This window comes from Dicentrarchus labrax, unplaced genomic scaffold (assembly GCF_905237075.1).
Source record: "Dicentrarchus labrax unplaced genomic scaffold, dlabrax2021, whole genome shotgun sequence".
Taxonomy (NCBI): Eukaryota; Metazoa; Chordata; class Actinopteri; family Moronidae; genus Dicentrarchus; species Dicentrarchus labrax.
The window spans coordinates 18,647,504-18,769,399 of NW_026136704.1; the positions used below are offsets into that span (position 1 = coordinate 18,647,504).

A 121,896-nucleotide genomic window follows, 5' to 3' on the forward strand; every position below is an offset into this window, starting at 1 on the left:
AAGACAATAACTGTCATTGCCATGTTTCTGTGGAAAAAACTGTCAAGAGCAGTAAATAATCTCAAGGTCGTCCTCATTCTCAAAGTGGGTCAGTGCACCATCAGAGAGGTCCAGTGTTCAGTTGAGTAGATCCAGGATAAAATGCATTCATTAATGGTTAGCATGTAGTGTGTACACATATAGTATGTAGACTATTAACATTGAGATTTGTATATATGAAGGTTGATATATAATGCCAATATCAACACAAAGACAGGTCATGTATAGTTCTATTCTCTTCTATAGGAAAGTCAGGTATACGTTTACAGCAGGAGTAGGAGACTTTTTCACCATCTTCCCAACAAGGGGAGTGCTCGAACATCATTCCACAGCAGCCACACTGACATAGTTACCTGCAGATGTATCTGCAGAAATCTTCTGTTTATTGGCCTTGTGAGCTCAAACATCGGCCGATACCAATTATCTTAAAATGGCAGATAATTGGCCAACCGATTAATCGGTCTGTCACTACCTCATAATCATGGAGAATAATATATTTGTGCATTTTATCTACTTCTAGTTTGTGTAGTTTTCCCTCATTTTCTTGTTGGAACATTTTCTTACACTCATTAGATGCTTTATTTAGCAGTCAAGACCAAACACAAAAACCTGGCAAGGCTGCTCAGTTTGCAGTCTGAGTGAATTTTAACCTGGGTCGTAAATAACTTCTTAATTGGCACAGAGACTATGCTAAATGGCACAGAGCGTCTCCAGGAGAGATATTTTCAACTCATCTGGGACTGTAAGAAGCGTCTTTTAGGGGAGCTGCAGTAAAAAACACACTGTTCCGTGAGTCAAGCTGAATGCAGTGATGAACTCCACTGTTAAACAGTCTTTGGGGCTTCATGGCTGCTGGGAACAGCAGGGACTGAGCCACCATGGCACAATGTGACAGTGATGTGGAGAGAAAGATGTGGGTGAAGGGCAAGTTCGGAGGAATTAACCACAGTGACAGGAAGATAGCAAGAGGGGGAGAGAAAAAGCTTTGAGCAGAGCAGAGACTGATGCACAGAGACCCAGAGATCAGAGGCCCAGAATCAAATAACATCTCATAACTATCCATGAGGGTTGTTGTTTTGTTTTTTTCTTCCTTTGGCTCTGTTCACTCTATCCTTCACAGGCAATGACCCCAAAAGGACAAAAATGATCAGCTTGTCTGTGAAGTGACGTTACAAAGTTCACATTCCTGCATTTCATTCAACTCTGCTCACTTTAAAAAGTTAAATAGGCCTATAATAACCATAACAACTGTACAAACTGTACATAGCAAAATGCCCCAGACACTGCATCTGTTTCTCACTGTGGCACTCAAAAAGTCATTCTGCCAGATGTTCAGAGTATAATCTCCATAAACCAAAAATAGCAGATTTATGTTACACAAAGTGACTGAAGCACACATTCAAGAATGAACAGAACAGATTACTGTCACTGTACAGTAGATATACAGTCATACACTAAAGTATGCTGCAACAAACACAGATATTGAAGTCAAAGGTTAACTGACACTGGCAGTATTTAACCTTTCAGCTGTGTAGATTTGGGCGGGATTGTAATCTGTGTGGGTCATGATGTACAGACTGGGTGGACAGTCAGTGACATTAATCTGGTAGGGGCTATACTTGGTTCATGCAGACCATCTGTGACTGAGGAATAAGCAGTCCCATGTTGATATTTGTTTAAATTAGTGTGTGATAGACGGTTCTGCGTGGCTCTGAGTTAAGCTGTAAACTCCAGATGTGTGTGACTGTGTGTTTATGTTCACTGAGGCTTGTGTGTCTATTTATCTATCTGTGTGAGTGGACAGATTGCTGACAAAGCTGGCACTGTCTAGCCAGCAGCTGTGCTGTGCTAATAACAATAATCCAGTCAGCCACATTTGTAATGTAAAGAGCACCACAACTACTTTAGAGAAGAAATAAATGAAATGCCTAAATCTAACCTTGTGTCACAAATGGCCAGTGGAATTAAAAGGCTGTGATGGTGTCTTTGAGTGTTCATCCATTATGAAAGAATAGACATTTACCAGATAAAGTTTTCAGTAATATCTTTGTTTTTGTGTTTTTGAAACCTTTATTAGACAGTAACAAGACATTAAGGATGACACTGAACAGTGAGAATTCATTCAGAAACCTCTATACCAGCTAAAGTGAAGCACTCCAGTTCCAGTGCATAAAAACACATCTAATGGGTAAAAGTACTTTCCACTGTGTGAATCATAAAAAGCTTAAAGCAGTGACCAGATGCAGGCAGCAGGACACACAGTTGTCAGTTTCTGGAGGGAAACCTGCAGCAGCAAGAGTGGGGACCCCTACCTTACAGTACAGACATCCTGCATGAGTGAAAGTTTATGTACATGAATAGAAATGTGAGAAATGCATAATTTCTGGGAGGGACTTTTCCTTCTTGTGTCCCTTCCACTAGTTGGGAGCAGGAATCTGATTGCTGACCTTAGTCTGAATTCTCAGGCTAGCTCTATTAATAGCCCAGACACCAGCGAGCGCAAGACTCCTAAGTCAGCAGCCAGAGCTTGCTCGCCAGGCCCCGCTTTAGTCTGGCTCTAGATGGACCGGGCTGTTGATTAGAAAGAAAAACAAGGCTCCCGAATCGCTTTCTCAACTCATTCAAGTTAGTCATTTTTCAGCGTTTGCAAGAAAAAGTACAATGCAGCTAAAAAAATATACCACACAGCAAAGATCTCTGAATTTCAGTCAACGCTCGTCATGCAACTGCACTGAGATTAAAATCTGTGTCTCTTTAACCAGAAAGGTGTGCTTGCAACATGACAATGCATAAGCCTTCAATATTTCCCTCCAATGCTAATAGTGCAGAGAAGAGGGCACCCCTTTTGGCACGACTCCCAGGGAAACTGGGCAGCGATGCGAGAGAGATGCTGCTACGCCATAACCAGAATGCTCATTCAGAGAGGGGGAAACTTTTGTCCCCACAAACTCTGAAAAACAGAAAGGTATTTAGAGAATATCGGTGTACTGCAGCTCCAACACTAATAAGAGCTGGTTGTAAATCAGTCGAAAACTTGCCTAAATCCAGCGAGAGATTAACAGCATCTGACAGGCTTCAGAGATACGACTTTTAGACACGCCAAACTTCCGTCATGCTATTAAATATGACTCTGTGTTTTGTGGTGACAGAAAGTAACCGTTCAAGCTTCTTCGTGTCACACAGGAATTCCTCCATATAAGTTTGTGTGGGGTTTGCTTTCTTTAAAGCACCGGGGGAATGGTACACATTGTCTCGGGATGTTAGGCAATGCCAAGATATTTTTTTCCCGAGCCACTCGCGCTGTCGCTTTCCCAGTGAAAACAATGTCATAACCAAAGTGGCTGAGTGGAAAAGGCCACAAGTGTCATTTTAGATAAATATGGTCTCAGAGCTACATCTTACTGTCCGCCCACGAAGTTTCTCCCTGTTGTCTTAGAACCAAAATGACAAGAAAACTACACTACTTCCAGTATAACTTTGCCTGAAATACACACTCTTCTCTGCATAACCCGTAAACACTCCCAATGTCATCCAACGCCTCTGAGACTTACTTAAATGTTACACTGTGCCCCTCACTGGTTACAAGGTCACGTATATTAAACACCAATCTTTACATATCCTCAGTGTGTGTTTTGTAATTTGATCCAATACATCATCAAAGGTTAAACACATTCCACCTCCCTCAGGGTTCTCCAAAAATATGTCACATTCCTCACAAACATAAATATATCACAAACAGGCGGCTGGCAGTCTACTGTGGCAGTGGTTTTAACAGGTGGAGTGGAAGGGCAAGGACACTGAGGGTGTTTATGTACTGCCCAGTGGTCTGCACTGTGGTGGGGAACTACAGACACCCAGGGGGGTCCGTTTCACTCTTTCGTTTTTCTTTTTTTAAATCAAGAGCCTTCACTTGACTTTAATTGTGGATGGAAGGGAAACCAAAACAGCAGGAACAGTGTTTGTGTTTCAGTTTTTTTGTTATGACAGGACAAATCCCAAGGAATCTGATCTTTTCAAATTCTGATTTGGGCCACTTTCATATGTGGTCCACATAACATACAGGTCTTACTGTTTGGCAATGGGACCTCAGTGCGAACAGTCAGATTTCATGTGACATATACGTCACTCTAGTCAGTGGAGGGACAGTGAGGTGCTAGACCTCATAAGTATTTGGGGTGACACTTCTCAAGCAAAACTTGCAGTAAAATCAAAACTGGTCTATGTTGGCTCCGACTCCGCATCCACACACACCTACAGACAGAAGTAGCGGCCATTGCTCCAAAAAAAGCCATAAATTGGCACTCTTTCTCCTCATCGTCTTTATCATCTGCTCAGGAATTCTCTGGCTTCCACAGCACATTAACCTATAAATGAAACCTTACACATTGCCTTCAGTGACCTCTATGTTTACTTTTGTACGATAGCGTGCAAAATTGTATGATGTGCTATTGTTGCGTTGCATGCCTTCTGTATTAACCATTGAGAATAACTTCAATGTGGGTCAAAAATAATGCAAAATGCTTGTAAAACACATCGTAGCACTGCATGAGAAAAATAACTTGTCAGTTAGTCTAAATTATTCTTTGTTTACCAGCCCTTTGCAGGTGAGCCACAAAGCTCGCACTGCACCAGTAAAGCAGGGACGGGACCTCCAGTGGTTAAAATGTCTATTCAGTAGCTAATCAGAAGCAAAAGAGTGGCTCCATCCCAGTTTCCACCAGCTTCTCTGATAGCAAGAAGTGAGTTTGGCTTCTGTTCTTTCCCCTTGCATCTCAAAGAAACAGACAGTTCCAGGTCAGCTTATCTTCTGGTGGAACAAAATCTTTTGAAGGAATACATGTGCTCATACACAGTGAGGTGCTATGTGATAATATAATCTCTGAGAAAAACAGTGGCATAGTTCACTAGCAACACATAAAAGATGAACTAGTAGCAAAATTAGAAGACAGAGAGGTTTTTCTTATAGGCTAAACATTGAGAGACATTACTTTGCTTAAAACTGGACAAAGTCAAACCTGGGTGAGGTCCTGCAGGTGTACATGCACAGCAGTTAACATAATGAGAGTTATTTGGTAGCTGGCCTGTGGTTGAGAATACAGTTCACTTCACTGGGTAAACATTATTTTGACCTTGGAGGGCTCTAAATTTTATGGGAAATTGATGTGATTAATTTAGCTGGAAATAATGTGGTGACCCTCAGCAACACAGATATTCTTACGTAAAACTTATTTTAAGACAAATAAAATGTTTTTTGTTCTCTGGCCCCCGGAGGTGAGCGTGACCCCATTCTTTTGCTCAGACATTTTTTATTGAAACCTATGAGAACTTGGATCCACCTGCTATAAAAACCTTCTTTCCTGTGTCTTTTTTTAAATGTTTCATTAAAAAAAACAATAAAAACAAATACTAGAGATACTCAAAGAAAGGTTTGAATAAGAATTGCCAGTGTGTATCACCCCATAAAGAGTTGCCCATGGCAACCTGTTCTGCTAAAACTACCGGATGTTTTTCTTGTTTCCTTTCAATGACCAGGAGTCTAAAAAGAGAGTGGAAGAGGTTTTCCAACAGTAAAAATAAGGAAGTCATTAGCTGCTTATGGTGCTTAAAGACTAAGGCCAGCTCCATAAAGCAGTCAGTAATGGGCATCCATGCTCTTTGCCCTATTAACCTTTGAAGATCATGCGCGCACACACACGATAAGATAGACACCTGTAATTAAAACCACCTCACACAGAGCAGCAGTAAATGACTATGTGGTTTCCTGCCAGTCAGAGGTTTTTGAACACTCTATATTTTAGCAATTTTGGTTAAATCTAAAACAATATCATTGAAATTTATTGTGAGTACCCATTAATTAGGAAATATAAATAGAAAAACAGGTATAAGGGATCTAAGAAGTATCTGACTTTTTATTTTATTGTAAATTATCAAGATTTAACTGGGAAGCTGATACCTTGATAAATCTTCTTAGGAAGCTGTAATAAAAAAAGTGTCTTATAGCAGATTTAAGTGTTTTTTTTACACAGCTTTAATTAGCTGACATTTCCAGTGCATCCGCCTTTGATACGCAGTGATTGAGGATGTTAATAGGTCCCTAAGTGATAGGTTCAATAAAACAAATAATTATCAGCGGTGATCATGAGATGTTCATAGGAGAAAAAGGGGAAATCTTTGGACTCACTGTAATGCCTATAGGATATTAATGTAAAATACAATTCAAAAACGTTTTTTTAGGTTCAGAAACATGCTCCTTGGCAGTGAGGGTGGAGACACATGGAGATAGATGGGTATAAAGAGGGATGCTGGTGTGGTTTGAGCTCCTGGATAATAGGGAGGTCAACAGGCCACAGGTATGCGATTGTTTATGTGAAGGTTAAAGAGAGAAATCCTGAAAGCCGGAGGGAGTGAATTCTGTACGTGAGACTGCTTTACAGAGACGGGGGAGCTCCTTCGTACGGCGGAAGACAAAGAGGAGGAAAAACAAGTTTACAAAGAAGGGAGCACATAAAAGGGGAGAGAGGTGAAGGGGAAAAGGGGGAGCAGGCTCTAGAGATCGAGGGAGGCAGCAGGAGCCACATGTCTTCCCTTTGATCCTTCAATGAGTCGCACATGTTGTGGTGGTTCACCCATTTCATATGATCCCAACTCTCACAGAGGCACACGTCAGACACTTCTGTCCCAAATCACTACTCTGACAACACTACTGTTTCAATCACAGATTCCTCACACACTTCATATTTCAAAGTATTTACCACAATACAAAGGGTTGTAATGTCACAGAGCAACATAAAAACCAACCAATACCCAGACAAGTGCCCAAATGATCCAGACATACGGTGATCCTCATCAGACACTTAAATAGCAATGTCAAAAATAGCTTGTGCATCTTTCCAACAGGAGTTTCAAAAGAAGAAAAAGAGTCAATAGAAAAGCTTAAAGCCATCAGATTCCAAACACAGATCTTTCAAAATAAAACAGAATGATGTGCCAAAAAAGATGAAAGAGGTTTAAGCGCGTGTAGAACCATCACTATGCGGAAGAAGCCGATCAGATCACCGCTGATTGTCAGTGTCATTTGGAGATTATCTGCTTCTTATATTTGTACAGAACTCACAGGCTTCACCTACAATGCTGAGTCATCTGCAGCTACTGGATGCCAAATAGACTAGATTCTGTTTCCAGATCAAGAGCAGAGAAGAAAGTCAGTCATTTTAACTTATGGAACTCCAGCAGTAAAGGAATATTTACTGAATGGTGGCGTGCTGTGTGGTTATTTCAGCGTCTGTCGTGACTGTGGAGTGATTATTATTAAGTCACACACACATGCTCACACACGTAACAGGCTCAGACTCCAGTGTGATACATGGAGGGAAAAAATTCACACACACTGCTGATGGTCAATAAAAGGGCACCCAGTCTCTGCCTAACCCCCCCTTACATTTCTGACACTGTTTACTCACACTGGGTGAGCAGCTACTCTGCGTGTGTTTGCTTGTGTAGTGCCTATCTATCTGCTGCAGTTGGGGTCTCCTGCTTATGTTGGCCTTCAGGTCTGTGATGTTAAGGGAACATCCACTGCCATGACTGATTAAATAACTGACTGATTCACTCACACTGACTTCCTCTTTCTCTCTCACTAAAACGCTTCCTAAATCCCACTTACAGTAACATTCTCTAAATGTTGTGGTTGTGTCTTGAACTCCCAGCCTCCTCTCTCCTCCATCTATCATCATGTCACAGCACGCTAACACATTCCATGCTTTACTTACACCCAAGTGCTTAAATCTGATGCCGCCATCTGTATAAGTATCTGTTTTGTCTGTGTGCGTCTGCCAGTTGTGTTGACGATGGTGTGGATAGAAGAATATAGCAGGATGAGCAAACTGGTTTCTTTTACGGACGTAACAACATACTCAACTCACGATTCAGTACAGTTCATGATATGATTTTCTCACGATTTTTGTCAACAAAATGAGATTCAAGACAAAAGATTTCTTTCTTTCTCAGACAAAAATCTAAAACAATATATTTTCTCTTATATTTCATCAGCTTATAGAATCCTTTTTGTTTTTTAAGGTAGAGTATAAACTCTGCAAAACAATGCATACTTCCTTTTGTAAAATGAAACTGATGCCTTGATACCACGATTGATATCACGATTCCTTTTTCATCTCTCTAATTTGAATCTTTTCATATTTGTATGGTGATTTAACTATCTCACAATACATGTTTACATTCCTTTTTCTTTACTTTTGATTGTGTCTTTTAGATATGGGCAGGGTGGATGTTAGTGGTTTTGTGAGGCTGCTTCTTAAGCAAAATGAGATCTGGTTAGAAGCTCTTCCTGACTGCATTGCTGTTAGCTCTCTTATCGGTTGTCATTCGAGTTTTTACAGCAGTCAGTCAACTTTCATGCTTTTCATCACTGCTCACACTTTTCACATTTGCATGCGGTTGTTTTGGGTCATATCCTAAAGATAAGGAGCTCATTTCCACTGGCAGGCTGGATCAAGATAGAGGTTTTATGCTCTTTAGGGACGTTAACCATCCTTTACTACATCCCTTGTCCTCAAGAAGATCTCCACCATCTCTCCTGCTCTTCCTTTTGGCTTGCCTGGCATTTCCTCCCACTGTCCTGCAGCCTGATGGGAGCATCTGGAAGTGTTTTTTTAAGGGGAGTGGAGGGTGCTGCAGCTGAGGACCATGCTGGTTTAGGACATGCAGAACTGTCATCTGTATGCATTAGCACGTACGCGGATTCAGGCATGTGCGCGAATGTTCACACACAGACTTCAGCACCCATGGACCCCATCAGATGTCAAACTCATGTAAAATTTAAATGTTAAGTACCAAAAATAACTAAAAGGCTGAAGGCATTGTCAGTGATCTGCTACTGCTGATGGATGTTGGATATGATGTTGAATTATTGTATTGGTGAAAATGTAACGTACAAAACATTATGTGAGGCCTAAGTAAAGTCTGACATTACATTAAAAGTAATTTGTAATCTGCTCATAATTAGATGTAGCTGTTCTGATATCAACAGTGTCTTAATTTGTCATCTGCCTGATGTGTAGCTGTGCCTTCACAGTGCCTGCAGCCAGAGTAAGCTCTATGACTGTTCCCAGAAGCACAAAGATTACATCGAGGCATCTTGGCTCTCGGCCCAGACTACTGTCCATCCTAACGAACATCAGTCTGACTGATGTTCATCAGCACAGGCGAAGTGTGCTGTATTGAGATTCACTGCAACACACAATATATGGGGAGTTGCAGTAAGAGAAAACTCCACAAGGCACTTCAGAGAATTTGGAGAAAGTCACTGACTGCACGCAGCATGTCTTCAGGATTAATTTTCTTGGCTACTGAGTTTGCTGCTGGTAAAAAAAATGTATATCTTTAGGTCTCGTGCTATAAAATGCTTGCTATATACTGGTAAACAGAAAAAAAACCTCTGGCATTTACGACTGACATTTTATGAAGCTTTTTCCTTTATTAAGCTCCACAGTTGCTGCAATGGAAATAATGTGTCACCTCTTCGACATCTTACCACAAATAGGCGTGAATAAGACTAATAAACCACTAAACCAGGAAACCTATCCAAAAACACACACATATGCCAAACTATAAGCAGATTTTCAATAGGCTGATCCCAGAAGAATTGGATATGACTGCACTGTAAACCACAGATTGAAAAAGTAGAGGAATTTAAGAGTTGTCCCATGGGGGTTAGAGGTTAGGGATGGATGCTGCACATACTGTAATTGTGCAGCGTGAACACGGAACCCGAATATGCTAAAAAAATGACAACAGCCACACTAGAGATGTAAACTTAAGTGTGATAACAAACCGTGCAATCCGGTCCACAACAAATTTACTGATTGTCAGCGTTGTACTGTAGGACATTCTTGGAAGGATAATTCAAGTCACTCAAACAACGAACAGCTGGAGAACAACACAAATGATCCTTCACTCCCTTTAATCATGGTGGTCAGACTGCTTTGATAACTGCAGCCATGACCTCAACACCTGTCCCCCTTCCAACCAGAAAACTAATCATCCTTGGGTTGGTAGAACGGGGTGGAGGTCTTTCTGGTGTCTGCATAGCATTTCATGCATTGCTAGCCGAGAGCTGGGACCTCGGTGGGGGCCATGGGAACTGGGCTGAGATTATTTATAGCGGGTGGGGGGCTTGGCAGGGGCCACTTCTGTGAGGCTTTAGAGGAATGTAAAAGGTTGCCCTCTGACCAAAACTTCTGCAGAGTGCTGAGGCTGGAGGTTGGAAGGCTAGCTCGGGCTGACGTGGGACATCTGCAGAGATGAAGACACGAGCCAATTAGCTTGAGGGTCTGGTGAGCAGGCCCAGCAGGGACAGGAAGGAAGCGGTGAGCATAGGAAGTTAGAATGTCAGAGGAGGACCAAATAGGGCAATTCGGCAAGCCCGTTTTAAAGCTTTTACGAAAATGAGGCAAGGACTATTACGTTCAACAGCAGTCTTCAGGCAGATATTCCAGAGAGGTTTGTAGAGGAATGCATACGAGGGGAGGGGATGGATAGTTCAAATAGACACAAATTAAACCCGTTAACTGAAAACTGAGTAGTGGTGGTGTAATACCTATCAACTGTACGATACATTTAAGGCTATAGTTTGTGGTGTCTTTTTTTTATTTATTTTTTTACAGAAGACACAGTTGGGAAAAGCACAGGTGTTACTAATAACATTAATGATGGCTCTGCTCCATTGAAGTGTCCCAGAGAGGCCTGACAGTGTGGCAGTGAGCCAGCGTGCACAGTGACTGAATGGAATTCAGCCATCATTAATTTTATCATTTACACCTGTCTTTTCCCCACTGGGAAATTTACTTCCTCCTCATGTTGAGAGGCAAGATGTAGTGACACCGCCAATCACATCTTTCACGAATCAACTTTTTCTGATGCGAGTTCTGACCACGCTTAGTAGCTTTTCATAACATCTGGCTATTACCCGTCACAAATGGGGAAATATTTGACTAAAAATATGTAATAATGTCATAAATGAGTTACTGCAGCCACCTCTCCCTCAAAATATGAACTAAAAGTATACACTGTATTTCCCTTTGTAATGTGTACTTATATGATTATACCCTACGTTGACCTGTATAATTCATATAAGACTGAAAGGTACACACAACAGCTCCTCTTCCTGTGGAAAAACAAACTTACAAAAAATACTGAAAACATGACACCGTTTAATGTTCACAACAAATCCCTCTTTAAGCACTCATCTTTCACCATCTCTTTATTATTGTCTTAGGGCAGCCTCATATTCAGTGAAGTGTTGTGTGCCTGCTCCCTAACCCGATTGTTTTCCCTCGCATCAAACTGAAAAAGGCCCAGAGGGCCGTCTGTCAAAGCCGAACCCACAGGCCAAAACCCCGCCAATACAGCCTCTGTGTCTGCATCACCATTGTGCCATCACACAGCGGATCTCCCTACATGCTCAGAGAATAAAGCCCACACACTTTACACAGTGGAGAGTGATACAAAATGATGGGTCAGGTTTCACTGGTGAGTGATATGCCACCCTCTCTCACTGAAGGGCTCACAGGGTAGAGTGGCACTATTGTTGGTGTGTGGATTCGGTGAGATAATGTAATGGATGATAGAGTTACTGCAAAGGCAGGAGTATAATGTTTGATACTGCATTGTGGTTAGGATTCACATGATTTTTTTAAAAGTACTTATTCATAGTCAGAGTGGTAGCTACAGTAGACAGCGGTCAGCCCGCCCCCAGTTTGGAGAAGCAGAGAGGAGTCTCGGCACAGAAGCACAGCTATGTACTGCTTTGGATGGGGGTTGCAGAAAAATTAATTTTAGCTACATATCTAACATATCTGTTAGTGTACACTATATTAAGAATATTTTCACTGTCTTACTTTACCACCAGGCAGCCTTTTATGCATAAAACCAACTGTGCCACTACTGTATTACGCCACAGATCAGCTGTTTGGGTCAGAGTTATAGCAACACAGCCCGGAAAAACATCTTTGAATTATTTATTTATTTTGGGGGGGTTCTATTGCCTTAAATGGATAGTGACAGCTGAAGAGTGTCAGGAAATGGGAGAGAGAGAGAGATAGAAAGAGGAGATGACACAAAGCAAAGGGCCACAGGTCAGAGTCGAACCCGTGGCCACTGCAGCAAGGACTACATGGGGTGCCACCTCTATCAAGTAAGCTACCAGGGCATCCAACATCTTGGAAATCTTACAACTGTAGGTAACACACTGACTACGGAAGAGTACAACCATACAACCCCACTTCAAAAAACCCAAACTATCCCTTTATATTCAACTCTGTCTTTGTCTGTGTTGATCTGTCCTCATTTGACACATACAATGTGTTGTACCACAAAGTGTACTGTAACTTAATGTCATCAGATTATGTGTCACACCCATCATTTGACGCTCCCATGGATTTATTTCTTATGATGTTTTGTTCACAATAATATGTACTGTATGCGTTTCTTCAACAATGAAATGTCAATCAATGGACGGACGGGTGTGGTGCAGCATATCTCTCGATTCTGACATTCCAGCATGCACACACTAGCGGTGACAGCAAATGAGAAAAGCAGACACGGCTTCAGGGGAAACAGAGGAAAGGGGGAAAACGGCATCCACTGCAGTAGCTAGCAAGCTAATGGGCTAATAAAGTCCAAGTATAGACTGCCTACACTTTGGCTGCAGTGGCAAGCAGCAATTGAAGGCACAGGAAGCTAATGGCTAGTTGAGTAAAAGCCACAGAGGAATGCACCGTGGTGAATGTGTGTGTGGAGAGACAACCGTCTCAAGAGAGACAACCGTCCTCTCCTCTGCTTCTCTGTGCACAGCTGGCACTGCCCAGGAGCAGTGACGTCATTCTGTGTGTGTATGTGTGTGTGCGTGAGGTTATGTGGCATTTTTAGGCTAACAAAAGGAAGCCACAGCCACCCTCTTGCTCCACCACACCCCAGAGTTCTGCGTGGTTTACAGCCACGGGGTGTGGGTGCAGGGGTAGGGCATTTCAACTATGTTAACCTGGACTGAATCATTGCTTTCAGAGGAGAGATACATTGTATTCGTTGAGAATCACACAATGGGTGTGGTTTGAAGAGTAGGAACTAAATTTACCTAGACTTGGACATCTGCTTATTTAATCACATACCCAGCCGCACGAGATGTGCCAAACCATCAAGAGAGTAACCACTGAGTGCCGTCACCCAGCCAGGAGCCAGCAGCAGCAGGAGCAGCAGCAGCAGCAGCAGCAGCAGCAGCAGCCTCTGGGTCTTGGACAGATGTTGACAGTTCTCCTCACAAGGTGTTCCCTCTGTCAGCATACACTGCAGCTTTGTCACATAGGCTTGGAATGTGGCTGAGGAAGGAACCGGGGTTTGTCACACCCATATAGATCCACTCCTCTCCACCCGTCTGTGAACAGTTTGGTCTTGAAAACAAACACGCCCCCCTTTCATCCCCACTCAGCCGGGCCAAACACAGCTGCGGGGCTTTGGGATGTAGACAGTGACATGGATAAGAGGAGTAAAGAGAAGGGAGGGGGTGCAGTTTTGACACTAAGGTGACAGGCCAGTAGCTACTGTAAAGGCGATAACAGATGAGCACCATCACTCTGAAACTATGATACGCTTCAGGAGAGCTGCTGACTCTGCTGAAGGATGGTCAAGCTGTCAGCTGAGAGAAACCCAATCTATAACCACTAAAATGTAGAGTGCACCTCAGACAAAAGCAGCAGGTACACAAACAAAGCTGACACACACAGCAGATTCTCGGTTGTCACTGTGCGAGATAAAGAACAAGAAAATCTGGGCTTGGAGAACACACCTATTCTCACGCTGCTACTCTTCTTTGGTGTCAGGTAAAACCCCGAAGCAAATCAGCACAGATAAATTACACAAGTAGTCACTCAAGTAGTATTCAGTGCAAAAACCACATGCTCAGTCTGAACACCATATATAAATATTTCACCTTAAGTAGGTCTGTGATTTCAGTAGTTTAACATGCAAAAATTTCAAGGTCCAATGCTTTAAATCTAATGCATAAACTACTTTCAAATGAACACAAACAGCACAAAAACCCGCATGAATAGCAGTGGCCATTCGGGCTAAAATGGGCTGACATCAACAAACCAGAATGTCCTCCTTTTAGTGAGATAATTGAGGCCAAATCTCTTAACCGATGACCTACTTAATCTTCAGCAGCAGAATTGAGGAAAAACTCTGGTTTCTTACCTCATCGTCTGGTCAGAGGAGGATGATTGATCAGCAGGAGGAATCATTTCAAAATCCACATCCAATGGAGGTCAGACACATAGCAGAGGAACAGAAACACATTATTGTCAACATTAAGAAAGAAAAACAGAAAACCAAAACAAGTTATCGTGTGAACAACATGCCGGTAATGACCAACTGCTTGATGCTGACATGCTAAGGTAACATTTGGGATGTCATCTGACCTATTATTGGGAATCACATAGTGTTTGACACCTGGATCGTTCAGTGTCAGGATCTGCCTGACATAATTTGTTTTGAGCGGGATTCCCTACAACATGTCACATAAAGTTGTGCATCGTGCAGAGACATCATAGATTTTTACATTTCTCCCTAGGCAAACCACCTATTCTGCCAGCCAAGACACACATTTTCACACTAACTGGTGGTGCAGACTTATTTAAAGTTGTTGACTAGTCCGAAAACCTCCTAGAGAGTCTTTCTTTAAAAATTCAACGTCTGCATACACCTATTAACCAGTGAATATGCTTCTTTCACACTGATTTTATAGCACTGATGTCATTTTTGCAAAAATGTCTAAACAAATAAGTTTCAACTAAATGTGTAAATTATTATTCACACTCATGACATTTGATGAGCTCTTTTTTTAAATAGAAAGTGTCTACTGTGCAACGACAGCGCCAGTAGTGTGTGCACGTGTCTGTGATGAAGCTTGAGTGATGGTGTTGCAAAAGTATCCAACTTTGCATGCTTCACAGATAGCATGAAATCTAGTCTTCAGAGGAAGGGCGTGCTTGTGTTCCCCTAATAAATTGGTGCAGTGGCTTCTGGTAGGTTTTAGATTTACAGTGGGTGATTACAGCATCACAAGGAGAATGGATTGCAACAGGACATTAATTATTACTGGGTGATATATTTGGAAAACTATCATTTCCACACAGTGAAAACACCCTGCTGTACACGCCGATCCAAATTATTCATGAAGTTTGGCATTTACTGATTCTTTCAGTTCTTAAGAGGCAAAACAATTTTCTTTTACTCCAAGCTGTCTGTCCTGATAAACTTACTGGCAGTGTTACAAGTATTGATCCACTACTTTAAACTCAGGACCATCGCTGCCTGTAAGCTCACAGAGCAGACTGTGCTGAGACGCGGGTCAGGGGACTGAAATATCATTATAGCCTCTGCCACCATTTACAACCAGTTCAGGAAGTGTAACAGCTCACAGGCAGTGCTTTAGTAGTCCCTGCATATGGAGAATATATAATGTATGAGCTGCACATTGCTGCTGCTCTTTAAAACAAAAATGGCATCAGTATGCAGCAGTCCAGATGCACTTTGAGTGAAATTAGTGTAGAATGACATGGAAATAAGACTCCTATGCATTGTTGATACAGCAAACAGATAAATGAAACGTTCACAACTTCCTAAAATGTCTGCAGATTTAGAGCTGAAAAGTCCTGTGTTGTACTATAATGGCTACTCGCTTGACTTGTTCATTTTTCTTGTGGCTCATCTCTTGACCTACATGCTGAGGTCTCCCACCAGTGATGCTGTCAGCGCAGCCACAGGCAGCAGCGAGAATGGTAGCATCTCTCCACAGGGCTTTCCCTGAGGAATGTTAGCCACTGCTGACTGTGCCACCCATCCACACCACTCACTTTCCTACTGGGAGCTTTTGTTTTTAAGTGAGTCTGGGCTGATGTCTGGAGTTGCTGTTGTTAGAAAAGGGCCATGCTGCTTTATTTGTTAACTGGGTTATGGGCTTTTAGGAAAGTAGGCCTAGATTGTACTTCCATGCAGGTCAGTTCAGCTAAAAATGTAGTGTAAGTGAGAAAAGTGAGTGAGAAATGAAATGTTACATTTCACAATGTACAAAGGCTGAGTCCTTGTTGCACCGACCATGGGTCTGAATCTGACCTGTGGCCCATAGCTGCGTATCGTCCCCTCTCTCTCTCCCTTTCCTGTCTATCTTCATCTGTCCTATCCAATAAAGAGAGCCCCCCCCCCATATACAGTTCTGCAAAGAAATAACACTAAAGAAAAAAGTAAAGAAAAACTAAAGAACAATTTTCCAGTGAGCTGAAATAGTCATTTGTAACACACGAATGTCAGACGTGGAAAAACTAACATTTGAACTTATCAGCAAGACGTAAAATATGAAGTGGCTCCACAAACGATGAGCTGACAGAGACAATAAAGGTGAATCTTGGGGCATACCATTTTATTCTGGTTAAGAAAATATAACATGATTAACTACATATGAAATAAACTAGTAAAATACTAGATTGTCTATTAAGGCTTGCTTTTGTGGTTTCTGGTTAAACCAACGCAGTAATATATGCTGTTATATTTAGATCTATTTATGTACTTTATTAATATATCTATGAATGCAGCAATAATTGATAACAATAAAAGCTTCTAGTGCACATTGTGTACGCTCCGGATTGCCTCTCAACTTCGGTTTATGTTTGTAATCAAATATAATCATCAAATTTGAGGCGTAGCATGAGTTTCATCACTATCTCTGTCCACTGTCTGCACGACAGTTCTCATCACCTCCCAGCTCGCCATATTTGTCTCCAACACACCACCACCTCTGCGTATACACACCACAGGGGCAACAGTTTCAACAAGCCACATGTTTCAGTGTGACTGCAGCCTCCAGTACTCACAAGACTGATGTGCCTGAAAATAAACAGCTTTTTTTTTTGCACAGCGAGTGGGAGCCAGAAGATGGAGACAGACTCGGAGCTAACATGTTAATTTTCAGACATGATAAGGAACAGGTGATCTGTGGTTGACACAGTTTGAAACAGGAAACCAATTCTCTTTGATAGGATCTAGACTGATAAGTATAAGTGAGCAGGATTAGACCAATTTATCAGCTGACATTATCTTATTATTGCAGATAATAACGGGTGACAAAGTAAAGGAGAAACCTGAATGAACAGAAACACAATAAATGCAGATGCTTTCATACAAAACAGAAGAATTGAGTTTTATGAGAATAAAAATTACTCAATTGAACACCTATGGGAGAATGCAGGGTTTCCAGAGACTAGTAGGTTTGTGTTGTTTTTTCCTTTTAATTGTCACCTATCTGCATATCATATTGGTCTATATGTTGGCTAATAGGTAAGAAATATCAGTGCAGAGTATCATAAAATATGTTTGTCCACCAGAAAGCACTGACAAGTTATTTTCACCTGTAAAATGTCCTGTTAGATGCAGTGTGGTCAGAATTCTTTAGAAAAACATAATAGGGATCTAAACTGCTGCCAATATACATATATCTTTTTCTAAACTCTCAAATATAGATATCGTTATCTGCTTCAAAAATACCAATACTGGCCCGGCTGTAGCATGACACAACAAGCCTCTTGACACAACAAACCGAGCCAGAATTACATGTTTTACGACTGCTGCAGAGCAAATATGCAAACATTGTGATGGGTATATCGTGCAGACCTCGACCCGTCCGGCTGCAGCTCTTCACTTTATCAATGCAATCCGGCTGAGTCTCGGTTTTTGGAGAAATAGTTGAGTGTGGCCAGTCTTGGCACCACTCTTTCATAACTGTAGAATTACAGTGTGCTGCCGCCGTGTCCCGGTGCAGCTCGGTCCGCCTGGCTTTAAGAGGTTTCGGCTGAACGAGCTGTACCCTCAATGTAGTGAGAGTGTCGTTTCTCTGCTCTCCTATCATCGGCTTACAGACCTGGTTCAAATCTGACCTGCAGCCAAAAAACAGGGCCCGATATCGGCGGATATTTAACGGCGAACCGTTTAATGAAATACCCCCCCAAAAAAATGCGATTTAAAGGGGCGGTGTCGGTTTAATTTAGGGTCAGTCCCGGTAAGAGGACACTGGACGAGCATCACCGGAGTAATACAACATCCCACAGGCGCCGGTGTGGTGGTACTCACCGTGGTTGAACATTGCGGAGCGGAACCGGTTGTTGCTGGACGAATTTTCCATCTCTCAAAGTTTCAGTTAACGGCCAACGGCTGCGACCTCCTTCTTCTCCTTCTTCTCCTTCTTCTCCTGTTTTCAAATTCTCCTTCTTTCTTCGGTATTTCCGTAATTCCCTCTCTCAATCTGAGACACAACTGCGGTGTAATGACAGTCTGTCTGTGTGTGTGTGTGTGTGTGTGTGTGTGTGACCGGACAAACCCGTCCCCCCTGTGTGTGTGTGTGAGAGAGAGAGAGTGACTGTGTTTGATAGCACACACACACACACACACACACACACACACACACACACACACACACACACACACACACATACACTCGCAGCCGTTGACGAGCAGCCAGGCCGGTGACGTCACGAGACAGCAGCCGTTGCAGCGTCGGAATGAAAACAATCGCACGTGGATGAGACGAGAGAAAGGGTCACGTGCACCTGCAAGAAAAAAAAAACCGACAATAAAATAAAAAATGCGCAGTTCCTCGCGACAATTAACGACGGCGGTCAGGTGATCGATAGCGATCGATAACGTTTATTTGAATGTTACAGTAACCTTTAAGCTCACCTGAAATATGGTGTTTACTGGGTTATTGTTGGAATATTATTATGAATTTATCACGAGGCTACAGCTATAAAAACCTACTAGGTTAACTCATATTCTACATTAGTGGAAGCACTTAGACTAATAGTTTAAAGTCAGTGGTGCAATGTAACAAAGGACAATATAACAGTCTTGAGGTAATTCATTTTATAAAATTTTTCTACTTGATACTTGGGAGTTTACTACATTTTAGAAGGAAAATATGTACTTTTCACTCCAATGCATTTCTTTGACAGCTGTACTGATGAGATTGTACATACAAAATATATGATCAGTTTATTAAATTGTGATTCATTTTATTAAAATATCTGCTGAAATATCTGCTTACACAGTAATGCTTCAGTAAGCCAATGACATATAATAATATAATACTGACAGGGTATAGTAATGAGTACTTTTATTTTGAGTTAATTTGGCTGATAATACCTCTACATTTGTAATGTAATATTTTTAGTGCAAGACTTTTATTTGTAATTGATTACTTTTACTCTGTGGTAGGCCTATAGCACCTTTTTTAAAATGTTTTTTCCACTATTGGTATTATGCAGCATTTGTACCAGCAGAATAAGTGACACTAATGTAGTGTACATACATGCTGTCCACAAGGTTGGGATGTGAGCTGCTGTATTTAGTTTAAATATTTAAATTCAATTGAATAATTAAATTAAATTATACTTTTATGATATTCTTACCCTTTTTATTTCGCCACAGAAAAGAACAGCAGAGATATATAGCGACATCTGGTGGTCAGTTTGTTACACATTTCTAATGAATTCACCTTTTCACTATTCACTATTTGTACCACTTCAATGTAGCCCACATGTTTTCTCCTCTGATCATGCAGTGCTCTTCTATGAACTCAGTGACTGAAGCAGATTTTGCAGATATTATTGAAGCTTGCATAACACTGTGTGCTTCAGTAGTACATATAAAGAAGGTCAGAGACAAAACGGTGGTCTTTCTGTGGCTCTTTTTGCCGCTGAGATGCAACAGACCAACTGACTGAGAGAGACATCATTAATGAACAAAATAACACGTTCATTTTGTTTTAGAAGCAACAGTTTTATTTTTAGCTGTGACAAAAGGAAAAACAGTCGCCTCCTCAGAGTCTAAATGTTCACGTTCAGGATTAAAGTGCAGAATTGTTTTCACAGCTTGTGTAAAAAATTAAATAAGACAAAAAAAAAAAAAAAAAAAAGAAAGATAATATTAAAATATCAAAACTGACAATGGAGATCTGGAAAATATAAATATACAGAACAAGATGAAATCTCATACAACTTAGTATCAGCAATGATATTCAATCCACTTGAATCAGGCTTGCACTTATGATACCTTAAAAAAAGGAAATCAGTTCACGTTTTCGAGTCGTTGGCAAGGCTAGCTTACAACAAAGGCACAGCATTGTTCAGAGGTAACGATCCTTTGCAAAGAAGTGCTGCGGCAACATTCTCATTGATCATCAACACACCCTCACAGACACACCTAACATGCTCGACATGGCTCAGACAGGAATGGAGACAGAAACATGGCAGAAGCCACTCGTGTACAGTACATGCCCACGGACGAACACATCAACCAGGAGGGGCTTGTTTTACAGAAGCATATTTTGTGTTATCAGCCTATACATTGACACTGGTTACATGCTCTTTGTGTCTCACTGTTACTGTTGAGTGCTGCTTTCTCCTATTAAGCTGCTGAATTAACTGAATTGTGAAAGTAAGCTCCAGAAAAGTACGGCCCTGAGCCAAAAGAGTATGACGAGGTGGTGAAAGGTGAGACAGGCCAGTTTTTAAGTGCTCTATTATCGGAAAGACCAGCAGTGGTTGCAGCCTCTGTGGGCATCACATATGAATCCAAGCAGAAACAACACAGGACATCATTCACAAAGGACCAGTCTGTAGGCAGCAGGCAGAGCTGGGACATCACATCCTCTTTGGTAGCAAAGTCCAGAAAACTCTCCAAGTCGACATGGCGGTACTTTAAATTTTGGTTTGACTTCTGCCTTGAAAATACAAATATAGTCATTATTTTTATTGACTTTACCTACAATAACATCATCGAGGCTCCTGCCACAACTGTATTTAAAAGTTGCATCAAAATGCATCAAATAATCAGAAACTATTCCTCACATGGTCCAGTTTGCTATCAAGAGGATGAATTGCCCAGATCCCTTTTTTGTTTTTTTTTTGTTTTTTTACAGTTGAAAGGCTCTATCAGTGTCTTGCATTCATATATCAACCTGAACCAACATAATTTATTTCCTTATCACAAGTTAGCCCAAGAGAGGAAATTAACAAACATGGCTTCAACCAGCCATTTGGTAATATAGTGCAAATTAAAGTACTCAAATCTATACAAAAAGATTTCAGTGGTTATATATAAAAAAAAACAGATGCTGTGTTTTTTTCTCATTTCATTTTTAACCTTCTTTCTCTGTTGATTATTTCTGTCTTTCATTCTTTGTTTTCTTATTTAAAATGACATAGTTTAGAGACAAAAACAGCCCAGTGTAGAAGCTGAACAGACCTAGCTAGTACATCATGCAGCTCGTGAAAACAACAGCAGGAAATAAAAACAAAAGAAGATTTTCAGTCTAGAGACAGAAAATGTGTGTTAGAAGGTGCAAAGAGAGAAATTTGACAGTGGAAGAGATTATTTTCTGAGGAGTGCGCATATCTATGCAATGCACACAGACAGAAGTAAGGACAGATGCATACATACAGTAGTATTTACAGCTAGCATTTACATGTAAACAAACAGTGGGTCATCCACCAGAGGAGAGACACGTATGTGGACAGACAGCTGACATGATGACGCAGTACCTGGTGATGTTATTCCCACACCTGAATTACTGTACAGTACATGAGACAAGAGTGAATAATTAACAACAGATTGATTGCCCTCAAAATTCTCACATAATTAGAGTTGATCATAATATGCAGATCTAGTTCAGCAACTTTGATGTGATTACATGATCCAGAATTATAATAACATCTACTCCAGCACACCTCTGAGGGTACATGAACACTCCAAGATGACCAATCAAATGCTTGAGAAATACTTTTTGGATAAAGGGGAACGACAAACTGTAACATTTACTGGGCTTGGACTGAGGGTAGGAGATATTTTGTGGTGATAAGATTCCTCTCATCTCAAATGCTAAAAGCCTGAAACTTGCCACAGTGGTGACAATGCAGAAAATAAACAAAACAATAAAGCTTTCTGCTGTGCCCTTTTAACTGCAGTCAATCTTAAGCTCTCCTTAATTTCAACTGGTCGGCCAATAAAAATATGGCAATGTAGCGTACGTATATAAAATATGTCTGTACATTTACAATATTTAAAACATTTACAGTGTCACCAGCTACGTACACTGGTATGTGATTTTAATGTATAAGATGCCACATCAATATGAATGAGATACACTAACAGCTCTTAAAATCGGGAGACAATGTACCAAAATCTATGCAAAAGATGTGTACCTCAATGTAAAGTCAGTGCTACACAATAAATGAGGGAGAGGGGCGGCGCCACAGACACATGTAGGTCTAGTGGTTTATGACTGAATGAGGTCAGAGGGACACGGCGAACCAGGATATGACCTGACAGCATTATTTACAGTCATGCACTCTTCAGCGAGCTATTTAAAGCTTTAAAAGGTTTTGTTTGACTTGTACAAGTGGACAGCAAGTTGATCTCAACCTTCGTGTCTTAAGCGACAGACGGAGCCCCTCTCCTTTGCATTTTTCAGAAGTTCAGTTTTGAAAATCTAAACCAAAAGCAAAATCAAACCAAACTCACACAGAAACACCTGCAAACACATACTGCACAATGTACTCTGTAGAGGCCCAAAGTGGGGAGGCTAAAGGTTTGCATTATGCCTTGTTTTTTGGACTACTTTATGAATATACACACTACAGTAAGTACAGTAAGTATTCTTGAATGGAATGAGCGCTAAGGTTAAATATACATGAATCAAGAGTTGAGTCATGATTTGAAAGTTGGGTCTGATTGCATATGACAAGTTCCACTTTAGCTTCGGGTGCAGCAGAATCAAGCTATCATTAATGTCTCTTAATATTGACTTTGAATGTGTGTGTGTGGGTGTGTGTGTGTGCATCTCGCACAGGTGGCTTTTCAGATCCACATTTTCCCCCTGAGTCTACTCATTTAGCCTGAGCCAGGCTACGCCCGCAGCTTCAAACGCGGAGGAGTATCTACACGGCTCCTCCAGCCACCGCACTGCCTGAGGCAGGCCATCGCTGCCCTTAAGGAGTTAACTCTCATTTCCCACTCATCCAGTCGTGTTCAGCCCTACTCGGGCTGTTCGGGGTGGGTGTGCAGGCCATTTTCAGGGTGTGTGATGCTGTGGTTCACCCAGAAGGCCTTGTGCAACTGGTCCAGTTCAGACACCAGGGGTAGACCAATGTCCAAGTGCATCTTCAGGTTCTCCAGCCACTCTTCTAGTTTGGAGAAAGGAGGCCTAATGATAAAGAAAACAGAGATCTCAGTTAAATACAACATAGACTTATTAGCCAGAATTATAAATACAAATATGTTTTAATGTCAGGTGAACAGTGTCCCTTTAGGTAACATTTCAATGTGAATTTATGGTAGATATCTGACCGTTTGTCTGCATCAAGATCACAGCACACAGCAGCCACAGGGAAGAAGGCGGGGGGACAATTTGGGGGACAGTAGTGCTCCAGGAAGCCAGATATGTTTAGTCCAAAGTCCCTCGCCCTGGGGAGGTAGTCTGGGTCTGCATTCACCCTGCCAATTATCTGGAGAGGGCAAGAAAAACAAAAAGAGTAAAAAGAGTTAAAGACAGAGCTGTCAAATCAAAGGGAATCCTCCTGTGCCGATCTGATGAAAACCAAACCCAAACTGAAGCTGATCGTCCCCAACAGACCACATCTACCGTTTGTCTGCCTGTGAGTAGCCACATGAAGACAACTCTGCTTTTCTGCCCTCTCTAATCACTGTGTTATTCTCTGGCTAATGGTGTCCATCTGGGGAACTCAAATATGCTGAGTGACTGAGCTGAACTGTTGAGCCTGAGTTATGTGGATGGTGTGTGGCCAGGCCCAAAGCTTACCACATTTCGGGCAGGGTTTTTAATTCAGAAAACAAATGCAAGACTTTTCCCTCGTAAAATGAAATGGATGTTTTACAACTAGTGGGAGGAGTTGAAATTTTGACAGATCACAGAATTTCCAGAAAACCTGTCAAAATGTTTAGTTTTAGTCCACAGCAGCTACACACAAATGAGAGTCATAACCCTGCAGCTGAACCTGTGCTGGGAAAAGACTGTAAAAAGTCTTTAAGGTGGTGATCTTTGGCCAAATTCAATGAATATTAAAACTGCTAAATCCAGTCCAGAGGGGTTTGAAGAAATTTTAATTCTGTCAATCAAACAATAACAGTATTTGTTTATCTGAGGTTTTGTTAGTAGTGAGAGTGGAAGGTCACTCACCTCGCAGAGCATGATACCGAAGGAGAAGATGTCAACTCTCTCATCATAGCTCTTTCCTGGGAAGAGAAAAGAACAAAATTAGCTGTAGCCCTGCAGTGACTTTTCTCTTGAGGCATCTGAGGAAGGCGTGACTGAGTTTAAATTAATAAATCAGTTTCTTAATATTACTGACAAAAGGAGCAAACAAACAAATTCCACTGTAGATCATACCATGGATCATCTCAGGAGCCATCCAGTAGGGGTTTCCCACCACGGTGTACCGCTTTCTGCGGTCTGGCTTCTTCAGGCCGGGCAGTTTACCCTGGGACAACTTCTCCTCGTGCTTGTCGTCCACCATGAGCCGAGACAGCCCGAAGTCTGCCACCACCACTGTGTTGTCCTGCACGAAGACAATGAAACGTGTCATAAAATGTTGCAGCATACATTCTGCCTAATATTACAACAGAGAGTAAATTTAGTTTTCAACTAGTTTTAAGCTAATTTAGAAAAGCTTCAAATTCAACTAATTTCTCTTAGTGGGACCCTTCAGATGTGAGCTCTACTATACAATGCTTTTGTTGTCATGTGACACACGTACAATAGCTCTCTCTGTTCAAGCAGGATAAGCTGGAAGTTTCCGCTGCAAGTTACTTGTGTAACAGTGTGTTTTAAGAAGGCTTAGTCTGTTTAAGCTACTGCTAACAAAGCTCTCTTTTGTTTTTATATCTGAAGTGCCTCAGCACATGACAGGTGCGCTGTGTTAAATCCTGAAAGAAAACATACAGTATTATACACAGGTATGCCCCCACACACACACCCCCCACACACACACACACACACACACACACACACACACACTCAAAGTGTAAAGGAAATCACAAGTTCTTACTTCTCGAACAAGACAGTTGTGTGAGTTCAGATCCCGGTGGATTATGTTCATGGAATGCAGATATGTCTGGATGACAGATAGATAGACAGATAGGAGAGGACAGAAAGGCAGGAGGAATAAAAAAAAAACAGAAGCTTTAGTGGTAATATAAAAGCCATGCCAAGAGGAACAATCCTGCCTTGTTTTAATCTGAAATAGCTGCTGTTGTAAATACAATAATCCAGTCATGCATGACATTCATCATTGTACTCATATCAAGGGAAAACATTAAGAACCAATGGTCTAATCCTGCAGGAATTCATGCTGTAATTTCCATAGAGGGGGATGGAAAAGATTCTGCACATTATGAACAGGAGTGTTGTAGTCCACTAACACGACCACTAGAGGGAGATAACAGGAAGCAATGCACCTTCCTTTACTGCTGCATCTCCAGGAATTATACTGTCTGATAAAAGAACCTTTACAATGAAATGCACTTTTCAGTCTTTGAACTCACCATCCCAGCAGCTATGTCGTTGGCAAAACTGACTCGCATGTTCCAGGGATAGTTGATGTCCTGTGAGCAGAAATCACAATTAAATCTTCAGTTGCTGCTGATTACTTCTAACCAAAACGTCACATAATCAAACTGAAAGAAACTCCACCTGAGGCAATGCAAGATCAGACTATTCCCAATAGGTCTACCCAATGCACTTTAAATACTGAACAGGAAGTTGGTACACCCACACTGTATCTCTGCGGGCACACACTCACCATTTTCTTGATGATTTCCCTCAAGGTGCCTCCCTTTATGTACTCTGCGATGAAGTTGAGTCTCTTGTCCTTGTAGAGGACTCCAATGAACTTGAGCACGTTGGGGTGATCCAAGCAACGCATGACCTTCACCTGATAAAACAAACGTCAGACATTTGTACACACACATCAACGCTGCTTTGGGATCATGGCTGCTTTGTTCACCTTTTAGGAAGGTTAACACTTTACAGTTAAATGTTAATGCTCAAGTTAGTATCATCTCACTATCAGCTGAGTTACTGTCAAAGCTTTACTTAGTATCGAACCTCTCCACTGTTTGCAGCTATGTTTGTCACTGACCATATCCATACTACTGCTAACTCTAAGTGTAACCATTCTCTTAATTGTAAAAAAAAAAACTCATTAGCTTCGGGTAAAATAAATGTACACTCAATTGTTTTCTCGCCGTTGGATGAGAAGATCAATAGCACTCTCAATAAATATGAAGCCATGGCCAGCAGCCGGTTAGCTTAACTTAGCATAAAGACTGGAAATGGAGAAAAACAGCTAGCCTGGCTCCGTCAAAAGGCAACAAAACCAGCGCAAATTAACATTTTATATCTTTGTTTTATCTGTACATAAACCAACATGGGAAAACAATAAGTTGTGTTTTACATGTGGGGACTATTTCGTGTCTTGGAGCAGTCTCTGTGCTAAGCTAAGTAAACTGGTCACAGGTTATAGCTTCATACTATACGAAGAGTGGTATCGATCCCTTAACCTCACTAAGAAAGCAAATATGTTTATTTTCCAAAACGTCAAATTATTCTTCTAACTTATAGTTTAATGATACAAAGTCGATCATGAACTTGAAGCAGTTTGATGAAGCATACTGGCAGCTTAAGTGTACGTCCCAATGGGCTGGGGGAGCAAAGCTACACAGTACAAAGTTTGGTGTAAGAGGTTACAAGTAGTGTTCACAGCACTACTACAGTATGAAACCTCATAAAGCATTTCCCTCCCCGATGGCTGGTTGTGAATGAGGAGGAGGAGCTGGGTCACTATTACAAACACATAAACCTGAAATATTACCCTTCAAGTCTCATGATGTCTTTGTCTGAAATGTTTGCCGCATTCTTTGCTAAACTTCACCCAGGAGTTTGTGCAACAAAAAAAAAAGCTCACAAGAGACTCAGTAAAGTGAGACTTTGGCCACCTACAAACAAACAGCCAGTGGGAGTAATAATCATACTTCATGTGGTTGGGGTTTGTTTTATAGACCCTCTTTCTACTCTGTCATCTACACCAATTACAAAGCAAAGACTCAGTGTTATTATAACCTCATAATAAATCTAACACCCCACGCATTCATACACTCCACCATACGGGAGCAATTTTGAGCTTCAAACATCCCAATTAGAAGGTTGTTAACTGGATGAGTGAGTCTGCCAAACTGAACATCAAACAGGAACGTCAAGTTCAACAATAACTCAAAAAGTCTTACAGAAATCTAAACTTCTGCGTCATTCTCTGTTATCTTTTATTCAAATTAATGGAAGGACAGAAGCCAGATGAAGCTTTGTGTGGAAAGTAAAATAAATTTTGCTCATCCATCATTTTTGGGAGAAAGGACAGTGGTAACACACTCCCTTTCGTCCTTTTTCAGAGGTAATTGTATCTCTTTTACTGTAATTTATTCAGGTGAGAGAACTCTTTTGTTTTATTCAGTCATGCCCTACATTCACATGGCGGAGATTCTAATTTTAACTACAATATTCGGCGTCTGGTTGTGTAAAAAAAAAAGCTTTTAGGGTACTGGATAATCTCATTTTAACACTTGGACAAGCATCAAATCATCACTAATATCTGACAAAATCTGACTAAAATGATTGTATTCAAGGAAGTGATTTATGAAAACCGTGATTGAGGTCAACACTTGTTTCTTCAGATTCTTTGAGTAAATCTGACACTCTTTAGTGATGTAACATCCAATATCGCCCCTCTCCACTCACCTCTTTCAGGAAGGTTCTCTGTGTCTCGTCATCAAAGCGAATCAACTCCTTCATCACCATCACCTCCCCTGTCTCCTTGTGTGTCACCTATTACAAGACAGACAAATCAAGTTGAGCAACAATCTGGGTCTGAGGTTAACCATGTGCGAGACATTTTCACTCCTCTGTGAGAAACAGGAAAACTTGTTTGATAACCACAAACATTTAACCTCCTGTCTCTCCACGTCTCTTACTTATCTCAGTCTTACTTGTCTCAATGCTGCCATCTTCTGGACAATGCAAGTACGACTACATTTGTTCTCTAAAGTGTTGATGCATGCTGCACATGTGCGGGCTGGTATGAAAATGTGCAAACAATGTCTGACCTTGATGGCCTGTCCAAAGCAGCCCTTCCCCAGCACCTCTCCATGGATGAGGTCAGATGGGCGGAAGATGCGGTGCGTCCGATTGGACACTACACGGAGCGACTCTGATCGATTGATGTCCTTCCTCTGGGAGATGGGGGACGCTGCATTGCTGGAGCCTGGAGACTTATCGATGCTGTAGCTCCGCCTGGAGGGTGAGAGGAAGAGAAAGAAGAGACGGGAAAAGAGAGATGAAGAGGATATAGTAGAAGAGAGCCGAGTACTTGATTACTATTTGCTGCTGCAATGACAACACTAGGAAATTTTTATCTAAGCTTATCTTTACTGGGCTTTTATTATTAGCTAGTCTATGAGCATTTATTTATTTATGCCATAGGGCCATTGTTAACTAAATCTGTGAGTTTCTTACGTGATGATGCGGGATCTCAGGCAGCTGATGTCAGGGTTGGGGGGCTGGGTGATGGGCAGGATGGGGCTGGGGCCCTCTGACAGAGGGGTGGACAGGGGTCCGTCCACTTGCTCTTCAGCCTCAGAGGAGCCTCCCTCCTGCCCCTGACTGTGGGGGTCGTGCTCGATGGTGAGCTGCAGCAGCCGGCTCGTCTCCTGGATCAGCAGGTCAATCTAGAGAAGTTCAAATGGTCAGTCCTCAACTAGAACAGCAGAGATTGCTCTTATAGCTGAAGGAATGCTGGAAGTCTGTTGAAGTTCTTTACAGTGCAATGAGTAACATCGCATGAACATTAATACCGAAAAGTTACCAGGAGGGATGAATATTTGACTTTCCTTTAACAAAAAACAAGTAACTTTTTGACAGTAAGTCAGTTACTGTATACTGTAAACCACCAACTAACTAAATAAATGTAAAGGTACCTGTTGGCACCTTTCCCTCCTTCACCAGAGCTCAATTCAATACATTTACACTAAAGTAAATTACATCAGTAACGTAATGTGTCAGGGACAGTGTGGTGAATACCTCATCCAGAGGGACATTGTGAATGGGAGTCCCATTGATCTCAAGGATCCTATCTCCAACATGAATAGAGTTTTTCACATCTGGACTGATGCATTCTGCGTCCACCCTGAATAAAGAAGAATAAGCAGAAAAAATGATAAAGAACTCTTCAAACATCTTTTCTGCACACACTGAAACGTTTCCTTTGGACATAGACCTTGGATCTGATAAAGTCTCAGCTCCTTTGAATAACACTGACTGCTGCTCATTTCCTTTTCCTTCCACTCTATTATTACATTTTAAATGAATCTCATCTATCACACTGTCCTCCATTTTTATTCTACCCTTCTTCATGCTTTGTCCTCCACCATACTGACTTCTCCTAGTGTTCGTGTAGTCTCTCTTCTTCACACAATGAACACAAAATATGCTAACACACGCACAGAAACATGGACAGACAGACTCACTGGGCGACTCTGACAGTGTGTCCATGTTCAGGACTGTAGCCATTGGTCGGGCTGAGTGGCTGGTCGATGGCCACAGAGAAACCGCGCCCTCTGCGTCCGTTGTTGCCCTCGGCGGTTGCTGGGATGGACACGAGTGTGACAGTGTGAGGGATTCGTGAGCATGGCGAGTCCGGAAGTGACACCGGGGTGACGATGGTCTGGTAGTAACAGTGACCGCTGGAGTCAGAGAGCAAGAGGAGAAAAGGATGATATTAGTAGGGAAGGAAGGATGGGTGGAAAGGAGGAGGGGAGTACAGAAAATGGGAACCTTAGTGAGGTTTCTGGCTCTACAACCATCCGTGCAATTGTAAGGAAAATGTCAAGTTCTCATTACAACAGTTTTTAAAGCATCACATGCTGTTGATAAGATGTTGCTTTAGTTTGTGAAAACACTGTGCTGTCATTGTTCAGATTTTAGGGTCAGCGTGACCTCTCACGGGTCAAAATCTGTTAGTTTGGTTAACAAAAAAGACTATTTTTCTCCAAAAGAAGAATGCTGGGAATGTAAGGAGGAGTCATGAAATAGCTATGAAATTATTCAAAACTAACACGCTGAAGATTAACTAAATTGACCTTTTTTACACAACACAATTTACTCTCTCATTTTTGCTTCACCTCTATCAGATGAGCAATGCTGTTCTTGCCTGCCGTCCCGAGTTGACCCAATCTGGTAAACCTCTCAATAAATGTGATGATCCGAGACAATCACACTGTCATCATCCACTTCCACTCAGAGAAGAGGACAAAGGTTGCTCTGTCTGTATGCATCTCTGCATAATGCAGCTTCACATTGAACCCCTCTGTTTTTGAAGCCTCGGGCTGATGACAGTCACATTAACACAAACCTGGAGCTACACAAGTGAAGAACTACCTGAACCTTAAACATGTCTTGGACAAAAATGGTATCTGAATCCATTGTGTCTTAAACAATTTACCACTGTACATCTCTCTCTGTCACCAAATGTTAAAATAAATTTAGTTGCTATTTGTGCCTATTTGGCTGGAGAAATTTTAAATTTAAAGCTCAAACATTTGTGTTAAAACTATAGTTGCTGTGAATTTTCATTCTGCATTAAATCAGTTGTCACAGTTAGTCATAATGTTGACAACAAGTCCTTTGAAACCCAGAATAAAGCCCATGAATTTAAGAATAGGTCAGTCAACTGCAGCTTTGGCTTCTTGTGCGTTTTCTGTGGTTTTGGTTACACTTCAAAAGGATTTCAAGTGGATTAGCTTGCTGTAGAAGAAGGAATTAACTATAAAAAACTCCAAATGAAGAATGTAAATAGAATAAAAGCAAACCACAATCTATGCAAGCTTTGATTTGCCCGTGGTAAAACATTAGGCCAATTAAAGACTGAAGAATACAACAAGTGACTGTAAACAACAAGGTTTACAGTCTGATTAGATTTTGACAGACATGAGGCTCACCAGTAGAGTTTGGATCTCTCCACCAGAGCATATGTATCTCCATCACCGATGAACGCCCTGCAGTTCAGACAGGTGAAGCATTCTGGATGATATTTCTGTTCTCCTGCAACCTGTTAGAGGAAAAGACACAGTTAAAAAGACATTCTGACTATTTGATACAATAGGATGTCGAAGGGATTGTTCTCTGATCTTTCACTGAGACACTCCAGGGCAGAAATTCACAACAGTGTTTTTGATGTGACCGGAAAACAGGCAACATGAGGCTTTAATAACTGGTCGGAGAACTAGGGCGAGGTCTGGTCACTGAGGGTAATACTGAGAGCTGGGAGATTGAATTTGCTGCTGCCAGATCCCCCCTCCGGAGCTTAGGGCAGTTTTGCAAACAAGAGAGGGAATTGAGTTATGGCCAAAAAAACAGAGCCGGCAATGAGCAGATTAATCACACTGGCAGATCTGAGGATGATGCTGCCTCTGGAGGTTCCTCAGCTCTGGGTGTTCTTCAGACCAACGGGAGAAAACCAAACACTGTTGAAATGATCAGATAAATCATAAAAAAATAATAAAAAACCAACTATGTATCACTGCTCATCAACGTCACCGCCCTCACCGCTGCTCATTAAATCTGTCCTTGCTCGTTGTGACTCTGATCGACTGAGAGATCGATGAAGTGGCCCACACCTCCACATATATCAATATCGACCCCCTTTTTTTAACTCCTTCAGGTAATTTTGCGCCCATCGATGCAAACGACCCACCCACTCAAATACCTAATGACTTTTATGATTAAACATGAGCTGTGATGTTAAGTAGGGTCGAGTCCACCAGAGCTGTTCGCTCCCCTGAGGCCCTTCTTGTGGTTTCATTCTATGCTTTGAGTGGCAGAAATGTTTTTTGGAGGGAGTGGGCCCCCTGACAGCACTGCAACGATCTGCAATGCTAATTCAGTATACCAGGAGTGAGGAGGGGCATTGTATGGTGGAGTGCTGAACAAAGAACAATCAATTAAATGTAAATGGCAAACATAGACATTTTGTGTAGTGTCATTTGCATAATAGTTCTTTAAAAAGGCGCAGTTAGGAGATGTTATAGTACATAATTCAGAGATCTCTGGATCATAAAAGTTTTAATAATATTAAATCAAACCAACATCACATTAGAGAAAGATATGCGCTCCTGGATGCAGACACCATTCCGAGATGCAGCCTTAAAAGTAGCTGGAAAATTATAGCAAAACTCATTCATCGCCCCAAATAGAGAAATACTACTTCTAAATGCTCCACAAAACTGAAACAAAACAGGGGAAACAGAGACAAGAAGGAAGAAAATGCGAAGATCAAAGAATCAATATAATCATTGCCTATTGCCATATGTCTGCTGCCCCACCCACCTAGAGAGCAGCAGTTAAACCACGAGCACACACAAACAGATAAACACATGGTAAAGGCCCTCGGGCTGCAGGGAGGCAGACACCGTACAAGAATATTAATTATCTCCTTTTCAAGTAATTAATCTGAGCATATCCTTCCAGCTAAATATCAGGAGAACATGCCACCACTTGGCTTTTGATACACAGAGTAAGATAATATCCAGACTTTACTGTATTTTCTAAGGAAATTGTTTTCTATCCTCTATACACTGAACAGACAACACAGCATCCCAGCAGAGAGACGGAGAGATCGGGAAGAGAAAACAGAGATGTAACGGCTTTGACTTTGTAATGGACAAGGGAGCCGTAGGGCTTACTGATTTCATTTCTTTACTTGTCCTCCAAGCAGCCTCATAAAAAGCAGCTATAAACAATTTCTGTCTGACATCGCTAGTGACTGTGAACACATGTAAAAAACAAAAGTATGAAAGAGAAATGAGTAAAGAGAATCTAATGTTACTGTGGGATGGAAAGATCATTTTAAGGTTAAATACAAAAAATATATCATGATTTTAAGCATCAGATATGTTTGTGGATAGATATGAATTGGCTCTCTTTGTGTGTTTGTGTGTGTGTGTGTGTGTGTTTGTGTGTCACCTAGGCGCAGTGCTACAAATGGGGAAGAGAGGAAGAGAGGACAGCTGGACGGAGATGAAAAGGGTGTGGGGCTCTGCCCAACCTGACACTGTGGCTGCCATTTGCTTGTCATGCAGGCATGACACACACACACACACACACACACACACACACACACACACACACACACACACCCCCCACAGGCACACACCCCCTCCCTAAAACCACATTTGAGAGGCGACAACTGCTGCCCTCACATTTAGGATAAACTTCCTCTCTAAAGTGCGTAAATAAATGACAAAATAAATCATCACTCTTTGTGATATCAGGCCATGTGACTGCTTGACCAGCGGTTTCCAAAAGACAGATTCAAGAAACATCACATGCATTAACACACCACCGGTTCCACTTTTTATATCTTCACTCAACACAGAAGCTGTGTGTCCGCGTGTCTTCAAGCTTCAGAGAATGCATTTCATGAACTGCGTGTTAGCTCATGGTGTGTGTGACTGCCTGTTAGCTGGTCATGTAGCCTCGCGGCCTCTTCCAGTGATAACACACCGAACCGTGTGCATGCCTCCCTGGGGGATGGGTGAGCAGGGCCGACAGGGTTCAGTCACCATGTGTGATCACATAGTTACCCTGACTTCAGAAACAGTATATTATGGGATAACTGACAGAAATGTAGATGTAGTACATGTAGTGTACTAATGTAGTAAAAAAAAAGAGACATTTAGTTTTTGTAGCTTGCGTTAAGTTATTATTATACTGGTTTTTTTTTACCTTAAGTTAACAAAAACAGAGTCTACTATTCCAATATGTCTGACTATTTAGTTCAATCAGGTACATTTACCCTCCAGGACCATATTGATGGGTTGCATCAGCTATTAAGTATAGATAAGTTTGTTTCCTTAAGTCCTTAGTTACTCGACAATTTCTTATTATTGATTTACTAAACTTGGTTGAACCATTAAAACTGAATAAAGACTTTTACAATGTTTGCTAGGAAACGTCTGTAGCACTGTTCAATCAAAAATACTCCACTGCAAGTATTACTTTGGTTAATTTATGCATACATGTGTATTTTAGAGTTAGATGGTTCATTAGATTCAATTCTTCTTGTAACGCCTCAGAGGTTCCCGACAACCAGGTTAGGAAGCCCTGTCTTCGTCTTTTATTTAATTTTATTTATCCTCAAGCACTGGAGTATGATTTATCCTTAGACTCTGGACTGATTTAAATGTTATTTATATGAGATTTAGAACATTAATATAGCAGATTATGGCGTCCCACTCGCTCCGGCTGTGTTGCTATCGCAGCCTCTCTCCGGTTGTACAGTCCGCCTGCTGTGTGTGCAGCTGAGAAACTGCTGTTCTTCTCACCTGTGTTGGTGAATTAAGGATTTATTTAGACCAAAGAAGAGTTGGTGGTTTTCAGACACTTCACAGTCTGAGCCTATCAGTGGTAAAAAGTGTGGACTTACTTCGAAGGACACATTTGTCCACAAGGATTAATGTTAGCTTAAGTTGCGGCCATTGCAGCCCTTTTCATAAATATTTTCACATCTATCACACTGAATTAAAGCTTTATTTCAATCATGTGATTGTTGGAAACATTGTGGAAAGGCTAACAAACAAGGCAAGTGAATTTTGTATCAATATATAACCTTTAAGTGGCGCTGACTAAGTACCTTGCTCGATTGAAACATGCTCAAGCCGACAAGGAGCAACTCGAGCCACCATTGCTGGACACAGAGAAAAAAACTACAGGCGACGGTAAGCCACACTGTCGGCTTACTGTGTCAGGGCCCTTAAGCTTTATTTTTTTTTAATGATTTATATGTGTGACCTTAAGTTGGCCGTGGAATGTAAACACACCCTTTTAAGCAATTTGGAGGAATTTATGACGGTCTAATGCTCTCAGTGACACTAAACAGCTCAGAAACATGTTGGTAGTAAGTCAGAGATTCCTGACAACTCCTTCAGGGCGTCAGTCACCCATGTTGACTTTTCCTGAGCTGAGGTCAGAGTAATCACCGCTCTGGACATTATAACTAGTTTGCACCTAATGATTACTTAGATTAGAGTTGAAAACTATGCCACTCATAAGCTGCCAGATGACTCAAAAGGAAAGGTACATCATTTCCCTCTCATCTTCACTCTTTTTATTTGTCATGATTCAAAATCAATCATTTAGTTCCCATCAGGCCAACATATAAACATTTACCAATTCCCTCACACCATTTCAACCCTGTTGATTATATTTAAAGTGAAGTAACATGGAAACTGTAATGAAAATGGGAAATATTGCATAGGAGAAATACACTAAGATATTTAATATTTTTACAAACTATTAAACTACTAAAACTGACTTTTGTTGGACATCTATCATTTATATGCAGGAGGACCTCATCAGGAACTTCTACATGCCTTCTGGTCCCTTTACCATCCCAAGTCTCATATAAACACCAGTTGGATGCTCTGACTTCACTCTGCTCCTGCTAAATGTAGAATGATGATCTCATAACAACAGTGCTGCTTCTGAATGGCCTCACACATAAATTATGGGAGATATGGCTCTGCTTCACCTCACGTTTGATGTAATGAACTTTACTCCAAAGCCTCCTCCGTTGGCTAAACTCTAAAAAACACAGTCCATATGTGACTGAGCTCCCAGTATCAACAAATACCTTCAGAATTGTTTAATAAATTACCTCATGCGTATGTTGTGAAGAAATAGTAAAAACAACACGTGCCTTAGATACCTGATACTCCCCACAGAGAGAGCTAGAGCTGCCCCAGATCACAAAAATGTGTCAAAGGGAATTCCTAAAGCGCTGAATGACTGATAAAAACACAATATATGATCAAGATGTTTAACACGGCTGCAATCAAGGCTATTGGAGTAGAAATAAAGTCAAAGGAAGACATGATTCTGATTCTCTTTTTGGGCTTTGTACAGTAGACATCATTTAGGCAAATACAATTAGACTGAAAGCCTGAGATAGCAGACAGTGGGCCACATTGATGCCCTCTGAATGGAAACCCCCCCTTCAGCTACAAACAGTACAGTACCACAGTATACACAGGCCTTTGCTTTAGACACGCTGTTAATGTATTCAGCCTCTTCCCTTTTCACTATAAGTCTCACATCCACGGTGGTTTACAGTGTGGCCTGCATGTAGGTGGTAAATAAAAATAACACGGCGCAGTGACACAGTTATTAAACCTCACATCAGTGGTCCATCTCTGAATGTGCGCTCACATGCACTCGCACACTTTGAATCCTACTTTTATCAGAGGAAGAATGCTCTCTAAAAATAGCATGCATGCTTTGGCTCATCAGTTTTTCATGACATAAAAAAAAAGAAGAAAAAACTAGTGCTCTGTACAGAAAGAAATGGGAACAGATCTGTAATTACTAGGCAATACACTGACCCAATTTAAAAGGATGCACAAAACACAGCAGCATACAGTGTCATGCTTTAGCTTCAGTTGTTAAATTCAAAAGACAGGAAAGAGTCTCTACAGAAACAACCGGCAAACCATCTCAAACCAGCCACTTGAGACAGTCTGCTTCTCTGCCTCCTCGCCGGCTCATGTACGCCTGTACATCACCCATTACACACCCAGTAACCCCGAGCAGCAGCAGCGAGCAGCCTCACCTTCTTATCTCTTTTCCACAGCCTGAGACAGCAAAAGCTCCAGAAAAACAAGTCTCCCACCATGTCAGCAAGAGCTGGCGTCTCTCCTCGCTGTTCTAGTTCATTCTACTGAGGCAGGCGATTCTCCCGCTGTCACAACAAAACACTGGCAGCGGCCGAACCCGGCCAGAGAGACAGAGCAGCACAGGGAGGGAGGAGAGAGAGGGAGCAGCCCACGCCTTTGCAGCTGAGCTCATCTCTGAATCAATGTCACTCCTCCCGGCTCTGCCCCCTCCCACCCGGCCTTCCTCTTCTCTCTCACTTTTGCTATGACCTCATCGTTTCCTGTTTGGCCCCCGCCCCCCTCTTGCACATGCGCCAACCGGCTGCTTCAACTACACACACCCCCTCCACCCCGACCCCCTGCTGTCCTCTGTGAATTCCTCGCTCCTCCTCCTCCGCCTCCTCTTCTCTCATGCTGTCCCCATTTCTGCAAACACGTTTTGAAACTAGGGAAAAACTAGCAGATCGACGGTTTATGTTGTATAGATGGTGAAATAAAATAGTTCTGTACACTGTAAAAATCTTACAAACACTGTCTACGCCTTCATTCACATCATCACTATAACGTTCTTTAAAAAGATTATCTTCAGTATCTATTAATATGTTGATTATCTTTGCCATTAACTGATTAATTCTCAGGTCAATAAAAATTGAAAAGAATCCATAGTGATGTCAGGTTGCTCATTTTGACCACACAATAATCAAATATTCACCTTATAATGAAAAGGAACCGGTGAAAAACTGCAAATCTTTGAGTCTGAGAGGGCGAAACCAGGAAATGTATGACACATGATTAATGATGATGAGATAATTTGTGAAATGATTTGAGTTAGATACAAACTGTTATGATCATAAACTAAAGTTCTTTATCAATTTAACTTTTTATAAAACACTTAGGAATACTGTGTGCATTGTCACTTATATTCTCTTTAAAACTGCTTAGCTGACCAACTAAAGTTTGATATTTTGTAGAACGCTTAATTAAAGCCCAAACAAGAAACATTAATTTTGTGTTGATTCAGGCAGCCCCTGTGGACAGAAGCGGTAGTGTTTCTACCGCTTTGTATCATTGATAGGGGAATCCGACCAAATCTGACCCGGCAGACATATAGAATAGACTACAATAACTATATAGACATAGCCAGTCTTCTCACTGATGCTCTTGTTTGTTTATATAGGTCATATATCAAAAACACCTTGTAATATTAAAATAAACAGTCAATAGATTAACCGATAAATAAGTTCAACATCTTGTCCCACAGTTATCAGATGACGACCTGCAAGATTTCCCCAGAAAAAGAAATCTAAGAAAATACGAAAACACGTCCCCTTTCAACAGAGGCACAGTCCTCAGTCACATGTCTATCTGGGTTTATATTTACTGTTGCATCACTCTTTCCTACAACCTCCTGTTTCTTCTCTCTAGCTCACATTGTTCATGTCTCTATCAGGTCCTGCATGCCAAGTGTCAATCCATCCCCTCGCTACAAGCCAGAGCCGGAGGCCCATCTGAGTGGGCAGATATTAATAGACAGCCAGACGCCCTCTCGTCACTGCCTGTCGGTTCTTGTGTTAAAGCAGGAGAGACAGACTGCGGAGAAAGCCACACTGTCGGCAACATCCAGGATAAAGGTCAACAAACAGGACATACAACAACAGAGTTTAAGTTCAGTTTGAATGATCAGATTGTGTACAGAACGTACTGTATGGTAACTTTAATGCTAATTACACCACCATGAACTTTTTGCTTCTAAACATCTTCTGCTTGATGTTAAGTAATTTCCTGCACTTCCCAGTGACTTTAGTATGTGCTAAAAACAGAGTTCATGTAAAGGTTAAAGAGTAGAGTTTTGTCTTGCATCACAAAAATGAGAATAAGCTTCAATTCAGCCTTTTTGCTCTGCCTGTGTAATTGATGGCAACGGTGAAAAAATAGCAAGTCTGAAAATACTTTTCTGTGTGAGTCTGTCTCCAGGCAGCTGATAATTTATCTCCCATCACCACTAATTCTAGTTCAAATCAATCAATCCTTTCGGGAGGTTTTACTGCTACAGCCGTACTTGGTCCGACATGACCAGTATCTTATGGCGGCTGATGTTCGCCAACTTTAGGTGGATATTTCTGTAAAATAAGCTGAGTCATTATGTTGACTTAATGACTCTTATCTACTGTTGCTATAGTAACATTATAAACTCATTTTAAACTGCAATAACTGATTTTTTGGTTAGTTGTCAGCAGCAGAAATAAGCTATTGTACACAACAACACTTTCATTAGACACATTCAGCAGATACGGAGCAACATTAGCATTCATAAGGACTCGTGTTTCTGGCCACATGTCCTTACCGCAGTGAACCGGATTTGATTCCACCCTGTGGTCCTTTGCTGCTGTCTTCCCCCTCTCTCTCCCCACACTTTCCTGTCCCTCTTCAGCTGTCACTAACAAAAAATGATTTTTAAAAGTCTATCAAAATCGCTTTAACACGATCCTATAATTGTACCTTTTGGCCAGTTTAACAAAAGTAACACATGTTCACTTTAAAGGTTCAATCTGTGTTTTGGTACCAACAGTGACTTCAATAAAGTATGTTGGGGTTTTGTCAAACCTGCTGGCACTCAGCTCAGAAGTGAAACCCAGCAGCACACAGCCGTGCCAGCGGGGGGGATTTCAGCCCACAGAGGTTGTTGCTTTCGTCAGTGTTTCCATTTTGGAAAGAGGAAATGCTACACAAATTTCAAAAAACAATTTAGTAAAGATCACTGGTCAGGTTGTGACCTCTCTAAATGTCAGTGTTGATACCTTTGTGTGTAACATTTTGGAGGCTCTGTTGGCAGAAATTGAATATAATATTCATAGGTATGATTTCATTAGTGTATAATCACCTGAAAATAAGAGTCTTTGTGTTTTTATTACCTTAAAATGAGCTGTTTTTATCTACAAAGGGAGCAGGTCCTCTTCCACGGAGCCCGCCATGTTTCTACAGTAGCCGAGACCAGACAAACCAAACACTGGCTGTAGATAGGGCCTTCTATGTTTCACAAGACATTTCGCAGCCACTGTAGTTTCTCGTACACACCTTTGAAGGCTGAGCTGTATTACACAACTAAATCCTACACACAGGTCCTTTAACATCTCACTGTGAGCAGAAGATCAACATAAAGCCTGAAGCCATCCAGCTGAAGCCCCAGTAGCTGCATTAATACACCCCTCTGTATGTGAGCCTGACCTCTGACCTCCCTGACACATTTCAATGACAAGAAAACTCGCCCTTATCCTAATAATAAGTTTCTACACTGCGACAGAGCGCTCTGTTCAGACCAGACTGAACGCTGTGTTCAGCCTCACTGATGAGATCATCAACAGCCGATCCAGTTGCTACGAAAACAATGTCACAAACTGAACAGCAACAACATCTTAACAAATACCATTTCCCAACACTTATTACACATGTGTCTGTATTCACTTAGAGGCTAAATATTCATCAGGTTTACAGAAACAACTAGCACATTCCCACTCAACCACAGAGCTACCTCATACCAGTGGGAGTTGATAAAGTACACTGTATATCTGGGACTTTCCACTGGTTTGGTGGCCCAAAATATCTAAATTTCTCAATAACCACATATGTAGGACATATGCAGTCAAAAAGTCAGGAGACAATTGCAAAAATAAAGAGTCTCACTGGTAACACTACAATACAGCTGGGCTCAATAAGAAGGATTGCCAAGTAAATTGCCACTTTCCTGAACGGGCATGTGAAAAAACACATTAACGCTGAATGCTGCAAACAGTACACACAGGGATATATAGTAGATGATGAGAACTGACAGGGAGATACATGAATCATTAGGTAATGATTACTTAAAAATGTAAAATGTGTAATCAATATACTGACCACTTTCTTCATGAGTCGTTCCTGATTTACTCTGAACCAGCTGTTGACCAGCACAGAGCTTTTACTGGTGAGTAATAAGGGATTACTTTGTGAATACCTAACATGATGTATCACTTCACTAGGTCTGGTATGCCCCCCCCAATGTCCATGTTTTACTCATTCTTTTTTGCTTTCCTTCATGTTTTCCATATATTACTTATTTATTTATTATTTGTAAGAAAATGTCTTTTGTCTTCAACCATGAATTTAAAAATACATATGTATATATATATATATATATATATATATATATATATATATATATATCCAACTGCACCAACTAAACTGAAACCGAAAACAATAGTTGCAACAGGGTTATAAGGGTTCACAGAATGCCAAAAAATCCCAAACAATATCAAGCACTTGTGATTTCACAGAAACTTCTTGGATTTCACCTTCAAGTGTTTTGCAATCTCAGAAACAAAGAAAGAGAAAAAGAAACAAAGAAAGTACCCAAGACGCCACAATGCCAGTAAGGCTAAATCACAACCACCTGACAAGGAGCTTTTATGCAACATGATGGAAATAAACAAATCAGAAAATTCATGATTGGTAATATCAAAACAACAATGAGACCTGATGGGACAGAAAACAGAGATTTTGTGTTGTAAAGGTTTTGGGCACTGAAAGAAAAAGTGAATGTTTAAACAGCCTCACAACAAAATCACTGATTCATAATTTCCATGGAAAGAAGAGAAGAAAGTTAGGGGTCTGTATCTCTCCCTTGTAAGATAATCCGATAGGTATCTACATGCATGTGCTTTGATAGGATTCAGGGATGATGTATTTTAATAAGGAACAATTCAATGCAATCTGATACAGTTCTTTTATTTTTCATTCTAAATTAAAATAAGCCAGTTCTATAAAAGTGACATTGCTTTAATAACTTTTTATTACTTCAGATAAATTTCATACAAAACCAGGGAATCCCAAGAAGATCCAAAAAATGTAAAACAAATGTATGATTTCAAAATGACATGTTGTTGTGTTTACTGCTTTTCCAATAAATAATTCTGAAATCTCAACTTTCATTCCTTCTTATAGAATTCAAATGTCTTCCAAACTTTAGATTTTATATTTGAGAGTGCATGGTAAATCTTGTTGGCGTTATCAAACATGTACCAACCTTGCAAGCCACGCTGTGCTAACATTACTCTTGTTACGAGACCCTCGCGTTGAACTTTTACCTTTCACGACCCACACTGACCCATTCATGGTACGGTCAGATCAATCCAGGGGTCTGTGTATCAATGTAGTTGCATCTATTACGTTAAAATTGATTGGTAAATCTTTACACCCCTAATGTTTGTGTTTTAGAAAGCTGTGACAGTCACAGATTAGCCTAGGACTTTGACAGGCTCAGCCTCAGAGATCACACTCAACCATCGTTGAATCAAAGCAAGTTTGACCCAAGGCCATGGTAATGTCTTGTTGGTCAACCCTGAACTGATGTTCACAGAGCATTGTGGGTGAGAAACCACGAAACCAGAAACGTCTCCCAAGCTCTGGTCACCCAACAGGCCTAGGTTGATGTCTGGCCCCGCTCCCGTCAGCTGGCTCTTGGCCCTGAGTTGTTTGCAGAAAGGCTGACTGAACTGAATGAGGAGAAGGCTGCTATTACCACACATTCATCTGTCAGTAGGCGGTGTGACGGACGGATAGAGTGAAGGAGGGCTGGTAGGGGAGGAAATCCAATTACATCAGTTAACTCAGTATTCAGCACATAAATCAGTCTCTGTAAGGGTAGTAAATAACTGAGTAACATCCTCTGCCTGAATTACTAGTTCACTCAAGGCGGATGGTGATGACAGGAGCTGAAGCTGCAGACACACACCTGTTTGCATATAAACATACACACACCAGCAGGCTCGTACTACACGGACACTCAAATAGCAAAAACTTGCGTCTCAAAGTATTTAAGCATTAAAAGAGATATTTCTCAAATGTTCTATTGCACAAATAAGAAATAAATTGTCACAAATTGTTGTGTATCATGGTGTTTTTCCCTGTTAGAGTTAGTTGTGGGTTATTAATTGTTGTGTTATAAGGTTATAACCGTCAGTAAGAAATAGGGATGGACCGATTATCGGTCTGGCTGATTATTGGATCTAATATTCAGCATTTTTCCGATTATTTGTATCCGATGGCCGATAAAATGAAGTGTAAAAAAATTGTGTAAAAATTCTCTGATACTCTAGTTTATTACGTGACAGTTGGAAACAGCAATCCGCCCTCGAGGTCTACTTCCTCGCCAACAAGGACGAGAAGCTCCAAAAGAGTGATGGAAATCACGAACATCAACAGTTCAGTAATTAGATGAGCAGAGAACGCTTCAGGCGAAAGTTCACATCCTGCCTACTTTCTCAACTGTCCCCTATCACCTTGTTACAATCCTGTGAACAACTAACAAACAAAAAGACAAACAATGATTAATGAAAATAATAATTACTCACACAAACTATTCCAAAACATAAGGGTTAAAGCAAGGTGCAGCTGTATGGTGGTAATTACTGTTTCTGTCTGGCTGACCATCAGTTCAATCTTTCTGTCTGCAGACTCTGAGTCATCACTGCATCATGGAGCTCAAAATGTTTTCACTGCCTGTGACAGAAGCTTTTTCAGGTGCAGTGGCATCAGTGAATTTTAAAAATAGGATTATGTTTCTGCTAATCTGCACAGAGTGACTCTGCAGGACTGGAGTACACTTCTTCTTCCTGGGCGTGGCACGGACATAGGGAGCAATTCAAGCCTTACTGGCTGACCAATCTCAAATTTACTTTAAGTGTAACAGCAGAGACAGTCAATCAGTGTATTTGCACTGTAAGAGGAGCAATAAACCAGAGGAGGAGAAAGAAGAGTAGTGCAGCCATCTCTCCACCTAATTCACTTTAGAGTCTCCTACATGTTTCATTACTGAGATTGCACAGCAAAGGGCAAACTGTCTGGAGGCAGTGTAAATGATAAAATACACACACACGCTCAGAGATGCAGAGAAAGGCCGAGCCATGAATGATTTCCGTTCATCATGGCCATGACACATGACCTGCTAGAAGCTGCTGGCTGCTGTAGCTGACCAGGGGGCAAATGTGTCAAAGAGGATACTTTATGTGCAACGAATGAACTCAGCTTTTTATTCTAACCGGCTTCTGCTATCAAAGGACCAGCAACAGTCAGTGAATTATTGATTTAGTTAATAGTGCAGGTTTTGGGTGGCTTTTTATCGCCTCAGCTGGGCACCAAACATATTGTAGCTACCATATGTTTCTTCATTAAAATAATCTAAAAGGACATTTAAATGTACGAGTACATTTTGTTTAAAATTAAACCTAAAAATGGAAGATAAATGCTCATAAGTGTGCACAATTTAAAAACGAATTGAGGTAATTTAAGTTAAATCCCACTTACTTCAAAAAGCACTTAAACATTTTACTGTCAGCCACTAATGACACTTGTGAAATGCAAAGCATTACTTATCCTCATATAAGCTTTGTGCTAAGTATACAGGCAGTAGTTTTCTAGAATATGAGCCTCACATATTTCAACACAGTTGACGAAGTTTTCATATCGTCTGCTGCCGTGGGTGATAATTGTTATTTTACCTCACTGTGTGAATACGACAAGGATTACCGAAAACAACTCTGTGAAGTTTACCAGTGATGGATGAGCAGGGAGGAATATGTACTTTATTATACACCCACCAGCTTATGCAAAAAGCTTCCTTTTGCAGGAAGTGAGTATGTAAAACCTGCAGCATGGTCTAGTTGCTCTGGAAAACTCAGAAAAACACACAATAAAAACGTAGAAGGTCTACAACTACGGGTTATTTTCATTATGAATTAATCTGCTGATCATTCTCTGAATTAACTGATTCATTGTTTCATCTTTAAAATGGCAGAACAACAGAAAAAGTCCCATCACAAATTAATAAAGCCTAAGTTGACGTTGTTAATTGTTTGACTCCAAAACATTCAGTATTCAGTTTATTGATTTGGAGAGGTGTATGTGTGCCTCATCAATCTACACCCCCTAAAATGGCCTTGCGTTTGTACTTAGCAGGCAGAAAAGCAAGCCTGTTTTTGTGTCAAAAAGAGTGTACAAATTGCTCTGCCCCTCCTAACCACCATTAACACAGCCTCAGCTGCACCTCTTCAAACCACCTCAGCAAAGGTTGGAGCCATTTGGAGCCAGGAGATTACCAAACAGGCACAAAAAACAGACTCCTGGTCAATGAAATTTGCACTTGCATTTATGCCGCTGATGGGCTTTGTGCCGGCAGGAAAAAAGGGCCCCAAGACATATAAAGACAAGATATTTTATTACACCAACATACAGTATTAATCAGTTTCTTCTAGCTTTTGTGTGTGATTCCATCACTAATCAACAAATAGACACAACTCTCCTTTGATGCTGTTATCTTGTCTTTTCTATAATGCAGCAGCACTTATCAGCAGAGGCTCAGTCTATTGTTTATCTGCTTTCCGGTGCCGTGACCACATCTATTCTGCACATGAACCTCTCTCCTCTCTTGTGCCACAACAACAGCTCCGACTTTCACTGGTGGTCTGTAAGACAATCTGACTAAGCGGCGAAAGGCATCGGGGTCAGTTACAGGTCTGGCACAGATCCTACGTGCATGTTTGTATGTTGGCACACACAAACCGGTGAGGCTGTAAATGTGTGGACTCAGGTGTGTGTTTGCTTGTACAGTATGTGTGTGCTGTAACTTGAGGTTTATCAGCAAACAAAGAACCAGGGAAGTGATGAGAGGTGATTGTCAGTGGATGGATACTCTTACCATGATAAGGCCGGTGGTGATTGGGTCGTTGCAGCCGTGGCACAACTCCCCAAATTTGGCCCAGTAGTCCTTCTTGCAGAAGAGCCGTCCATCTTTTTCATAATACCAGTGGGACAGCGATGCGCTGCACTCACAACACCTTAAAGAAGAGATGGAGAGAGATAAGTGAGCGGTTTTAAAGTTAATCAACACTTTTTCAATGAGCTTAGAGGATAAAATCATGTCATTGCGCTTTTAGATCGACACTGAACATTTGACACATTCAAATCCAGACGGCAGAAACAAAAGAGGAAGTCAGAAAATATGCAAGTGATGTATGAGACAACAGGATCTTCACGTCATCCTCACAGTTAAAAGGCTGGAGCCAGAAACAATTTGCTTTATAAAAAAAAACCTTAATTAACTAATTAATTGTCTTTTAATAAATTGTTATTATTGTCATTATTTTCAACACTAATAGTAACATATTTATACATTTAAGAGGGAAGAAAAAGCAGAAAACAGTGACAAACGCCCTCATCCTGCACTAAAAAGTGCACAGCAGATGAAGTTGTTATTGTGTTGACAGAACATTATGTTTTACTGCACTCTTTAAACCGTACTTTAACCGTCCTAATGACACCCTGCAGGGCCCCAAATTATAGTTTTCATGGTGATAATAAGTCCCTTTGTGGATTTATCACTCGCCACCCCAACTGAGGTGGAACCAAATGAGATCACATCAAAACACACAAGTATGACTGGGCCTTAAAAAAAACACAGTAATGGCAAACAAAGACACAACGTCACTGCAGTTGAATACATCATGAGCACAGTCACTCAGACAACCACACGGATGCCATATATAAACATTTCATCACCCAACATCAAACAGTATATATATTTTATATATATTAAGTCAAACTTTGTTAGGAAACTAGTACATAACGTTATATATCATCATATGCATTGGTGTTTTATCATGATTTGACCTAAGCTAACCATCCACCCTCGTGCTAACGATAGCAAGCTAGGCTAACAATCTTCCACTTTCCGAGTGAAGGCTAGTTAGCCTAGCTTGATAGCTTCACTTTCAGGGTTGAATACAAACTTAACATCATGTTGAGTCGTAGCAAATATTGAGGTCAGAAAAACTGTACAGTTTATATTTGCTTACAGAAAAATATGAGTTAAGTTTAGAGTAACCTAAATTGAAAACCAAACATCTGCAGTCCTCCAGGATCACGCAGCAGCATGATGTTTTTTATTGTTCTGAAAATGAACCTGTGTTGTGATTATATTTTCCCAGGTTGTATTTATCAATAGCAGGTTTTAAGTCCCTGATTCAATCTACTGTTTGTGCAGACAGTCTGATACTGCGCACAATCAGACGTGTTCATCTGTCTGGTCGGTCCATCTGTCACCAGAGTTCAATAGCAAGCTGCTCTAAAAAGTCCAGAGTGACGTCAGCCTGATAGACATCGGATGCTGACAGAGTGGAGGACGGATAGACATCGGATGCTGACAGAGTGGAGGACGGATAACGAAGAGTTGGAGACAGACGGACGATGATAATATGGTGACAAAATGTGTGTGTGGAGATCACTTTTGGTACAATGCAAATGACCAAACACAGACTGCTACACATACTTAATGATAAAAAAAACAGGTGAGTAAAGGTTATTTCCTGGAAAGTGATGATAGATGATGTGAATGACATCTGAAGAAAGAGGATGTTAACAATATGATGTAACTCAGACATGTCAGATAGAGCAACACAGCAGAGGAAAGCAGGTAGCACCTCACTTTTCCTACTGATTAGTCTCTATCTGTGAATTTTCATTATAACTTTAGTTTTTAAACATTATATCTTCATGTATTTGTTTATGTGGTTAAGTAGGTAGATTTAAGTCTGCATGTGGCCATAAATCAAAATCTGTGCTAATCCCTTTGGTTGAAGCATTTTCTGTATGTGTGCGTGCTTTTAGGCGTGTATGTGCTTGTTTGTAATCTGTACAAATCTCTGTGTCTAAAGGCCATGACTAAGTGAGTGTCTCCACTCCTTCCCAGTGGAGCTTTCCTCCCATCAGCCAGCCGTCTGGCCTCGTCCCTGCTCAGGGAAGCTTAAATCCGGACTGGTTTGCTCTGAAAATGTGCTCGGCTTAACAGGCTGGAGCAGAATCCTGTGTGTCCTTTGTCTCATCCCAATTTCCTGCTATTTACATTTTGTACGATTAAATTTTCTTCTGTGCTGTGTGCAAGGTTTGGCTTGTTGAAGAAACCAAAGATATCAGGTTTTTTACGATCTTCATTAATATTAATTTATTTACACTCGGACTTGTCTCTGACTCGGCCATTGGTCTCGCCAAATATTCTAGTTGGTCTCAATCGAGTCCATCAAGTAACTTAACGGGTTACGGGTATTGGTTTAATTCAAAATCCATCTAGAATGGGCACTGACATTGGTTACCTTGTTGCCTAACTATGGGTACCAGGCAGCCAATCAATGTCACTTGCAATCGTAGGTCTGGATGCCAAAACTCATCTAAATTGGCAATAGAAAAATATTCTTTTTTTTCTGTCTTGGTCTGGATTCGACCCTGTTTGGACTCTCTCTCGACTAGTTCTTGTCTCTGTATTGGACTCAAAGTCAAATCAAAGGTGGTCTTGACTGCAGCTCATTTGTGAGGAATTGCTGCTTTTCTTTTTCTTGTTTGACTGTACATTAAATATAATTAGTTTTCTATTGTTTTGGATTGGGGATTAGACAAAACAGGACACCGAAAGACGTCACCTCGAGAAAATGATCATCAGATTAATCAATGTGTAGCAGAATTGTTCCGCAAAGACTTAAATCTGACCCAAATCTGTGCAGCTATGTCTCCCCTTCCTGTCCTATTTGTGGCTGGTTGGTACAGTAACAACTAGTGAAGGACTCATTAATATATTCAGCAGAAACAGCAACTCTCCATGACTTTGCCCCTAGGTCTTGCACCTACTGCACACACACACACCACTACGCACATGCACACACATATAACCTTGCAGCACATACAGACACACATACAATTTATTTATTAGACAGACACACCCACTCTTCCCGGCATCTGCATGCAGCGCTCCACTGTAGCTCAGCAGATTGTAGCAGAGCTGCTTCAGTATGCAGCATGTTTGGGTGAGCAGGGGGGAGGAGGAGACTTGGAACTGGGTCAAGGCTTTCAGAAGACGTCCGCAGCACCGAGCCAGGAGCTACTCAGCTGTCTTGGCTCTCTGCCGCTCAATAACTGCCTTTCAATGCATACACACACACACACACACACACACACACACACACACACACACGCACATACACATACATCCTGCAAACCCCTGCTGGGGCAAAGTCATACCTGGGAAGGGCACAGACAGGATTTTAATGCTTTAAGGTTGAGTTTCTGCATAGTTAAACCGGAGCAGAGCTGGGAGTGGTAGCAGAGTATTAAAGATATGAGTGAATACATTAGTGACTCCCAGATGGAGATGGTAAATTTCTGCCTTGAGGACCACAATCTTATCTCAGAGGTGGAGGAGGCAGGCAGCGACTCTTGGTTACAACTAAAGACTTCCAGGAATGAAAAACCCACCATAATAGTAAAAAATATAATGCTTTTTCCAGTTAGTGTATTAAAGTGGGCTCACATTAGTGCATTTATGTGTGACAGTGTTTCTGTGTGCATTGGCACGGAAGAATAAGAGGATTATCAGTGTGAAAGACTCAGAGAGAGTCTTTGCCCACTCTGCTATGATGCTCCGAAAAATCCGAAAATGAAAAGCTTAGCAGTCTCTTTCACCTTACTGCGGAAACAATAAAGCACACTGTAACATAAAACACTGTAAATAAATATTGCATGCCCTTTAGGAAAGCAATCAATAATGATGTTCAAGGTCAGAGAAAGAAATGAGTTTGAGAAAATCTGTGGTAGAGTATTTGAAAAGACTGATATCAGACAAAAAGACAATAAAGACTAAATAACGTTTGATTGATTTAAAACAGGCAGAGGACATAGGAAAGTGATGAATAACTCCCATGAACAAGTGAGAGGGACCAGAGCAGATTTTAGACACCATGAAACCCAGCTGGATTCCCCCAGGGTCAGAAAACAACCACTGACAATAAATCTGCAACGGTCCCCCCTTCAGCTCTAATCCCTGATGGCATTATCTAAAAGTGTCTCGGAGAGTAATAAATTCCTTTTCGAGGTCAAAAGGAGGCAGCCTCTCCCTGGCCTCTCACCTTCCTCTGTCTGTGTTCACGAACATTTGACTCCACTTCTGTCTCAACTACTTACTCAGTGTCTATCACCTGCAATGACTAGTTTTCATACTCTCTCTAAAAATCTTTTACCTTCAAGGTCAACCTGAGGGTTGGGACCCCTCCAAGGGTTCACAAGATATTGTAAAAACACAGTCGGAGTAAAGTAAGGTGACCGTATTTGCTAACCTCCAAACAGGGACCCTGCAGCGTACCGCATGTTCATTCACGTGCACATCTACGCACCTATGCAGGAACCATGGGTGTTTCCATCAGGATGGGGGACAATTATTTCAGTGTTTAGCAAACCCACCGAGCACATCTCCATCATCATGGATGCCATGAATGCATAATTCGTTACTGGGTATTTTTTGTCTTTAGCTTACTAACCATTAATAAACTGACAGGTCCTGGAAACTGTTTATCTATATTATATTATATATATATATATATATATTTATTTATTTTTTTTTTCTATCTTTTCTGAAGCCCATGCAGCTGAACCCCTACTGGCCATTAGAAAGAATGCATGTTTAAGACACTGGCTTTTAAGACGCTGCAGACATTGGCTTCACTTCACAGTCCTGGAAGTCCACTAATTATATACTGTCAATGATTAGCACTTAGCAAAAGTTAGCAATGCTAATCTAAACCAAAGAACTGGACAAATTAAACTTCTGTGATGAAAAGGAATACAATTCATCCTCTGTGGACCAAAATCCCTAGAGCCATAGCAGCTAGTGTGGCTAAAAACATTCAAACATGTATTTCTTCTGAGATTTTTTCTAATCATATCTTTTCTTGTCAATCATTAGGTAGCCTCTTCAAAAAAATCTTACAATGAAAAATGAAATTCACTCTCACAACATATTTGACAGGTCGGAAGTAGAAAAACAGACAAATAAAGAACAAAAAAAACCCCATACATTTAAATAAGTGTTAGTATTACATATAAACAAACACATTTACATATGTATGAGTGTGTGTGTGCAGGATTGAAATGATTTTTTTAAATGATGGTATACCAGATTAATTATCCATGTGCTGCTCTTTGGTAGTCCGCTATTATTCATTCATATTTATTATTCCCAGAGAGATTATATCATTGGACAGTTTCATGAGGTAATATGTTTTTGAATGACTGTGCATCCTGTTTATCATGCCGGCAGTCCGACCTGGGTCAATACCTGACATGATTAATTTGTCCCCAGTTGACTAGCTGAAGTTGAATGAGAAAACCATCAGGTCAGAACGAATGAATGGAATTAAATTCCCTGTGAGACCGAAGTGCTGAAGTATGTAAATATACCGAACGAGAAATGATGACTCACAGGTGCCTTAACAAATGAGAAAAAAGTCCCATCTGTATCAACATACCGTGTGTAACCATTCACTATATACGGGAGACACATAAAACGATATCACACTTGGTTTGTTGGTTTAAAATAAAGCTCAAACAAGGAGTCAATCAACAGAAAATGAATCTGTTTTGATAATTGATTCAAATTTTCAATCATATTTAACTGTAGCAGCTTCTAAAATGTGAGGATTTGCTGCTTTTCTTTGTCTTATAAGATGATAAATATAATATCTTTGGGGTTTAAAATCTTGGTCGGACAAAACAAGACACAACAACAGTTAACTGACAATCAAAATGAATTATTCTGAGGTAATACAGAAACACACCTGCGCACACAGAGGGAAATTACATAGATAATTAATTATTAATCAGGGCAAAATGTGTCCATTATTTCAGTTGTCTGACATGTAGAGCTTTGTGGTTTAACATGTCTCAGATATGAATCTGCCCTGCAGCTGTTCACCTAAAATGGTTTTAAGATGATCTCTATTTTCTGCCCAATGTATTCACACTATAGTACACTTCTGAGCTACGGCTGCAGCTCACAATAATATTTTTTTAGTATCCAATAATCTTGTAGTAATTTTTACGATTAATCTATTGTTAATGAAAATATCATAGAATATAGAAAAATGCCATCACAACTGAGAGCCCACACTGACATCTTTAAATGTCGGGGTAAATGCTGTTAAAAGCAAATATACTCAATTTACCTGATATTTGACAGGAATCAAAGAATATTTGGCTTTTTTTAAAACAATTTTTGCTTGGAAACAGAACAACTGAAACGTTTATCATGAATAGTTACAGATTATTTCGGTTGAATAAACAATTGATTAACTCTAACCATTGCAGCTCATGTATTTTATTTATTCTCTGTGTTTCAGTATTACTCCTTTTAGGATGGGCCCTCGAACGCCTCGCAGTGAAATAAAACCAAACCTCCTTGCCGACCATCCAGCTCTGGTCACCATTATTAAGTTGAGTGTGTGTGTGTGTATGTTTGTGTGTGTGTGAGAGAGAGAGTGTGTGTGTGTGTGTTTGAGAGAGCCTGTGTCTGTGTGTGTGTTTGTGAGTGTGAGTGTGTGTGTACACATACCCACAGGTCATTAAATGACGTGTGGGCTGACACTGCTACAGGAAGAAGAGGCAGTCAAAAGGAAACCGTGTGTGTGTTCTGGCAGAGGTGTGGGCAGGTTCATTAGACAGATGCAAAACTGAAAGATTTACGAGGAGCCACACCTCTCAAACACGCACACACATACGCACACACAGATGCAAACGGGTGCATCTCCATTAATTATTAAATCTTCAATCATCTGCGTCAAGCTCAGACGGACATCCATCTCCTTTCTATTTGCAAAGACAGCAGAAATGCTTATAAGTACTTCTGATCAATAAGCCAATACACTGGTCTGCCCAGCTTTAATGTAAAATCAAGAGATTTAGACAATTGACGTCAAGCGTATTGAGTTTGAAACAAATGCGTCTACGGCATGAAAAAAGTGCTCAGCTGTTGTATCTGCACTTGCAGGCTAAGCTGAAATCCTCACAGACAAAGAGAAAATACAACCTCTGGGAAAGAGACGAGGGGGTTGTGGGTTAGAGGGGTGCACACACACACACACACACACACACACACACACACACACACAGTGAAAGTCGAGCTGAGGAAATGGCAGACATGTCTGGGGGAGACCCCTCTCTTTCCCCCTCACAGGAGACATAAATAGACAAGAGATTCCTGGTCCAGTGCCAAGATTTCCACTGTTGATATTTTCCCAAAAACCTGAAGGATTTCCCACACGGAGTCACGAGCGTACCTGTGTGACGTTGCTGCACACTACCAAACAAATCCCCCTAATTGATAATATTGATTTGTCTGAATTTTGTTACAATCAACGCTCGCACATTAACACACACGTTCAAGGACACATTCATCCCATTCCCACGCGCCCCCTTTTTGGCCCCCCTTTTTTATTACCCCTCTTCCCCTCCCTCCTCTTTCTCCATGGCAACAAAGAATGCCATAGCGATGATGTCACCTCTCGCATAAAAACAGAGGCATTACCTCATCACCTCATGCTAACCCCCCCAGTCGCTCTCTATTGGGTGGTTTCTGTTCCCGTCACCTTGACAAACACAAGCTCAGCAGCACTTACGCCGGCTTTAACCCCAGTATTAGTTTTTTTTTGCTACACTTAAAAAGACCTGAAGCACAGTCGAGGAAAAGCAAGTGAAGCATTTTAAACAGCGGCTGTAATTGCGCCCTCTATAGATTTGGCTCTGCACCGGCTGCTGAACAAAATGCTTCAGACTGTGGGAGACAATCTCTTTATTTGTGGCCTGGTGGTCTATTGAACTATTAAACAGGAGCCCTGGCAGACTGTGAGTAAATGATGTGCATGGCAGCAGTTTCCTTTGTGACTGTTAAGCCACCCTGACTGACAGTCAGACTGGGGCCATCTCACTTGTTCCACTGCGTGGAAGTGATAAAAGGTTCCAGCGAGCTCTGGGAACCATGATCGGTGTTGTTCAACAGCAGAGTTTCTATTCATTATCTGATCTCTTTAACTAAATAGTTTGGAGTGAATCTGTTTCTCCAACAGCTTTAACACAAACAGAGGATACTTATACAGAAAGTTAACGCAGTGGTGGGTGAAAAAGTTGCACCGGTGATTAGGATTGGGAATCAAGAATCAAATAAAAAACTAAAGCAATAAGGAATTCAATAAGAAACTGGCCTTTTTATTCCTGAAAACAAAGTTTGGAATTGTTGTGCTTCAGTCTCAAGTAGTTAGACTGTTCAAGCTACAGTATGTTAGATTGTAATTGTTGTTTACATAACAGGCATTCATTGTGTACCAATCACCTGTAACTGATTCTGTGTAAGTCTGACTCATCTGGAACGAGCCTATTGAAATATGTATCCAAGGCCTTTCAGACACCAAAACACAGCCCTGCAAAGTTATCATGGTAGCAACTATCTTCATCGTTCATCATGATGATCTTGAGGTAAACAGTAGAAATATAGCGTTCACGTTCCATAATAACAATAATTCAATAAAATAATGGAGTGCAGACAGTTTTTTTGTATGAGACAGTGTTTTAAAGGTTCTGAACGCTGACAAAGGCTTCATACTTTCTATGAAATCACCAAGGTCAAATATAAAAGTGACAGGACTCACAAAATAGAGAGAAAACGAGGGCGTTAATCTTCCTTTCTGTAATCACACGCAGGGTTTAAGTCTGGAGCGCGACAAAATTGAATTTTCAAAGTGTGATTAAAGTATTGTAGTGAGAGCCAAAGGTTGGAGCTCGGGAACAGGTGATTAATCAAAACGCACCAGCACACAGGACGACTCCTTTCTCCTCTCTGCGAATGTTATCAGCAGCTTTGAACCCTGGGACGTTACAGCGAGGAGGAAGAGGAGTTCTTGGTGCAGTCGCAGAGCAAACAGTTACTGGAAAATGACAAGCTTCAATCAAAAGCTACAGCTTAAAAAAGAACATTTTAATGCAATAATGACAGGAGGTGCTTCGACACCGCTGAAGAGATCAAATATTGAACCTATATCAAAGTTTATGTGACGGACTGGAGGTGACACAACAACAACAGACCTCTTTGTCTTAATATCTTCAATCTTTACTGATTGTATTTGTGTATTTTTTATTTAAAAAAAACACATGAAGTGTCGAATTAAGTTTCATATTCTACTAAAATATTAAATTTATACCTGATAGTTAAAAGGAAGATTGTAACAATGAGTCAGATTATTTGGGTAACAAATTAAATCTGTATTTGTATCCGTACTCTCAATGGGCGGGGCTTGAACCAAAAAGTGGGCATCACTAACTGGAAGTGGTTCAGTTAACGCTGAAATTGATATGAGTTAATCAGAAGTTTCTATATTTATTATATAACTACAGAACAGCCTCAAAATTTAGCTTCAGACCAATGTTTCATCACAAGAGTACGAGAAATATTTACAGAACAAGCCCTTATTTAAAAAATAAAAGTTGCTATAATTACGAGCACACATACTTGTAATAAGTACAATAACTGTCTGTATTCATCAATAGTGAGTGAATGTGTGTGTTCTGTACAAAGACTGTTGAACACGAGGATATATTGAATTTTAACTTTTCATGTTTGTTTTACATGATGTGCATCGTCATGTGAAGTTGGATCAATGATTGAGTGATCACACTGTAAAAAGAGTCAGAATAACAAATGCAATATCAATGAATACTGTGTACTGTAAATACAAATAAATAAAGTATGTGTGGCCAATTTCTATTTATATGTACAAACTTACATATGTAAGTAATAAAAGTCTGTATACGCACAATGACCTTTCTGGGTTATTTGGAGTAAAAGAAAGAAAAGTAGACAACCAATGAGATAAACAAAAGAGGTTTCCCTTTTGACAGCCTGGTTGTGCTCGATAACACACTTATCGGCTTTATGCAAACAAACACACACACACACACGCACACACACACACACACACACACACACACACACACACACACACACACACACACACACACACACACACACACACACACACACACACACACACACACACACACACACACACACACACTGCTTCCTGCCTGAGATACAAAAAGCCAAACAACCCTCTTCACCCTGAGACTCATCCTTCAGTATTTGGACTCATGGAAGCACAAGCTTATTTAAAGGTCCAGTGTGAAGGATTTACTGGCATCCCGTGGTGTAGTTGCAGATTATCGCTTCACCCTCCCCTTCCAAGTGCTAAGGAGAAACTATGGTAGCCAAGAACGGCCCCATCTAGAGCCAGTGTTTGGTTTGTCCATTCTTATTATATCACATTTCTGCCAATAGTTCCTCCTAAATGTTACACACTGGACCTTTAATGCTGATGATGTAAGTGTGTGTTGACTAACAGAACAGAAACATTCAATAATAATAACGTCTGTCACACATAGGACAGCAGGGTTCAATTCATTGTTTTACTTTGAAAAAAGAGGGAAGTAACTAACAGACATGAGTTTGTGGATCAAGAAAGACAGAAGTGTGACTGAAACACAAGACTGATGTGTGCTCTGTCATTGGGGAAGTGAGAGACAACTTCAAGAGACACAACTGAATCATTTGAACCCACGGAGTGACACATTTCTGAGTCTGTATAGCACCACACAACTGTACATTTGAATGAGTGTAATTTCTGCATTTCAAACACTTGACGATAAAGTTGTTGTGCTTTACATTTATTTCAGTTTCAGAGCTTCGGTGTGAAAAGGAGAAATGAGACAGACAGTTGGCTCATCACACAGAAACAAATCATCAGTGTCAATACTTAAGACAAACATAACATCATTTTAGTTTGTCTAAATGGGAAGATCTGATGCTTTTCTTTATTTAATGTGATACATTATTCTGTTATATACCAGCCATGATTCTATAAATAAATAATAAATATATGTTTGAGGCCTAAAAATAAAATCTAAAATTTGTTCACATTACACACGATATACAAAATAAGCTACAAAAGACAACATATCTTTATAAGAGTGACTTAAACATCCGCAGCTTAAATCTTGATTTTCACAATTCAGCCATTTTTTGCATCATTTCAAAACATACATTTGAATTAATCGATTAATCGCCCAGCAGTAGACCAAATGATTCCTTAACTTATCTAGAAAATAACTGGCAGCTTAATCAATAACAAAATTAATGGTTAACTGCAAATAGAAAATACCTAAAGTTTCAGTTCAGTTCAAATTTGCTGATATAAAAATTATTTTGTCAGCTTTACCTTCTTGAGGCTATTCGACATAATTGGGGCAATAACCTCAGTTTAATTTGTATTCACTATTAATTTATATTAGTTGATTAATCGATTGAAAGAAAAAATTATTTTGAGCGAGAAAGTCAAACATCTGATGGTTCCCAGCTCTCAAATGTGAGACTTTGCTACTTATATATGTTACAGTAGGTAATGTACATCATAGTTAACTGAATATTAACATTGGATTCTGAAAGGAGCATTTTTCACTGTGTTGTTATGTTTTGTAGACCAAACAATTACTCAATTAATCAAGAATCAACAGTGGATAATTCAGCAAAAGTTTGAACAACTAAACAAACTCCATTTCCCGAGGAAGACCATGTGAGACGGTCAAAAGCCCGGGAACAAGTGAGTAAGCCGATCTGAAGTTAAGATGGTTTGTATTTAAAGTTCCCTCTAAACTCAACATCCAGCCATCGTGTCACTGCTCCACTTACTTGATGCGCTGCTTCTTGCTGTGTTGGTTCTTTGCTGACATTTCACCCGTGGGAGCGACGGCCTTGTTTTGACAGTCAGAAGACAAACTCATGTCAGCAGCTCTGATGTTTAACTCATACAGCTCCACCAGCCTCGCTGTCACAACCATCAATGACTCCCCCCTCTCTCTCTCTTTCTGTACTCTGTCTCTCCCTTCCTCTACTTCCTCTCCCACTGCAGCTGCACAGAGGGGTCACGCTTCTTCATCAACTATTTCCTGTCCTCTGCTCCACCTTCCTCACGGCTGCCTAATTCTTCTTTTTAACCTCATGGAGACTCTGCTCAGACTCCTCCCTGGTAATGCGAACTGCCCATTTCCTGCACTGTTCAATACATTTAAAGATCCTGGTAGCACAAATCAAATGTTCCTCTTATCCATCAACTGTTGAAGCTCTTCCAACTCCTCTCAGCTCATTTGATTTACTAACCCCCTCATAGGAGCGCTGAGGGGCTTTGTTCTCTGAGGATGAGTGTAACCTCACCCACAGATACCCAAAGAAGTCTCAAGAAACAAGACAAACCAGCTGAGCCCGATAATCTACACTCCTATCAACATCAGCATCAACAACCTGCTCCAATTTATCCAAAAACCCTCATACAGTTTGACTCAGACACACAGTAGAGCCTTGCTGATAATCTGGATATTATTAGCCAACATTAGCTCGTCGCTAATATATACAGTATATACACACACGTGTCAGCAAATAAATAAAGAATTTACAGCGCAGTAATGTCAGATATTGTTATTAGCTGTATATATCTTAGTGTATTCACTACACTCCGTTCAATCTGTTAATGTTGTTCATACTGTATATATCCTGCTAGTATATTCATATATATTCATATATATATAATGTTATTTTAAATAATATATCCCTGTACATATGCACATTACTCTGCACTTTACTTCTTTTTGCACTTCTGGTTAGCTGCAACTGCATTTCGTTGTGCAATGACAATAAAGTTGAATCTAATCTAATCTAATCAAATATATGTTTGAGGTAGTTTATAAACCATCATTGTCCTACATGTTGCCAGTTAATAGCTGTTTAGTTTTTATTAGTTAAACCGAATACAAGATGAAAAACCACTGGAGAAAATGACCTGACTGTACATAAAGCTATAAAGATATAACAAGCTCCACCTCGACCAGTTACAACAGCAAAATTACACATTCAATTACACATTAATAAAATATATAATAACATAAGGAATACTTTTACTTTTAGTACATTCAGCTGATAATACTTCTGTACTTTTACAGGTTTAGGATTTAGATTTTAGGCTGAATTAGTCTGAGTACTCATACAGACTGCAGCTGGGGGACCAGTCTGGAAATGAGGCAGGTGGATTCCCAAATCGACGTCTCAGCCACACGTCACCATAGCGACAATCTCTATAGAATAATATGGATCATTATATACATACAAGCACAAACACAGTCAGCTGACTACACAGCTGAGTTCACTCTCAGGACCCAACAAGGTCATAGTTAAAATGAGACAAACATTCAATATTTTTTACATTTCAGATATTTAAATATATGTTGTATATGTAAAATATCTGTTTGCAGCAAGAGCAACATAGTAACAAACTATTTCTTACATCATTTGAATCACTCAATTACTCAGCCAATTATTTTATTCTCTATAAATGTCATAAAATAATGATGTATTCAGATTGCTTGTTTGTATTTGACACTCCAAACCTTAAAGATATCTCACTTTATATATCATATAAAAGCATCAAATCCTCACATCTGAGAAGCAAATCTTTGGTATTATTGCTTGAAAAAAGGAGTAAAATAATTAACGATGAATCAATTATCAAGATAGTACATATTTTTCTGTCATTAACTAATTGATAAGTCGTTGCAGCTCTACTAAGCATTACTCGAACAACCCAGCTTTGTTTGTTTATCAAAGCTCCTTTGTTGTGATTATTTATATTACCTAATTAGCATCCATAATAACTGTTTTCAGTCTCACCTCATTAACGTTACTTATCCATCAACACTGTAAGAGTTCAGCATCGAGGTTATACACTAAGATTTATTTTCAGACTCACTGAACAATCCGACACACTGTAAATCATCCATCCTGTGCTGCACCTCCTGTCACCAGGCAGAGTTCATCTGCAGGTAGAAACAGCTGAGTCACTGCAGCACTTCATGTTTCTGAGTCAAACTTCACTGTATCACGCGGCTGGAAGGCTAATAAATGATCCTCTTCCTACCTCTTTTTTTAACTCTTCAAACAGCAATTTTCCTCGAGACGGGTGGTAGTAACGTCTGTCCTGCAGACAGGGTGTGTGGGTGGGGGGTGGGGGGCAGATGGAGACAGAAATGTGTCCTGCAGCACAGGGAGACAGTGGAGGAGCTGCGAGCTTTGTGTCAGCTCGTCCTTGAGAAAGGGCGGCCCTGCCTGGCCTAAACAGTTGTTACTTAATGTTTCATAACAGCTGTGTGTTTGTTGATAACGACTACAAAATATGAATCCATAACCTACATTTAGAAAACAGTGTGTATGATCAGAAAAGCATATTCTTCCTTCTACACGTCATCAGTGGATGCACATAGAGGTTTTTTGGCTAAAGTGCTAACAAAAGCACAGGCCTCTGTAGTCCTATGGGACGACTGTCGGGTCAGCGAGTGTCAAGCAGAAATAGTTTTATTGGGAGCAGGACGGTGCAGAGAGACTGCAGCACAGATCGAGGAGTGACACACAAATACATACTGATAAGATCATTTTCTAAAACTGTTTTATTATTAATGTAGCTACAGAATAGAAGAAATGAATTAGCAATAATCTGGTGATTCACATTACACTTTATAATTTATAATTGCTAAAATGATAAATAAAAGTAGAATATAAAATGCTGCTTCTACACGGTGAATAAAAAAAAACATGAAACCAAAAGGATCATAGAGGATGAGTATAAGTGTAAGACTAGAAATCCTCTTATTCCTCATTCCCAGCAGGCAACGAGAGGTTGGGAGTGACTCCAGAGTCCTGTCATAATGATGCTACACACCTTCTTACTACATCTGGTGTCGTGTCTGTTCTCAAATGTCAAGAGCTACTTTAACTTAATCCCCTCAAATCCACAATGAAGGCAGTAAACGCTGACTGAGGAGCATCCGGAGAGCCTTTAGTCCCCACTGAATGAATAAATAATGACGTTTAAGGTTGTGCTATTTTTAACTACTTTATATACTGTTGGGTAGTTTAATCTACAGCGGTGTATCATAATCTATAAGGTACACATCATATGTTTGTAGTATTCCTGAGAGAACCATGTATCTCTAAATACTCAACTTTTTCTGAACTCAGGAAAACAGCCTGGTATTCAGCTCAGCCACAGTGTGTTTACCAGATAATCCAAAAAGGTTTTAAATAATAAAAAAACAGGTTTATTTTGCCTAATGCAACATTATGTATGTTTTCTACCCTAAAATAATAGCTACACTATCATTTTGTGCTACACTGAGTTATAATAGGGTGAACTCTGTCATTCCCCCTCTGCACCCTGTACACCTGCTCTTGCATTATGTAACTTTTGTTTTGTTTGTTTATAGAAAAATGTCACAGATTACTACTTTGAAACAAAACAAAGACTAGACTATAATCCACACAGCTCTCTGAGACAGCACCACAAAAACTGTACAACTACAAAAATCAATACATTGTGTGTAATGATGGGTGAGTAACTGTCTAATCATAAAGTGACCAATACTCACAGTGAATAGTAAACGGCTGCGTTCCTGATAAAGAAAATTCACAGTGTGATCAGTTGAGCTTTGGGACAAACAGGCCTCATTTTCCCATGAAGGCTACAGTATATACAGCAAGCCGCTACTATTTTCTGAGGAGACCAGTTTTTTTCTGCACCCAAGGGACTTCCTGCAGTCTTCAAATAACACTCAGGGCACTTTAATTTTACATTCCCTTCTTTTCACTGGAATAATGCTACCAGGCCCTGCAGTTGGACTTCTTTTGGATTTAAGCTCCATTCCCGCTAGTCAATTTTCCACAAAGGTCTTGTCTGACTAGCGAAGCCATCTTAAATCCTCCTTTTCTACGACAATCCTGCTCTCCCTCAGGATCTGGCTCTGAGTCAGATAGATGATTCCGTCTAATTTTTAGACATGGTGTGGTACGTGGGCAAACATCAGGGTGATTTCTAGGAGTATTTAACCCTTTTTAGGAGACTACAACTCTCTTTTTACAGCTTTAATTACTCACATGAGATCGCTCGTATTAATTCAACAGTTCTGGTCTGTGTTGTGTCACTACACGGTGAAGCTGCAGGCTGATATCTGACACCTCAAAAGGAGTGTGAGGGAGCTGTTGGTTGCACAGACATTACACCTAATGGCGGCACAGTTACAAAGAAATGCAAAGTAGTGCTTTTATTTTGTACAAATTTCATGAATATCCAAATGAGCAAAAAGTGTGAAATTATTTCACACCAACAAACACACTGAAAGGACAGAAATCAGAAATGCAACAATATATCGCAATACAAAAAGGTGAAGATTCAAATCGGTGAGATGAAAAATGAATCATGATACTCTTCAAACAGCATAGAGCGCTTTCTACATTTAACTTGTTTGTTTGTTTGTTCGTCAGTTGTGTTAGTAGCTGTATCAAGGTGCAAAAACATGGCGGCTGCAGGTGGAGCCTATTTAAAATCAGAGGTGTGGCTTCCTTTATTTAGAAAAAAGCAAGACGATAACTAACAAGACGTGACAAGAGATATGAGGCTGTTTATATTTCGAGTTTAACTTTTACAAAGAAAAGGAAATATGCAATGTTTTGCTGACTGAATATAAAATTATTCTTTAATTTGATAAAGAAAACATAAGGGAAAATATATTTTGTAGATTTCAATCTCAATTTGTAAAAAAATAAATAATTTGAGTAATTCATACTATGAACTGTATCAAATCAATCAATCCATGAGTTGAGTCCATCTGTCCCTAACAGAACAGAAATAAAGAAACCCACTGAGACCTTCATTCATGCTGATGCAGCCAGATGTAACTCCCTATCTGTACTCTCCCATCACACACGCACACACACACACACACACACACACACACACACACACACCACAAAACCATTGTGGACTCTGCCCTGTGCCCAGATACCCTCCTCAGATTTCCTATTCAGACATCCGGTCGGGGGAAATCATTAATGACACATTGAGCGTTGAGTTTTCCACACAGCGAGAGCCAATCTGCTACAATGCTGCAACAGAGCACTGTGGTAAGATAGCTTGAAGTCTTGGCAGCCATTGAGGTTAACAGCGAGAAGACGCAGCAACAATTACATGTCCTGTTGATATATCACAGTCTATTTGTGCAAATGTTATTGACATGCACCTTTAAATTATAGCTTTCTCTTATTGGGGAGTAACGGTAAACAACGACAAACAGAACTCCTTGGGGTTGGAGGTTGTTTTTTTATCTCCTGCTTGTCAAAAACCAGGTTAGCACGATGAAAGACGTGAGCGAGAGAGAGAGGTGGAGATGTATATTACATAAGATCATCAGAAACATCAACAACAACTCTGTCCTATTAATAATAAATAGATCATCCTTGTAACAGCTGCACCACTTTCAAAGTAAATAACTTCCCTTGGCTCAACTTAATGTGATTATCAGTCATGGAGCTTGCTAATGATTTTAAAGCAGCACCTACAAACAACAGGCACTAGCATGATGCTAAACAGGAGCGGCCACTGTGGGAGAGAAATCGCATTGAAAAACAAACAAACAAACAAATAGGATTATTTACTGTCATTGTTATGTTAAGGGAGGCTACATAAAATCGTAATAAATATTTGTTTTTGTTTGATAAAGGGAAATTCCACCACGATTCACCAGTGTGTTTGATTCCTGAAATACTATTGAGGAATCTAAAATCCCATAAGAAGAGCCGGAGATGCCCGACAGAAGCTGTTGGCAGAAGTCTCAGATTGCAATTTAGTGTGCTGAAAGAATCGATTGCCATTAGTACGTCTCTACCGTCTGTGAGTCTCTTTTATTCATGTGCTCAGATGCATCGTGATATATGACCTCAGGTGGCGGTATTGATCTGAAGATTTAGTGACGCCTAAACTTTCTTTTAAAAGTCCCAACAGGGCAACATGTAGCATCAACAGCCGGGCAACTGAGGAAACTAGATTCTAATCTTTGTGGTTGGATACAATCATTTTGACCACCTTCCTCTCTACACTATCACACAACTTCAAACCAACATTGATGAGAAGTCCTTAAAGTGTTTTAAAAGATTTATATTTGATCGTCTACAAATCTGTGACGACAGGGCGAACTTTGTCTGTGGTGAAAGATTGTGTGATACAGTTTAAAGGTCCAAAACCTTTAGTGAACCTAAAATTAATCCTTGAAGGGTCGCAGAATAGCAATGTATGATAATAAATCTAATTTATGGTTTTGGAGGATCCTAAACACCAAACCGTTTTTCTCTACTACAATCAGATCAACTCAATATCGACCTCAAGATTCTGGTTAAAATGTAAAAAAATGTGAATAGATTTCTTTCACACAGAGACATGTGAAATCTCACTGCCCACACACACAACATGCTGCAGTTTCATGCTTCAGTTTCAATGTGTCTGATATGTTCTGCACCCAGACTCCCCTAACATTGGAGAAACCTGCCTGAGACTGAAACACAAACCAGCCCATTCTTCTCCCGTAAACAAAACATTTGGAAAGTAAAACCAAACACACCGACTGCTGTGGAAATGTTCCTCATGGTGGCGGCTGCAGGTTTAATGCTGCAGATCACACTGGATGATTATTGGCCCAGAAAAAGACAGATTTAATGAAACAGAGCAGAGTCTGTAAAGACGTTCATTCATTAAGTCTTAATGAGCTTCTGTTTCTGTGGCTGCCATAGTGAACAAAATGGTAGAAAGCTGAAAGAGGAGTAAAGTTTAGGGATGTACTATAATTATCAGGGTTGATGAATTATTGACAGATAATGGCAGATTTATATTATTATGTATTATTCTGATAATTAAATGATAGCCAATAAATTATCAGTTGATAATAATAATGATTTATTTTGAATACTTATGTAAAATGTTTTACAGGCTTTATGTTATATGAAAGCCAAAAATGATTAACATTGGAACTTTGTTGTTTAAACTTTGTCCTTGTTGCGTTTACAATAGTGATCTCAGTTAGATTTGGTTTGATCAGAGCTATGGATTATTAAATCATCACATTTTATCCCACAGGTGTGTGTGTGTGTGTGTGTGTGTGTGTGTGTGTGTGTGTGTGTGTGTGTGTGTGTGTCTGTCTGTGTGTGTGTAAACTACAGGTTATGAACAAGAATGTGAAATTAACTTATCAGTATTGGCCATAAGAAGGCAATAATTAACGGTTATTGTATTCTTTATAGCTGAAAGAAAAAATCAATATTGTGCTCTCCCTGTAAAGTTTAATGTGAACCAGTCAAGACCGGTTAAAAAACACTCTGATGCTTCTGCTTCTTCTTGTTCAGTGTCTGTGCTTCCTGTATATGTGCCTGAAGGCTGGCTGGTGTTGTAATGTTTACAGGTGATAAAGATGAGTCAACAAGGGTTAGGTCATGATACATCATGTTTATGAGTGATGTCACTGGTTTGACCTGCACATGTTCAAGAAGCACGTAGGCCAGAAATCATCAGTTCACATCTGAACTGAAGTAATGTATAAAACCTTCTGCTCAGACCTGACAAAAAAAGTTGTTAAATGTTCTCCAATAAACTGAGTTCAGTCACAAAATCTACCATATTTCCTAAAAATGATCCAAACCACAAAAAGCAAAGACTCATGAGGAAGAAGAAAAGAACCAACTAAAGGTAAAAAATAAAAGAAGGTGACGGAGCATGTTACCAGTGGAATAAAAGGTCAACTGAGAGAGGGAGGTTTAAACGAGGAAGAAGGTGTGAATATGTGCAGTATGTTAACACTTCCATTATCAGTCGAGTTAGCAGGTACAAAACGTTCTTGATGTCACGCAGAACAAAAATAGTGCTGGGTACAGCAGTGGTACGCTGGGGTGTCAAAAATGTCCAGGTCCTCTGAGAAAACATGCTTAAAGTTCCCCTCCACTCAGAAGTCTTGTGTGTTTCTTCTTGTTCCTACAGTCGGATGTTTAAGCTTCACTGTGCAGAATGATGTGCAGAGTTTGACACTAGAAGGATGTTTTCAAATTCATCTGCTGGAAGTGGAAAGTTTCTCTGTTTAAGGGGCAGGGCCTAAGAGCATGATTTGTGACATCACAACTAGTCAATCCTGGTGTAGTATGCAGTTTGATGTAGAAACTAGAAGCCACCAGTGCTCATACACTGAGAATAGACTTTACAGTGACGTAGGAGACATCTTGTGTCCAACAGGGAAACTTCAGAAATAAACAAAATTTGCATATTATTTATTATATATTATATTATGTAACTTCTAATGAGGTAGAAGGACTTTTAATGAGGAAAATTATACTTTTTTGTGGAAAACTATTAACTAAAAATATGTATGTATGTCTTAATATAGGCCTGGAGGAGATATTTAATATTTAATGTGCCGAATTTTTTACAGTCTGAAAATAGTAAAAAAAAAAAAACTTTGCTTGTCCAACAGTCTAAAAACAGTAGTTATTCCATCAACTGTCATCTAGGACAAAGAAAAGCATAAAATCCTCACATTTGAGAAGCTAAAACCAGCAAATGTTTGATATTTTTGATTTGAAAAATGACTGGGATTATTTATCGATTACGAGTCGAGTCCAATCAAAGGTAATTTGATGCCTTTATTGGACCGCTGACAGTAAGAACATAACAGAAAATGAGGAGAGAGAGAGAGATGGGGGATGAAATACACTCATGCATTTATTCATCCACTCCAGCGCTACCCTTTACAGACGTGAACTTGTGACGTTATTGTTAACGTGTTGGGCGTGTTGAGTTTGTGTTGAACATACCTGAAGCAGACAGTGTGCCAGTCAGTGTTGAGGGCCTGGAGGTACTGGTCATCGTAGATCCGCTGTTTGCATCCCGCACAGACGGGCAAACTTCCTCCAGCTGCAACAACAGTAACACTCGAGGTCAAAGGCTGCACTGCACATTCACCACTTTATAGCTCATTATGCATAAAACCAATAAAAGTTAGGGTTAGTTAGTTCTTTGATGAGATGTAATAATTTACTGATGTGTGTTTGCATGAGACTGTTATCACCGTCATCGTATCGCCTCCAATGCAAATCACCACCGTTAGTTAATAAAACTCACTGAAGCTCCAGATATCAAACACACATCACAGAGGCTCTTCATCACCACCACAGACAGCCGACCTGCAGTTTTAATGAGAGTGCTACTCAGCAGGGTGTAACGACTGATTTGTTAGGATTTTGGTGTCAATGGAGCCAGAAAAGTTTTCTTTAAACTTTCATATTTAACAGTTAAGCTCAAAAGTACCAACAACACACTTCCACTTCTTTTGAAGAAACACAGAAACTTTTGTTTCTCCTTCAACTTGAACAGAGTTTGATAAGAACTGTTTCCAGAAGATGATCCTCTCATTCTGTAATGAGGAAAATGGTAATTACAATAAAAAGCTATTTCGTAGGGTTGGAACAACTAATTCTGTAATGCATTAAAGTGAGAGCAGCAGTGTGTGTGTGTGTGTGTGTGTGTGTGTGTGTGTGTGTGTGTGTGTGTTTTCTGCTTATGTAAATCTGTTCATTGGAAAGGATAAGGTGATGGCTAGATACCGCAGATATATTTGATGCCACAGCTCATTTGCCTGTGAATACATCACAAGCCCTTCACATCCTGAACAGGAGGGGATGAGGCATCGAGATGTAATGACAAATATAAACCCGACGGGCAGTTGGTGATCCTTTTTCTGTTCGCAAATGTGCGTTTGTTTGATGTCAGCAGGACTGCTCTGACATCTTATTGGCATCACTGCTGAGTTTCTTGTTCTCGAGTTCATGAAACCTGGAAACGTCTACAAGTTCTCAAACTGCCTGAGATCCTCAACCTGCTGCACTCTTTAAAAATAAAAGCCCCTTTGTCACATCAGAGTAACAGTAAGTGCACGTTGTCACCTTTTTAAACATAAAATCAGATTTTATTTCAACAGAATGAAACTTTCAACATCTGAAAAGCTCTGGGAAACATCAGGTCCGGTTACTATGACAACGCATTACCCACAATAACAGTGGGGTCGTTATTATTGGCAATAAATCTGTAACTGAGAAGTAAAACATACCAATCGATCACATATTGAACTTATTACATTTACAGTAACATTCACCTGCTTGTCATCGACTCAAATTCAAAACAAGTCAAGTTAAATCAGTTCGAACAAAGACACCTCTGCCTCCTGCAGCACAACATCTGGATATCGGCGCCGGTGTAAAACCAGTGTGTTGAGGTTGTATCACAAGAGAATGTTCCGTTGCAGCTCTCATTATTCGTCCATCCTTTCGATTTGAAAGCTGTGTTGGCAGAGGTTTAGTGCGGTCGGCTCATTACTGTAATGCCTGAACGAGCCGTCCTGCTGTAGTAGTTTAATTGATCATACTGGCTCCTAGTCAGGTCTGATTTGTGCTGATGCCTTTCCTCTCCTCTCACTTCACCTCATCTTTTTATTATGGAGCATTTCTCTCCCCCGACACTGGAGTGTCCTCTTGAACTCTGCTGTCTGCAGAGGTCTCAGAGAGGACACTAATACCTCAATAAAAGGCCCACAAACACACAGTTCATAACCTGAGCAGGTACAGGACGTACTGCCCCACCACTCCCAACTCATTTCTCACAGAAACTTGCAGCAGTTCCTCCTACAGATGAGCCAAATCCACTGCAATGCAAAGTGAGTCATCACATAAAAGGTCTGCTGTTAAGTTCGGCTACAGTTCACTGATCAGCAGCTGGATAATCACACAGAGCGTACTGTATCTCTACATGTACACACAGTAACATCACACCTCAGTGCAGAAGTATTACACAGTGATAAAAAACCAAAGCATTTTCTACAGCGACTGTTTTTAACCTTTATAAACAACATCTACATGTTTCCTTGTTTTAAAGTCCCGGAGAAGTAAAATAATAAAGTAATAACAAGAAAGATTAGAGATTAATCTACAAAAACAAAAACAACCATTACATTGTGTGGCATGACTGTCATTATTTTATTGACTCCCTCCCTCATTTATCTCTCAATGTGCTGTAAGGGAGGTTGATTTCTGCATTTAATGTTCCTTTCAACAAACTAGAATAAAATAAAAAGCTGTTATCTACTGATTGCCATTATTAAATCTAAACCATCCATACACAATCATGTAGAGGAGGAAAGTTGGGAGGATTTAAATTATTAGAAGTGCAGCTGCAGATCAAGAAAATGCCCCCTAATAACGTTCAACTTTGTAGGACCTTTAGATTATGTTGCACCTTATTATTGGTGTTATTTTGCACGAATCACCCTGCACCTGCACCCCTGTACTCATTTTATCTTGTTAATGTAACAACCTGTCTATAAGCATAATATATTTGGCTATCTCAGAAGATTACTTGCAAATGAGCACTGTGCATGGCCTCGGGGGTGAACACTGCATCCAAACATAACGGGTGTATCAACTCGGAGAGAAAATATGGCTTCAGTTGCAGCACAATATGGACATCCAGCCTGACGCTCCCTGCAGATACACCGATGCCACACTGTTGTCTGGTGCATGCCTGACAATAAAATGCACAACCCAAAGTAGGAAACCCCAGCGCGCAGAGCATGCTGTTTACAGCCGCTTTCGGTTGAGCATCCTCTTGTGTTTGGAGCATCTGCTGTCTCTGCATCTCCCGCCCAGCCGCCGCCGCATGCAGCCAGCGGCTTCCTCACACCCAGCAGGCTCCTTACCTTCCTCCTCTCCCATGCGTTCGTCCTTCCAGGTGCAGCAGAGCAGCATCAACCTCATTCACTCTCCGACACCGAGAGAGCCAGCCGCCTCTGGTCGACAGATAACCGGTGTCCGACCACCACCGCAGCCTGCCCCGGCGGTCGTGTTGCTGTGCGTCGGTCGCTCCCTGCGGCGGCCCTCACAGCTTCCTCCTGCCTGCACGTTTCTGCGGCGCTTCATTCAAGAGAGCTGCTGGCCAATGAGGCTGCTGAGCCGGGGAGAGGAAGAGACGGTCGGCCAACCAGCAACACTCCCCGGTTAATGAATGCATTTCTTTAGGGGAGGGGTCAGGAGGGAGGCGGCAGTAAACACCACGGTGGATTCAGTAATTACAAAATAACTCATAGTTTAGTTTCGTTTATACTCCGGCTGTGTCAGTTTCAGCTAGAAAAGACGACAGTTCCTCTAGATTAAGATATGCAAGCAGACGATTTTGATGAAGCGAAAGAGAAAAAGTGGTTGAAGTGTTAAAAAGTAGATATAAAAGCAGTTAAAATGATAAAGAATAGGCTAGATATAAAAGGAGCTGAAATGTTAGTTAAAATGTAAATATAAAAGCAGTCAGATTGTTAAAGTAGATATGAAAGCAGCTGAAATGTCAGTTCATGTGTACTTCAAGCAGTAAAATGTCAGCTGCAGTGGAAATGATGATGTAGTGTGATGGAGTAGCTGAAGAGTTAAAGTCTGAATGTAGTTGAATCTTTCAGTGCAAGGCTGGTCAGCTGAAAATGTGAGATTTTCTACATTCAGACACACAATGCAACAAATATGGAGGAATAAGTTAAAACTAATTATGTATAAACATTTATTTGGGTCTTTTAAGAAAATGAAATCAATATTTAAACACAACACGCAATCTGAGGACAGTCAGTCCCAGAACTGTCTCTCTATGTTCCCAGTAATTGGTACCAAGTTACCTTCTGGTGGTGACTTTTAATTATTACAGCATGTCAGACATCTCCTTTAGTCTAGGCGGAAATGTTTGTGACAGGTAGTTTTATTGAAATATACTGTATGTATACCAAGAGAGAAACTTATCGTAGCATTATACTGCAGTTCCACAGTGACACTGTCGCACATTATTGGACTAAAGGTCGTAAACAACAGTGTGAGCTACTTCTACAGGATGCAGATCATGGGTCAGTGGTTCTCCCAGGAGATCTTCAGAGAACAGCAACATGAGTTCATTATTTCCAGCTGGCATAACAAGAACAGAGTTTATAGTCACCACTGAGACGAAATTTCTGCCCTTAATCTGGGTTTGTTGTCATCACAATGAAGAGCTCAGCCAAATCACACATACCAGATTTTAAAAAACACTAAGTCTGATTAATTTTTGCCCAAAGGGAGAGACAATAAAGATTTGGCAGAACTGAGATGCAGCAAAGGTCCAAAAGCAGTCAGGACTTGAACCTGAGACATTATCACTACGTGGTATGTGGCAAACTAATCCACCAGGACACCCTAGTCCAGGTGGTTTTGATCAACTCACAGCACAAGCTGCTGCTGCTGCTGTGGAATGCACTTAAAGAGAGAAAATAACACAGAATGACACAACATATTTTAACACATTTTATTTTGTTATTTAATGAAGCAAATAAAAATGCCAGGATATCCGGGAACAAGTCACATGTGTGTCGTGGAAATATAAAAAGTGCAAAACCACACTGTTCCTCCTTATAAAAACAGTTTTAAATAAAGATGAAGAGTATCCCACGGCACATAAGACAAGGTCTGACCCAGCGAGGCTCACGGACAGTCCTTACTCAGCACAGAGTGGAGGAACTGAAGCCAGCTAACATCAAATTAGTACAACATACAGTACACAATTACAGAAAGAGATGGGGTCACTTGGCAACAGCGCTCATGAACCTCAGTAAGGTCAGTAAGCCTTTTTTAAAAGCAGCTCAAGTAAATGAAGAACAATGGGAGCTTGTGCCTCACATAAACACAGCCATTAACCAAAGTCTTATTCTGTATTAGAATTCTAAACAGTGAATAAATGCAGAAGGAAAGTTCTTGTTTTATATTCACATGTTCCTGATAACAATAAAGCTATGAGTCAAAGCATGGTGCAAAAAGTCTTGAATAATCACAAGTTACATAAATGTAAATAACTGCTGCAATGAGACTAAACATTTGAAGCAGACTAAAGCACTCTATCCCAGACTTTAGGACAGTGACACATCATTAAACATTCATACATACACAATGTACATGCCACAGTATCTGAAATACATTTGAATCTACTTGGAGCTAAAAGGCAACACTACTTTCCCTTGGTTTACAAACATCCCTTAATGAATCAAACACTTTTTTGATTGTCTTCAGCATACCCTTCCTCAGAGCAGAAACTGCTCTTCATACATCACAAGTTTGGCAACACTAAAAATGCTGAGAAAACTGAACTGCATAGCAACCAGAATCAGCAAAGTTACTGAGAGCAGATGGGTTGGCCGGAGCCCCAATTCCCGCTGCTTTATACCCAGCAGGTCTAAAAATAGCAGCGGAGAAGACAGGGAGCCAGAAACGATGCTGCGATTGGCCAGATTTCATCAGTTTTTGGACGAGCCTGGACCGACCCAACCCTTGTGTCGTGTCAGAGAGGTGACAAGCTCTGCACAGCCAGGTGAAACAGTGAGGACTGTAACACAGCGGACAGTTCACCTTGCTTTAGGATTAAAACCGAAAGGGAAATCATTCATAGGTCACATTGCCAGCCAATGGTTCAGACAGTCTTTCGCACAACAATACAACCAATATGCAAACACACACACACACACACACACACACACACACACACACACACACACACATTCATGCACAAGAACAACAACATGGTGACACAAACACACTCTTTGTATTGTGAGTAGGCTGGTGCAGTACTGGGAGTTAAAGCTGATTAACTTGACCACATTAATGATTAATGGCACCATCAATAACATACCTCACGTCAGAATAAATTCGGGGTCGGTGGGTTTGTATAAAAACAGACGTTGAAGTCAAGTAAGTAAAAAAAAACAACCCATCTTTACATGATTTCTAATGGGGTTTGTTTGCATATAAAATGTACATTCTAGATCATGCAGTAGCACCATGGTTTCTCGAGGTCACTCTGGATTTCAAGAGATCCTCTACTTCCTCCTCCCACAGTATTTGCCCTGGCATCCCACGACGCCACCTGCAGCAAAGACCAGCAGAATTACAGTTAAGTCTTTTCTAAGCTGGACATAAGTTCACACACATATCTGTAATATTTGTGATGTAGCGGGCTTCTGGAGTAAGAGAAAAGGTCAAATATGTGTAAGTCTTTTACCTCTGTAGATGCCTCCTCCTCCTCCTCCTCCTCCACCACCGAGGAAAGCCTGCAATGGGCCGTACTTGGCTGCTTTAGCTGCAAAACAGGATCAGGAACAGCCAGTAAGATGTGTGATGTTTACTTTAACCAAAAAAGCTCTTCTAGTGCTCTGCTGGTAAGGCTGAGTGAAGCAATCCATCCAGCATATATATACTGCACTTACAAGCCTCTCAAAGAAGCTGTTACACATTAAAGACAATGGGCCTACTGATGTCCTCTACCACTGAACCAAACACAGGTGCTGTAGATGAAATGATTGACGATGGTGGCAGATACAGAGCAACTTGCACTGTGTGAGTGGATGTTCAATACTGTTAATAAGGTCAGTGATGTACGAAAAAGGAGACCATCAAAATAATGGCATTCATCCTGTTGTTGAAACAATACCTGCCTTGTTAAGAATTTGTATATAGTATTTATCTGCCTGACCTTGGGAACAGTAGTTTGACATTACAGTCTCAATGTGAGGTCCACTTATCTTTATCTTTGTCTTTATCAGCAGATGGACTTTGGAAAGCTAGTAAGCAGCTTGAGTTAAGATTATTTATGTTTGGGAGTTTCATTACTCTTTACAAGACAGAAATAAGATTAGTCAAATTGTGACATACAGTCAAAGGCTTCTCTATGATGTGAAGTTCAATTGTCACTCCAGTCCATAATTTGCACTGCTGGCAGTTATAAACCAGACTGCAGACTGTTTGACTGGCTCACAAAAACATCTTACAGGCCAATAACGTCAGGGCCAACTGGTTGTTAATGGAGAAACAACAGATTTCATTTCCCTGTGACATCTGAAATTAACAGGATTAGTTTCATTCATTCCTCTTTAAACTGAGCCATCATTCATTTGGCAGAGAGAATTGATGATATCCTATTCAAGATTAAACCATTTACTTTCTTTACATTTAAACACACCATCAAAGGTCATCAGTAACTCAGACACTGCAAGAGTTCAAACCAGTAAAATATAGTTATCTAAGAAACCAGGCGTGCTCTCCTTGAAATAATCCAGCTGGCAGTAATCTCAGATGTTCAGGAAAACGCAGATTATAATGTATACTGGTTGTGCCGTGCCATCTGCACCGACAAGCACACACAGTACCAACCCACACTCCACCCTTTTCCAATCTCATCTGAATAATCTGACATGTTGCCATCCTCTGCCAACGAGCAGAGAGAGAAATTGGAAAATGGGTTGAGGTGCAGGGGACTCTTGTATGACTGAGATGACTTATTATCCCTTCATAATGTGGTGTGTCTTTGGGTACGTGGAGAGACGTGAGGAGGTTTGGTACCTTGTTGAGGAGTCAGTGGGGCGGGTACGTATCCACCTAGACAACATTAAAGACGAAGACAAATGAGAGATGAGATGGTGCCATTAGCACTAATGATAAATTGAAACCACTATGGATCTGTCACAGTGGTTGATATATGTGTGTCCTGGTGGGAAAACCTGTCGACATTAGAGTAGATCACATGGGAGGCACTTAGATCTGAAGCTGAGCTGTCTCATCCAGAGATGCTCTCTCAAGTAACCAGACTTGCCCACAAAGTAATGTTTTCTTGTCTGTATTTCGCCCTTAAAAGACACAGATTAGTCATTTTAGGTTTTGCTCACTTATGCTGCTGATACCTGTCTTCCTCCACAACTGCTGCTACAAAGATTGCGTTAAACATCCATTATATTGTAATTTGTTTCATTGTCCAATAATAATAATCCAATTAATTTCTCTAATGTAATTGGATGCTCAGAGGAGAAAAATGCAGGTCGTCTCATTCAAATACAATTTAATTCCCTTATTCAAAGTCAGCCTCCCATGTGTGTTAACAAGCTGAATGTGAGAAATTAAATATAAATTAATTTATGTTAAAATTGAAAAGCCCTCATTTCCATTTTGCTCAAAGGAATCAAGCGAACATCAAGTATTTTTGTCAATAAATTTGTGTCATCAGAAATGTATGTGTATTTATGAGCAAAGTTAAAAACGCAGGACTTTTCAAGTTTAATGTGAGATGAACAGTGTTGAGGTTACTGTATATCAACTAGTAAAACGGTAAAAAAAAAAAAAAAGAACCAACATATTTAACAGGAGATCACACAGAAACCCCACATAGTGGAAATGTGGAGAAGCTGGAGTTGCACTGAGTTTAGTGTCTGGCATAAAGGGAAGGAGAGAAGGGGGACAACATAATGGCAAATGAGCCTTAAACTAATATTTTCAACATGTGGTTTCCTTAATCGGATGAGAAGAATCTTAACAAATTGGGGGAAAGTAAGATTTCCTGTCACTGTGCACAAGTTTTCTCTTCCTTTCTTTATGCTCTCAGCTCTAAAGGGGGAAGCAACGGGTCAGTTTTCCTGTCCTTTCATCACGCTGTGTTACCTGGCTGTTGGCAGCTGGGCATTAATCCGCCTCCTGATCCAGAAACAAGGATGAAAAGTTTAAGAATCGTCTGTTCTCTAAATCCTCGTCTATGTGGAGGCAGTTTGGATGCCAGCTAACTTATCTGAGAGTTAAAGATTGGCTTCCAGAAGCAGGAAAAACAATGACGACAAATTATGAATGAAAAGGGCTTAAAAACTTAAAGCCTATTTTCACAAAGCAGATCATAAAACAAATCAACATTAAACTGAATCAAATATTCACACACCATCCTACTACTGTCTTCTTCTCTTGTCTCCACCTCTATAACATTAGTGGCTCTATTCTGTTGTCTGCTGGGTCCTTTTCCACTGATTCATGACTGATAAACAACACAGAACGCTGTTTACCATCAACACAAATATAATGTGTGGTGTATTCTGTATCTATCCGTCAGATCCTCATCAGCAAAGTGAAAGTTTGATCATCTCCTTTGTGCAGTACTCTTACCTTGGTTGTACTGTTGGGGGTAACCTCCTCCGTAACCTCCTCCATAACCAGGTACCACAGGAACCGCACCTGGAAAATGAAAAATCAGTTACCATGGAGACTCAAGAGTGTAAAGCAACAATATTTGTAAATAAACAACATAGTAACAACTTTAATATGACAAATTGACCTAATTTGCCAATAATAATTCTCCATTTGGCAAACTGTACTGGTTTGTAAAGGATGTGTGGAAGCATTTCACACATAGAGATTTCTGTGTGGCCACTGGGAGAAGGATTAGGGCTATGGGTCTTAATGAGTAGCCTGTACAGTGTCTGTAGAGCAGTGAGAGGAGGCTGCTGCTGTGTGATTACACTCATCCCTCACTGATGAGCAGAGGAAGAACAGGAGGAGGAGGAGGAGGAGGAGGAGGAAGAGGAGGAGGAGAGGCTGGATCAAAGGCTACACTGCACCAAGTATAAACTGTGTTGTGGACAGTTGAAATGAAGTGTGTGCCACATTGACCCACTATTGTGCATTTTTTATTAACTCCAAAAACAGAATATATTGAACAAACGTGGTGATCCTCACCTGGCTGATATCCTCCACCACCTCCAAGATTGCCGTAGCCTGTTAATAAAGAAGTCATTGTGATTATGTGTCTGTTCTCATTGTTTTGTGTACAGTAAGTACAATTATGACCATTATTTTTGTTTCTATTTTGCCCCTGAACTGTTGGGTGACCAGGTGTCCCACATCCCAAATATTGAGACAATGTCCCACATTTTGATTGTCAAATCAAATTTCTAAAATCTGTTGTTTATCCAGTGGCTGTATTCGAAGGTATCACAGATGGGCGCAGAAATGTAAGCTTCCTTTAATGCTTACTGTATTTACTTAGTGTGGGAGTTGGTAAAGTTGCATTCAAATAAAACCGGTTTGTTAAGTCCTTCACATGGTAAAGGCCTAACCTGTAACATGCATAGTCTATTGTGTGCTACTGAATCAACCAGAGGGCAAAGCACAGAGATGTTACAGTTTTTTAAAATTAGATAGATATATAAACATTTTAGAATACCTCTCAGTGTTGGTATGTCCCACATGGTCTCACACAAATAAAATAACTGTCCCACATTTGGTTTCTAGGGGTCTGGCCCCCCAACTGAATTGACTTGTGGACCAACTGAGGTCACAGTTACAACCTCATCCAAACTTCCTCTGGCAGAGTTCTGCTATTCCAGGGCCAGACTCTCCAGGGGTTTGTTATCTTCAAACAGTCACACTTTGATGTTGTACCCAGTATTACTAACAGTAATCAGCCTCCACCAGGAAATGTGTTGTTGACTTGCTCCATTTACAAACTCCTAACGGTAATGTAACACTACAGGGATTACTGCCTTTGGTGGAGCTGGATTTTGTGCTTTTTTTAAACTACATAACTAATGTGGCAGATTTTCTGCTGCCATTGTTAAACTTAATTAATACATGTGCTTTCTTTATGACTGACTGGAGCCATACAAGCTATGTAGCTCTTCGATGGCTATAAGCTATACACATTACTATTATTAATGTTACTTTTATTGAAGGGGCTCACCACACTGTGTTCCTGTTACACTACCTGGTTTGGGTGCTTTAGCTCCTCCACCACCTCCTCCCAGTCCAACTGCAGAGGGATATGTCAACCCACCTGTCAGAGAGAGAGAGAGAGAGAGAGAGAGAGAGAGAGAGAGAGAAAGACACAGAGAGAGAGAGAGAGAGAGACACACACACACACACACACACACACACACACACACACACAGGTTTAGTGACTCTAAATAAACACTGCTTCCACTAAAACCACCAGATTTCCTTAATCAAAGTATCCAGCTAGTCTCTCATTCCTGACTCTATGCCCCGCACACACACTTATCAGATGGCTAATTTTCCTGCACAGGAAGTGCAGTGCGATGGCATCTCATGACCAACTGTCACTTTGAGCACTGGGCAGAACATTGTGTATTAGTGCGCTCATCCTCCTCTCCTCTCATACATACCCTGGCCATAACCTTGATGATATGGCCTGTATCCCCCTGAATCGTGATGACAGAGAAAAGTAACATTATTGTCTGGTAAGTCAGCTCACAGTTTGTGTCAGGGGCTGGCTCATCCAGGAAATGGCATAGATTCCAATTTTAAAAAAAACACGTGAGAAATAAACAAGCAGTAGTTTTACTTTTCATGCTTGGTGTTTCCCCAATAACTGACAGCTCTGTGTTCTTAAGGTCCACAAATAGTTTTATTTTACATGTTAAAATAAATGTAGGTGTGCTCTGACCTTGATAACCTCCTGCTGCCAGTGGGATTCCTACTCCACCTCCTGCTCCAGTCACTGCAATAGAAAGACACGACACAACAATGTATGAGTCTCCACATGCAAAAAGATAAAACAAACATCCCAAAAACATTGGACTACTACTACTACAAACTTTGGATAACCTAAAGCAGAAATACACGCATACAGACACACACCTGGAGGTTTTAACGGCTTTGCTCCAGGAAGTGTTGCAGCTCCAGGTCCAGTTCCAGTGCCGGTACCAGCACCGTAAGGGACTAAAGCACAGAGAAGATAGAAGTAATAGTCGCTGCATTTAAACCTAAAGTCGATAATTGTTAAGCAGAAAATATAGAGAACTTGCCTCCATAGGGTCCACCATAGGGATAGCCACCTGCGCCTGGTCCGACACCTACTCCAGTGCCTTCGGAGAGAAAGTGTTAGAAAACTAAAGGTGTGAAGTCACAAGATTTAACAGAAGATTCTCCATTACACTGAGGAATCAAAGCGTCTCTAACTACATCTTACTATTAAATTAGCTTCAATTACTTCTTAAAAACACAACACAAACAATTATGTTCTCAGGGAAAAACTAAAGACACAAAAATCAATGGATCTCTATCCTAAATCTGCTTTAAAGAGGAATGTAATAGACTTTACTATCAACTATCATCATTAGTCCATTTAGTTTTCATCAAATCAGTAATAAAAACGATTTATCTTGACAATATCTAATGTTTTAACATTTATTGTACCCCATGCTGTATGATTTTAACATTAGTATTCAATGTGTCTTGGTTTGTTTTATTGTCTTATATGGATGCTTCTGCGCTCCCTCTCATGAACAATAAGATTAACTGACATTTGACTGATTGAGTTGAACTAAATGAAATGCAACAAAAAACCTTGGACTTGGTCTAATGTCAATCACAGGTAAAATAGTGCACAGCAGCAAAGAATACCCCAAAACTGCAAACCTGCAGATGCACAAAACTGATGACTGTTCAGTCTGTTGGAGGTATAATTGGGTAAAGAAAGCCTGATGCAGCTTTTCTTTATATATTAACTGCTGCTTTTATCGATTCAAGTTGAGTCATTAACTGTCTAAAAAGAATGTGCACGGTAATAAATACAGCCCAGTATATGAAAGCATGATCTATTACACTGTATAAGATCATAAGAATGTATTGATAACATCATTAGGATGTTCTGACAAGGCCGGACAGATCTAAGATGTTGTGTGCTGTCTTTGTGATATTTTAGAAAGAGCTACAAAGGCAACACTGATCCTCTACTCCACAGCAGATAAGGAAAGTTCATTTTATGGTCAAGCAGAATATTCAGTGCCTATATTTACAATTTATCTAATGTCCATTTTATGGTAAATAATTGAGCAAGATCAACTTAATGATTAGTTAATGCATTGTGAGCCAGATATAAGGCAGTTCTGCTGCACATTTTATACATTATTGTGCAAACTAATCAAGATTTAACACATGTTCTTGCCTTTTTAAGGTAGATATTAGCCATATTTACCTGGTTTGTATGGTTTAGGTGCTTTGCTGCCTGTGCCGACACCAACACCTGAAAACAGCAGTGTTATTATAATCACAGACTACAGCAGGGACAAATGACCACAACTGTTGTATTTGCCTTTGTCTCCACCATGCGGCCAGATGGATGAAAGGTATCCCATTAAGTTTCAATATCAAAATATCTCTCAAGGGCTAAAAACAACATGGAGCTCTTACATCAATAAAAGTATAAATATTGGCCTACCTCCAGGTAGTTGGCCTCCAGTGGCAACTGAAGGAGAGAAGAGACTAATATGTAAATTGTCTATTTTAAACTGTTGGGAAAAAGAGAAAGAAGAAAGAAAATGATGACTGCTCTTACCACCAGAGGGTGAGGGGACACCTGCTCCACCTGTAACACATGAAATAAATGCACTTAAACATTTGAATACAACCTGTACAAAATACTAAATTGTTATGTGTTCTTTGGTATATTTCAATATGAGAGACTTTTTACATATTTACCAACACTTGTGCCAGCTGTGAAATAAAAAAAGTATCATCAGGTTAAGATACTGTATCTACAGTAAGTATATATTCAGGTTAATTAAAAACAATTTCATATGTACTGTACAACTTACAGCTAGGATGAATAATTCCACCAGAAACTGTAAAAACAGTCAGAAATAAAGGAACATTAAAAGAGGTTGAGACATACAACAGCATAAAATAAAAAGTAAATGTTTATGTTGAACTCACCGCCTGTTTATAACACATCCACGAGCACAAAAACAGAACAAAAAAGGAAGAATTAGTCAGACTGTCTTTTAAAATTGAAAATTGAGGTACGGGGAAGAACAAACAGGAACAAAAACAACAAAGTCCTTTCAGAATAACACAAAACAAACATTCAACATGAGGAGAAAATCGTGTTAGACAGCAGACGTACGAAACAACAATCTACTACAAGGTGGTATTCTATAGCGGGGGCTTCACAGCTCATCAAACTGCAGATCAAATGTCACATTATGATCGTGTGAGTTTCATGGCAATATCACAACAATCCCCTGCTGTAGAACCTGAACTGTAACACACAGGAAAAAGTGACTAAGTTCAAGCATTCATATTGTCAAAACAAACTTTTGTAGACAAATGTGGAAAGGTGACATTCCAGTATTAATCTATCACTACCTTCTACACGTCTTTTGGATTTGAAATCACTAAAATATTACTGCTATTACAACGCATGAATGTAATCCATCAAGCACAGTGAGCTGTTAGTAAAAAGGAAAGGAGTGCACAAGACAAGTACTGTTGTGAAAATAGACAACCTGTGGCCACAACTGACATGATGGGGAAGTGGCAGGGACCAGACAGGCTATATCAATTTCTCTTTCAGCACTACATGAAGCCTGACATTTAAGGATTGCGTCTGTAGCTGTCATATGTAAATGTTTTGATATCTGACAGACCACACAATGCTGATGGCAAAACCCCCAAATTCCCTTATTAGATCCTGTGTAATGCTGAAAGAAGTAATACAATAGTGCCTGCCTTTACAGTCCCGACATGAAGTAGAATACTACGTGGTAAAATTATCCATTTCTGTTTTCTACAGTTTACCCAAACAGTATTTGAGAAGATGAACAACTGTTATTAAGGTAAAAATCATAACATTTAGAGGTTTTATATATATATATATATGTATGAGATTTTGAACATTAATATAGCAGCAAACAAAGATATTGTGTCGTAAGCAGAGAATGTAGTAACACCTCCTCTGGGTCTGTAGTAGTCTGTGTCTTGTTTACCTCTCTGGTCTAGCCACGCATACATGTTAGGGCATGTGAGTCCGTCATGTGTAACAGTGAAGAGACGCTTAAATGGCTTTTTCTTTATATCTACGTCTGTAAATTAAGAATTTATTCAAACCAAAGGAAAGCTTTGCCAGTTAAAACACCTTTGTGACAGCTGACGTAAAACAAACGATCGTATCGGGCCGATAAGTCATTTTCTTACTGATTGGTATCGGCTATATTGAGCCATATTAAGGTACATCCCTACTACTTTTGTTTCTTGTCTTTATTTTTGTCTTTTCTGTAATGTTACAAACATAGCGGATGTGATGAGAAAAATATTCAGACTTGATCATCACGACCATTATGTTGCCACCATATTCATATCAAACTGTGTGTTTAACTATTATCTGTGTGGTAAAATCACTGGTTTTGTAATTGGAGCTTGGTAGGATGTAGCCAAAGGTGGTGGGGCTAGCCTTTTGTTAACATTTGGAGAAAAGATTGTGCTTTTAAGATTTAAATCTGTTACTATTAATATGCTTAGTCTGGATGCTGCTGATGTAGACCTGCAAAACATGTGTTTGAATAAACAAAAGATTCTCAGGTGTCTCTTTTGGGAGAAATATCATTCACAATTCACAAATACTGAGTGGACTGTCCCATATTTATATCCCAATTATATATATATATATATATATATGTATATATATATATTAAATACCACAGATTTCACTTCATGGTCAAAGATTTCATGCAAACCGCAAGTCTTACTGGGCTGTGGGACCTCTGGGGCCTTGCCAGTTTCGGCAATAGGCGTGGGCTCTGCCAAAAAACAACAGGTTCCAGTTTCATCCATTGTTCTTTAAACAGGCGCAGATTGAGAGAGACTAGAAAATGCAGAAGCTGTGAGGTAGACCTTGATACTGCCACAGCTGGGAGGCTGTAAGCTAGAGGGGGTCAATAGCTGGTAGCACTAGCAATACAAACAACATGTGAGCTTTGTGGGCAGGAAATGTATGAAGAAAATGTAGATGGGATAAAATGATGGCGCAGCCCTTGTGTAGTCACCCCAAGATAGAGGGCAAATGGCACTTCTCCCTCTGCTCTCATACGTTGTATATAGATACTGCAAAACATGTGTAAGTGTGTGTACAGTAAATGTCCAAGAAGTGCAGTGTTGGCATTTCACTGTACCTGGTTGAGGGGTTCCAGCAAAACCTGTATCCTTAGCTGCAAAAGCAATAAAAACATTGTTCACAATGCAATAATAATAATTGTAATAATACAATAAGTACAACAAAAGGCTCATCTAAGAAAATAAGCTTTACCTGGTTTTCCAGGAACACCTGCTCCACCTGGTATCACGATAACAGAACCATCTGCACCAACACTGACACCTGTACCTTGAGTAGCTCCTGGCACGGCAAGTCCTGTTCCAGTGACCCCTCCTGTGACACACAGAAGGTCAGCAAATTGATCCCACTGTTATCTGTTACATTACAATACAAACATAACTTAAGTAAAAGTTTTGTATCCTCCTAGAATTCTAACAATAAGGTCTCTAATGTCTCAGACTTTTCCCTCTAGAGACTCTATTGTGGACTTGACATCTTGTTTTGATGAAGAGACAACACCAACAGCACATTAGATTAAGATTCACAGCTATATCTCAAAACCTGTGCGTTCTTCTGTTGGTGGAACAATTGGAATCTGTTCCTTCTATAATGTATTTCACTCTGTATGATGGTTGAATATCACTGTGGTCTGGATAGGAGCCGGGCTCTTTGATCAGGGACTGACCCTTTAATCTGGTGTTTACTGTTATTTAACAATATTTGTATGTGTTAGATATGATAATTAATGTTTGTGAATGACAAAAGCTTACCAAACAATTAAATGGCATAACTTATTAGAAGATAAGAACAGCTACCTTAATGTGGTATATTTTGTACACTGGTGAAATAATAATACTTCTTCTATCTTTACATACACATGCACATGCAGTACCTTGACCCCCAACCCCTCCATGTACAACTCCTGTCCCTCCAGCTCCTCCTGTCACACCTGATTTAGGGATTATGGGAAAGTTGGATAAATAGTACAATATCCTAAACATTAAACAACTATTAGCATCAGTTCATACACAAGGTGAATACAATAACATAAAGATTTGTAATTATATCCTATCTTAAGTTATACACCTTTGAATGTTTCTGAGCGTTGTGTGTGTTTGTGTACTTATTTATTATACCGTATTTCGCAGCTTTTGCTGCAGCAGAGTATTGTCCCCCTCCTAGTCCACCAGGAACTCCTCCTGTTCCTAACCCTGTTCCAGCTCCTCCTGCCACTCCTGATTAAGGGAAATGGAGCAGGTTACATTAGTTTACAGTTAATAAATACAATGAGATAAAGTAAGCAAAAAAGTAGGTTTGTAATTATTGAAATTTGTAAAGTTCCTATCAGAATGACTATTAATTGGTCTGAATTTGTGATATTTGTATATTTATGTTAGTGTGCTTATTAATTATACCATATTTAGCAGCTTTTGCAGCAGCAGAGTATTGTCCGCCTCCTAGTCCACCAGGAACTCCTCCTCCCGTCCCACCTCCTCCTAACCCTGCTCCAGCTCCTCCTGAAAGAGCAGTTTCCATCATTAGATGTTAATAAAATCAATAATCAATAGGATAAAATAAAGTGAGAAAATATATTTATTATTAATGAAAGAATTAGTTTATTCATAAAAACAAGAAAATGTCTCTGGATGTATCTGTGTGCTCATTTCACCAACCGTATTTAGCAGCTTTTGCTGCAGCAGAGTATTGTCCCCCTCCTAGTCCACCAGGAACTCCTCCTGTTCCTAAACCTGTTCCAGCTCCTCCTGCCACTCCTGATTAAGGGAAATGGAGCAGGTTACATTAGTTTACAGTTAATAAATACAATGAGATAAAGTAAGCAAAAAAGTAGGTTTGTAATTATTGAAATTTGTAAAGTTCCTATCAGAATGACTATTGATTGGTCTGAATTTGTGATATTTGTATATTTATGTTAGTGTGCTTATTTATTATACCGTATTTAGCAGCTTTTGCAGCAGCAGAGTATTGTCCCCCTCCTAGTCCACCAGGAACTCCTCCTGTTCCTAACCCTGTTCCAGCTCCTCCTGCCACTCCTGATAAAGGGAAATGGAGCAGGTCACATCATCAGTTTACAGTTAATAAATACGATGAGGTAAAGTAAGCAGGGTTTACAAGGTTTGTAATTATTGAAAATTGTAAAGTTCCCATCAGAATGATTATTAATTGGTCTGAATGTGTGATATTTGTATATTTATGTTGGTGTGCTTATTTATTATACCATATTTAGCAGCTTTTGCAGCAGCAGAGTATTGTCCTCCTTGTCCTGGTACTCCTCCTCCTCCCCCCTGTACTCCGGTTCCCAGCCCTGCTCCAGCTCCTCCTGGTACGCCTATTTAAGGGAGATAAAGCAGGTTGCATAAATATTTTACACCAATCAAATCTAAAGGTCAGAAATATAGAAATGATGGGATAAATACAAATGTCATTTGTTTCGTAAGAAAGAGAAAATATTAAGCAATAGGCCAATTAGGAACAAACATTATGTCTGTCTCCAACAGTGACTGCTTTGAAAAATTCTGACCTTTGGACAAATGGAGCGACACCTGAGAACTAGTTCAGGGAGTCGACATGCCTCACTCTCCATAATCACCTACCAAGCACACCCAACATATCATAAACATATCTGGGATAGATATGTTTATATATCATATATATATATCATATGAGGGAGCTTAGACACTAAACTCTAACTCTGTAGTTGAAGACCCCTGCTCTACCATCTTCTTCTTAATAGCATATCATTTAAGGTCTAGAAAGCATAAAGATGATTAAGATGATTGTTCAAATTAGTCAAAAACACAAAAATAATATCAAAAACTACTTAAACAAAACGGCTTACCATACTTCGGGGGTTTGACTCCAGCTCCAGGACCATAACCTGTGAGGAGGCAACATAATGTGTGTGACTGATAATTCAGCAGAACAAACAGCAGAAGCCCTTTCATTGTACAAAACCTTTTGGTCTACAACTTACCACCATAGCCACCGCCAGGAAGTACTTGTCCTGCTCCCCCTGGAACTCCGCCTCCTCCTAGGCCTGCTCCTGGGACTCCTGTTGGGAAATGAATAAATAAATAACTAATCTCTCTAGTTATGAATGAAAGATTACATTTGCCAGAATTTGTCAGCAACCTGTCATTACCATTTTTGAAAACCAAAGTAAATGTATTAATGAATTTAAGGTTCAATTTTCCAAATCTTTGGATTTATGTAACACTGGATTTATGTAACAACATGTTGTAAAAAAACACCAGTGAGTAGAATAACATAAGAGAAATGGACGACATGGTATTAATTACACTACGTCTCACCATATTTCGGAGGTTTAGCACCGGCTGCCAAAGCTGCAACACAACATGACCGGAATATGATAGATTAAAAAGTGATAAAGTAGTAGTGAAATATTGTATTCATTGGTCATGTAGAAGTGTATCTGTGGGGGAATGCTTACATCCATATCCTGGTAAAAATGGGACTCTTCCAGGAATTGCTCCTCCAGCTGCCCCACCACCTGGAACTACCCCTGCACCACCTGGACCTTTAATACAAGAATGAATCATTTAATCATTATCAATGTAATCATTTTAGCTGTGGTATTCAGGAGGGACCACACCAGCATCAAAACAGATCTGGTGATATTTGCAGGAACATTTAAATGCTGTTTAAAGTTCTAGCAGTGCACTTCTTTACCACAGTGAATGTTTGTTTGGTTGCTTGAGAAGACACATGTTTGTAAGTTAGATAAGGAGGAGATTTTAGGGTTGTTGTTGCTGTCTGACTTAGTATGATCATCTCCGACGATAGAAAAGCGATGTTACTACAAATTTGGTTTAAAAAGTGAGTTCATTGACTGTATGGAAACAAGTTAATCATCAACGTAGTATATATAGTATCTGTATAACACATCCTAATTAATCAGGTAATGTCATTGAGATTAGAGACTTGAGTAAAGCAAACAATTGGATTGAATTTTATCTTTAGTTGACAAATAAAAATCCCATACCATATTTAGCAGCTTTAGCAGCAGCAGAATATCCTCCACCTCCTCCCAGTCCTCCGTATGCTCCTGCTCCTAACTGTCCTCCTTGTCCTCCGTATCCTCCTGCTCCTAACTGTCCTCCTTGTCCTCCGTATCCTCCTGCTCCTAACTGTCCTCCTTGTCCACCGTATCCTCCTGCTCCTAACTGTCCTCTTTGTCCTCCATATCCTCCTGCTCCTAACTGTCCTCCTGTCCCTCCTTGTCCTTCAGTGTATGTGGTAAATGGAAGGCAAGATAAAACATAATAAAAACACAATTACTCCACACGGAGAAAGTATTCTGTACGACAAATTTCATAGTTCATAGTGCAAGTTCAAAAAGTGCATATGATAAGACATGTGTACACCATACCATATTTAGCAGCTTTAGCTGCTGGTAAATATCCACCAAACCCTGGTAATCCTGGAACTCCTCCTGGTACTCCAATTGGTGCACCTCCTGGTACTCCTCCCGGTACTCCTCCTGGTACACCCCCTGGTACTCCTCCTGGTACACCCCCTGGTACTCCTCCTGGTACACCCCCTGGTACACCTGTCCAGGGAACACCAGAAGAACCAACAGGTCGATATAAATGGAGAGGTTCTTATTTAAGGGAATATTAAGTACTAAAGAAAAGTTCTCACCATATTTAGCAGCCTTGGATGCAGCTCCATATCCTCCTGTAAAATATTCAAAGATAGAGATGCATATATGATACTTTTACAACTAAAGTACATAGAAAAAATAGAGGGAATGGCAATGAAAGTAAATCTGTTTTTTAACCCCGTGCTAGTGAGGTTTAAGAGTGATATATTTGGATGGTTGTACTAATGTATTAACAGATTAAAGCTGACAATGTTCAGTATAGCTGGGCCTCCCATGACATTGCAGACCATAGTAAGGATCTAAGATTCAAAAGTATCTTTTATATTTTCCACCATCCAACAATTCTGCTTGGTGTGGAATAAACTTTCCATTTTTGGAGGCCACTAGCATGGTTATAGGCTTTAATTTTTTTGGTTTTTATGTCGATTGCAGATATTATACCTCCTGCCACCTGCCCTGGATACAGTCCACCAGTGCCCCCAACGCCACCAACCCCTCCAGCACCACCGTAACCTGGAGCAGAGGACACAGATTTAAGTACATATATACAAATACAAGACACAAATACATCCTGTACTGATAATACACAACTTGCATTGTGTTTGTCTAGACAGGACAGCATTGTCTTAGCATTGTCTTGCTAATGAATGTGGTAGGATACCATATTTGGCAGCTTTAGCCTGAGCAGGTGAGATGCCCCCGGGCCCCACTCCTGCATAAAGACAAAAATACATCAGTCATTTTTTTGTCTTTCATCTTTCTGCTCCATATCAGTTAACAGTTCGTAAACACACACACACCAGTTCCAACAGGATAACCAGGCCTTGATCCAACTTGTCCTCCTGGAAGTCCAACCCCGCCATTACCATAGCCGCCGTAACCTGAAACATTATAATGTGACACATCTTTAATCCCCGGATTTTAAGTGATGCCAGTTACACCAAATATTTGAAAAAATGTAAAAGTGTATTTGTACCAAAAGGTACTTTTCCACCTCCAGGTTTTGCTCCTTGGCCACCTGAAGAGAAAAACAAACCCTTGAGACATTGAGGCTAAAATAAACCATCTGTGACATTGCTCATACATTAAAATGCAGTTTAATTGTTTTGAAATGTGTGGAAACAGCTGTAATCCAGCTGTTATCCATTGAAGAGGTTAGTGGGTCCCAGTAAAAGTTAAGATTTAAGGCAAATAGTTAATTGTTACAGCAGAACTATACTGTTTAGTGTGTTTGTGAACATCTAAGTTTGCTGCATTTTTTGCACAATTGTAGCACCAGAAAGTGTCTCACATAATTGTTTTATTTATTAATTTGCTCACTTAACTATGGTTAACCTACATTATAACAAAGACTTCATTCACTTGCCTCCTGATTGCAGTGGTTCTGAACCTGTGGTGTCCATATTACCCGTATCACACAGTCCTTATTTGAAAATTATCAATCTGCAAACCGTGTTGTAATTCTCATTTTCAAACAGTATAATAATAATTTAAGCCATTTTATACATAATTCTTGCATAAGGAATATGGAATATGTCGTTGAAAACTTAGTAATTTCAATATTACTGAAGATCATTATCTCCTTGTAACTATCAAATATAGGAAAAAAAGGCCTGAAAATAACCAATTAGAGTATGTTTTACACAGAAATGACATTTCAGTGATAATACAGTCTTCATTATGTGAGGACAATGATACAAATTAGAGAAAAAGAAAAGTAGTAAGAAAATAATTATGCAAATCATGATACCCAGATGGACATTGGTGAGTTGGCGCTTTACTCTATTGCAGAAAAGTTTAGTAGCAGCATTTGGGACTGTCTCATCTACTGCGGGATGTTGCTCAGTAGCGTTGCTGTGGTAATCTCTACAAAGCAGGCAAAGGAGGCAGTGTTCTGCTTTTGGAGCAATCGGGGGCCCCAAAGACAGAAATCTCTCTCTAGAATCAACCAGTGATAAACCCACCATAGAAAACCATAGGGCGGTACCCATAGAAGTGCCCATTGGTTATCAGGCCATAAGGCGAGTAAGACTGTCTGTATGCTAAAGAAAAAAGAACTGTAACATCGACATGGTTTAAATACTGAACATATCATATGAAGAAAAGAATACAACTTGTAAACAACACAGTAACTGTATAGATTTAGGTCACACCTTGCAGTTTGGGTGATTTGAGGGGATATCCGTGGAACACTCCTGGCTGCATCGGTCCACCATAACCGCGACCTCCTGTGACAAAGGAAAAACATTTAAATCCTGATTGACTTATACCAATAATGGTGACAAAAATATCTTTGTTTGTAATACAGCAATAATCATGAATAAAGTTACCTGCTCCTGGACCTCCTTGTCCTCCCCCTCCGACTGCATAACAGAAATCACATAATCCAATCAGAAGATCAGTTTTGAATGTAAATACCAGCAATGAACAAACACAGATAACTGAACACTGGCCTGAAAACTACACAGACCCTGTACCACTGTGCATGGTGGCAGTACCCTTTGGATAAGCTGCATACAGACCAATAACATTATGTATAAACAATGTTCTCTGACAACTTTTCATTTCCTTATTTATTTTTTTCATTTCACATATTTATTCGTTTACCTTTTGTTTTTCTATGTGTTCCTTTAATGATATCTTTGTATTATTGTTTATTGACAAATTTTGTAAATGTGTATTATATTTTTCTATTATTTCACCTTTGTATTGTTCCCTATGTTTTATTTTTTTTAATTAAGGCAAGAAAAATAGTGCTCATACAAGAAAAAAGAAGTGTCATTCAATGGCAATGAAAGAAATTCAAAATCAGCCAACACTCATGAGTAAAAAACTAAACCTTACTTGATTTGGGATTCAGGTCGGTGCCAGTGGCCACCCCAGGCAGGACTCCACGTCCACCAAACCCTGAAGAATCCATAAATAACCAAAAAACAAGCCACATTAAATCCTTGTACAATACTTGGTTGCAAACACAATATTCACACGATGAAACACTTGAGAAATTGTGTCTGAGATCATTTAGTGAAAGAGACAAACCTTTTCCTGGCACCAGGCCACCTTGGTAAAGTCCAGGCACATCCACACCTGCCATAGACAACAAGAGGATATTACTGCACTTCTGCATCCACATAAAAACATGTGGAAGAGATCTTTCATGCAACAATTTATGAGCAGGAAATATATTTGCCTGTCAATCATTAAACACTACCACAAAAAATACCAGACAGGACGCAGCACAGCTGGCATCTTACAAAACTGGCTACTTGTTAGCTTATTTATTGATTCATTGACATCAGTGAAATCCTCTATTAAGGAAACATCTTAATAGCATTGCTGTTTTTAAAGTACAATATAAATAAAGCTGAGTTTATTTTAGTTCCAGTACGGTATGTAGATTTTGTTTATACATACAGACATCGATTTATAAACAAAAGGCTTTTAATTTTGCCGATAATTAGCAATTTTTTTCAGAAGATTTCTAGCCACACCGAACATCGGCCACATGCAATGGAAAATGAATTTGATCTGGTTCTGCTGCTTAGTGAGTTTATTGTTGAGTCTACAAGACCTGGCACTTTAGCAGCTTTCTTTCCAGCACCACCGGCCCCTCCTGGAAGGCCTGTCTGAGGAATAACAGGTGCTGGAAAAAAGATTAAACATTACTTGGCTCATCGAACAACGTATGACAAATATACAGTGTGAAAAACATAAGCACATCTTTCTTGTCCAAGTGCTGAGTCCAAACAACTGTAACTGTGATCCCTGCCTCCCAAAGACTCACACCACTGTTAACTGGCCTCTTTAAAATTTTTACTTTATTACGTTCAGAGAAGTCTTGTGTTCGTAGCCCAATTTGGCTCCTCGTCAGAGAAATCAGCTCCACTATACCTGACAAAGAGCCAGTGCAGGGGTATGAAATGTTGTACTTGTCCTAAAATATTAAAGTTAAGCATTTTAAAGGGAATGGTTAACAGCGTTGCAAGTCCTTGGGAGGCAGAGATCAAAGTATGACAAGTATAAAAAGTGCAAAATAAAATAAAAACTGAGAAAATGGGCAGAATGATGTGTTGATTGTGTGTCTTGCCTCCAGCGGGCACTGCAGGTCCAGTTCCTGTACCTCCAGGACCTCCTCCTGTCCCTGATTGAATGTCAAATGCACATACATAATTATAACATAGAAATACACAGTGTCAGGTTTGAGGGTGTACTCACATTCATTTAAACTGGAGGCATTAACACATTTGTAAACATGAGAGTAACCTCACAACTTAAGTATTCTATAGTTGTACCTCCCATGACCACTAGAGGGCCCTGTGATACTGAAAAGGAGTAATGAGCAGATGTGCGTCTTGTGTCAGACTTGACCTCTTCAGCAAGGAGCCAGATCCTTAGACTCCCCATTGGTATTGAGAGCAGCTAATCCGGCCCTACTAGTCTGTCATCACCCCATGATCAAAAGCAACATGGCTGACTTTTAATCTAATCAGGAGAGGCAGCCAGCATGCATGGCATTTGCCTTGCCTCATCAAATGCCTCATTTCTTTGGCTATCCCCTCGTGCAGGAAATGAGCTGTCAGCTTCGCTTGTAAGGGAGCTTGGCAGCAGAATAAACCACATTGCTTTATTTGTTTAAACTTTTTAACATTTTTTAATCTTAAGTTCCCCATACTTGCCGGACAGACATTGCGCACTGCTTGTAAGTATGTGGCCTGGGAGATTTGGTGAGGAAAGGTTTGGCAAGGGAATGCTTTGTTTTATCTGTGCTCTTTCGGAGGAATTAATTAGTTATTTTGAGCGTCATGAAAAGAAAGTACAGACTGATCCTAGGGACTGAAGGTTTGTCACTGCCAACCAATACTTAAAAGTAGGCTGTTTGCCATAGTGCCGCTCAGGCAATGATTGGGCCCTCCTGGGTCCAATGCTTAATCAGCCTGCATAATTAAAAGCAAATCATGTCCACATACACAGGGCTTTAAGGTTATACTGGGCTCTGCTGAATTTAAAACTCTCCAAGGTTTGCAGGTACGTGATAAAAATGTACATGTGTTTGCCAAACAGTGTTTTTCATGCTGAGTTACCATTAATGCAAAACATTCATTTTGGCTTTCTCATAACATGCAAGCATGCAGATCTATCATAGATCTAAAAAGCTTTGTGTCAGTATTCAGCACAGTTCAAGTTTGTACAATAGTCTGTGTTCAGGCCAAGAATCAGCCTACCTCCATGTGGTAGCAGAGAGCCTCCGGCACCTGTGATCAAGATAACCAGAATGTGAGCAGCGTTCGTCTGTATGAGACGTTTAGAGGAAAACCCTCAAGGAAGCTTATCAGAATTATTATGTTTTTTATGTTGTTGTCTCAGCACAACAACAACAACAACAACAACAACAACAACAACAACAACAACAACTAATTTTAGAGAACTAAGCTGAATATTTGTCCAGTTGATACTCATGATTACTCTAAAGCAGGAGGCAGATGACCAGAAACAATAGTGAAAGCAGTAGTATTTCAGTTAATGTATATGATACCTATACTCATAACTCATAGCTTCAATTTTTTACTTTCAAGAGCTGGAGGTAATTTGACATAAGGAAGACATAATCTTTCTAAATGGCCATGGCCATTCCACCTCTGCAGCGATCTTTCAACACAAGCCAGAAAGAAAATATGAGAACCAAACTTGAATACCTGGAATTTGAGGCATTTTTACTGAAAGGTCAAAACTGAGAGTGGAAAGCCACATAAAATTTCTGCAGCCATCAAAATAAAAAACTTAAAATAAGGAAGTGGAACATGATCAATGTCTTCTTCCAACAACCAATATTCCATCACTGAGCTTGATGACCTCCAGTTTCCATCACAGTCACTGAGCCAGTTTTTCACTTGAGTTTCATGAAGGAATGTTTGTTTCGAAATTTAGGGAAAAGAGCTCCACTGTTTGTGATGACTCTGCTTGTTGTTGGGTGCAATGGAAGCATCCATAAACAAAATACGCCATAATTCAATCCTACAAATAACTGACACACATATTAATCTTACATAGCTATTAAAATAATAATATATCTAATAATAATAATATATCTGTTCAGTCATCATATTATATATACATATTGTTATTATATTATTATAAATATTATTAATATTATATACTGTTATTAACAATAACACTACCATCATGTCATCAGTACTATTACCACCATCTTGCAACTACAACTCTTTGCACCTTACCAACCTATTTATCTTTTTTTATCTTTTTATTTTGTATTTTATTCTATTGTATTTTATTGTATTTTAATGTACCTGGCTGCTATGACAACCCAATTTCCCTCCGGGGATTAATAAAGTCTATCTATCTATCTATCTATCTATCTATCTATCTATCTATCTATCTATCTATCTATCTATCTATCTATCTATCTATCTATCTGTAAACAATAAACCATCAATGTCTGATTTCTAATGTAACTGATATCTTCAAAATCGTAGTTTTGAAATACAATCATGTACACATTGGGCTTATAGACATGCAAATGTGGAGAGATGGTGGAGTGATGGGCTGCTACGTAGCGGCGCTCCAGGAGCAGTTAGGGGTTAGCTGTCTTGCTCAAGGGCACCTCAGCAATGCCCAGGAGGCGGAAGTCCACACTCAATACTATGGCTCATGCTGGTCCCTACGGACTGAGCTACTCATGGCAAAAGTTTGCAATTATAGATTTAAATACAGACTATCAACCAATCAATATGAACCCATTCCCTTCATGGCATCAAAAACAACAACCGGTGCCATCTCTCCCTTTACAGTAAACAGATGTTACATTTATATCTACTGTACCTCTTTTGGCAGCCTTCTGTCCAGCTCCTGGGAAAAAGCCCCCAGCACCTCCACCATATCCACCATAACCACCTAAATGAGACAAAGGAGCAAAGGAGAGAGAGTGTGTGGGATTATTGTATAGTGTAAACTGAAAAACATACATTTCAAAGACATTTAAACCTTTGGTGTTTGTGAGACTGACTGAAAATGTGAGAATATAATGTTCTAACCCAACTAAATGTTACATTTGCACACAACACCAGTTCCAGTTTCAGTTCCAGGCTACATGCACTCACCTCCTCCGTGGCCTCCAGTTCCCAGACCACCACCTCCTAGATTGCCATAACCTGGATGGAAGAAAATGACAGACAGGCAGTAGAGCAGAGAGAAAGAAATGGAGTGTAAATTTCTGTACTAGACACTGTAGATGGGGGCGAGGAGAGTCAAAGAAAAGAAACACAGTTTTCATCAGCGTGTCTATAATGAATTACTAGTGATTTATTGAGCAGTAATTACCCTTCAATAAAACTAACCCATCTTTCATTAAAACATTCTCCAGGACCTGCAAGTACGAAAAAAAAAATTAAAGCACGTGAAATATGACACAATATCATGTGTGCTTCATTAAGTTTGATTGAAAACACTCACATTTATGTTTCTAGAGCCAAGGACTGCACCTTGGGCTCAAGTTGACCCCCACTGACTATGAAACATGATAGACAAAACATCAGAAATTGTTGACCATCTAGTTATGCTCTATTCTAAACACTGGAGGGAGCAATCTGTTCTTTCTGAGACCAAAAGCCCCAAACTAATCTATGAGCAGCAAAAACTTTTTGGCTTCAATTTGACGCATGAATTAAGTCATATCCCAGCTTGTGTTTCTGCTTGCTGACAAGAACAAAAAATGTGAGAAGTAGATAGGGAAATGGAAAAAAGTGTGGAAAGAGGAAAGGAAATGGAATAAAATGCTCACCACCTGCTCATGGATCGAAAGAGAGTGAACGATCTTTAACATTAGGAGTGCAAATGGGAAAGTGGGGCCCACTGTACTGTAGCATTTAGAGAATATTAAACTAAATGCTATTTTATCTTAACACATGCATAATTACAGGTGTCATTACAAGTGAAGGAACTGGTGGTGGGGATTATTTTATTGTCGAAGAATACTTTTAACAGGAGCATTGCATTGCTTTAGTTTAATCCTACAGAAGTGACATATCAAAATGTTCAAATTAATATAAAAAAACTAGGTTAATACGTAATGAAAACTCGGCCTTACATTGTTTACCTTTGATTTGTCAAACATTCCACAACATAAAACATGCTACAAAGTAATTCAAGTGTAATACGTTTCATTGTATATACAGGATATGGAAAAAGTGAGTGAAGGCAGGATATTATTCAAATCTAGATTCATTAAGTTGAACTTAAGTATCTCCAGATAACTGCCAAAGTGATATATTCCTATTTTCTGGGGCTAACATACAAGACTCCATGTTCTCAGAGCTGTATTAAAAGAAGCTGTGAGCTGAACAAGCTCCCCAATCAGAGACAAACATGTTGGAGTAATGACTGTTTTTGAAACAAGAAGAAAGCTGCCAACAAGTTAGTCCACTAAGGAACTTGTTTTCATCAATACTTCTAAGCCAAAAAGTCTGGGGTGAGAGCAGCTAAGCATGGGAAACATGCAAGAGAGAGATAGAGAGCGAGAGACAAGACTGGAGGGTGAGAGCTTGGAGTCCGAGCACTCTACAGGGTGCAGGTAATGATACTGACGAGGAGCAGGAATGCGCTGGGAGAGACAGACATAAAGATGGAAGTGTGGAGTTTCATGACCTAGTCAAAATAAATGTGGGCACTGGCCTTGCCAAGGGCTTGGCAAACAGACTGAGCATGCAATGCGAGCCCAGACGCTAAGCTAAGCGCCCTTGCAATAATCCATCTCCTTCAAAGCTTTCAGCTCCATTCTCCTCGATTGCTCAACCATCCCCAGACACACCTTGAAGTAATAACAACAGTAATCAATTCTTATATAAATCAGGCTGATCTAGGGCTTTCCCTTTTCCAGTGTCTCTTGCTGACAAAAGGAATCTGTCTTATTTGTCTCATTTTAATAAGCGAGCTCCACATACCATAAAAAATGTTAAGGAATTGACAGGAAAACTGATAAAAAAAAAACCAAGATGGTTAGAAGACACTTGGAACACTGCGGATGCCTGAAACCTTTCAAATGACTAAGTCTGGCTTGAAATGTTCCTTTAAAATCATCCCGTCTGGTCTAGCCTCCAGATCAGTGCGTCTGTCAGTGCGAGTGTTGGAAATATACAGGGCAGACTGCGAAACAGAGAGATTATGCATGTCCCTGGAAAAGAAACATGAAGACAGAGTGAAGACAGACAGGACCTGCGCAGACTTTTAGCTTATTCATACATCATCTAGCCCACCTGTGCTCACATGTGCATGACCTAAACTGGCTCTCTGGCAGTCCTGCTCAGAATCGACCAGCACCTGCCACGTAGAGCTCGACTCTCTGATTTGAGATCAGGAGATGCAGACATGCAGAAGTCAGCCTGAGAGCGTGTGTGTGTCTATGTGTGTGACCATGAGTGTGGGCCTTGGGCAGACATAAGGTTTAGACAAAGAGAAAAAAGGAAAGGAAACTTAATCTTATGTAGTTCTGACATCACTAGACACTGAGAAAATAAAACTGTCCTTGAGTAAAAAACACTACCCTGGAGGTTGTGTATTTTCAGGGTCAAAGTGAGAGAACACGCTAACAAAGTCTGGACCTTTGTCGGTTTCGCATCCATCCTCTGATTGTATATTTGGGTAGATGGAAGTTAGAGATTTAGTACAAAAGCTCTCTGTTTAGCCGTATTTACGACATCTTGTCAGCTCAAACAAGCGTGCTTTTGTTGGACTACTATTATTACAGCACGTCAGCTCACACAAATAGACCTGTCTTAGCTCACACATTATTGGAAGTCTACATCAATGTTGTTTGTTGTCATGAACCACACACATGGAAAGTCTGCACCACGACCCTGATATCAAATCATCGCTTTTCTTTGGTGCTGCTCCCAGTATTTAGTTGATTGCTGACAAGCTGAAGGATTTCTGTACACTTAATGTAGTGGCCAATGTTCTTGGTGACCCTCAAGGCATAACAGCCCGAGAGACCACTTCAAACCCCAACTGCCTTAGGACCTTGGACAAGGAACCCCTACAAAAGGTCAAAACTCTTGAATACAAGATGGAAGGGACAGAAACCCAATACGACACAGGAGGGAGGACTGGAGGCCAGGGAAACTGGAAGGTAAGTGATGCAGGACTGCAATGCATCATAGTTTCCTCCATTTAGATTTTCAAAGAAGTGTAACAGAAACATAGTTTACTAGCCAGTTTCCATTCAGAAAAGACCACTGGCTTTCACAGCTGTGCAGTGACAAGTGCAGCAGCAGGTTGTCGAAGTGAAATTTGGGATGGTGTGGCAGTGAATAACCGAGCATCACCCAGCAGTGGTGATTCATTTGTGGCGGCCGGTTTAAAAATGATCTCAGTGAGGGTACACAAGTAAATGCAAGTCTAGACCTTCGCTGACAAAGAAGGAGACTTGTTTTCAGAGGAATGAAAATGTGATGAGGGACAGACTGCCACATTCATTGCCTCCTGCTGTAACATGTCATGTGCATTATTTAAACTGGAGACTGACACTGGAATAAAACTGACCAGACAGCGTGGCTAGCTCTTTCAGTCACCAGTCATGTTCTCAAACTCGGCTGGAGTACAAGTGATGGATATGAGCCAGTGTGAACAGAAATATCTGGTTTCAATCTCAAAACTGAAATGTCTTGCTCATGCTCCATTGGGGTTAGCTAAGGTAATCTTCTGTTTCAGAACCAGAGGAATACAAGAGACATTAATCAAAACATTGTCTTCAGCGCTCATTTTCTTTCTCTTACTCTTGTTCTGCCTGTTTCTCCATCCCTTTCTCTTTTCTCTCGCTCTTTCCTCTCCAAAAGGTGTCAAAGGGGTTGCGCCGACCAGACATGAGGTGTTAATAGCAGCATCCAGAGGAAGCCAAACGTGAGAAGTGAAAGATGGATTTGCTCACTTCTTTCCTTCTCCTCCGTTTTCTTCCCCCTCTCCCCTTCTCTCAACTTTGTGAACCAGCTGGGCCTGGTGAAGGGTTTAATTTAAGAGAGCAAAGAATTCCATGGCAAAGATCCACTGTAACTGACGGCAGACGCACAGAAAGCAGACTTCGGAGCTGGAGCTCAGGAATGTCCAGGAAATTTTGGGACTTGTTTCTCACCGTATTCTTTGTTTTAGCTCAAATTTAAATCAGGCAAGTGGTCTAACAGCAAATGCTTGTTTACTGAAAAGCCAAGGGTTGAGAAACGACTCACATTTCTCTTCAACACTGTTGTCTGAATTGGAAACCAGTGTCGGTGTGCAAAAATCATGAGGGGGTCACAGAGGAATGATAAATTGTGAGTCTTACTGTTCAGTTAAACACTGGATTTGCTGTACAAACTATCACAAACCATCAAACCACAAACATACATAGAGTAAAGGGAAGTTGCAAGAAGCACAGAGACGTGCTATGGCAGTGCAAATGCTGCAATTTTCTGTAATGTGATGGAAAATCTTCATGATAACTTCCATCTTCAAAGCTCTCTGTAGGTCCCCAGAGAATCAGCATTACACTGTGATTGACAGGCAGATTCTGTTCTTCGGCTGTGGTCCCATATAAATTTTCACTTTGAAAGTTAAGCCCATCATTATGTCCTTCATTGTCATGACACCAGATTTTTATCAGTATCAAATTATCACAGTTTCACTTCCAAGTTGGTGGACGAATTGCATTCTTATGAGGTGACGCAGGACAAGCTGGATGAAAGCAGAATGATGCGAGGTGCTGTAGTGATTCCAGATCGCGTGAGACAAGTGGACACACTGAAGCTCCCCTTGCTTCCTCTCTCCCTCCCTCTCCTGTGACCTCCCCTGCTCCTTGTCACTTCCAGGTTCTCTATGCTGTCAGTCACGGGCACCGAGCTGTGAGAAGCGGGACTAGTCACATGTTGGACTAATTAAGCATTCACACAGTCACACCACTACACACAAACCCTCTCCCTCTCTGGCTGGTGTGAGCCAGCCGACTTTGGCGGAAAGCCTTTTATTGTTTTCGCTTTCCTTTTCCATGGAGTCATCGACACTATCAATGAGGGGTCACGGAGCCTCAGCCTCCCTCTTTGCCAGATGACCCCAAAGAACAACTGCCAGAGCTCCAACAGACAAACAAGGAAAGGGTCTAAGGTTGCCTCATTCTCCAACATCTTGGCTTTCGGGGCTGCGTCCAGGTCAAAATCAGTGTAATAAAACTGGACCTCCAAACTTCTACATTAGTGCAGTTAGTCATCGTTATTATGGGTGGTCATTTTTTTTACTTTTATGGGGGTCATTTGCATCACACTAAAAGAGAGTATGTGCTCTGTTTCGTTATGTGGTGAGCACTTACACTGATGAAGCAACTTTGGTCTCACCAACCCACGCACTTGGGAATCAGAACACACACATCATCCCTGAGGCGTTGAGCAATCCTTACAAATTGCTCCAAATTAACTGTAACTGTAAAAGTCACCATTACACGTTATGAGGATTACATGCACTGCCACAACCAGGCTGCCTTCCCAGTGACATCTGCAGCTGTCTGACCTCACCAGCCTGAGTCCTTGTGAGTCTTTCACCTCCACAGACACATGCCTTATTTCAAAGACCATTACTGCTGTCCTTTAATTCAAACTGTGCTCATTTATACACCATGCTTTGCAGCATATCCACTGAGTTTGTGATGTCATTGTTTACACTACAGGTCATACAGAGCAGAACACGCTATGCTATAAGCTTTCAAGACGACCAAACAGCTCTCCCTCTTCACTGTTTCTGTGGGGGAAGCAAAGAGCCTCTGCTGTTGTACTTTTTTATCCACTTTTAAAGGAATGTCAGTTGCTCTGCCAACACTGAGCCCCTGAATATGTCTGAAGAGTAACCCTAACCCACTGTTCATACCATCGCCCATTTTAGCTTGGCACTCACACTGACAGTATGTACTGTACAGGCATTCAGGCAAGGCAGAAACACACTGCACGCATTAGAGCATACAGAAGTACACAGATTATCTACATGTGCTCTTAGAGAATCCAATTTTGAAAAAAACCTACTTGTTTCTAGCAATTATGTTCCATGTCTTGAGAAGTTCAATTGTGCAAATTATCCATAGGGGGAGAAAACCAGTCAACAAACACAGCCTGTGGCCATGGTATGTAAAGTTGGCCAAGTGTGTTTCCTCTCCCAGATGGTCCACATATGCATCTAACTGCCATTCCTCTGAATACTTTTCTGACAACTCAGGGTTGAGAAAGGAGACTAGTGTTCAACAGGTTGGCTCAACTCAAAAACCATGCATATTGAAACACATTAGATTCTTTGAGTCAGCCTCAAAAGCATTTTCCTCCGTCATTATAAAGGCTATAATCATTGTGCAGCCATCTGAAGCATTTCACTATTACAAACATATGGGATGCTCTACAAAGGAAAATAAGTGACAGAAATAAATTGTGTCATTGACAGGGGAAAATCTATTTACCAAATTATACATTACATGTATGAAGAGGCATTGCCACATGGGCCAGCACATCAGGATACCTATAAGGCGTAAAAGATGAAGTCATTTAAAAAACATTCATCAAGTAATTTCGTGCACCACTGGGTATAGATAAGTGCAGACGCAGCCGCCTAGAATATCCGTCTGTTCCATGACAGGTCCACGATAGGCCCTTGCTTATCTGAATGGAATAAATGGATATATCCAGCTGGGGACAGCAGAGTGTCTGGTACTGCACTGGGAAACACAGAAATCCAAGGTGAAATAATTTTAGTGGATTTCAGTTTAAAAATTACTGGAAACTCAAGATTTACTTAAACAATAAATACAAGAGGGACACCTTCTGCAGTGACTATTTAAAACTATTGGTTCAAGTTGTAAACCTGCATTACACTTCATCTCCAAGGTCAATCAATCTACACAAACCATGTTTCTAACATAACCACATCCTGTATGTGAATACGTATTATCAACTTGCATAAAAAGATATCCTGTAAATGGATTTCTCTCTCTCTTTAACTAACTCTGAAGACAGCATTGTCATTGCTTACTCAGCCACAAATCAACAAAACAGCCCCTCAGATCTAACGCTGACTGCAACAAGGTCGTTCAACTGGTGATCTGCGTTGATGGCCTCTCAGGGAAATGAGTGCGCAGAATTTCTCCATCACTACATAAACAACACTTAGGCCGTGCTGCCAGATGGATGAGGATAGTGGTCCACGCTCCAGACCTGCTGGCAAACGGAGAAGGGGAGAGGTTGTGAGAGCATGCCAAGGGATGGCTCATAAACTAAGATGGTGACCATGGAAAAAAAATCACCTTGGTGGTAACACGCTTACTAGAGAACGACCGTGCAAATATGACACAGAACATGCTGGTGGAAGTCTGGGGAGCTGTTACTGAGTCATAGTGAGTATCAGTATCAGTTCAATCTGGGGAAAAATACCACAGTTAGAAACTGTAATGTGTGGAATGCGTGACTGATTAGACACCAATAAAAACTAATAAAGCCCTTATCTTATCTTGCTTTACGACGATGTCATTTTAATTCTTGAGATGAATTTGTGAGATTATTGAAGACGTTAACAACAACATCTGGTGACATCATCCAAGATAAATTGTTTGGGAAGCAATAGGCATTTCCAATGTGAACAAACAAGCTGTGTTGGCTGTGTGTATATTGGGTGGGCTGAGTCGAGTGTGGGGGCGTTGATTTTACTCTGAAGGCACTTCAGGTTCCAAGATATTACAAGCTCGATGCTGAGATAGAACATAGTTTGTATTGTATAGAACAATCTGAGGAGAAGGGAAGGAAAGATAAGTGGCTACGAATACATCAAAATGTCATATTTCACATAGTTCTTGTGTCTGAATAAACAGCACGTAATTTATGGTGTCTATGTATGTTTGTCTGTGTGCTGGAAGAATTACTGTACGTCCCCAAATCAATGTCAGGATACATATTCAGTATTTATGTGTCTGTTTGTGCACATGTAATGTCACACATATAAAGACCTTAAACATATTTACATACACTCACGGTCAGGCACATTCACATGCAGATGCTTCCAGTCTCTGACAGCTCAGAGGACAGGTATGAACTTCACTAATGAAAAGCATATGTGCTCCAGGAGACTAAACCTCCTCCGAGCTCATCTTCTTTCGACTAAACACTTTCATCCTCACCTCAATCTATCAGTCTCCTTTCTTCCAGCAAGCTTTCTAAGCATGTGTGTTGCAAGAATGAAAGTGTATATAATGTGTGTGTTTGTGAGTGGTGGTGTACACGTTTGATATATACAGTATATACGATATGTTCACAAGAGTTATTGGTCCTTTCCGTTCTTCTTGCTTCACCCTGTCTCTTCTCTGTCCTCCCCATATCCATCTATCTTTCCATTTCTCTCCCTTTCCTCACTCTTCCTGTTGTGAAGCAGACAAGTACAAGTTGTGCTTCTTCAAACAGTGACCCTGATATGAACCAGAGGGATTGAAAAACCAAAAGAATCAGGTGTGTTGGTGGGTCGTACATCTTAAATTGCAGAAGAGGTGGACTTAATATTCAAAATGATCAAAGTTTGTACTTTAAAACGAAACATTGTTCTTGGTAACTGCAGCAACATTTCTAAAACAAGTCAAGTGCAGGCCACAGTCTGTGAACACTCAAAACCACCAAAGCTACAACTCTCTGTTCTACCACAGGTTGGTCTGTCATCACATAAGTCATAGGATCAGATTTCATCATTCAAAACAAAACAACTTGCAGAGACATGTTGCTGCATTGACCGATGTCATCCATCATCTAAATTGGTATATGTTTTGCAGTTTTTCCAAGCATGATTTTATCTTGTGCCTAATTGTTGGGACTATTATCACTATTACTATTACTTCACATTGTTATGTTTTTTCAGTGGCAGAGAAGAGCCAAAATAAAGGTGAGCTAGAGTAAGATAGATAAGAAGTGGGGACTATAAACACTCAGTTACCAGTTTATTTGGTTTAACGATCTAATACTAACTGTAGAGAGTGGACTGTATATATACACTACCAGTCAAAAGTTTGGACACACCTTCTCATTTAATGGTTTTTCTTTATTTTCATGACTATTTACATTGTAGATTCTCACTGAAGGCATTAAAACTATGAATTAACACATATGGAATTATGTAGTAAACAAAAAAGTGTGAAATAACTATAGATTCCTCAAAGTAGCCACCCTTTGCTTTGTTGACAGCGCTGCAAACCCTTGGCCTTCTCTCAATGAGCTTCATGATGTAGTCACCTGAAATGGTTTTCACTTCACAGGTGTGCCTTGTCAGGGTTTATTTGTGGAATTTCTTGCCTTCTTAATGGGGTTGGGACTATCAGTTGTGTTGTGCAGAAGTTAGGTTGGTACACAGCTGACAGCCCTATTTGACAACTGTTAGAATTCATATTATGGCAAGAACGAATCAGCTAAGAGAAACTACAGTCCATCATTACTTTAAGAACTGAAGGTCAGTCAGTCCGGAAAATTGCAAAAACTTTGAATGTGTCCCCAAGTGCAGTCGCAAAACTATCAAGCGCTACAACGAAACTTGCTCACATGAGGACCGCCCCAGGAAAGGAAGACCAAGAGTCACCTCTGCTGCTGAGGATAAGTTCATCCGAGTCACCAGCCTCAGAAATTGCAAGTTAACAGCACCTCAGACTAGAGCCCAGATTAATGCCACACAGAGTTCTAGTGGCAGACACATCTCTACATCAACTGTTCAGAGGAGTCTGCGCGAATCAGGCCTTTATGGTCAAATAGCTGCTAAAAAACACTACTAAGGAAAAGCAACAAGCAGAAAAGATTTGTTTGGGCAATACAAGGAATGGACATTAGACCAGTGGAAATCTGTGCTTTGGTCTGATGAGTCCACATTTGAGATCTTTTGTTCCACCCGCCGTGTCTTTGTGCGAGGCAGAAAAGGCGAACCGATGGTCTCTACATGCATGGTTCCCACCGTGAAGCATGGGGGAGGAGGTGTGATGGTGTGGGGGTGCTTTGCTGGTGACACTGTTTGGGATTTATTCAAAATTGAAGGCACACTGAACCAGCATGGCTACCACAGCATCCTGCAGCATCATGCCATTCCATCCGGTTTGCGTTTAGTTGGACCATCATTTATTTTTCAACAGGACAATGACCCCAAACACACCTCCAGGCCGTGTAAGGGCTATTTGACCAAGAAGGAGAGTGATGGAGTGCTGCGCCAGATGATCTGGCCTCCACAGTCACCTGACCTAAACCCAATCGAGATGGTTTGGGATGAGATGGACCGCAGAGTGAAGGCAAAAGGGCCAACAAGTGCTCAGCATCTCTGGGAACTCCTTCAAGACTGTTGGAAAACCATTTCAGGTGACTACCTCATGAAGCTCATCGAGAGAATGCCAAGAGTGTGCAAAGCAGTAATCAAAGCAAAGGGTGGCTATTTTGAAGAATCTAAAATATAAAACATGTTTTGAGTTATTTCACACTTTTTTGTTTACTACATAATTCCATATGTGTTTATTCATAGTTCTGATGCCTTCAGTGAGAATCTACAATGTAAATAGTCATGAAAATAAAGAAAAACCATTAAATGAGAAGGTGTGTCCAAACTTTCGACTGGTAGCGTATATGTTGTTGTTTTTTTGCCTTTATTAGACAGGACAGCTGAAGAGTGACAAGAAAAGGGGGAAGAGAGAGGGGACGACATGCAGCAAAAGGCCACAGGTCGGACCCAAACCCATGGCCGTTGCAGCAAGGACTCAGCCTTGATACATGATACTTGACACTACCAGCTGAGCTACCAGGGCGCCCCCAACGCAACTGTTTTATTATTTCTGAGTCTGACCACCATATAGAAAAAGAGTAGGGTTAAAGTAATACTCTTCATGAAATGAGGCCACAGTTTGGGCATTTGTTCCTCTCCGCCATGGCTCCTCCTTGTTGCAAATTAAATTAGTTTGACGTGTTTGTTTTGCAGTGAGAGAAAAACATCTAAAAAAAACATGCTGACATTGACAATAGGAATTGATAAGCTCTGTGAAATACGATTCTGATAGATCGGATAGTTTGGAACCGGTTCTCAAGTCCCTAGCAGGTAGTGGGCGGAGCTGTTGAGCTACTATTGGATGGGCTGAAAGCCTGCACCCATTTGCCTATATGTCTTTGGCTGACAACTACTTCTTTCTGGACTAATCACAAACAACAAACCAGTACAAAAATGTCTGGCCGCTCTTGGGGCCTCTGCTTGAGATGTTTTAGCTGCTGATGCCAAATTGGGGGAAGCCCCAAAAGACTCACTGCCAGCCAGCCTTCTAATTCTTTCCTTTAGTCATTGCTATTTTCTTTCACACACACCTCCCCAACAGTGTCCGTGCCTCAACACTAATAAAGAGCTGAACTGCTGGTCATTCTCATCTATAATAGGGATGGTCATCTATTAGAAACACAATAGTGACTATAGTATTTCTACTATATGATATTCATAATCTAGGCAGAGAAATGCTAAATGAATTACCCCTCATACAAATGTTCCTTGCTCTAAGGTTGATGCGGTGTTGTGTGACATATTATTGTCATTTTTCAGACAATGAGAGAAAGGTGGGACAGCCAGCATGTTGTCTTTCTTTCTTTCATCTTCATTGTTGGAGAGTCGACTGATGAGCTAAGCATGGACACACACTGTAGATATCCCACCCAGGCACATCCTTTCTCAACCTAAAACAGACTATTGTAATGCTACAATAAAACTAACAGTGAAAACAGTAACCTCTATGTTTCTCGTTAACTGCCTTCACACTGCCTGAAAGTGACAAGAGGCTAGCCTACGAAAGCCAAGTTTTGGCAATCACACCGTGAGGATTGAATCCACCTTTGCTTGAGGGAACACAGGAAAGGAGACGGTGTCCAACAGCTGTTCATAAAGAGAAAGTTCCTCTTTCCAGCTTTCGGTGTATTGTCAAAGCTGGATGCTGACAGGCTTCACAATTAGTGTAACATTTACAAGGTCTTGCATGAGCTACGCTGCAATTCACTGCAGTCACGCTACTCACATAGCCAGCTGCTGTTCTCCATTACTGGCCAGGCAAGGTGCGCATCTGTGGAATTCAATGTCACTGCTCGGCTTCCACATAAGCATGAATGGCAGCTTTCTTGATATGTGTATGTGACTGAGTCTGCATCTAAGAGTAGTTTATTGTTGTTTGCATTTGTGTCTCTTTAGTAACAGAACCCTGCTTTATATATTAAAGGGTTGAAAAAAAAGGTTTTATAATTTCTTCTGGCATGTTTTCTGTGGCACGAGCCAAACAATGACTAACTGATGCAGATGCACTCGACCTGGCTTTGTGAGAGGCTTACCTGCTGGTGAACTTAAGATGTACATTTGTATAGTAATGGAAACTTCATATTTGTAAGGTATGTAGAAAGTTGTCATGTCCAAATCTGGATAGTTTCAGGCAATATTCGTCTGATGGAATGGAAACCAATAATATCAAAAGTCACCGCCGATGGAAACATTCAGAGATTACTGAACACAATTACAACCATGAAGCGGAACATATTACAGCCCCTTAGTGAATTTAAGTCTCTCCTTTCATTTCAAAGATTTGTAAAACCTTAGCTGACCCCTAGCTATTCTCCCTCTGTGTTGAGATTTTCTTTTTTTCCATACAGCAGAGCACCCTGGCCCAAATTGCTCTAATTTCAAAAACAAAAGGAGCTGCGTTTAACATTGTTTGCCTTCCGTTTTCTCACTAATGTAATTTCTGCAATGTACTCCTGATGAGAGAGAGGAAGAACTCATGCATATGAAAGCCAGAGCCATAGTTCCCAAGTAAGGCTCTGCTGATCCAAGCCAAAATCAACTTCCACCAAATACTTGATATTAGGTCATTTTCACAATATGGCTCTCGCGCAACTCTTGTCCGAGGGCGGGGTTGTGGCAGTCCGGAGGGACTCCTCTGTAACCTGCTCCATGTGTTATCAGGGCTATAAGACGATTGCTTGGTTCCTTATCTTTCTAAACACATAGAGGTAGGCTGAGATTGTATCAGCAATGCTTACAGAAACTAAACGATGGCTAAACATTGCTGAAGTACCAATGCAGCACAACCTGTAATACAGCAAAGGAAAATATTTACTGTACTGTATCGGAGAGAACGGCCGTGGTAAATTTCAACACGGAGGTTTCCAGATATTGTAAGGGTCTACCATTATAATAACATTAATCAGTGCTCTGGCACCATTGTTTGGCAGGCGTTGATGGCCGTTTGCACTCTGCCAATCATCACTCCCTAATACAGCAGAGGTGTAGGAGTGGTGGAATCTCTCTGTACTGGGTGGGACCAGTCAGCTGCCAAGCCAGTGTAAACCAACCCCGACGAAAACACAGGGATGATAAGAAAAACTTGGTGACAACCAATCAAAAGACTGTTTCTCTTTAGCCATTGCCCTGCGTCTCTGCAGGTCTCCCTAGTCTACTGGTGTGTGAACATAATGCGGTTTATACATTTAGCTGCTTTATCCAAACCATAACAGTACATTATATTTCCTTCCTTTCAAGGCACTTTAACAGTATATGTAATGCAGAGGAACTTTCCCTGGTGTATATAAACAAAATCTGTTTGCCTCTATCACATTTCTGCTTTACAGCTGATTACTGAGACAGAACACAGGATTGTGACTACATCTTAAATATAGTTGAAACTGTAAAACATTTTCAGAAGAAAATTTGGATGAATTATACATACTATTTTAACATATGTAAATACAATATAAAACCTGCAACTTACCTGGTTTAGGGGCCTTGCCACCTTGTCCTGTTGGGTGAAAACATTTTCAATAATAATTTACTGTGCAACCATTTAAATTTTGTCTTGATATGATTTCATAAAGTCAGGATACAATTCAATGTCAATTCAAAAGACCTGTTCACGTACAGACAGCTACAATTACATGTTTGATCTATTCAAGAGAAATATTTTCAATTTATGAAAAATGACTGAATAATACAAAAAAAGTGTCTGCAATGTTGTTTATTCTTCATACCTCCGAGTCCTCCAGTGCCCAAGCCACCATGCCCAACACCTGCTGGTACCGAACCGCCCGGGCCTACACCACGCCCTCCACCTCCATAACCTCCGACTGTTCAAACAGACACAGATATGATTGTGAACACTGCTGTCATACTGTCACATTTATCATTATCATCTGCTAACTATGTTTATGTCATAATGATAATTATTTAGGGTTGCCATTGTTAAGACCACAATTGCCATTCTTATTGACCACTGAGCTCGTATGAGAGAAAACAGGGTTCATATTTCCAAACCTCAAACCTCATAATGTCTTCCAATAAACTGGCTTAACAGTAGTGGTTAACCCCAGAGCACATTGTTTACTGCCACAGTAATATCCCTAGGATTTAATTATTCTTAGATTGTGGTGGTGTGACAAGGAAGTCTCACCATGTGTTTCCCCCAGATCTGACCAAACTGTCAACAGGGAATTTGTCTTTACAACAGCAATCTGTTTCTTCTTGGTTTTGTCAACATAAAGGTTGGGCAGCACCCAGATACAAAGTACAAACATCCAACTATCAACTTTCAACTCACAGTATCAGAATATCACAATTTTAAATGTCTTATCACATCAGTTCTTGGCTTTAATGCTTAGCTAAAAAAGGTGCACAGGGTCAAACTTGTTCAGCAAATGGGAGCTGAAGCCATGCCAGGACACTTCCTACGGTTGGTGGACTGCTGCTAAAGTGGACTGTGTATGCAGAGCTAAGTGTATCTGCTATGTGTGAAATGACAAACCCCAGATAGAATATCTGTGGCTGTGCATTTATGAGGCAATGGCCATTTGGACAAGACAATCAGGACCCTGAGAAAGCAACACTGCTTTCATGACAGTAGGATTTCTATATTGTAAAGTTTTAATTTAGTTAAAGCAAACCTTTCACATGTGAACCTCTGCAGGTAGTTTCAGATTTATTTTACAATATAATACAATATACTACATAGAAACAAACAGTAGTGCATGCAACAATTTATGATAAACCAGATGCAATTTAAAAACTGATTTTATATATGTGGAAAAATCATAAATCTAATGTCTCTCCTACTCACCTGCAGCTTTAGCTGGTTTATAGCCCGCAGGGACTCCTCCAGCAGACCCTTATAAAACAACAGTCATACAGAGTATTGAGTTATAGTGTTCCTATATGTAGTGATGTATGAATGGACAGTTTTTTGGCCCAACGATTCATCATTTTTACACCAGTTGACTTTCGTTTTACTTTCTCTCTTCACTGGCATCTTGTGTCATTTTATACACGCAGACAGAGAATACATTACATACCTACATTATGTAATATGTATGCATTTATACATATATTTGCATTTGTGCTTGTTTACTTAATAATTCTTATTTGTTGGTGGTTGTTTAGAAAATATAATGTAGACAGGGAGAGTGCAGAATAAATCAAACTGAGATACATGAATTTTTGGGTCTCTCTAAATAATATTATAAAGAGGAAAAGAGTAAAAGAGTACAATCTAGACCTGTTCTATATAAAAAGTGTCCTGAGATAACTGTAATCATTTGGCACTATAATAATAAAACTGAACAGGATAAATGTGATACATTTTTGCTTGAAGGAAAGACAAAGAACACTTTGAAGCACTGAATAAACATCAACTGTGAATGAGCTATTGTATATATTCGATGGCAAAACTAAATTAGAGTTTTAAGTATCTTTAATTTTAGTTTACATTCTGATATTTTTAGTCTTTTTCGCAAAAGCTCTGGTCTACAGTAGTATAATTTAACTGTTATACATCTGCTAAAGACAAACAGACTTTGTTTGTTGTGGCTGTTTACTGGAAATGTTTTGTTTAAACTGTCCGGACAGTCATTGGAGGCTCTGTTACCTGGAAAGAATCCAGTTCCTGGTCCAGTGCCTCCTGGTCCAATCCCAGCACCAGCTGGTACATACACACCTGGAACACACAACAGAGAAACCGAACGGTCACTGTTTATCACCAACTCGTGGGACACCGCTGAAAAGTGTGGCCAAACAGTTTTTTTATGTTTTTTTTTTATTCCAATGCTTGTAACAGCATTTCTAAACAATGACCCCATTTATCAGACAAACATTTTCAAATACTTCCATCATGTGTGACCCAGACAGCAAAACTGAAATCTGTCCTCTGCATACACATCTGCCCCAGTTCATAGCAGTGATGGGGCGCATGAAATGAACACAGCAGCTCCAGCCAGAGCCAGAGTAAAAGCAACAGAAAGAAAAACTTTATAGGCTTGATTAGGAGAAAATTCCAATTGTTTTCACTCTGATGAGGTATTGCAGTTGGAGACCCTTCTTTCAGAAAGAGACTACAGCACTGCGGACACCCCCCCAAACCCCCACCTGCATCCCCTAGCCTCATTTCTCGTCTGATTTCTGGCTGCAACCCAGAGTAACTCCTGAGATGGTCGTTCTGGATCCCAGACATGGTGGCCTCATGTGTGCAAGGAACAGAAATACAAGAATGGGAGGATGAAAAAATCCTGCAGTTTTTCTGGGACGACTAACAGCTAAATCCAATGGGACCGGTGAGCTAAGGCCAAAATTACAAACTTATATTTTTTGAGGGGAAAACCTGGTTTATATCACTAAAAAATACAACGCAATGGAGAGAATGGGGTTGCAGGACCACAATGATTATGTTTAATGGTTCTTACATGTGTTGGGAGGCCAATTAATTTAAACCACATGTCAAAGGCGTTCATGTGTTTATTAGCGAATACTGTGTGAACACTAGGCTTTGAGTTCTGTCCACTGAGTGCGGCCATTAGGGGAAGAACATTACAAGGTATTACTGTCCGATCTAGCTGAATGGAAATTCATGACAAATTCCACTGAAAATTGCCAAAAAGTAAATATCTGTGCAGTTTATTAAGTATGCCTGCACATTGCTCCATTGCACTGGAGAGGCTTTGATCTCTTCACTAACAAGCTGTGACATATTTAATGGGTTTGTGCCACAATAACATCAGTATTCTGTCTATTGTACTGCTGAGGTTAATAAAATGAGCAGTCATCGCCAGTCAATGGAGGAAACCAGTGAAGTGCAAACCCCCCCCTCCCCCCCAGGATACTAGTAATGGAACGGTTCACATTAAAAAAATCTGAACCGTTTGGTTCGCTTTTCACGGGTCGGGGCTTGTATGTAATGTTCGGTTCATTTGAAATAGGCTATAAGGTCAAAAAGGCAAAAACTTCAAATAAAGTTATTGGGGGAACAAAGTCCTTGTGCCAATCAGTCAGTGAAACGTCTCAGTTGGCATGGAGGAAGTCTGCAGCTGTTAGTTTTGGAAATGGCAAGTGGACAAGACGGAGTAGCCTACAGTTAGAGGATCCGCCAGCTTCGTTTCAGTCTGCTGAATTGGAGCGTCACGGATTTAATGTTACCTATGACAGTGATGGAAAAAAAGTGGTGGATAAACTGGCTACTGTGTGCAAGCACTGTGCAACACGTGTGGCTTATGTTAGCGGTAATACTTTTATGAAACATTTGCATCGACATAACCCTCCCCCCCCACCCGGGTGTCTGTTGAAAGCGAAAGGAGGAGTGTCTGGTTGGAAAGAACAACTCCTTCTTCCCACAGCATTTAGCCTCTCCATGCAGATTCAGACGGGGCACAAACCATAACTAAAGCAGTGGCGGATCTTACATCGAACGATAGGCAACCTTATGCAGTCGTGGAAGATATGATAGATAAATGTGGTAAATGGACATACAAGCATACATACATAAAGGCTCATTCATTCACATTCACACACTGATGCACAGCATTGGAAGTAATTTGGGGATCAGTATTTTGCTCAAGAACACTTTGATATGCAGCAGGAGGAGCCGGGGATTGTACCACCAACCTTCTGGATTAGTGCAGATCAGCTCTACCTCCTCAGTCACAGCCAAACATTTTTACATGAAGATCAGACAGAGCAGCATTTTTTTATTTGTAATAATTAGAAAAACATTTTCTTTTATCTAATATTTTATAATGAAGTGTGTCAAGTGTCCCTTATGTCATTAGCCAGAATTTTGTTAGAACGAAACTGTGAATTTTACGAACAGTTCCACTCCAACAGGATATTGAGATCAAATTAAGTGTGGACCGACTGGCTTGTAAAGAAAATTAGCTAAAGAGTGTTGTCTACACTGCAGAATCTAAATGCTAAATGAGTTATTAATGTTAAGAGGTCAGAGAACAACGCTGTTATATGTACGTAGCTTCTTCAAACTGCACAAGCCCGATTAGAAAGGGGTAAAAACATTTGTCTGTTTTTGTTTAAGAGAAGAAAAAATACTTTTTCATGCAGAAAGCAGCATGCCTACAGGGGTTTACAGAGTATGGTAATGTACAATGTAGGTCAATTTGTCATAATTCGTTTTTTTCAGAGGCAGTGTAAAGGGGAACAGATATGGTGGCAGCTGTAGCTTTTACAAAAGAAAAAAGACTATGAATGAACATCTGGACAGATAAGAGGAAGGTTGCCTTTAACTCATCTTGACTGGGAAGATCTGGGAGCTGGACGATGGCATCGGGTTTCTTGAGGTTTGGCCTCGTAATACTGAGGACTGACTGAAGAGAACTCGAAATCCTGTAGGCTCAATTAAAAATGAGGAATAAATAATAACGTCCAGGGTTCTGCCTTTAATAATCAAACGGCTAAGACTACACAAGTAATGTGTTTATGTATGCCTCTGTCAGTTTGCCCATGCAACGGGCTCCATGGCAGAGAACTCAGGTGCAGGCACCACACGGCGGAGTGGAGTGATTGTTCTCAATTCTGCTACTTCATTTCACAATCAAAAGGAGGATTTCCTGTCTCGGCACTGCAAGCGGCGCAAGTGGGAGTGTGTGTCTGCATCAGTTTTCCTTTTGCTCAGAATCCCATCATTGCTACTGTACCACTTTTACAGAGTGCATCAGGTTCACTGGGACCATGAATCCAAATATGGCACACACTGACCTCTGCCAAATGACCTAAACCACCTCAATAAATTTGAAGATTTCTTCATGATTTTCCTAATTATCGTCATCATCATCATACGTTTACTTTCCTTGTGAACTTAGCCAGGTCATGGGAATGTGCTGGAATGTGTGTGAAGGACAAGATTGACTGGTAGAGCACAAGGGATTAGACGAGGGAGAATTTATTTCACAGTTGACTCCAGTCAGAGTGTTTGTGATATGATTAATGTCGGTGAGTAAAAAAAACCCTGGGAAAGAAGATTTATAAATGTATTACCATGGTGTGACCTTTATTAGTGATCTGATCTTGCAGAAACAATGGCTATTCTATTAAAAGATAAGAAGGTAAGAATGTAAAATAAAGTTTTATGTGAACAAACCTTGTAAATTACATGTTAGAAGCCGTTACTTAAAAATATATCATTCGACTTGAGGCAGATCATTCCACTCTAACATAACGAGCAATGTGAGAGAGTTTCACAACTTCTTATGATTGACAATGTGAAAAAGAAAAGACAGAGAGGCATCAATATATTACTGCCTGTGACAGGGTTCAGCAAATACAATGACGGCTGTGAACAGAACAGGAATTTTCTACTGTTTGAGCCCAGAGTGCATTTAGAGGGTGATTATGTACATGCAATCACATCCCGACAGTGATTTTCATTTATCATCACTCCACTTAATGAGTTGACCTGAATGTGGTCCAACTGCAAGACTCAGCTGACAGGGTGTCGGTAAGCTACAAATGGAGCCAGTCACCACCAAATAAGGAAATAGAGGGAAATATGTCTAAAGATATTTAAGGTACATGGTCCGGGAGTGAGATACTGACAATTCCTGCAATGTTTTTAAGTCTAACACAGTGTGTATCTAGAAGTGTTGGAACTATTATATGAATCATAATGCCCATATGTGTCTCACATGGGCTTCTGATGGGCTGGAATTTGTCTCCCTTTCTGGCAACTCAAACGCATTATCATGTGCAATTTGGGCGACCCTCAGTCCCAAGTGTGATATCTGTCTCTTACCATGTGGGATAAACATGGGTTACCACAGGCTAGTGAACATTTTTAAATCATTAATTTTTTCTGTTCTGCTTCAAACAAACCAACCGGTAGGAGTAACTACTGCAGGGACGAGGATGTGATAATTCACCACCTCACATGAGCTGCTGTCCATTATGGCCCCCATCCTTGGCCCACCTTTTAGAGGCAGTGTGATTGAACACAGACTTTTAGAGGTAATGGTAAGATAAGAGAGATACTCCACCAAACAACACAAGTCCTGAAATTCCAAGCATGTATGTCTTGAATTTGTTCTTTTAACCACACAGAAGTGTTTTAGTGTGAGTTTTCCTTAAGACACTTTTCACATCAATTCCAAAATCTAACAAGGCAGCTGAGAGATTTCATAATCAGAATTTAGTTTCTAGAGGATTCAAATCTATATTCAGCACAAATTGTACAATGTGTGAAAAGCTGCAAGGCTTAGATAAATATCATTTTCATACACAACATCTGTGTATGCGAGTCTCAGATTCCCTTGTTTTGAATTTTGATAAAATGACGTCGTCCACTAGACACACACTAGACACAAGCTAGCAGGTGGAAATGTATCCAGCGCCTTGTATGTTTACTTTTGCATCATGTCATGTTTTGAGTGTCTGCCTGGAAAGTAGGAAGTGACATGTTTATCAACTGTTTAGCTGGCAAGATAATTTATGTGATATTTTGGCTGAGCATCAAAGCTGGTGAAACAGCCTGGAGAAAAAAAAAAATCAATGATTCATAAATTTATCTACAAATTGCACTCTATGTGGAAAATTTATACTGGCTTAAAACACTTAACTTTATGGGGGATAAGGGTTATTGAGCTCACAAATAATGACCGAATAGAAGAGAAGTTAGGAAATTGTAAGTCAGAACTTGTTTTGTTATTGAATAAAACCAAAGCCAATGACGGGTTTTTCCGTAGTACCTCCCATGTTAATGACAATTGCTCTTTGTGACTTGAAAGAGTTTAGTTTTACCTCATTTACAACAAGCTGGTGAGTAATGTGACATTTCCACGACCCTGCGCTGCGGTTGTTTAATAATTGGCCTTTTACTAACTAATTAAATGGCTAGAAAATAATTAGCATGGTACTTACTGTAGGTGTGTACATACACAACACTCGCACATGCAACCTCACAAAAGTTAATAACAGCTTTCCTCATCCTTTTAAAAAAGATCATTATCAATAATGATCACAGTGCTGCACAGTCTTTGTTTAAAAAATGTCTTTACACCACTTCAGCCACCTGATGTTTACACCATTCTGCACCACTATTTCCATCACTTTCGATAAAATAAAATAAAAAATGTTGGCAAACTAACAAGTGTTTGCTATATTCAGATGTATCCAAAACCACAGTCCCAGAAGAAGAGGTTTGGTTCTCTCTTTATGGAAAGCTCTCATACTGCAACCCAGAGCAACAGTGCAGTGAAGCAAACAATGTGGTTCCTGGCACCCTCACATCTCCCGTTATCAGACATGTGACAGCTGGCCTACTATCAGTCACCCCTTGCACTGTCTATTTTCCACAGCATGTTCGAGGGCGGAGGAGGAAAGTGTGAGGAGCATCAAAGAAAGTAAAAATTTAAATACATATTATTCTTGCACTCCACCTTCTTCTGCACTTTCCCAGCCTTGTCTCAGTGACACTTCTCTGAAGTAAAGCATGCATCGGTAAAAAAAAAAAAAAAAAAAAAAAAAAACCCTACTAATGCAAATATTTAAACCACTAAGACTCGATTCTAATCTCGTCATCGTTCAATTGTTCACTTTTTGGTCTCTTAGAAGTTGACTGAAAATCATTAAAGGATTAGGAAAGACGTGCCTTTGAAATAATAAAAAAAAAAGAGTTTATGACTGCTGTAGACTCTCCTGTAAAAAGTATTTCAAAGCTGAACAAATGAGCCATGGTTGAAGATGACCATCGGCTATGTGAAATCACAAAGGGCTACTGGAACAAACAGTTCAAAGAACGACTCCATTCCAGAAAATAATTTATGTGGTTGTATCATACAGTAGAAATGTCAAAAGGACCATAAAGAGGCTACATTCACACAATGTATTGCATGCAATTATATAAAACATCTATCAAATGTCAGACCAAATAAAAGGTAATTTTTCCTTCAACATTATATATAGAATTAACCAATGCAACACAAAAAAACAAAACAATAAAAATTATGTTTTTAAATTAACTCCCTGAAATATTGTAACTCAGCCTCTGAATTGTAAGAAAGAACACGACTGAATCATCAGCCAGCTTTATGAACGTGATATTGACATTTCCAACGACAAAAGCAGTTTACAAAGCTGAATGAGGAGAGTATAAAATCTATAAATTATGTGAAAGAGAACAAAATCTTTACGATCAGTCCACTGTGCAGACATTTTATTTAGTGTAAGTAGGAACTGGACCTATTCTCCAGTAGTTGTGTTATGCTCAAACCCAACAAGACAGAAATGCGCTTTGTGTTTAGACCAACTTATTGATGCCAAAGGCCTAAAGGTGCCACGTTTACGCCCGCTCTCTCCAACAAAGTGCACTGAAACTAATACAACACAGCGTACAATGTTTTCATCCCAGAGGATTTTGATTATATTGACGTAATGTGTTTAAGCAGAATTTCATTTTCAATTTTATTACCATCCTTTCTCATCAGTTTATCATCAGTTATGGATTTTTATTAAAACAACATTTTTTATACTAATGTTGTGCTAATGCTGTCATGTTGTTTGTAAACCTAGAAGAGCTTGGACATCAGTAGGCAGTGGTGGGTCAAGATGAAAACATTCCTGACAGGAGCCATTTCAGATTGCTGGCCCAGTGAGACCGCTCCCAGCAACTCACAGTCTGGTGAGGGCTGCTTGCAGAGTGGCTGGAATGAATCATCTGAGTTAATGTGCTTCTTTGTTAAAGACTTGGCAACGGTTGATTGCAGACCAAACATCTCTCTGGGAGATGCTAGGACTGACATTTATCCACAACCAAAGAGAGTAAGAGCAAGAGCCGAACAAATTATTAACTGGTATGTGAAGATCCTCAGAGTAACTGTGCACATGCTGTATATACGTACGTAAAGGCCTCTGAGTCATGAACATGCTGGATCACAAATAAGCGAGGAAGGAATTTGATGACATTAAACAATCCATCAGGTTTACAAAGGTAAGACTACTGTTACTAAAAAATGATGCGTATAGTGTTAAGGAAGTGTACCCTAGACATTTGCAGCGCAGTCCTTTTGAATTATGTGTATTAAAACCATCCATCCCAAACCTCTGGTCTGATCCCTACAACCCTCTCAACAGTAGTTACAGTAAAAATGGTGATAGGAAAACCTGTGCCAAAATCTAATTGCTTCTGGCAAGGAGCTTTAATGGAGAGAGTGACTTTCCAGGCAACATGCTTTGGTGTAAAACAGAAACAATGGATGGAACTGTCCAATTTCGTAACACTTTCATAGCCTGTGCCAGAGTACGCAGGCAACACTGAGATGCATAGCTACAAATATGTCGCCAGCATTGTTTTCTCTAGTGCAGCAAGTCGTCAGCGTCACACTTGGCCCAGACAGCCAATTAAATTAAACGAGAGACTGGCTTTTTACCTCATCTTTCCTGTTTTGATGCGGGTAGATGTGACAGGGAAAGGCGGGGAATTCATATCTCATGTCTAGTGATTTCATGTAGGTTACTTGTCTTTGAGAGAGAAAAACTGCAAGAGCTCAACGACTGCTTGAATCCATTATTTTCCATTAATCATCATTTGATGTTGTGCACACAGCCCTGCTCCACAGGTGCATCAACTGTTTTGCCCGGCGCACTTTGCCAAGGCATTTTTGAAGAAGCCGTGCCTGCAGCGATCTGCATCTCTGTCTAATCGGCCCTTAACGTGAACGCACGGAGGTTCTTTCACAACAGCAAACCCGGGTCAGTCAGTGCTTGTAACCAAAAGGCCCCTTTCCAAATGAGTACTGAATGAGATCACCTCACTGTAAATTACACCAAACCACTCAACATCAACAAATTAAAATTTCTTTGTGGCTCCAGCATTAAAGAAGATGAAGAAATTGAACTAAAACCTCACTGAAGAAAAACCTCTGTATCGTACTCAGAAGGGACTTTGAATGGTCTATTTCTTTGATTGCAGTGTGAAGTGAAGTTGTTGCGCACTGGGATGCCCATGTGTCACATTAATACCTTATGCTGTGGTTGGCACTCGACCTTGCCAGAAGGGGGATTAGAGCCAGAGAGGTGTCCATAACACACGCTACCAATAAAGCCTGAAGCACCACTTGCTTGGGGGAATCAAGACAATCAGTTTGGGTATCTACCAGCAATGCTGGGATAGTGCTACAATTCATCACTTAGTGGCATGCCATCCACTCCGCATTTATTTTGTTTAACTTCACCTACAGCCAGGCGGGTGTCACTGATTAATGTATTAAATTCCTCTGAAGTCTCAGGGCTGAATCTGGGCAATGCCAAATCAGGCAAACTGGCTTCCAGCAGTACTAAAAAAACACCACACGACCTCTTCAGTTCTTTGGAGACTGTGAAAGAACAGAGCAGCTGTTTTTCCCTCTTCGTCTTCCTCTGGACTCTGCTCGTCAGAATTGTGCTATTAATTGTGTCCGTCAAAAAGCCAAATTAATCACTTTGGCAAAGGTCGACCAGTGAAATACAACATATGTCAAGCTAAGAAACAGACATACAAGGGGGGAACTGATAGACTCGGTATTTCCAATAAAAAGCGTCATTTGGTGTCATTTGCACCTCATGAGATGTCCACTCACATTTCTAAATTGAGGAATGTAGTGAGATAATTTAATCAACCACCTAGGCCTGCGTTTGATTCACTTATCAAATGTAGCAATGAAATAAGGTCACTGAGCCCAAGCTGCGTCAAAGCAAATTTATTTGGATAAGAATAACATCCAACTCCCTGTATCCATGTGACAGATGTTGTTTGTTTGTAGAATATGAAATAAGTCTGCCTCTTCCATTGCACGAGGGAGAACCAACAAACATACCACGCTACCTGCACAAGGTCATAGGGTAACATGACAGGGGGCATATTTATTAACAAACTCCTTCCCAGATGTTTCCTCCAGGACCGTAACTCATTTACACTTGTCGATGGAAAATATTCAGGCAGGCCTTGCACTCCATCACAATTCAAGGGGTGAATTTCGCAAGCGTAAGATGTGTTTTCTGTGCAGAGGCATTATATGAGTGGATTGGGTGTTAATGAGGTTCATGTTACTCACAGATAATTGACGCTTGGATCATGCTGAGTGTGTTTTTCCAAGTGCACAGACACAGATGGAACTAGTTTGAGCGCCGCAGAAAAGTTTAATATAGATACTTTCAAAACTTGAGATCAAAGTTATGCTGCTAAGCCAACATTGATATGTGTTGGCTATTTTACCTGCTATATATTTTGCCTGAATGCACCTCAAAATCTCAATGTGAAATGTGGCTGGCGCAAAGAAAGAAAGGACGAATGTGCTTTAAAACAGAGAGAAGAAGGGCAAATAAATCTTTTGATGATACGATCTACTTGGTCGTCTTCGTCAACATGATCGAATTAGAAGAGACAAACACAACAGCTAGGACAAATGAGACTTTATATGGACAAAATATTTCTTTTAGGAGTTTAAAAATCTAGACAAAATGCATCTGAAGGGACACTGGGAGATAAGGATCATAAACAACTGGGACTTTTAAGCAAATAAATACAACAAAAAAATATGACTTGACTCCAGCATACCCACCCCCAGATGCTAAACATGTTTTCCAGTTGGAGGCTGAATAACTCAGAGAATCTCAGCCAAAACACAGACCAAGATCCAAATCAAAGCAATGCAGAAAGGGGAGAAAAAGCTAACTGAAAGGTTGAATGAGAGTGGAAGGCATGCTCACAACTTCTCTCTCTTAAACTGCACTTGAGGCTAATCCCTCATATCATGCATGTTGCTGCTTCATCTAGCTGGGCAGAACAGTCTTCTCCAAGAGAAGGCTCGGTCAAAGCTGTAAAGGTGACACTTGTGTGTAGACTGACTGTCCAACGGGGAGTTCATCGGGGGTGAATTTAAACTATGTGGTTTTGTTAAGTGGAAAGGGGGACCAGCTGGAACCTTCTCTTCCTGACATGTTACAGGATAGGGTCTGCAGCCATGTAAACATAAACTATGTATGCATAGATGCGTGTGCAGGATTTCTGTCTGAAATACATTACAAATACATTCCTAATATAGAGGACCACACTAATGGATGGTTGCTTAGTTTAGAACTTAAATGTAGATTTCACACAAACACAAACACACACACACACACACACACACACACACACACACACACACACACACACACACACACACACACACACACACACACACAAATGATATGACAAAGCAGTATTATTATAAAGTTATGATGCACAAAAATATCAAGTTATGCTCTGGACAGTGCTGAACTTCACCTCTAACTTGTATCTAAATATGTTGCAAAACAACTTTTCTATTTATTATAGTGTTTTCTTTAACAGCAGTGTGATGAAACACCACTATTCAGGGATTCAGTAAGTGTTGCAACACTAGACAATCTTTAATATTCATGACTGTGGAATGGGGGGCTTTATATTATTAATCTATTTAAGTCACCTAACCACAAAAACACAGCAATGCAATTGCAGAACTTTCTTAACTGTCTGGGATTAACATCAGAAGAAACAATCAAAGTTAGCACTCACTTGCATATAAATCTACTCTAAGCTACACTGCAACAGGTAGATAATACATGGTTCATATATTATATATAATATAATATGATAGTTTTAATAACTAGATGTTCAGTTTAAGGTCTAAAAAATGCACCTGTTTGAAGTCTGTGGTTGATGCAGCAAAGATCTTGGTTAAGCTCACCTGTAGCACACACTTACCTCCTTGAAGAGAGGGCTGAATCAGTGCTAAGAGGAAGAGTCCACAGAAGAGCAACAGAATGTTTCTGTTAGCCATCTCGCTCCAAAATGCACCACCCTTCTCCCGATCAGCTGGTTTTGTTCTCTTCTACCTAATTACCACAAGCCCAAAGTCTTAAAGACTGGGGGAAAAATGTGAAAAAGGGGAAAAGATATGAGACTCGATGTAATTAAGAGAGGGCAAAGACTCTTGTTCAATGGATCACTTTGCTTTTTTCCTCCTCTATGTCTGGTGTTGCTGTTTTTATTCTGGTCACTCCTGCCAACAGCACAGACGCTGCTGCCAGCGAGGAAAGAGAGAGAGAGGGAAAGAGACATACACACACAGAGGGGGAGAGAGAGAGACAGAGGGGGGAGAGACAGAGAGAGACAACCCCCCCGCCCCCCATCCAGAAGGAATTGAACTGTCTGCCAAGCATTTGCATGGATACTGAGAGAGCGTACTTATCTATAAGAGTCAAGAGAGAGACCGAGGACGAGCACACTACATACACAAGATAAATACTTGCTCTCTGTGGCACTAATTTCCTAAATTCGGTTTTCAGCACTAGCAGTAATTTTTTTGCTGTTTCTTCTTAGCAGGAGAGCCAGAAACTATAAAGGCAAGAGAGATAAGAACACTGCAACTATCAGCATGTGCCCACGATATA

General features: G+C 40.3%; 4 protein-coding genes across 19 annotated transcripts in view; all 4 read right to left on the reverse strand.

Moving 5' to 3' along the window:
• septin4b (septin 4b) overlaps nucleotides 1-13,265 on the reverse strand; it is a 36,714-nt gene extending 23,449 nt beyond the window's left edge. The window contains exon 1 of the mRNA XM_051396645.1: nucleotides 13,224-13,265. Coding sequence (XP_051252605.1) covers nucleotides 13,224-13,250 — 27 coding nt within the window. The 5' untranslated portion in view covers nucleotides 13,251-13,265. The remainder of the gene's footprint in view (nucleotides 1-13,223) is intronic.
• A 6,649-nt stretch (nucleotides 13,266-19,914) lies between these two features.
• limk1a (LIM domain kinase 1a) lies at nucleotides 19,915-69,754 on the reverse strand. Of its 3 annotated transcripts, XM_051397699.1 has the most exons (16): nucleotides 69,529-69,754; nucleotides 66,596-66,695; nucleotides 45,656-45,794; nucleotides 31,219-31,328; nucleotides 29,749-29,964; nucleotides 29,303-29,408; nucleotides 28,739-28,950; nucleotides 28,330-28,516; nucleotides 27,965-28,051; nucleotides 25,974-26,105; nucleotides 25,717-25,776; nucleotides 25,221-25,286; nucleotides 24,563-24,731; nucleotides 24,353-24,408; nucleotides 23,503-23,660; nucleotides 19,915-23,359 (listed from the first exon to the last, which is right to left on the reverse strand). In XM_051397699.1, exons 1-16 carry the CDS (start codon nucleotides 69,584-69,586, stop codon nucleotides 23,191-23,193), a joined length of 2,025 nt encoding a protein of 674 aa, XP_051253659.1. In that variant the 5' UTR covers nucleotides 69,587-69,754; the 3' UTR covers nucleotides 19,915-23,190. The 3 variants fall into 3 exon arrangements, with proteins under 3 accessions (XP_051253659.1, XP_051253660.1, XP_051253661.1); XM_051397700.1 differs by lacking the exons at nucleotides 66,596-66,695; nucleotides 69,529-69,754 and adding an exon at nucleotides 57,563-58,023; XM_051397701.1 differs by lacking the exons at nucleotides 45,656-45,794; nucleotides 66,596-66,695; nucleotides 69,529-69,754 and adding an exon at nucleotides 36,885-37,123.
• Nucleotides 69,755-71,127: 1,373 nt separating this feature from the next.
• LOC127362283 (uncharacterized) lies at nucleotides 71,128-80,347 on the reverse strand. 3 transcript variants are annotated; one of them, XM_051397802.1, is made up of 15 exons: nucleotides 80,248-80,347; nucleotides 80,132-80,146; nucleotides 79,989-80,018; nucleotides 79,872-79,898; nucleotides 79,629-79,676; nucleotides 78,457-78,516; nucleotides 78,290-78,370; nucleotides 78,096-78,149; nucleotides 77,815-77,850; nucleotides 77,397-77,465; nucleotides 76,370-76,408; nucleotides 75,800-75,868; nucleotides 74,222-74,257; nucleotides 72,885-72,962; nucleotides 71,128-72,749 (listed from the first exon to the last, which is right to left on the reverse strand). In XM_051397802.1, the coding sequence occupies exons 1-15, from the start codon at nucleotides 80,330-80,332 to the stop codon at nucleotides 72,703-72,705; spliced, it is 774 nt and encodes a 257-aa protein (XP_051253762.1). In that variant the 5' UTR covers nucleotides 80,333-80,347; the 3' UTR covers nucleotides 71,128-72,702. The 3 variants fall into 3 exon arrangements, with proteins under 3 accessions (XP_051253762.1, XP_051253763.1, XP_051253764.1); XM_051397803.1 differs by lacking the exon at nucleotides 79,872-79,898; XM_051397804.1 differs by lacking the exon at nucleotides 77,815-77,850.
• Nucleotides 80,348-82,066: 1,719 nt separating this feature from the next.
• elna (elastin a) lies at nucleotides 82,067-121,520 on the reverse strand. Of its 12 annotated transcripts, none has more exons than XM_051397791.1 (34): nucleotides 121,208-121,519; nucleotides 110,102-110,170; nucleotides 109,298-109,345; nucleotides 108,216-108,311; nucleotides 107,960-107,986; nucleotides 94,278-94,328; nucleotides 94,000-94,071; nucleotides 92,385-92,414; nucleotides 91,250-91,303; nucleotides 90,734-90,805; nucleotides 90,202-90,249; nucleotides 90,007-90,069; nucleotides 89,493-89,525; nucleotides 89,316-89,390; nucleotides 88,139-88,180; nucleotides 87,963-88,043; nucleotides 87,824-87,874; nucleotides 87,604-87,675; nucleotides 87,201-87,236; nucleotides 86,929-87,084; nucleotides 86,542-86,781; nucleotides 85,990-86,076; nucleotides 85,850-85,882; nucleotides 85,513-85,590; nucleotides 85,378-85,416; nucleotides 84,757-84,867; nucleotides 84,473-84,571; nucleotides 84,194-84,292; nucleotides 83,936-84,037; nucleotides 83,657-83,755; nucleotides 83,413-83,469; nucleotides 82,734-82,853; nucleotides 82,600-82,635; nucleotides 82,067-82,227 (listed from the first exon to the last, which is right to left on the reverse strand). In XM_051397791.1, the coding sequence occupies exons 1-34, from the start codon at nucleotides 121,281-121,283 to the stop codon at nucleotides 82,082-82,084; spliced, it is 2,598 nt and encodes an 865-aa protein (XP_051253751.1). In that variant the 5' UTR covers nucleotides 121,284-121,519; the 3' UTR covers nucleotides 82,067-82,081. The 12 variants fall into 12 exon arrangements, with proteins under 12 accessions (XP_051253751.1, XP_051253750.1, XP_051253759.1 ...); XM_051397790.1 differs by having other exon boundaries at nucleotides 86,929-87,108; nucleotides 121,208-121,518; XM_051397799.1 differs by lacking the exon at nucleotides 86,542-86,781 and having other exon boundaries at nucleotides 86,929-87,108; nucleotides 121,208-121,520.
• Nucleotides 121,521-121,896: the final 376 nt, after the last annotated feature.

What these genes read in the sequence shown, in the direction of transcription:
- limk1a (XM_051397699.1), bottom strand. Translation starts at nt 69,586, where the DNA reads ATGAGGTTGATGCTGCTCTGCTGCACCTGGAAGGACGAACGCATGGGA. An exon ending in GAGAGATCCAAACTCTACTG is followed by an intron (nt 29,965 to 31,218) that starts GTGAGCCTCATG and finishes CTCTGACTCCAG; the next exon opens with CGGTCACTGTTACTACCAGA. An exon ending in CTGAGATCCCGCATCATCAC is followed by an intron (nt 28,517 to 28,738) that starts GTAAGAAACTCA and finishes CTCACCCTCCAG; the next exon opens with GCGGAGCTACAGCATCGATA.
- LOC127362283 (XM_051397802.1), bottom strand. Translation starts at nt 80,332, where the DNA reads ATGCTGTTGTATGTCTCAACCTCTTTTAATGTTCCTTTATTTCTGACT. An exon ending in CCCCCAACAGTACAACCAAG is followed by an intron (nt 74,258 to 75,799) that starts GTAAGAGTACTG and finishes AATGTTGTCTAG; the next exon opens with GTGGATACGTACCCGCCCCA. An exon ending in AGGAGGAGGCATCTACAGAG is followed by an intron (nt 72,750 to 72,884) that starts GTAAAAGACTTA and finishes TCTTTGCTGCAG; the next exon opens with GTGGCGTCGTGGGATGCCAG.
- elna (XM_051397790.1), bottom strand. Translation starts at nt 121,283, where the DNA reads ATGGCTAACAGAAACATTCTGTTGCTCTTCTGTGGACTCTTCCTCTTA. An exon ending in TAAACCAGCTAAAGCTGCAG is followed by an intron (nt 108,312 to 109,297) that starts GTGAGTAGGAGA and finishes CTGTTTGAACAG; the next exon opens with TCGGAGGTTATGGAGGTGGA. An exon ending in TGCTAAAGCTGCTAAATATG is followed by an intron (nt 86,077 to 86,541) that starts GTATGGGATTTT and finishes CTTGTATTAAAG; the next exon opens with GTCCAGGTGGTGCAGGGGTA.